Source organism: Palaemon carinicauda, chromosome 4, assembly GCF_036898095.1.
Source record: "Palaemon carinicauda isolate YSFRI2023 chromosome 4, ASM3689809v2, whole genome shotgun sequence".
In the NCBI taxonomy this organism is placed as follows: Eukaryota; Metazoa; Arthropoda; class Malacostraca; order Decapoda; family Palaemonidae; genus Palaemon; species Palaemon carinicauda.
In genome coordinates, this window is record NC_090728.1 from 87053513 (window position 1) to 87197691 (window position 144179).

The 144179-nt window shown below is 39.8% G+C and overlaps 2 protein-coding genes across 3 annotated transcripts in view; one reads left to right on the forward strand and one right to left on the reverse strand.

Moving 5' to 3' along the window:
• The first annotated feature begins 15472 nt into the window (after window positions 1-15472).
• LOC137640045 (uncharacterized) lies at window positions 15473-75155 on the forward strand. Of its 2 annotated transcripts, none has more exons than XM_068372432.1 (3): window positions 15473-15800; window positions 74032-74146; window positions 74354-75155. In XM_068372432.1, exons 1-3 carry the CDS (start codon window positions 15735-15737, stop codon window positions 75013-75015), a joined length of 843 nt encoding a protein of 280 aa, XP_068228533.1. In that variant the 5' UTR covers window positions 15473-15734; the 3' UTR covers window positions 75016-75155. The 2 variants fall into 2 exon arrangements, with proteins under 2 accessions (XP_068228533.1, XP_068228532.1); XM_068372431.1 differs by having other exon boundaries at window positions 15476-15800; window positions 74032-74155.
• A 30697-nt stretch (window positions 75156-105852) lies between these two features.
• The window catches only part of garz (Sec7 domain-containing protein garz), a 329166-nt gene continuing 290839 nt past the window's right edge, over window positions 105853-144179 (reverse strand). Inside the window, exon 16 of the mRNA XM_068371820.1 lies at window positions 105853-107160. Within this exon, the coding sequence (XP_068227921.1) occupies window positions 107140-107160 (21 nt within the window). The 3' untranslated portion in view covers window positions 105853-107139. The remainder of the gene's footprint in view (window positions 107161-144179) is intronic.

The window sequence follows — 144179 nt, forward strand, 5'->3', positions numbered from 1 at the left end:
TTAAATGGATTTTTCTATCGTTTGGATAGAAAAATTCGGAATGGAAAAGAGTCTTGGCGTTGTACACAAGACAGATGCAAAGGTCGAATCCATGTCAACGGAAACTTGTGGGAAGATGTAAAGGCCTCAGCCAGCAATATCAGCAATGAAGAAGATGGTTTCTGACCTACGTGAATGAGCCAGTGCATCTAATGATGTCCCAAGAAGAATAATTCAAGAAACTCAAGTCTCTTTGCCAGATGAAGCTACGGTTTTACTCCTTAGGTATACTTCATTACAACGGACTGTTCAGCTCCGACGAAAAAGAGATGGTGAGCCAATTCCAGCACCTAATGATGTCAGTGATATTGTATTACCTGAACATTTGCGTGTAACACACAGTGGAAAACCTTTTTTTATTTTACGATTCTGGAGTTGAAGATACCAATAGAATGTTTATCTTTTCGACTAGAAAAAAATTTGAACTCCTCAAAGAATACAAAAACTGGCTTGCAGATGGTACATTTAAGGTAGCTCCGCACCTTTTCCACCAACTTTGTGTCATTCATATGCTTTGTGAAGGATGTGTTTTTCCAGTGATATATATACTATTGCAAAATAAGACAGAGGATTCATATGAAAAGGCATTAAGAACTATTTTGAATCTATACCCGGATCTGACGCCAGCCACTATGCTATGTGATTTTGAAAAGGCTTTCCAAAATGCATTTTCAAGAGTTTTTGTAGGAACGCAAATAAGCGGTTGTTTTTTCCACCTTGCTCAGTGTATATGAAGAAAAATACAGGCATTGAATCTTACCCAGATTTATGTAAGTGACGAACATATTTGTCGACACTGTTACTGTGCTGAATTGTTCTTATGCTGAATTGTCATTCACTGAACCGTGTGTGCCTTTTGGCGCCGAATTGTCCTTGTGCTGATTTGTCCTAGTGTTGAATTGTCATGCGCTGAATTGATTCTAAGCTGAATTGTCATTCGCTGAATTGGCAGCGCTGAATTGTCTGCGCTGAATTATCCAGTGCGGAATTGTCGGTGTACCATGCAACCCTGGGGACCCATTTATATGAAACTTAGCTACTTCGAGGAGATTTGGAAGCGTGGGGGGAGTTGGCCTAACAGTGATGCCAGAGTGTCCAATAAGATAAAAATGTCAAGAGCTGAATCCTGGGTTTTCAGACAACTCTCGGACGCTTACCCTCGCAGTAGGGAGACGAACTAAAAAAAGATTATAACATCCTAACACTAGGATTTTCTGGAAAATTCCAAAGCATATGTGTAATAAATGAAATAATTGTTATTACATGTTTAAAACACATGACGTAATATGTCATTTTGGATGAAGATGCTAGCCGTGAGATTTGCTGTAGTCATGTAAAATCATAAACAGGATGCACAATGCAGCCTCGGCAATGTAACATTTTTCTTAAACGTCAAAACCAATGCATCAGTGTGTGAAAGTTTGTGACGTTACCGGATGCAGGTGTCTTCCGAGATTGTGTTTAAAATGCTACATCAACTAAGCATACGATATCTGTGATATCGATAATTTAATCAGTTCATATCTATACTTCACCAGAAATGGTCATCCGACCAAACCAGCTCCCTCCTATGATGGAGATGTTTAACTCTGTTGTTTTTAGAGAATAAATACTTTTAAAGCTAATAAGATGTACTTCGTTATCCAGCCTTAACATCTTAAACAACACATACTCAATGTGTGCTTATAAAAGTAGCACACTTATAAATGGTGGCAGCGGTTAAACTCTACGAATCAGAGAAAGATCTTCAAGTAATTATAATAATAAACTCTAAGAATTAGAGGAAGATCTTCAAGACATCAAAATAAAGCTGTAAAACCAGAGAAAGATCTTCAAGAACTCATCGTTATCTACATGTATCTACAATTTTGACTAAGTAACATAGTCCATCGAAATATATAACATTTAATGAATGTTATAAATACGAACTGATGAACTGGATCTTCAATCAACATCCTAGGAAACCCAAGGACTGACGTTCAGCGTTTACAAAACATATCCAGGAAGCACTACATTCAACAGAAACTCGAACGATACATCGCTAACAAAACATCAAGAGAGAGAGAGAGGATGTGTCAACATCACACAGAACCATATATAAGCTAAGTACAAATTTTTGAATTCATTCCAGTTTGGGCAGTGAAGTGTAGTTATCACGAGTCGTTAGTCGATTATTACTGGGGTGAGTGATTTGCTATTCTTTTATTTTCCTTTCATTAAAGGAAACTGTGTTCAACTCCGAATTCTCATCTAGAATTTTTTCTCTCTTTGTGCTAATTCCTTTTTCTTTCAGAAATTTACAGGAAATATCTTTGTGTTCGGTTTTCTTTCAGAAATTCTCGGGAAATGTCTTGGGATTAGTAACATTGTTCGGGGAATTTTATTATACATATGCGTTTACGCAGTGGACGTCTGTATTCATATAGATATTTTGATAGAATTGCAAGGGGTCGAAGAGATAGGAAGAGAAATACAGCAGTCATGACTCCCCCTGTGAGCCCCACCCCTGGACCTAGTGGCGTAGGCCAGACTAATCCTCCACCAATTGTGACGCTTGTAAATGCCAGGTCAGCAATCCTTCCTTTTCAGGGTCGAGTCAATGGGTTCTTGCCACAAAATGTGGAGTCATGGATTTCATCCGTCGATGCCCATTTAAATGCCAAACAAATCGTAGACCCTTTTGTACAATTACAAGAAGCTAAAAGTTTTATAGATTTTTCTAAGGGGGATGCGAGTGCATATTTAAGAGGTGTTTCATTTCAAGAAGCAGTTACCTGGGATGATTTCAAAGTTAGGTTACGCGCGGTCTATGGGGGTGAAGAAGCCTTGGATGTAGTATTAACGTTACGAAATACAATTAATCAAGCCACTATGAATCGGCTTAATGTTATTGAGAGAGCAGCTCTCATAGCTGATAGGCTTAATGAATATCAGGACATTTTAGGTAATTCCACTTGGGTTACTAGGGATAACATCTCCGTGAAAGATTTTTTACGATTAATATATCTAACTTGCATGACACTTATGTTGCCTGAAGCTTTAGTGTGGTGTTTTGATAAAAAGTTAACGCCTGCAAGTACGGAATTGGATGTATATAAACAGATAAAAAAACACATGTCCAAGTGTCCAGATCTCGATCCCGTGTTAACTCAAGTTTTTGCAAAGAATGAAACAAAGCCACAAACAGTGAACATAGTTAGTAGTCAAGTAGCGGGAATGACGTGTTATAATTGCAAACGTCAAGGTCACTTAAGCGCAGACTGCAGAACGAAATTCTGCTCGATTCATAACAGTTCAACTCATTCATACGATCAATGTTACTTGCGTAAGACACAACAGAATCCCAGAAATACACAGTCAATTCCACAGTCAGTTCCATATGGAAATAAAAAGAAAAATCCTCATTTTAACAATAAGAAGAAACAACCAAATGTCAATGTAGTTCAGAGTCCAAAGCAAACAAACACTTCTTCGAATATCGCTGAGCCTGGGTCGTCAAACCAGACCTCGCAAGGTCAGACTAATTTTCAGAATGTGCAAAGCAAATACCACATGGTTAACTCCAGAGGGGAAGAGAGTGATGTTGGGTCAAGGTCATTCATGTCAACATCAATAGTATTGAATAATCAATTTAATGTTTTATCAGATAATTGTGAGACAATAGATTTTCCTATGAAACACACGGCCGAATTAAGTAAAACAGTGCATGCTCCCGTAGATTTGCAAAGAATTCATACAATAATAAGCCAAAATGAGTTACGACCAACCTTATATGCTGTAAATTTAGAACACAAATCCTTTACGTTATTTTTTGACTCTGGTAGTCCACGTAATATCATGGATTTAAAGACACATCATTTGTTGTTTTCGAACTTTCCGATTGAAAAATCCGGAGTTAGACTCTTGGGTATAGGAAATAATGAATTAAATGTCATAGGCATAACTCATGTTCAGTTCAAAGTCGGTAAACGCACGTTTGCCGATACATTTGTTGTTGTACAAAACATTGATATGTATCCAGCTGTAATTATAGGATACCCATCTATGGGAAATCAAAACATTATCTTAGCCCCTGCCAAGCACGGCGTGTATATCAAAGGGAAATTCTATAAGTCTTCTAATACCTTAAAATCAGTTTTGGATAAAAAGGAGACGACAAATGTAACCGTAACGTACGTTAAAGAACCAACAACTTGTCTCACTAATAAAGAAATAATATTTGCGACCCAGCAGAATTCTCGTTCACCTGTAATATCATCTTGCACGCAATCTATCGAGCTGAACGTACCTTCGAATTTAATAGTGTAAATAAAGAAAACATTACTGGGATCTGAAATATTAATCCTTTCCGACACTTTGAAAACTAACGGATTGTCTGTCACACAAGCTATTTATACAGTAGGCTCACATCAACAATGTAATATTGAAGTCTGTAATCATTTAAATAACACTTTAGTAATTCACAAAAATCAACATATCTTGGATGTAGAAGTTTATAAACATCGTATTCTTACCGTTGCTGAGATCAATCACTCTCAATCAGTTGCGGATGAATCCCTTTTGCGGTCTATTAAAAATAAAATCAATAAAGACATTCAAGACGAAGAAATTCAGCCGAAAATTTTTGGACTTTTAACTAAATATCATGATGTTTTTTCCACTACGGATGGATCCTTAGGAAAAACAGATGTGATCGAGCATCAAATAAGGTTAAAGGACAAGCAGAAAATTATCTATGTACCCTCGTACAGACTCCCTATGAAATTCCAGAATGAAATAAATGATGAAGTAGGTAAAATGCTAGAAGAAGGAGTCATTAGGAAATCAAACAGCCCTTATAATTTTCCTTTAATAGTTGTACCGAAAAAAGATCGAACATGGCGTATCTGCGTCGACTTCTGTCGTCTAAACGAGGAGACGATCCCTGATCGATTCCCAGTGCCCTGTACTGACGATATTTTGTCTTTGTTAAGTTAGAATAAATATTTTACCAGTTTGGACTTACTTAAAGGCTTTCACCAGATATCATTAAAAGAAGATAGTATCCCATACACAGCCTTCAGCACAGCCAGGGGACATTATGAATTTTTACGGATGCCTTTTGGTTTACGTTGTGCTCCTATAACATTTACAAGAATGATTAACATAGTGTTTGGAGACTTATTAGGGGATATATTGCATGCCTATATGGATGATCTTGTAATCTTTTCCAACACCTTAGAAGAACATCTACGTAAGTTAGAACTAGTACTACAGAGATTAAGACAACATAACTTAAGGATAAAGATTAGTAAGTGTGAATTTTTCAAAACAGAATTAATATATTTGGGTTTCATGGTGTCAAGCCAAGGTCTTAAAGTAGTCCATGATAAGGTGTCGGCTATACGTAATTTTCCCATACCTACTAATGTCAAGGGAATACAGCAATTTCTGGGTTGTAGTGGATATTACAGGCGTTTTATACGCAACTATTCAATAATAGCCGCTCCTTTAACTGATCTTACGAAGAAGGGCGTAGATTTCATATGGTCTGAGCAACATCAACAGGCGTTTAATACCTTGAAAGATGAACTGTGTAGTTCTCCTATCTTAAAATTTCCTGACTTCGGTAAGGAATTCTTCATTGCAACAGACGCCTCAGACTTAGGAGTAGGAGGGGTATTGCTTCAGCAATATGATAAACAATTTTTCCCGATAGCTTTCTATTCTCGAAAATTGAGAACTTCCGAAAGTAAGTATGCAGTAATAGACAAGGAAGGGCTAGCTATTGTTAATTCACTAGTGCATTTTAAGTTCATAATTTACGGTTATCCCGTTAAGGTTCTTACTGACCATAAACCACTAACAGAGTTCTTTAAAGGCTTCAACCACAGCCCTAAACGAACTCGGTGGCATTTGATCATTCAAGATTTTGGCGCAAGAATCGGGTATTTACCTGGGAAAGCAAATATCATTGCGGATGCATTATCACGCAACCCCGTGTCATCTTGTACGGAGCCTTTAGCTGAATTAATAGATATATCAACATCCATGCCTATTGTTAAAACGATATCTGAACAAGAAGATTTAGGCTGGAGCGCTGAATTGTTACAGACTGAGCAAAGAAAAGATCAGAAAATAGAAACAATTATAAATGCTTTGAAAGGCAATCATAAGGAAAAGGGATATATAAAGTATAAGCAGCAGAATTATATAATCAAAGATAATATTCTGTGTAGGACTGTGACAAGGAAAACCCGCAATACACCACATGTAACTAACGACCAGGTAGTAGTACCAATCTCACTTATTTCCACTGTCCTGAATTGGTTACATTCAAATCCATTACATGGACACCCGGGGTTCTCATTAATGTCACAGAAAGCCAAATCATTGTTTTATTGGCATACGATGCTTACAGATATAAAAAGACACATAGCTAATTGTCGCACATGTCAGGAAAACAAAGGGCATACGAAAACACCTGTCAGCCTAGGAGCTTATCCTGTGCCCAATCAACCCTTTGAAAGAATACATTTAGATTTGTTAACAGGATTTTACGAGTCAGACAGAGGAAATAAGCATCTCTTAGTAATTATAGATGCTTTAACTCGATATACAGAACTAATAGCGCTTAAAACTAAAACTGCGATTGAATGCGCTAGGAAGTTTTACGAGTGTTACATTTGTAAACATGGAATTCCACACATGATAATCTCAGACTCGGGTGGTGAATTTAATAATCACTTTCTTACCTCATTGTGTGAATTCCTCAGCATAAAGAAAATAAATACCATGATATATCACCCAGAGTCGAATGGGCTAGTGGAAAGAGCAAATAGGAAGATTTTAAATATATTAAGAGTAACACTAGGGGGATCAGACCCCAACTGGGATATTGCAATACCGGCAGCACTGAGTACTCTGAATCATTCATATCATATATCAATTAAAATGTCACCGCATGAAGCATTGTATGGTACCCCAGTTAGAACGCCTTTCCATGTATTAACGCCTACAACTAATCTATCAAATCCTTTAAAAGAATGTATAAATGCAAGTATAAGTCGATATGATATCCTTCGAAAGAATTTAGAAGAATCACAAATCATAATGAAAAGGAATCATGATAAAATAGCGAAGCCAACTAAAACATATACCGTAGGTGATAACATTTATATTCAAATCAATGTGTGCAAAGGACTCAATTATAAACGAACACCTAAGTTTGAAGGCCCATTTAACATTTTGGAAACATTAACGGCCAATAGGTTTAGAGTTCAAAACGTATCCCAACCCACGGATGAGAAAATAGTACCATTGGCTCACATAAGAAATTAAAAAGAAAAAAGAAAAGAGAGGGAAAGAAGTGAGGGAAATTTTTATTTTATTTTATGTGATTAAAAGTTTTCTTCTTAATACAGGAGTAATTACATATATTTTTCTCGTTACAGGTTTCCAAGATGAATTTTTTGTTGTTAGGAGTGATATTGTTCGCTCAGACATTTTTCTCGTGTGGGATGAGCTCTAAAACTAAAAGTATAAATTTTAAATATGGCACTATAGTTGAAAGACAAGAAGACGTTTTTATTACATCGAGCAACGTAGTTGTAGAAGTGAATATGCAAGCAATTTTTCTTCAAGAGAATGGTGTCACTAGCTTAAGAACTGCCATTTCAAGGTTTTCTGCCTCATTGGATGAGTTGCATAGAAGACATTTTCATTTGACTACAGAGATTTTGCTTGGATCAACATTAAAAGTTGCAGAGATGCTATCTGATGACTTGAAAAATAAGACTTACGAGACAGGATCTTTGGCTTATGACCTTTTGATGTGGACTGTAGGACACGAACATAAAGAAAGACGAAATCCGTTTATCTATGCTGCATTAAACATCTTTGGGTCTATTGCAAGTTTAGGTTTAGGAATTTCCAATCGTCTTAAAATTAGTAATCAAAATAAGAAAATTGAGTTCTTGACTCATGAAGATGAATTGATTATGTCAGAACTAAGGAATCAGTTAGCTTCAATCAATCAAATTATGGATTTAGTAAATGAACATTCAAATAATATCATTCAGATTATGGAAGTACAGGATTTGTTGGCAACGTTAACGTATTATGATTCAAAGATAGATCACATACATAACAGAATTGCACATTTCATTGAGAAATCCAAGGATTATGTAGAAGCTATCACGTTAGCAACTAAAGGTGTACTGTCGCCCCATTTGTTGCCTATAAATTACTTAAAGTTAATTCTGGAGAACGGAAGGGATAAACTAGGCTATGTTCCTTTGTTAGGCGAACGTAGGTTAGAATTTTATTACAGCCTAATTACAGTAAACGTTGATAATAACAAGATTAGGATTACAATTCCCTTTGATTCTTCTGATGCCTGGCAATCTTACAGGATATCACCATTTCCGACTTTCATGACGAATCACTCAAATCCAGTAATATCCAGTTTGACAGGACACGTATTGATTTCCCCAGACAAGGAAACATATACGGTCATTAAAGACTTAAATCAATTAACTCACTGTTCAGACGCAATGGCTAGAAAAATATGTACAGCTGACTCATTTGAATTCCATAAAAACTTAATGGATTCATGCGAGTTAGGTATAGTGCTAGACGGTGCTCTCTCCCATACAAGTGAAAATTGTCTGGATAAGCTTTATCCCTTTGACAATAATGAGTTCAATTGCAGACTGAACAATGGCTCGTGGATACGATACGACAAGGACGGCTTCAATGTATCATGCCCTGACGGATCCACGTCTTTCGCCCACATCTTCGTTGCAGCAGATGGTTGTATCGGGACTTCCCCTAATTCCATGGTGACTGGTCTACGGACACTCATCAGAGAACGAGCCTACTTCGTGAACTTCACGTGGACCTCTACAATGCCAGCACTTCCTCTCCCGTACAACAGACAGGTTGCCAAGCGGTTGATGAAATTAACCGAAATGGACCACCTGTCACCGACTTATAAGGAAATTCTTCACCCCATACTACTAGCAGGATTGGGTATCACGGTGGTGATATTTATCACCGTGAACATCCTTGTTTGGCGTAGGTTATGGTACAGCAGGAAGCTAAAGCAGAACGTTTCACCATGTCCAGACAAAACTCCTTATTTAATTCAGTTTAAAGCCGTTTGAAGTGGCCACCTCATTCGATAAAGGAGTAAAATGTTGGAATTTGAGTTTGTAAGAAAAGCTGTTAGTACGCTAGTAATATGTAAATGAGGAAATGTTTGAACTTTGCATGGTTAAAAATACATTTAAAAAAAAAACATTTGAAAAAAATATAAATCATTTATTTCTCTCGGCATCTAATAAAATATATAAGCTGGAATGTTAAAAAGAAAAGAGAAAAAAAAATTAAATTAACAGAATCTATCGGCATCTAATAAAATATATCAGCCCTATATATAAATATATATATATATATATATATATATATATATATATATATATATGTATATATATATATATATATATATATATATATATATATATATATATATATATATATATATATATATATATATGTACGAAACCGTGGTACGTGTACGTACCAGGAATTCGTGTTTGTGCACTAAAAAATTGAATTTTTACCAAGGTAACAAATATTTTTATTAGTTACCGTACTATGTTAATCTATGTTTCTGACAAAGGTAACAATTATTCTTTAACAAGTTACCGAATCATATGTATGTCAGTATTTTTTTTTTTTGGTAGGCCTACCATATAATCATTTGCTAGCAATGTAGCCTACCATATATATGATCTTTATTTATCATGCATTTTTTTTCTTTGCTTTGGTAATATCTTTTCATATGCATTGTTGTTATTATTTTCTGATGTGCCTATTTGGACATTCGTCCTCGTTTGCTTATGGCTAAAGTTAAACAAAGAATAATACATATATCCAGTCACGCCTAGTAAACATGTTTTGGCTTGTTGTTAAATTTATTTGAAAAAATTGAGATAGCTGGCCGAGCTAATGTAATAAATGAAATAATTGTTATTACATGTTTAAAACACATGATGTAATATGTCATTTTGGATGAAGATGCTAGCCGTGAGATTTGCTGTAGTCATGTAAAATCATAAACAGGATGCACAATGCAGCCTCGGCAATGTAACATTTTTCTTAAACGTCAACACCAATGCATCAGTGTGTGAAAGTTTGTGACGTCACCGGATGCAGGTGTCTTCGGAGATTGTGTTTAAAATGATACATCAACTAAGCATATGATATCTGTGATATCGATAATTTAATCAGTTCATATCTATACTTCACCAGAATTGGTCATCCGACCAAACCAGCTCCCTCCTATGATGGAGATGTTTAACTCTGTTGTTTTTAGAGAATAAATACTTTTAAAGCTAATAAGATGAACTTCGTTATCCAGCCTTAACATCTTAAACAACACATACTCAATGTGTGCTTATAAAAGTAGCACACTTATATATGGCACAATAATTGCGTATTTTCTCTTAAACATGATGCAATACCTCATGAAAATATATAAGAACATTACATAAGCCCTTGTTCCTATCTCGTATGGTCACATAATACTCTGAAACAAATTACGTAAGACTTCGTAACAAAAATACGTGAAATTATAAAGTTAGTGCTTAAAAATAATTTAAATTTACAAATACTGACTTGAATGAAAATTACAATGAAATTAATGACGAAAGGCTTACGCAATCTTTATGATAAATTTAAATCTACTGGAGAGAAACTAATCTTACAGGCTGGCTATTCATCTTTTCAATGCACAAATGAAATATATAAATAAATCATGAATAAACTATTGTATTTACTCTACACTAGAATAGCTTTGTAAGAATATATATATATATATATATATATATATATATATATATATATACATATATAAATATGTATATATATATATATATATATATATATGTATATGTGTATATGTATGTATATATATATATATATATATATATATGGATGAAAATCAACACAATATTGTGCTCATATATAAATAAATTTCTTTCTCATCCTGAGATCGAACTCTAGCCCCTTCAAATGAAAGGAAAGGTCGCTACCAATCATGCCACAAGAAGCTCAAAAATATTCGGAACTTAAGTGCCACCAGTAATTTAGGATATACATGGTGAGACATCACTCTCATACCAACGAATTTCCCCCTTTCCCTAACCACCACGCGACACAACTGATTTTTTAATTCAAATTACCTCCAGTGAATCAAGATGGATGAAGATAAGCACAATATCGTGTTCAAATAGAAATAGATTTGTATCTCAGATCACTTGAAGCATCTCTCTCTCTCTCTCTCTCTCTCTCTCTCTCTCTCTCTCTCTCTCTCTCTCTCTCATAATTGAACATCTAGATTACACAAAATACACAGTTCAGTCAAATATATAGTATAGTGCATTTTACTGTAAATATTAGGTGAAGTAAACAATAAAATAGCCACAGTAGATTACGTCGTCTGCTATGACATCAGATATGGATCGCATAAGAATCGAGGTGATCAATTTCTGATGGCATAGCTTACAATACTGAAATATTCAATTTTTAATAGTACTGTTATGTACTGCTGGGTAAATTATACAGTCCAACTAAGTAAATAGATTTGATTTCGAATATGAAATGGTTTATTTTACTGTACACATGAAAAGACTAGTTATCCCAATAAAACACTGCACATCTACATACTTTTAGTTCACAATGCAATCGGTTGACAAAAAGCAGTTTCTTATTATATTAGTAACTGAAAAATATTCCATTGATTAAAATCTTACAAGGAAGGCATATTAATAGCATCATTACACTTAGCTAGATTATGGCAAAAACACTATATGGTGGCATGAACTAAGGTTTACTCCTTGAAAACGAAAACAAGTTTTTCGAATATTAGAGCTCATTAACATAAGATAATTATAAGTCTTGGTCAATAACCTTAACTAGATTTAAAGAGCATAGCAAGTGCAGAATTTATGCTAATGGAATCTTATCCAATAAAATTTCCAGTGAACAGCGGAGTACTCCAAGGGAATGCATTGTCACCTATGTTGTTTATTCTCTTCATGGATTTTTTAATGTGTAGAACAGTCGTAGATGGTGGAGGACTGGACTGGATTGGTGGTAGGAAATTAGCAGACTTAGAGCATGCTGATGATGCTGTCCTTGTTAGCAGAATACCACGGGATTTGCAATGCTTGCTTACTAGAATGCAAGAAATATCACACAAAGTTATGCTCAAGATAAATAGAAGAAAGACAGAGATAATGAGAACAGAGTATGCAATGGAAGATGAAATATCATGGGAAGGAGAAAGGATTAATGAGGTAGAATCATTTAAGTATTTGCAAACTATGATCTTCAATACAGGGTCTTTAGAATTAGAGTTTTGTGAAAAAATGAAATAAAGCAAATAAAACAATAGCTAGGTTAAGTAAAATTTGGAAATCAAATCGCCTGAAATTACATATAGAAATTAGACTATATATTATTTTAGTGAGATCGGTGTTACTATATGGACATAAGTCATGATTTTGAGAATGAAGCAATCGCCAACAGATTTAGCAGATTTGAAAACAAATCCCTCAGAAGGATAGCGGCAGTTAAATGGCAGGACAGGGTTAGAAATGAAACTATAAGAGAGATTACTCGGGTGCCATATGTGGATGGGATCATGATAAGGGGTAGATGGAGATGGATTGAGCTTGCTCTTAGCATTCCCCTGGCCTAAAGAGATTAGATCACCAAACGTTTAGCTGGGCTCCACAAGGCACTAGAAGAGTTGGAAGACCCAGGCCTACATGGCCGAGGACTATGGAGCGTGAAATAGACAATGAATGGAGGAATATTGAATTAAAAGATCAAGATAGAGTCGACTGGCAAAATCTAACCAAGGCCCTTTGCGTCTATGGACGAAGGAGGAGATGATGATAAAATTTAAAGAATTTCCCGTTTTTTTCTTTTTTAATTCAAGTTCGAATTAATTAATCGAATGTGTAGCATTATGTATAGTTTAACTCTGAAATCATACATCTGTGAAATATAAAAATAAAATTAAGTTTCTTTGATACCCATAACTAGATCTGAAGAATTTTAACCTTTTGATTTCATGTTCGAATTGATAAACAATCGAGTTCAACAGTCCAGGTCGCATTTGATGATTTGAGTGAGGAGATGTTAATGCAAGTTTAGCCAGCATTGCCACATTCTTGAAGATAAACTCCTACCTCAGGCCGATTGAGAGCAGATATGCAGAAAACTCTTCCTTGTTTTTCTTTATAAGCATTCCAGATTCATCAAATTCTACTATCCAGATTCATTAAATGTTATTATCTTTGAATTTCATTAACAGATCCTACAATATGTTCTTATTTTGTTTCTTAAGTCTCCAAATTGAGTAATGATTGCCTAACCTTGGTATCTAACACTACCATGGGGATTAGGCTACAAACTTCCTTTCTAACTTAAGTTACAAAAGATCAAAAAGAGGTAACCTTATCACAAGCTTCACATAGGCTACCCATCCCGAACTATTGCAGTCATATAATAGGAAAATAGGAAAATGAGTTGTGGTAATTCATCTGGATTTTGTAGTGGGGATAAAATGAAGATAAATGGTAGTTAGGTTAAAATATGCCTGCATAGTTTCATATAAAAATCCAAGTCCATATGTTTTCATAGATTTTCACGTTGCGTCCCAACGGTAAGGAAAATTGGCTAAAGGTCCCATATTCAAGGACACTTCTTTGTAATAAAAGAACACTGAGAGAGAGAGAGAGAGAGAGAGAGAGAGAGAGAGAGAGAGAGAGAGAGAGAGAGAGAGAGAGAGATGATGATGATGATGCTCATTGTCGAGCATACAATAAAACAAGCTGAATAAGTGAATCCTTAAAATAATTTTTTAAAAGTTATCGTTAATATCTCTCTCTCTCTCTCTCTCTCTCTCTCTCTCTCTCTCTCTCTCTCTCTCTCTCTCTCTCTCTCTCTCTCGTTATATTGACATTTCAGTAATGCTTTTATATAGTCTCTAAAATAATGTTAATTACCGTATTTCCCGTGTCATATGACACACCTTTTTTCCTGAAAAATTACCCCAAAAATCATCCTGCGTCTTAACACTAAGAAAAATTTGTATAGGGAAGTTTGACAACACTCAAACATTTAACTATTAACTTACAAACACTCACTTAACAGAGATGAAATATAAACCTAAAATTATCATTCATATGTTATAAAAAAAAATAAAAATTTCTTTATGCTTCGTTTATTATAATACAATAGCAAGTTCTTTGTTTTGTTAATCAGCTGATGACTAGCTAACCCCCTTCTACAAGCAAACAACTAGTGAAGTGGTCTCTTAGTAGACGACGCTATTACATATTAGTTGTTTATGCAGTTTTTGTCTATTTTCTTACATTTTGTTGATATTTTGTAATTAAGCAATCTTTTGATAATGACTTTGTTGCCCGAGTTCTGAAATAATACAAACAGTGGCTGAATACGACCTTGACAAAAAAAAAAAGAAAAAAAAAAAAAAACTACATTTCACTGTTAGTTGAGTGGTAGTGTTACCAAGCTAGCATCTAAAACTAGATCTAGAGTCACATACAATAGCAAAAGTAGTCCGCCTAGAGAAATTTCTAAAGACTTCTTTGATCAATAATTAAGTTTGTGAGAAAATGTGTAAGTTGTACGATAAATTTGAAAAATACTAATGGAATTTTACTTCTTTACCAAAATTTGATTAACAACATTTGGCAACACTTTTAATGTAAACAACACTTGGAATACTAAACGAGCAGTTGTTGTGGCAACTACAACTGATGTAGTGGTTTCTTCTATCAATATGTAAATAAATTGCGATAACTGGTGTTCAACTAATTAATATTAACTAAAGCATTTGCAAATATACATAAAATAAAAAAAAAATTACTGTGCCAGACAAAACTCTCACTAGACTTTCGGACTAGGAATTGCTGCTTGGAATTGTAAAATCCTCAGTTTTTTCCCCAAAAATGCTTTTCTAATTGTAACGTCTTATGACATGGGAAATACGGTATTTCACCCAAGTTATTCTTATTTTTGTTATGATTATTATGTACTAAATTGTCCCATCATTAATAAAATTAAGCATTGATTAATTTCAGTTCTTTGTTCTTAAACTATTTGACAAATAAGCGCTCATTTATATATATATATATATATATATATATATATATATATATATATATATATATATATATATATATATATATATATATATATATATATATATATATATATCGTTTTATATTTGAACCCCTCAATAATCATGTTCAATTTAGGTAAAAAATTGGTGTTGGCAAAAGAGAAAAAGAGAAAAAAATATATAATGTCCTGTTTAGGAATTTGGAAGTGTCCACCCTATTGGCAAGTTGGCAACACTGTTCAAGTCAGTGGCTAGAAATGAAGTGGCATAAATGTCGATATGAGATAACGCGACAGAGAAGAGGGTGTCGAGGTACAGTTTTTATTGTGAGTCCGAACTAGTTGGACCATCTAGTTCTCCTCTTGGTGTTTCTCTATAATTGAACGACTACGAAGATAAATTCATCAAGCGAACCGCACGCAATTTACACAAAGAGTGCTTCGAGAATCGATCGTGTTTACATCGTGGCGATTAATATCTGGTTTCCTTTATGCTTTCCTCAATGGCAACTAGAAACCAGTTTAGTAAAGGGCGTAATCCGAGTGGCGATAATAAAGTAAGTTTGTATTCTTCTTTATTCAAATATCTGTAGTAAACAGTTTGGCCATCCTGACTAACGTAATCCACTACGGGATACTTCGAAAGTCGATCCAAGTTTCAAGTGTTGACTAACTGATTGTAATCAAATACGTGATCGACTGGAATGCACTGTGGAATGATTACTGTAGTGTCAGACAGGTATTGCCTCCTACAGTACTGTACTTTGTCTCCATTCTTTTGCGGAATGTAGCCTATTCTTGTAATATACTCACGTTAATTCAGCTAAAATTCTATTGTTCACACAGGCATTTTCCTAATTAGGTCTATTTGTTTATACATTACCTTATTCTTACTCTCCACCCAAAACTAAGACCAGGGAGGGTCAGGCAATGGCTCGCTGCGGTATTATTTTACTGTATTACAGGGCAATGTAACCTAGGAAAAAAACTACTTTTTTCTATAGAAAACATTCCGCTCTCTTCGAAAACAACACTCGTCCCCGTCGCAAATAAATAGTTTCAGATATATATATATATATATATATATATATATATATATATATATATATATATATATATATATATATATATATATATATATATATATATATATATATATATATATATATATATCTACGATAATGGGGGGACTCCCAGTGGGAACCTGGGGTTTTTGGGTGGGGAAAACATACTGGGGAAACGATATATAATGGTAAAACAAGCCTTTTCTTCTCTATACATTACCTTCTTGGATGTATAATAAACACATCTTATCTATCATTTAAAAAATCGCCTCGGCTCTGACTTCTTTATCTCATCAGGAAATCAACGTGGAAAATAAAACTAGTTTTGTTATATTTCAACACAACCCGACACCTTCATTTGACAACTACACTGATATTTTTAGTTATTTTTCGTTATCTTTTAGAAAGCTTATTCTATTTTAGAATTCATACTAAGGATTACATAATCTAGTTGGTGCAAACACTGTGGCAAACATTTTTCCCTAACTGTTAACGTATCAGAAATTGTGAAATTCTAACCATACTCCCTGGCCAGAAACATCGACCCCACATAGAGGTGGGAAAAGATGCAGACAAAGAAGTATGGTTAGAATTTTACAATTTCTGATACGTTAACAGTTTAGGAAAAATGTTTGCCACAGTGTTTGCACCTACTAGATTATGCAATCCCTAGTAGTATGCATTTTAAAATAGAATAATGCTTCTGCAAGGTAACGAAAAATAATGAAAAAGTTACTTACCTGTATAGTAGTCAAATGAAGGTGTCGGGTTGTGTTGAAATATAACAAAACTAGTTCTATTTTCCACGTTGATTTCCTGATGTGATAAAGAAGTCAAGGTAGCGTAGCCCACCATAAAAAAATGTTGGAAAATGCTTATCATTTTGGTAGTGTCTGGGAGTATTTGTTGCGAAGTTTAACTTGAAAATTATAAAAGTAAAAAGAATAGATTAGTGTGGACGATTTTTATGTGATAAATAAAGCGTATTATGTTTCCCGAGATTCCTGTAGTTTCAAGTTGTTTTAGTGTATATCATCAAGGCTACTTATAAAGTTGGTTTTCCTTCTTGGAAAACATCGGAAAAACTGGACTCTCTCTCTCTCTCTCTCTCTCTCTCTCTCTCTCTCTCTCTCTCTCTCTCTCTCTCTCTCTCTCTCTCTCTCTCTCTCTCTCATAGTCATTACTAAGTGGGAACAAAATCCACATGCCGAACGTTCTCGGCATATTATAATTGTTTATTTAATTTAACTATGGGATACATTTTATTTTACCAGCCATCCTACCTGTCAATGGCAATGGAATTATCGGAAATTTAGTTAATTTTGTGTTATTGTTACCACATCTGACCCTTTATATGAATGTTATACTTGTCTTTTATTTAATTTATTTATTTATTAATTATTATTATTATTATTATTATTATTATTATTATTATTATTATTATTATTATTATTAGCTAAGCTGCAGCCCTAGTTGGAAAAGCAGGATGCTATAAGCCCAGGGGCCCCAACAGGGAAAATAGCTCAGTGAGGAAACGAAACGAGGAAAAATAAAATATTTTAAGAACAGTGACAACATCAAGATTAATATTACCTATATAAACTATAAAAAAAAATTTAAGAAAACAAGTGGAAGAAATAAGATGGAATAGTGTGTCCGAGTGTACCCTCAAGCAAGAGAACTCCAACCATTCATGAGCGACCTTTAAACCTTTAATTGGCTCCGGGAGTATCTTCAGCTTTTACACATTTTCAAATTGGGTCCCTGTTTCGATTCGAACATATTCAACATTTCAAATATTTTTTGTATGGTAATATTAAAAAATAAAAACCCGATATATCAAAATAAAAGTTTAGTTTCTATTATAGAATGAAAGTAGATGAAAAGATAAAATAAATTAACATGAAACACAAAAGTAGATAACTGAAAACCAGTGATTAAGATGAGGACGAAATGCAACTACAGTCAAATGAGACTCTGAATAAACACAAGAAGACTTAGCGAACAGTAGCACATTTCGTGACCATTCTAAGGTCAAGTTGACACCAAGGATTCTGTTGACCTTGGTTAAAGAATCAATGAATTCCTTTTGAAAACTGAATCTCATTCCAACATCTGTCAAATGTCTCTAGATACAGACAGAAAAGGCATTTAAAGGTTTAAAGGTCACTCATGATGACAGAGGAAAGAGACAGTGACATTGCCCTATCAAACAGGACAATGCCCTAGAGAGTGACTATATATATGCATATAATCAGCACCCAAGCCCGCTCTCCACCCAAAGCTAAGACCAGGGAGGATCAGGCAATGGCTGCTGATGACTTAGCAGATAGACTTTAGGTTCCCCCCCCCCCCCAAACCCATCATCCTTAGCTCACAAGGATGGTGAGGTTACAGTGACCAAAGAAACTAACGAGCTTGAGCGGTACTCGAACCACAGTCTGGTGTTCAGCAGCCAGGGACGTTACCACATCGGCCATCACACCCTTTATCGGATTTAAGGACTTGGATTCTGAAAACTACTGAATCTTATTCCACCCATCTGTCAAATGTTTTCAGAAACTGTACAAGTTTCCCAACTTCCAATTTAAAATTATGAAATACAGACTATCGCAGAGACCATTCTATGCACTATAGGTTCGCTTGCTGTGAGCGATCAGGTGAAAATCTCCCACCATCACCAATCTGCACATTAATATGAACTTTAGATTCATTTTATGTATGGGGTTCAACAAAAATTATAATTGAATATTTAAGAAATATATTCTACATAAAAATAAGAATTTAAAGTTTAAACTGTTACAAATTAAAAAAATCCTTAGATTAAGAAGAGGATAATTGTTAATTATTTACTTATTTATCTATATATATATATATATATATATATATATATATATATATATATATATATATATATATATATATATATATATTATATATATATATATATATATATATATATATACACTCAGACATAAACAGGCACATACACCACCACAGAGATTATCCATATTGCTTTCATCTTGAAGGGAGTGTATTACTAGAATCCCATTGAATGTTAAGTGTTGGCCTTTAAATAGCGATGCTTACAGCTTCAGCTATCATGAGCTGGCCATAGTTCCTCTCCTTCTGAACAACATATGTTCCTTCAAATCATTCTGTATGAGAGGGTTTCTGGTTGTGGATATCAATATAATGTTCGTTTATTGACCCCCGATTTCTGCAGGGTTGCGTACATCTTCAGAGGAATCTGGGTAAACCAACACTATATTGATATCCACGACCAGAAACCCTCTCATACAGAATGATTTGAAGGAACACACGTTGTTCAGAAGGAGAGGAACTATGGCCAGCTCATAATAGATGGAGCTGTAAACATCGCCATTTGAAGGCCAACACTTAACCATCAATGGGATTCTAATTATACGCTTCCTTCTACCAGAAAGCCATGTGTGTGTGAATATGTCTATATATATATATATATATATATATATATATACAGTATATATATATATATATATATATATATATATATATATATATATATATATATATACATATACATATACATATACATATACATATACATATACATATACATATACATATACATATACATATATATATATATATATATATATATATATATATATATATATATAAATATATAAAAATTAATCAATTCATACATACCACTACCAAAGTGACATACATAAGGTTTTCGCTCTGACCAAAGAGCTCATCAGGTGGGTTTTGCCCACATCCATTATTGCAGGCTTGGTTCCCACGACCCTTTCTTCTTTCCCTCTTTTTTTTTATTTCCTTTTCATCTCAATTCATAATTCATCAGTACTTGATAAATGTATTATGATAATTCATGACTTATATTTAAGTCGGAAGAATAAGGGAAGCAATTTGAAACCTACTTCCATTTTCTGGGCATTGAACTTACGGGTTTTTCCGCCGAGCCAGAGGTTGCCCTTCCTTCTGAAATAGCTTTCGGCCAACTTCCCTCATTACAGCTAGCTTATTAGGGGTCAGTCATGACTTGTATTTGAGTCGGAAGAATAAGAGAAGCAATTTGAAACCTACTTCAGTTTTCTGGGCATTGAACTTACGGGTTTTTCCGCCTCGCCAGAGGTTGCCCTTCCTACTGAAATAGCTTTCGGCCAACTTCCCTCACTACAGCTAGCCTATTAGGGGTCAGTCATGACTTATATTTGAGTCGGAAGAATAAGGGAAGCAATTTGAAACCTACTTCAGTTTTCTGGGCATTGAACTTACGGGTTTTTCCGCCGTGCCAGAGGTTGCCCTTCCCACTGAAATAGCTTTCGGCCAACTTCCCTCACTACAGCTAGCCTATTAGGGGTCTTCATGAATTGTATTTGAGTTGGATTACTTAGAGAAGCAATTTGAAACCTACTTCAGTTTTCTGGGCATTGAACTTACGGGTTTTTCCGCCGCGCCAGAGGTTGCCCTTCCTACTGGAATAACTTTCGGCCAACTTCCCTCACTACAGCTAGCTTATTAGGGGTCAGTCATGACTTGTATTTGAGTTGGATTACTTAGAGAAGCAATTTGAAACCTACTTCAGTTTTCTGGGCATTGATCTTACGGGTTTTTCCGCCGAGCCAGAGGTTGCCCTTCCTTCTGAAATAGCTTTTGGCCAACTTCCCTCACTACAGCTAGTTTATTAGGGGTCAGTCATGACTTGTATTTGAGTTGGAAGAATAAGAGAAGCAATTTTAAACCTACTTCAGTTTTCTGGGCATTGAACTTACGGGTTTTTCCGCCGCGCCAGAGGTTGCCCTTCCTACTGAAATAGCTTTCGGCCAACTTCCCTCACTACAGCTAGCTTATTAGGGGTCAGTCATGACTTGTATTTGAGTTGGATTACTTAGAGAAGCAATTTGAAACCTACTTCAGTTTTCTGGGCATTGATCTTACGGGTTTTTCCGCCGAGCCAGAGGTTGCCTTTCCTTCTGAAATAGCTTTTGGCCAACTTCCCTCACTACAGCTAGCTTATTAGGGGTCAGTCATGACTTGTATTTGAGTTGGATTACTTAGAGAAGCAATTTGAAACCTACTTCAGTTTTCTGGGCATTGAACTTACGGGTTTTTCCGCCGCGCCAGAGGTTGCCCTTCCTACTGAAATAACTTTCGGCCAACTTCCCTCACTACAGCTAGCCTATTAGGGGTCAGTCATGACTTATATTTGAGTTGGAAGAATAAGAGAAGCAATTTGAAACCTACTTCAGTTTTCTGGGCATTGAACTTACGGGTTTTTCCGCCGCGCCAGAGGTTGCCCTTCCTACTGAAATAGCTTTCGGCCAACTTCCCTCACTACAGCTAGCTTATTAGGGGTCAGTCATGACTTGTATTTGAGTTGGATTACTTAGAGAAGCAATTTGAAATCTACTTCAGTTTTCTGGGCATTGAACTTACGGGTTTTTCCGCCGCGCCAGAGGTTGCCCTTCCTTCTGAAATAGCTTTCAGCCAACTTCCCTCACTCCAGCTAGCCTATTAGTAGTCAGTCGTGACTGATGGCAATTGAAATTCAGTGGTGAAGCCAAGGGCCATTGTTTTGCCAGGTGGTGAAGCCAAGCGTCATATTTAGGCTGGGCGATGAAGCCAAGCAGGCCAAGCAGTGAAGCCAAGCGCCATTGTTGTGCCGGGCGGTAAAGCCAAGTGCCATTGTAAGCCGGGCGGTGAAGCCTAGCGGGCCAGGTGGTGAAGCCAAGCGCCATTGTAAGCCGGGCGGTGAAGCCAAGCCAGCTGGGCGATGAAGCCAAGCACCATTGTTTTGCTGGGCGGTAAAGCCAAGCGGGCCAGGTGGTGAAGCCAAGCGCCATTGTAAGCCGGGCAGTGAAACCAAGCACCATTGTAAGCTGGGCACTGAAGCCAAGCGGGCCAGGCGGTGAAGCCAAGCGCCATTGTTGGGCCGGGCGGTGAAGCCAAGCGGGCCAGACGGTGAAGCCAAGCGGAGCAGGCGGTGAAGCCAAGCGCCATTGTTTTGCTGGGCGGTAAAGCCAAGCAGGCCAGGTGGTGAAGCCAAGCGCCATTGTAAGCAGGGCGGTGAAGCCAAGCGGGCCAGGCAGTGAAGCCAAGTGCCATTGTTTTGCCGGGCAGTGAAGCCAAGTGCCATTTTAGGCCAGGTGTTGAGGCCAAGCACCATTGTTTTGCCGGGCGGTGAAGCCAAGTGCCATTTTAGGCCAGGTGTTGAGGCCAAGCACCATTGTTTTGCCGGGCGGTGAAGCCAAGCGGGCCAGGAGGTGGAGCCAAGCACCATTGTTTTGCCGGGCGTTGAAGCCAAGCGGGCCAGACAGTGAAACCAAACGTTATTGTAAGCCGGGCACTGAAGCCAAGCGGGCCAGGCAGTGAAGCCAAGCACCATTGTTGGGTTGGGCTGTAAAGCCAAGTGCCATTGTAGGCCAGGCGGTGAAGCCAAGCCAGCCAGGCGGTGAAGTCAAGCCGGCCAGGCGGTGAAGCCAAGTGCCATTGTAGGCTAGGCGGTGAAGCCAAGCCGGCCAGGCGGTGAAGCCAAGTGCCATTGTAGGCCAGGCGGTGAAGCCAAGCGCCATTGTTGGGCCGGGTGTGAAGCCAAGCGTCATGTTTGGGCCGGGCGGTTAAGCCAAGTGGTCCGTGCGGTGAAGCCAAGCGGGCCAGGCGGTGAAGCCAAGCGGGCCAGGCGGTGAAGCCAAGCGGGCCAGGCGGTGAAGCCAAGCGGGCCAGGCGGTGAAGCCAAGCGCCATTGTAGGCGAGGCAGTGAAGCCAAGCAGGCCAGGTGGTGAAGCCAAGTGCCATTGTAGGCGAGGCAGTGAACCCAAGCAGGCCAGGCGGTGAAGCCAAGCGCCATTGTAGGCGAGGCAGTGAAGCAAAGCAGGCCAGGCGGTGAAGCCAAGCGCCATTGTAGGCGAGGCAGTGAAGCCAAGCCGGCCAGGCGGTGAAGCCAAGTGCCATTGTAGGCCAGGCGGTGAAGCCAAGCGCCATTGTTGGGCCGGGGGTGAAGCCAAGCGTCATGTTTGGTCCAGGCGGTTAAGCCAAGTGGTCCGTGCAGTGAAGCCAAGTGGTCCGTGCAGTGAAGCCAAGCGGGCCAGGTGGTGAAGCCAAGCGCCATTGTAGGCGAGGCAGTGAAGCCAAGCGTCATTTTCCCCACCCAAACTGGACGCGCTCATTCATCATTATACAGTTGTTCTTCACCTGCATAGCCAGTCCTTAAGCCTAAAAAAAAAAACCTTAAGCCTTAAAAAAAAAAAAACCTTAAGCCTAAAAAAAAAGAAAAAAATCAATTTAACAATCCTAAGCGCTATTGTTGGGCCGGGCCGTGAAGCCAAGCGCCATTGTTGTGCCGGGCGATGAAGCCAGGCGGTGAAGCCAAGCGCCATTGTTGTGCCGGGCGATGAAGCCAAACGGGTGAGGCAATGAATCCAAGTGTCATTGTTGTGCCGGGCGATGAAGCCAAGTGGGCCAATTGTTGTGCTGGGCGATAAAGCCAAGCCGGCCAGGCGGTGAAGCCAAGCGCCATTGTTATGCCGGGTGGTGAAGCCAAGCGCCATTGTTGTGCCGGGCGGTGAAGCCAAGCGGGCCAGGCGGTGAAGCCAAGCGCCATTGTTGTGCCGGGCGGTGAAGCCAACCCGGCCAGGCGGTGAAGCCAAGCGCCATTGTTGTGCCGGGCGGTGAAGCCAAGCGCCATTGTTGTGCCGGGCGATGAAGCCAAGCGGGCCAGGCGGTGAAGCCAAGCACCATTGTTGGGTTGGGCTGTAAAGCCAAGTGCCATTGTAGGCCAGGCGGTGAAGCCAAGCGCCATTGTTGTGCCGGGCGATGAAGCCAAGCGGGCCAGGCGGTGAAGCCAAGCACCATTGTTGGGTTGGGCTGTAAAGCCAAGTGCCATTGTAGGCCAGGCGGTGAAGCCAAGCGCCATTGTTGTGCCGGGCGGTGAAGCCAAGCCGGCCAGGCGGTGAAGCCAAGCGCCATTGTTGTGCCGGGCGGTGAAGCCAAGCCAAGCCGGCCAGGCGGTGAAGCCAAGCGCCATTGTTGTGCCGGGCGGTGAAGCCAAGCGCCATTGTTGTGCCGGGCGATGAAGCCAAGCGGGCCAGGCGGTGAAGCCAAGCACCATTGTTGGGTTGGGCTGTAAAGCCAAGTGCCATTGTAGGCCAGGCGGTGAAGCCAAGCCCCATTGTTGTGCCGGGCGGTGAAGCCAAGCGCCATTGTTGTGCCGGGCGGTGAAGCCAAGCCGGCCAGGCGGTGAAGCCAAGCGCCATTGTTGTGCCGGGCGGTGAAGCCAAGCGCCATTGTTGTGCCGGGCGATGAAGCCAAGCGGGCCAGGCGGTGAAGCCAAGCACCATTGTTGGGTTGGGCTGTAAAGCCAAGTGCCATTGTAGGCCAGGCGGTGAAGCCAAGCGCCATTGTTGTGCCGGGCGATGAAGCCAAGCGGGCCAGGCGGTGAAGCCAAGCACCATTGTTGGGTTGGGCTGTAAAGCCAAGTGCCATTGTAGGCCAGGCGGTGAAGCCAAGCGCCATTGTTGTGCCGGGCGATGAAGCCAAGCGGGCCAGGCGGTGAAGCCAAGCACCATTGTTGGGTTGGGCTGTAAAGCCAAGTGCCATTGTAGGCCAGGCGGTGAAGCCAAGCGCCATTGTTGTGCCGGGCGATGAAGCCAAGCGGGCCAGGCGGTGAAGCCAAGCACCATTGTTGGGTTGGGCTGTAAAGCCAAGTGCCATTGTAGGCCAGGCGGTGAAGCCAAGCGCCATTGTTGTGCCGGGCGATGAAGCCAAGCGGGCCAGGCGGTGAAGCCAAGCACCATTGTTGGGTTGGGCTGTAAAGCCAAGTGCCATTGTAGGCTAGGCGGTGAAGCCAAGCGCCATTGTTGTGCCGGGCGATGAAGCCAAGCGGGCCAGGCGGTGAAGCCAAGCACCATTGTTGGGTTGGGCTGTAAAGCCAAGTGCCATTGTAGGCCAGGCGGTGAAGCCAAGCGCCATTGTTGTGCCGGGCGGTGAAGCCAAGCGCCATTGTTGAAAGGGGCGGTGAAGCTAAGCCGGCCAGGCGGTGAAGCCAAGCGCCATTGTTGTGCCGGGCGGTGAAGCCAAGCGCCATTGTTGTGCCGGGCGATGAAGCCAAGCGGGCCAGGCGGTGAAGCCAAGCACCATTGTTGGGTTGGGCTGTAAAGCCAAGTGCCATTGTAGGCCAGGCGGTGAAGCCAAGCGCCATTGTTGTGCCGGGCGATGAAGCCAAGCGGGCCAGGCGGTGAAGCCAAGCACCATTGTTGGGTTGGGCTGTAAAGCCAAGTGCCATTGTAGGCCAGGCGGTGAAGCCAAGCGCCATTGTTGTGCCGGGCGGTGAAGCCAAGCGCCATTGTTGTGCCGGGCGGTGAAGCCAAGCGCCATTGTTGTGCCGGGCGGTGAAGCCAAGCCGGCCAGGCGGTGAAGCCAAGCGCCATTGTTGTGCCGGGCGGTGAAGCCAAGCCGGCCAGGCGGTGAAGCCAAGCGCCATTGTTGTGCCGGGCGATGAAGCCAAGCGGGCCAGGCGGTGAAGCTAAGCACCATTGTTGGGTTGGGCTGTAAAGCCAAGTGCCATTGTAGGCCAGGTGGTGAAGCCAAGTGCCATTGTAGGCGAGGCAGTGAAGCCAAGCAGGCCAGGCGGTGAAGCCAAGCGCCATTGTAGGCGAGGCAGTGAAGCAAAGCAGGCCAGGCGGTGAAGCCAAGCGCCATTGTAGGCGAGGCAGTGAAGCCAAGCTGGCCAGGCGGTGAAGCCAAGTGCCATTGTAGGCCAGGCGGTGAAGCCAAGCGCCATTGTTGGGCCGGGGGTGAAGCCAAGTGTCATGTTTGGTCCGGGCGGTTAAGCCAAGTGGTCCGTGCAGTGAAGCCAAGCGGGCCAGGCGGTGAAGCCAAGCGCCATTGTAGGCGAGGCAGTGAAGCCAAGCAGGCCAGGTGGTGAAGCCAAGCGTCATTTTCTCCACCCAAACTGGACGCGTTCATTCGTCATTATACAGTTGTTCTTCACTTGCATAGCCAGTCCTTAAGCCTAAAAAAAAAACCTTAAGCCTTAAAAAAAAAAACCTTAACCCTGGATAGGTACGGTGGGTCGTTCGCGACCCCGAGCGTCAAAAAAAAACAGGTTTTTCTCACGTGACTCACCCCCGTGACTGAATTTGTGGGTGATCGACCTGCAGGAGGTGTCTCCCCTACACGCTCTAGTAGTGTCCAGATGTGCATTGCTGTAGCTGTACTCCTTCCCCGATTTCTGAGACGCGTCGGGGTCGAGCGCGACCGAGTTTACCCTTCTAAGGTAGTTTGCATAATTATCAAAGTTATTACGTATTATGAAATTGTCGTAGAATGGTGCAACTTTTATAGGTTATCAGTTGTGGAAAGTCTTGGTGGATTGTTTGGCTACCATGTGCATGATTTTTTTTTTAGTTAAAATATCGTTCATCACCACGAGGACCATTTTACCGCGAGTGCCCCTTTTTCATTTTTTTTCATTTTTTTGCCAAGTCATTTTTCCGTAAGATATTGCCAAATAGTATCGTAAAACTTTTGCTTGTTTAGTGTTGGAAAGTGTGTCTAGATGATCTGGCTACCCATGCATGACTTTGTTTTTGTCAGATACGACGTAGTTATTGGTATATTGGGTATTTAACTGCGGTTACCAATTTCTGTTTTTTTTCAATATTTGTAAAAATTACTACGTAGTAAGGAATTGCCGTATATTATTAATTTTTTTTTCATGTTTATGTGTTAGAAAGTGTGCCTTGATGGTTGGGCTAACACGTGCATGTCTTTTTTTTTATCTGAGATGCCGTATATTAGAATGTCGGGCATTTTACCGCGAGTACCCCTTTTTCATTTTTTTTCATTTTTTTGCCAAGTCATTTTTCCGTAAGATATTGCGAAATAGTGTCGTAAAACTTTTGCCTTTTTAGTGTTGGAAAGTGTGTCTAGATGATCTGGCTACCCATGCGTGATTTTGTTTTTGTCAGATACGACGTAGTTATTGGTATATTGGGTATTTAACTGCGGTTGCCAATTTCTGTTTTTTTTCAGTATTTGTAAAAATTTACTACGTAGTAAGGAATTGCCGTATATTATTGATTTTTTTCATGTTTATGTGTTAGAAAGTGTGCCTTGATGGTTGGGCTAACACGTGCATGTCTTTTTTTTTATTTGAGATGCCGTATATTAGAATGTTGGGCATTTTTCCACGAGTGCCCCTTTTTATTTGTTTTGCATTTTTTTGCTTAGTCATGTTACCGTAAGGAATTGGCAAGTAGTGTCGCAAAACTTATATTTTTATAGTGTTGGAAAGTGTTTCTAGATGATCTGGCTACCCATGCCTATTTTTTTTTAGCCAGATATGGCGTATATATAAGTATGTGTTCGATTTTCCTGTGATTGCCATTTTTTCGTTTTTTCCCATTTCTTTCAAAATTACTACGTACTAAGGAACTATCACAGAGTAATGATTCATTTATATGTTTATTTGTCGGAAAATGTGCCTTGATGGTTTGCCTAGCACGTGGCTGAAATTTTTTTTTTCTGAAATGCCATATATTAGAATGGCCATTTTTCCACGAGTGCCCCTTTTTATTTGTTTTGCATTTTTTTGCTTAGTCATGTTACCGTAAGGAATTGGCAAGTAGTGTCGCAAAACTTATAATTTTATAGTGTTGGAAAGTGTTTCTAGATGATCTGGCTACCCATGCCTATCTTTTTTTTTTTTAGCCAGATATGGCGTATATATAGGTATGTGTTCGATTTTCCTGTGATTGCCATTTTTTCGTTTTTTCCCATTTCTTTCAAAAATTACTACGTACTAAGGAACTATCACAGAGTAATGATTCATTTAGATGTTTATTTGTCGGAAAATGTGCCTTGATGGTTTGCCTAGCACGTGGCTGAATTTTTTTTTTCTGAAATGCCGTATATTAGAATGTTAGCCATTTTTCCGCGAGTGCCCCTTTTTATTTGTTTTGCATTTTTTCGCTTAGTCATGTTACCGTAAGGAATTGGCAAGTAGTGTCGCAAAACTTATATTTTTATAGTGTTGGAAAGTGTTTCTAGATGATCTGGCTACCCATGCCTATCTTTTTTTTAGCCAGATATGGCGTATATATAGGTATGTGTTCGATTTTCCGGTGATTGCCATTTTTTCGTTTTTTCCCAATTCTTTCAAAATTACTACGTACTAAGGAACTATCACAGAGTAATGATTCCTCTAGATGTTTATTTGTCGGAAAATTTTGTTTACTTTTTTTTTGATTGAATATCATCAAATTTTTTTAGCTAAAATATTATATTGTTTTACATTTTTTTTTTCGATTTTATTTCCCTTCAAAAAATTTTTTTTGGGTCAGAATTTTAATTTTATAGTCGTAAAATAATCGACAATTATCCAGCAACCCACCATACAATTTTTATGCATATCCAATAATAATTAGATTAGTAAATAACACCTTGAAATTGACATACCCTTCCTACATTTCAAGTGGCAGATTAGGGAGTCTGAGTCAGTGTGGTTGGCGGCCATTTTGTGGACATATCCGAAGCGTAAGCTGCCCTATCTATATATATTCTTGTTCCCTATAGAATTTGTGATATTTTGGTATATTTTTACCTGCATAAATATCATATATATTAAATATATGTATTTTTTTACGAAATTTCTAAGTACTCAAAAAATTACCTTTAGATATGGCCCCTGATATAAATGTAATTTACAAAATAATGAAGATTTTTTTACATATTTCTATTTTAGGATAAAATATGTTTATTCCCTAAAAAAATTAGCCACTTCCTAATTCATTTGGGTACCCAAAATAATTCATGAAATTTGGACAAATTTTTTTGGCCAAAAAAAGTTACCCTTTTTTTCTCATTTCAGATCTTCACCTCCATGGGTCTGACTTCATCCAAAATACACCAAGATGTGTCCTAAACATTCAAGAATCAATTCCTAAAAGGATTTGTGTATATATGTATAAACTTTTTTTTTATGAATTTTTATGTCAGGTCTTTTTTTTTCTACTTAATTTTTAAAAATATTTATAATAAATAGTTTTTCTGCAGATGAGTAGTATTTATCTTTACAGTTGTTTTAAGCATTCATTGAAGTTTTTTTTGGCAAAAGAAAAAAGGAGGTTACTGCAAAAACTGATTTTTCAAGAATTTTTTTTGGCGTCGGGGTCGTTCGCGTCCGAGTATACCCTTAAAGGGGTGTCCGAGGAGCGTACCTATCCAGGGTTAAGCCTAAAATAAAAAAGAAGAAAAAAATCAATTTAACAATCCTAAGCGCTATTGTTGGGCCGGGCGGTGAAGCCAAGCGCCATTGTTGTGCCGGACAATGAAGCCAAGCGGGCCAGGCGGTGAAGCCAAGCGCCATTGTTGTGCCGGGCGATGAAGCCAAGCGGGTGAGGCAATGAATCCAAGTGCCATTGTTGTGCCGGGTGATGAAGCCAAGTGGGCCAATTGTTGTGCCGGGCGATGAAGCCAAGCCGGCCAGGCGGTGAAGCCAAGCGCCTTTGTTGTGCCGGGCGGTGAAGCCAAGCCGGCCAGGCGGTGAAGCCAAGCGCCATTGTTTTGCCGGGCGGTGAAGCCAAGCGCCATTGTTGTGCCGGGCGGTGAAGCCAAGCGTTATTGTTGTGCCGGGCGATGTAGCCAAGCGGGCCAGGCGGTGAAGCCAAGCGCCATTGTTGTGCCGGGCAATGTAGCCAAGCGGGCCAGGCGGTGAAGCCAAGCGCCATTGTTGTGCGCCGGGCGATGAAGCCAAGCGGGCCAGGCGGTGAAGCCAAGCGCCATTGTTGTGCCGGGCGATGAAGCCAAGCAGGCCAGGCGGTGAAGCCAAGCGGGCCAGGCAGTGAAGCCAAGCGCCATTGTTGTGCCGGGCGATGAAGCCAAGCGGGCCAGGCGGTGAAGCCAAGCGCCATTGTTGTGCCGGGCGATGAAGCCAAGCGGGCCAGGCGGTGAAGCCAAGCGCCATTGTTGTGCCGGGCGATGAAGCCAAGCCGGCCAGGCGGTGAAGCCAAGCGCCATTGTTGTGCCGGGCGATGTAGCCAAGCGGGCCAGGCGGTGAAGCCAAGCGCCATTGTTGTGCCGGGCAATGTAGCCAAGCGGGCCAGGCGGTGAAGCCAAGCGCCATTGTTGTGCGCCGGGCGATGAAGCCAAGCGGGCCAGGCGGTGAAGCCAAGCGCCATTGTTGTGCCGGGCGATGAAGCCAAGCAGGCCAGGCGGTGAAGCCAAGCGGGCCAGGCGGTGAAGCCAAGCGCCATTGTTGTGCCGGGCGATGAAGCCAAGCCAGCCAGGCGGTGAAGCCAAGCGCCATTGTTGTGCCGGGCGATGAAGCCAAGCGCCATTGTTGTGCCGGGCGATGAAGCCAAACGGGCCAGACAGTGAAGCCAAGCGCCATTGTTTTGCCGGGCGATGAAGCCAAGCGGGCCAGGCAATGAAGCCAAGCGCCATTGTTGTGCCGGGCGGTGAAGCCAAGCGGGCCAGGCGGTGAAGCCAAGCGGGCCAGGCGATGAAGCCAAGCGGGCCAGGCGGTGAAGCCAAGCGCCATTGTTGTTCCGGGCGATGAAGCCAAGCGGGCCAGGCAATGAAGCCGAGCGCCCTTGTTGTGCCGGGCAATGAAGCCAAGCGGGCCGGGCGGTGAAGCCAAGCGCCATTGTTGTGCCGGGCGATGAAGCCAAGTGCCATTGTTTTGCCGGGCGATGAAGCCAAGCGGGCCAGGCAATGAAGCCAAGCACCATTGTTGCGCCGGGCAATGAAGCCAAGCGGGCCAGGCGGTGAAGCCAAGCGCCATTGTTGGGCCGGGCAGTGAAGCCAAGCGCCATTGTTGGGCCGGGCAGTGAAGCCAAGCGCCATTGTGGGGCCGGGCAGTGAAGCCAAGCGGGCCAGGTGGTGAAGCCAAGTGCCATTGTAGTGCCGGGCAGTGAAGCCAAGTAGGCCAGGTGGTGAAGCCAAGTGCTATTTCAGGCCAGGCGGTGAAGCCAAGCATCATTTTACCCACTCAAACAAGACACGCTCATTCATCATTATCAGGGTTTCTTCACCTGCACAGCCAGTCCTTAAGCCTAAAAAAGAACCTTAAACCTAAAAAAAAAACCTTAAACCTCTAGTCCCTTGTGGAGCCCAGCTCAATGTTTGGTGAACTAATCTCTCTTGGGGAGTGCGGAAAGCATGCCAGAACCATCTCCATCTGCCCCTCATCATGATCTCATCCACATATGGCACTCTAGTAATCTCTCTTATAGTTTCATTTCTACTCCTGTCTTGTCATGTAACTCCCAAAATCTTTCTGAGCGCTTTGTTGTCAAATCTGATAAATCTATTGGAGATTGTTTCATTGTCATACCATGACTCATATTCATAGAGTAACACTGATCTCTCTAAACTGATATATAGGCCTGTTTAGATTTTATAAGTAATTTCAGGCGATTTGATATCCAAATTTTACTTAACCCAGCCATTGTCTGATTTACTTTTTTCAATCTTTCAATAACTCATCAGCAGTATCTAGGTCTGCTAATTTCCTATCACGAATCCAGTCAAAACAATCTCCACCATATCCGACTGTTCTATGCATTACTAAATCCATGAGGAAGGTAAACAACATAGGTGACAACACATTCCCTTGAGGTATTTCGTTGTTCAATGGAAATTCACTTGATAAGACTCCACTTACATCACTTTGCACTTGCTGTGCTCATGAACAGACTTAATTAAATTCACATATTTAGAGGAATTCCGATATAATGCAGGACTCTCCACAAAATTGGCTGGTGCACACTATCAAAAGCTTTTTCATAGTCCACAAATGCTATCAAAAGTGAATTTCTATATTCTATGCATTGCTGTACATGTCTCAAATTGAAAATTTGGTCAGTGCAACTTCTACCTTTTCTAAATCCTGCTTATTAATCTCTTAGATTTTCATATATCTTTCTCTCCAGTCTCTCTTTAGAATAAGCATACTATATATTTTTATAAAAACTGATATAAATATTATGCCTCTGTAATTATTGCAATCAGTCCGGTCTCCATTTTTTTTGCTATGTTCACCAACCCTCTTAACTCCCATTCATCAGGCTTTGCCTATTTATGCCACATTCTACAAAATAATCTTGTAAGTAATCTGGGAGTCACTTAATTTTCAGCTAGTATCATCTTGGCACATTCCAATTACCAATTTTCAATTTTTCTTTATTATTTATAAACCGGGAGATTCTTAGCAACCAGCTACACCCCGGACTGGAGGCCATTCTGTCATCTTCTCTTTCCATTACTGACCAAATCCATAGAGGATTCATTGGCTAGATATATCAAAGGATAGACAGTTCCTCGTGATGCACAGTGCCTATCTAACCAAGGCAAGTGACCCCTGCCGGTCCATACTAATTCTAGTAAGATCAACTGCCAGGCATCGGGAGTAAAAGCCGAAGAGACAGTTTGTCCATCAGCTTAAACCCAATCCGTCACCCTGCTGCCAGTGACTTCGTTGAGATTTTTTTTTAGGGGGGGGGGACATTTCCTCCACACCCGAAGGTTTCATTACGCCACTAAATTGCTCATCTGCTTATATGAGTATAACTGTTGACAAACATGGATTGTAAGATATACCGCTTATCACGGTGAAATATGCTACTTACCTCGTTACGATATGCTTCCTAGCACGGTAAGATACACGCCTAGCACGGTAAATGTATATACATACATACATATAAATATATGTATATATATATATATATATATATATATATATATATATATATATATTATACAATGGTCCCATGTCTGGGAACCAAACGTATAGTAGGATATATATTACAGCTGGCAAGCTAAACAACCTCTTGAGTTCCAAACTCACCTGTTTGCTTTTACATTAAATCTGTTACACTTGGAAATATTAATACCTGAACTCTGAGGCAGTTATATAACTCCCAGACAGGAATATATAAAACATTGAATATCCAAAGGTCTCTCAAGTACACTCAAAACAAAACGGGGTAATTATTCTTAAGACTTATTCAATACCTACTCTTACTTCGATTCTTTACTGGATACGAGCAACTATGTAGCCTAATAAACACTAATGATTGAAATAATACACTATACAAAAATAAATATATTCTATACAAATTACAACACTTTGAAAAGAATTTACATAAAACAAATAAATCACCCGAAATATGATGTCTGAACAAAACTTAGATTAAGACATAAATGTTACGATCTGAAAATTATATAATCGCTTGACTTGAAATATTAAATCTGAATAAACCTTAGGCTAGGAGAAAAGAAATGATACTTATGAAAATTATACACTCACTTGTTTCACTTGAAGTTAAATTTTACAAACTAATTAGTCTTAACACCCAATGAATATAGTTAACCAGATAACGATACAAATACCTTTCACGTTACTACAGGGCTAGTTACAAAAGCTTTACACAATGCCAACACTCACCCCAACACAATAAATCTAACATCACCTGGACAATTTGCAACAACGTTTTAACACATGTTATATGCTGAGGCACAAAATCACTTAGGAGAGGACATACTATGGGCACTCAGAGAGAGAGAGAAGGGGGGGGGGTAATTTTTGGCTCTTTCACAGGATAGCTGCTTTTCTACTGCTGCTATGCATCTATATAAGACTTAGTTACTTCCAAAACATTCCAGGTCCAAGATCTGGAAGAGTGGGGGTTAGCCTTAGGGCGTGAGGTTGTCAAAAATCACTCTTGAACGCGAACCAATAACGCGAGACGGCTCTCTCTGCTGAGCTACCCCCGTCCACCCTTTGTCCTCGCAATAAAAAAAAAAAAGATAAGATCTAACGCTAGGATTTTCAAGAATCTTCCAAAGCACATGGCAGACAAAAGAATTGCGTATTTTCTCTCAAACATGATGCAATACCTCATAAGAATATAAAATCTTGTATGGTCACATAACACTCTCAAGCAGTTTATATAAGACTTCGTAACAAAAATATGTGAAATAAAAAGTTGATTTTTAAAAATAATGTAAATTTACATATACTGACTTGAATGAAGAATACATTGAAATTAACGACGAAAGTCGTACATAATTCACATACAAATCTTAAATCTACGCGAGAGGAACTCATCTTAAGAGCTGGCTATCCTCTTCAGTGCACGAATGAAAACAAAAAAAGGAACATGAATAAACTGCTGTATTTACTTTACACTAGACCAGCTTCGTAAGAATATATTTACACACACACACACACACACGCACACACACACACACACACACACATATATATATATATATATATATATATATATATACATATATATATATATATATATATATATATATATATATATATATATATATATATATATTATGGCTGTCAAATTACATAAACTCCCGAACTCCAAACTCTTTTCTTTATTTTTACATAAATCTGTTACACTTGAATAATACCTGAGCTCTTGAGAAATCACATAACTCCCAGACGGCAATATGTAAAAACACTGAATATCCAAAGGTCTTTTACGTTGATTCTCTACACAAAACTGGGTGATTATTTTATAAGAACTATTAAAAAACAACCTCTCTGTTCTTAGTCAGGGATTACGAGCAAGTGTTGTTGAAAATTATTGGTGATTGAAATAGAACATACTTTACAAAAATAAATATATTCTTCAAATGGTTACAGCAATAATGCAAAAAGAGTTAACACCAAAATTAAATTACTTGAAATATTAAATCTGAACAAAACCTTAGACTAAGACAAGAAAATATTACTTGATGAAAATTATATAATCACTTGTTTCACTTGAAATTAATTTATAAGAATATTTGATTTTGATAATAAGTGAAAATAGTTAACACTTTAACACCCTAATGATTAAACACTAAATGGAATTTACATAAATGTAACTGATACACTTATGTGTTTTAGATCACACCAGGTAACCAAACAGTTAAGCTGTTTAACCTAAACTCTCCGGGCCAGTTACAAAAATTTATATTATACAAGTAGTTACATTAACACAATACACTAAATATCTTTCATTGGATTCGTCAACATTTGAACACACTACACATGATATATGTTGGATAGAAATCGTTAATCACGCTTGAAAGGGCACACACTTGATGCCCTTTAGAGGAGAGAGGGTGAAATAGGCTCTTTCAAAGGGACAGGCTGGATCTCTTCTGCTGCTTATGCATTCCTGGGGGCTAGATATATGGACTTACTTATTCTAGAATCTAGATCCTCCTAGGTCAGGGGGTCTGGAAGCTTTGGGGTGGGTGCTTACAGCGCCAAAGTTGCCAACTAAGTAAATCGAACAGGGGAACTAACCTTGTTGCAAGACAACCCTCTCTCAGCTAACTCTGCGCACCTACCCTTTCGAAACATTGGAAAAAAGAGTAAATCTATTTCAAGAAATTCATGTACTTCCTAACCATGTAGAGAATACTGTATAAAAATTGCGTAATATCTCGTATTCATACCTTGTGTGGTTCGTACGGCATACCTAAAACAAATAACAAAATACTTGAAATAAAAAAGTTAATTCTTAAAAATAATGTAAATTTACATATACTGATTTGAATGAAAAATAAATGTTTTATATGTATATATATATATATATGTATATATATATATATATATATATATATATATATATATATATATATATATATATATATATATATATTCTTATGAAGCTGGTCTAGTGTAGAGTAAATACAGTATTTTGTTTATGAGTTCATTTATATTTTATTTGTGCATTGAAGAGAGGGTAGCCAGTCCGTAAAATGAGCTCCTCTTGTTTAGATTTAAGATATTACGTAAGACCTTCGTCGTTAATTTCATTGTATTCATTATTCAACTGGGTATATGTAAATTTACATTATTTTCAAGAATTAACTTTTTATTTCACGTTTTTTTGTTATGAAGTCTTACGTAATCTGTTTGATAGTGTTATTTGATCATACACAATATGAACAAGGGCATATGTAATGATCTTCTATATTTTATGAAGTATTGCATCATGTTTGAGAGAGAATGTTCAGTACCACATACTTGAAATTTACGCGAAGAGCCTAGTGATAGGATGTTATCTTTTTTTTTATTTCAGGGATAAGTGGTGGGCGGAGTTAGCTGGGAGAGTCATCTTGCGGGTGCGTTGGTATGGATCTGAGAGTTGCCTGAAAACCCTTGATTTGCCTCTTGACATTTTAATCTAGTTAGAAACTCTGACGCCCTTAGGCCAAGGCCCCACACTTCCCAAATCTTTTATAAATTTCTGGGAGCAGCTAGGTTTTATATATAATGGCAACCACAGGATTAGAGACAGATAGAGAATTACAGCCTCAAAACAGACAACTTCCCCTCTCTCCCTCTCGCATGCAGCTCAGAGTATTATTTTAAAAGTGTTCTGTACATATAGTGTGTCCTCTTCTAAGTGACTGTACGCCAAAGCAAATCGTATGTCCAAAACATACGTAAGATGAAACGGTAATTTTGAATTCATTGTATTAGGGTGAGTGTTAGCATTGTGTAAAGTTCTTGTAAATGGCCCTGCAATAAAGAGAAAAGATTTTGTATCGTGATCTGGTTATCTATTTTCATTAAGTATCAAACTTGAATATTGTATTCAGATTTAATTTCAAGTGAAGCAAGTGAGTGTATAATTTTCATAAGTGTTATTTATTTTCTTAGTCTAAGGTATATTCAGATTTAATATTTAAAGTCAAGAAGTTATATAATTTTCAGATCGTAACATATTTGTCTTAATCTAAGCTTTGTTTAGTCTTAATTTTTTTTCTGAGGGAATCATTTTGTTTTGTATGTAGATTCTTTTTAAAGTGTTGTAATTTATATAGAATATATTAATTTTTTTTGTAACGAGTGTATTATTCCAATCCCCATTGTTTACAATCAGATTCTGCTTGTATCCTGTTAGAGCTGTAGTAAGTCTTAAATAATTTTTAAGAGTAATTACGCAGTTTTGTTTTGAGTGTACTTGAGAGACCTTTAGATATTCAGTGTTTCATATAGGCCTATTGCTGTCTGGGAGTATTTAACTGTTTCAGAATTTGTGTATTAATATTTTGAAGTGTAACAGTTTTAATGTAAAAGCAAACAAGGGGTTTGGAATTCGAGAGATTGATTAACCTACCAGTTGTAGTATATATTATATTATATGTTTGGTTCACAGTAACGAGCCATGGTATAATATATTTTTGGTGCCCAGACCTGGGAGCCATAATTTTATATATATATATATATATATATATATATATATATATGTATGTGTGTGTGTGTGTGTGTGTGTGTGTGTGTGTGTGTATATATATATGTCCTAATTCTTGTATGAAGATATGTGTTGTACGTCAAGGTAAATGAACTCTGTAGTCATGATAATTCTACAAAATCTAACAATTCAGCATATTGTTGTAGCAAGATTGCATTTTGATAGCGAGGGGTAGTTATTTTCCTTTGAGCACTCGAGTAGACAAGGCTCTCTCCTGAGAGAGTGTCAGTTGTACAGTATAGTGTACTTTGAACCTTTTGTAATAAAGTGAAAAACCCATGTTCCGATGTCTCATTATCCGTGGACATGGGACATATTGGTGTCAGGTGTAAAAATATGTCTGTGTATTCTGTGAGCGAAGTTGTTCTTTAAGCCAGTAAAATAAAAGTTCAAGATGCCTAGATACGCGAGAATTAACATAGCAGACACTGCTGCTGCGGGAGATGAAAACGGAGGAGCAGTGTATAGCGTTGCTGATGAAGAATATAGACAGGATATTAGAACACAAGAATTGGAAAATAAGTTAGATAATTTAGAACAGTTAATGAACAGATTCTTGGTTGAACGAGAAGAGGAGTGGCACGCAACTACAGCATATCCAACGTACATGAACGAAGTCCAAACACACACAAGTAAAAGTACACATGCACAGCTAAGTGAAGATATGCAAATCGTAGTTCGATAATCAACGGTCTGACGAAGGGTTTCAATCAATTGAAGTGTTTTGGGGGGACTTTGAAGAAGCTACATATGGGTGGTCGGAAAGAGAAACAGCTATTCAAGTAATCAGATTGCTGAAAGATGTTCCTGCAATGGAAGTAATGTTTTGGCCACAAGACAGTTTAAGAAGTTATACTGAAATAAAACGACGTTTGATTGAGAAGTATGCCTTACCTGATGCGAGAAAGGGGGACCTAAAAGAAAATTACAAACCCAAAATTCGGGAAGGTGAATCCGTTCTTAGTTTTGCAACTGACATTTTTTGGAATTGCGATTCGTTTGCTACCCGGAGTGCCAATCTCCCAGAAGGTAATAAAAAGGCAATAGCCTGTAACCATATTCCCAGATTAGTAAACCCGTATTTATGTGGTTATTTGTTCAATGACAATCGCTCGTTAGCAGACGTAGTGATTGCAATACAAAAAATTTTAGACAGTTTGCCAGAAGAAAAAATGACTGAGAATAACTGGCCCGATTCCGAGAAGTTGGCAGCCATGAGAGGCACTCGTCAACCCTCAAAGCGGGGGAGGGGAAAACACAGTCAGCAGGTGGGAAGAGTCTTCAGATGCTGGCAGTGTGGGGGAGAGGGGCACTGATGAGTGGAGTGCCCCAACCAAGGATCCCCCTGCTATTACACTTGTCAGGCCTACGGTCATCTATCTCGAGAGTGCCCAGCAAAAAACGCCGGTGGCGGGCGGGCTGTGTCACACGCACACCTCCCCCCGTCCAACATCCAAGGAAAAGGAAACAGAGGAAGGGGGAGATGAGGGAGATCGATCCCCACCCGCTTGACATCACAAGTAGTAGCTGAGGCAGCGCTCCCAACGGCAACGGACTTAGACCTGGCACTGGGACCTACATCGGTACCCCCGACCTCACCCCCACAGCACTAGGGAGCAGCGGCTTTGCAGCTGAAGTCATTGGCCCATACCCTATATATCGTAATGGGCGGCTAGGAATGTTAGCAGTTAGGATTAACCTACCACATAAATCCATTCGAGCGCTGATCGACACAGGAACCAGCGTTTCACTGATTGAAAAAAGATTCTCCTCAAACCCACTGCAGTCAGCGGCATCCCTCGTCCTTGACACGCCAGGAGGAAATAAAATATGCATAAACCATACAACAATCGTCAACTTTAAGGTGGGATCTGTGAAGTTTACACATGATTTTTTTGTCTTGCCCACCTTGGAAATTCCTGGAATTGAGGCTATTTTAGGAATTGATTTCATTTCGTGTAATCAAATATGCCTTTTTTGGGGAAAAGATACAATACCAGTAAAAGCAGGAGGGTGTATTTTGCCGATACAAAGTCATGAAAGAGTAAGTGCTTGTGCGGGCATGGAGAGACATTCAAGTAAGGTAGCAGCTGTACCTGAGAGAGGAGAAGTGTTGTCTCCCCATACACTTATGAGCATATCAGTGACCCCATGTCAACTTCCTCCGGAAGGAACCAAGGTCGTCGTTAAACCCCATGACAATTGGGTGCATATAATTTTAGAGGGTTTATTGTAAATAAAAGAGAGCAGAGCTGATATAATGATAGTTAATTTGTCAAATGAAAGAGTTGTGTTAGGAAGTGATTCTGTGTGTGAATTAGAGTTATGTGAAATTGCTAATAATGGGATGTTGGGAGCCACAACTCCAGCACGCACAGACGAACGCACTCATAATTTGATTATTCAAGCGCGAAAACTATGTCTGTCAGAATATCAACCTGTAGTTAGTGACATTGTTAATAATTATTCCGATGTAATGCAATTGGAGATGAGCCACCCTGGAGGATTGATCGATTTCCCTTTAGCATTGAAACTGGGCAAGTGGAGCCGATCAGGTCAAAGCCTTATAAGGTACCCATTCATTTCCAGTGAGAGATAGAAAGGGAAATTAGAAAATTAAAGGAACAAGGGAAAATCGAGGAGAGCGAATCCCCCTGGGCTTCTCCAATTGTATCTGTTAGGAAAAAGCATGGCTCGGTAAGATTGTGTGTTGATTATAGAAAGTTGAATGCAGTCACTAAGGATAATGCATTTCCGTTGCTTTCGATCGAAGAATTATGTATAGGTATATATATATATATATATATATATATCTATATATATATATATATATATATATATATATATATATATATATATATATATATATATATATATATATATATATATATATATATATATATATATATATATATATATATGCTTCTACCAGGAAGTACCTGTTCACCTTATAAATACCATTTGGGTCTACACCACCATAAGCATCAAGGTCCACCAAGAGTATTAATTTCTCGGGACCAAAAAGCTAAACTAGTTAGTTTAGCCTCAGGAAAACAGGAATGAGGAAGAATGATTTTCTCATTACTCTGCTTACTGTCAAATGCATCAGTCAGAAGAGTTGCCTTTTCCTTTAAGTAAAGGTGGAACTGTTCAGCCTACACCAAACAGTGCAGATTTAAAGGTAGCCGACCTCATATATTTCTGGGTTGTACCGGAAAGGTTTTCTTCTATGGTTATATTGTATACCAAGGAGCCTAGATATCTGTTATGGGGAGGTTGAGGTTCAAAGTTACGGAGGGAAAAAATCATATCTGTATATAGATAACAAAAAGACAATATTTTGCCAAATCATTTCATATACACGTCTTCCCAGAAAGTAAGATTTACTTATTTATTTTTCGCAGCCTTTTAGCCTAGTGCCACAAATGTTCTTTGGCATTTTGAATTTATGATGAACCAATAGTCAGACTATTCCTTAACAGGTGCAAAAAATCTTAACCGAAAGTGATGAAAAATTCCGGAGATATAAGCAAAACAATAACACAAACAGTGGGACAAATTTGACACAGTAGCCTATTCATTTCCAAGATTCAGTCTAAAGCCCCCCTGACACTTGCACGCATTTCTGGCACGCACTGGCACGCAAAATGCGTGCCAAGTGGCACGCACTGGGAGGTTCCCTCACTGTTCACGACAAGTTCACGACAAGTTCAAGCATAGTTCACGACACGTTCACTCATCTTTCCGCATCATTCCGCATTGTTCACGCATCGTTCACTCCAGTTCACGACTTGGCCACATCATATATAAGGACGGGGCTTCCTACATGATTTTTATCAAAAGCGTATTCTTGTGCTAATCTTTGATTAATATCCCCTGTATTAATGTGTGGGTTATCTTTATAGATATTTGTAACCATTATACTTCTATTTAGTATATATTTTATTATTTAATTATTATTATAGGTAATTAGCTGGTTTGAATAATTTTTAAGCTTTATAATTTACTGAAAAAATAATATTTTATGGCAGTTATATGCTGATCAGATATTTGGAACCCACTTTACATTATCTTAGAATTTAATTGAAAGATGACTATTCCATTCATTAGTTTTGTTGTATCGTTTGTGAACTATTATCATTGAAACTGAGGCAGAAAAGATATCTCTAAAAATATTAGGTTGGTATGGTGCCCTGTGAGCATTGAAGTCTCTCGCCAGGGTAAATTTCTTTAGTCGCCCTTATTTAAATGGCAGTTGTAAACATTTTTTCAGTTTTGTAACTTTTCCTGTTTGTTTATATATATATATATATATATATATATATATATATATATATATATATATATATATACATACATATATATGTATATATATATATATATATATATATATATATATATATATATATATATATATATGTTTGTGTGTGTGTATACACATTCAATAAACCACAAGTAAAATGAAGAAAATATATATATATCTCTCTCTCTCAAGTATTACACCTACTCATGAAGGGATTAAAGAACTTCAGTCCTCTTTTTGTGCTATAAAATCAATAATTCTCTCTCTCTCTCTCTCTCTCTCTCTCTCTCTCTCTCTCTCTCTCTCTCTCTCTCTCTCTCTCTCTCTCTCTCTCTCTCTCTCTCAATTAAATAAGGAAAGGGAGAGGTAAAAGAATATATTGTCATTATACAGTTTTTTTCTTTGATGATTATGAGGAAGTAGGGATAAATCCATTGATTTAATTGCCATGCACTGGCACGCATCCTCCCGCATCGTCCCTCAGTAGGGATAAATCCATTGATTTAATTGCCACGCACTGGCACGCATCCTCCCGCATTGTCCCGCACTGTTCACGACGAGTTCACTCCTGTTCGCGCATTGTTCACAACTAGTTCACGCCAATTTTGTCGTGACAATGCGTGCCACAAATTTTGAGCATTTCAAAATTCTCGCCACGCATGGCACGCATGCCACGCACTGTTCACCACACGTTCACGCCAGTTCCCGCATCGTTCACTCCAGTTCACGACAAGAGGCGTGACAATGCGTGCCACAAATGCGTGCAAGTGTCAGGTCATTCAGTTGAGTCACAGTCACGCTGTCACACGTTAACAACACTCCAATGCATCCTTTAGGTACTCCATCTACATCCGGAAAAACTGCAGAGATTTTTTATAAAACATGTTTTACCCAACATAAATTTTCACATAGCGCCGAAGGAAGTGGTTTTCACTTGACTTGCATTACATCTTATTGGGCTCACTGAGTTAATAATATAACAATAGCTGGTAAAGATAAATGTGAGGATTATGTAAATCTGAAGAATTGCCTTGCAGCATCCTGAGAGCAAAAGTTAATATTTAACAATTCAAACTCAATAATATAAGCAAATATTATAAATCTTACAGGCTACTAACTTAGTATTTGTTGTTTAAAACCAAACCCAGAAAGAGAGAATTCATTACAAGAACTTGCACTTCCAGCTAACCATTATCCACTCCATAAGTTCATGGAATGTTTACGTAAGCTACTACTCAAAGTGTATTCCCGAGTTTTCAGATATAGCATAGCTTTTAAATTTTCTACAGTTTCCATTGAATATGGAAGCAGAGGTGTTTGGAAATCTTGAAGAGCTGTTTAGGAAAGCCGCAGCCAGTAGCTAGTACTGATCCTACTATTTACATTCTTGTGGAATATGATGCACCGAAAGTTGCAATCTCTGCTGCTGTAGATATAGTTGGTTATTTGATTGCCCTCATATCCAAAACATTACTGGCTGTTAAATATATCATCATCTCGTGGAAAGGTAATTAACTGCTATGATTAAGTTAGAAAGGTAATTATGGTATTATTACAATTTAGGCTAGTGTAAAATATAGATTTTTTATACCATTTGTAACTTCTTGTTCTGAATAAGGTATGCAAAAGAGACCTAGGATTTTCAAAGTGATACAACATTGTAGGAGAAATCAGGAAGTGACGAGGATATGGCGGGGGTGGGGGGGTTGTTACAGGGGGCAGGCCCCCACCCCTCAGGCCGTAATTTAAAGAAAACCTAAGGTTAGTTTTAGGTGAATGTGTTTAAGCTTTACTCAATGCAGTGAGAAATGGACAACAGGGGAGGGCACCTGGTTTTAGACAGATTCTCCCACTGATGCCACATCTCCTCAGATTATTGGCTTACCTTCTTTCTGCAAACCTTCTCCATCTTTTTGCCCTCTGTCTTTGCCTTTCTTTCTCTCTTTGTTTCTATATAAACTGGTGTATTTACGAAATGGTATCCAAAATTATTCTAAATTCTGTTTCACACCATCATTGAGGTAAAATTCAGGACTTGTATTCTATATAAAGTATTTCCCCATTCCGAACGTGGCTTATGAGAGGGGTCCTCTCTCAGTCATATGCCAAACATTGTTGCTACACACACTGTGACATGCATGCCATTCTCAAGATGGACTATTCTCCAGCTTCAAGCTTGCCATAAGGCCACCTTCATAGCCAATCTAAGACAGTTATCTATAACGTAAACAGGCACACTTTGATTCAAAAGTCCGCCGACACTCGGGGAGAATCGCTCGTCAGAAGTCTCTAGTGCTACCATGACATAACATATAAAGGGTTGCATTTCTTACTACTTCTTAGGAAATAGGCGGGCCTTGTACAACCTCGGCGAACGCTGGAAAATATTACAAATCGAGTTGCCATACTTCATACCGTGGTGTCATTTGACTATCTCGACTATCTAATACAAATACACAAAACACACGCACACACACACACACACACACACACATATATATATATATATATACATATATACATATATATATATATATATATATATATATATATATATATATATATATATATATATATATATATATATATATATATATATATATATATGTGTGTGCGTGTGTGCGTGCGTGCGTGTTTGTAGTATATATATCTAGAATCTGTAAAAGAATATAGAAATTAATGAAGTGACATAGCTTAACAATTCCTTCCGTTAACAGCTACATTAGATTCCCCGGAGATCAGACATTAGTCGTCAATTTTCATTTATGGCTCGATGCTGTAAAATATTCATAAAAACACCATAAATAAATTATACAGGCCTTGGGGACATTCACAGAGAGAGAGAGAGAGAGAGAGAGAGAGAGAGAGAGAGAGAGAGAGAGAGAGAGAGAGATTACAGTAATTAATATAGTAATTGGTAACCATATAAATTGATTTCCAGACATTCATGCATATCAAAAGAAATTTTTGCTTGATATTGCATTGTTTCCAATAAATATGATTTTATTATGTTTCCAAAATCTCGTCGGTATTTTTAAAATGCTAGATTGATTGCTAAAGACTTTCATAGGTCTTTAGATATTCATAGATAGCAACATTTTGTAATATATAAGGATACTTTACTGTAAAATATTTCCCAAGTCAATCAATTTCATGGGGATGTGCCATCTCGGTCTTTAGTTCGCAAGTCACGGTTAGCATTGGCATTTAAACTAAAATTTTAAATATATACAGCAAAATTTTTGCTGTTGCTAATTCAATCTTTATTACAAGAGCTTTAATTCGCTTGATAATTACCGAGGCCCTATGTCAAAATTGGAGATAAATTTAGTTATCATCGAGTATAGATAATGGGATTATTTTTCTGGATTTACTATCTTTTCCAGAGGCCGTGTAATAGTGTGTTTCCCAAATATCTAACAAACCGGCTTATGAATTTCCATGAAACTACAGCAATGAATGTTTGAAACATTGGCCTAATTTTTGGCTGTACAATGAATTGACAGATGTGCTTAATTAACCCGTTTACTCTTAGAAAAAAGAGGAACTTCTTCCCTTCCTTCAGAGCGTTTCGAAGAAGTGTTACTTAATCACGTAACTGTGACGTAGAGGTTCCCCCAACCCTCCTTCGGTGTTTACACCTATGGCTATCCTAGTACTGCCCCCCCCCTTCCTTCTTGCCTTCTTTCCTTCATTCCCATTGTTATTAGGCTACCGAGTAAATCCCTGTTAGGAAAGACTGTGTACTGCACATATAAAATGAGCCGGAAGAGCAATAAAATGTTTTATGGTGGTAGATAATGATTAGATGGTTAACACAAATTATCAAACATAATAGAAGAGGTTTAAAACAGGGGTGTGGAATGGCACTGAGAGATATTCTACTCGGACTCCTACAAGTTTTAGATTTGCGACTAAAAAATAAAATAGAATAAAAAAATAAAATGAAAACATTAGTAGAAATAGAAAACAATTTTCTTTCCTTGAGAGTGATGATGAGTAAAATGTATAAGTGTCCATTTCTTGTTTTTTTTTTTTCATCCCTCATAAATCTATGGTTTCCAGCAATTGGTGATAACATTATTTTGGAAAAGCAAAGCTAATGAATACTTTGATACGAGTATATCAGCTTGGCATGTAGACAATGTCAATGGATTTCTTAAAGTAAGGTTGATTGGTTCATTAATTGAAGTCTGGTATAATTCCAGTGACAAAGTCGCAATGATATTTGTCACATACCTTTTAAGTAACAAAAATAGGACTGGTACTTATAACGTAAATAAATATATAAATCTATAGGTTGAAATATAATAAATCTTGTGTATGTATGAACACACACACACATACACACACACACACACACACACATATATATATATATATATATATATATATATATATATATATAGGCCTATATATATATATATATATATATATATATATATAGGCCTATATATATATATATATATATATATATATATATATATATATATAGGCCTATATATATATATATATATATATATATATATATATATATATATATATATATATATATATATATATATATATATATATATGATTTCGAAATTTATCAAATGGCCGATGTCAATGCCCTTATATGAAACATCTTTCAGAAGTCTACCTTCTAAGGAATTCAAGCTACTCTCTCTGGTGAAATTGATATGATAAATTATATCAAACAATGCTCTCTGTCATTTTCTTCCTGGCAATTGATGTAACGAGTAACCTGTGTTGTATGGAAGAATGATTCCTACGGCTTAACCTAAAGAAAACTATATTTCTATTGCTTTAACACTCGCTTGAAGTGCGAAGTGTAGGGTTAGCATGGCTTCTTTCGTCTCCTGTCATAAGTCTCATTCTTGATCTTCAATGTAAGTGAGTGGGTAAGATATTTAAAACGTTGGTCTTGTATTTAGGTAAAGTCTAAAGTCACGAATCACATTACCAGGTATGCTGAACTTTTACTGACAAAGAATTTCGTATTGCTTGGGGTAGGTCATATGACAATTATCTATGGAGTTAAACAGGCGTTTAACAATTCGGGGGATGGGAGTTACCGGGGAAGAAACGTTATAACAACGTCACTGAGGGACTTCATCACTTTTGCGAATGTGTGGGTGGCTAAGACTGGCTTTAGCCTCATTTTCTTAAGTAAAAAAGTTAATGAAACGTAATTGGCAATGCACAGTATTTCCCAAAATTAGGTCATTGTATGAAGCGCTCCCTGCTTTGATATCATGGAAATCCATCAGTTATTTTAGGAGTTATTTAAAAAAAAAAAAAAAAAAAAAAAACTATTACACGGCCTCTGGAAACGATAGTAAATGCTGATCCTAACAATGGTAGATTTTTGGAACAAAATTAGCTGTAATTAGAGAGTCGTTGTCTTTTGCTTGTTTGAAGGATTCGTTAGTAAGAATCCTTATACCAACATTTGTCCTGTTCGAAGTTATTCTATTTAGTTACTATAGATCATTATGTTCTGTAGTACTCCACATACCACAAGTTTTCCAGTTAATATGCTCATTACGAAAGTGCCCTGTAGAATAATTTGCCTGTTTGCTTTTAAATCGACCAATATATTTTCGTTAACTTGAATAATTATAAAGGGATGTGATTGAACTTACATAAAAAATGTGAGTGATATAGTGCTGAAAATGCCTTATTTCTGAATCCAGCTAAGGAATATCTCGTCTTGGCTTCACACAATCGAAAGGTTCCAGGTTGGAATGGTCAAGTGCAGGTGTTTCTTGGTAACTCTCAGGAGAGATTTCTTTTCTGGAGGAATAGGGAGAAACTAGGAGCTAAAATTGGCGGCCTACGACGAACACCGGCGCAGAAAACTGTTTATCTTAAAAATATCGAATGAATGAATGAAAGGAATGCAAATAGGAACTTTATTATGGGGACTTACGCCTACTTGAGTCAAGATTATAAGAAATCCGCTTGATCTCGAAGCTACGTAATTTTCTCTTAATAAAGGTTCTAGTTATTATATAACCACTGATAACTTACAGGCAGAGTATTAGAGTAGGAAATAATTTTGTGCTTATGCCGCCTGCGGTTATTTTTTTTTTTTTTCCTGCAAATTAGAGGAGAATACTTAACCCTGGAACGGTACGGTGGGTCGTCCGCGACCCCGAGCGTCAAAAAAAAGGAGGTTTTTCTCACGTGACTCACCCCCGTGACTGAATTTGTGGGTGATCGACCTGCAGTAGGTGTCTCGCCTACACGCTCTAGTAGTGTCCAGATGTGCATTGCTGTAGCTGTACTCCTTCCCCGATTTCTGAGACGCGTCGGGGTCGAGCGCGACCGAGTTTACCCTTCTAAGGTAATTTGCATAATTATCAAAGTTATTACGTATTATGAAATTGTCGTAGAATGGTGCAACTTGTATAGGTTATCAGTTGTGGAAAGTCTTGGTGGATTGTTTGGCTACCATGTGCATGATTTTTTTTTAGTTAAAATGTCGTTCATCACCACGAGGACCATTTTACCGCTAGTGCCCCGTTTTAATTTTTTTTTCATTTTTTTGCCAAGTCATTTTTCCGTAAGATATTGCCAAATAGTGTCGTAAAACTTTTGCTTTTTTAGTGTTGGAAAGTGTGTCTAGATGATCTGGCTACCCATGCGTGACTTTGTTTTTGTCTGATACGACGTAGTTATTGGTTTATTGGGTATTTAACTGCGGTTGCCAATTTCTGTTTTTTTTCAATATTTTTAAAAATTTACTACGTAGTAAGGAATTGCCGTATATTATTGATTTTTTTTTCATGTTTGTGTTAGAAAGTGTGCCTTGATGGTTGGGCTAATACGTGCATGTCTTTTTTTTTTTTATCTGAGATGCCGTATATTAGAATGTTGGGCATTTTACCGCGAGTGCCCCTTTTTCATTTTTTTTCATTTTTTTACCAAGTCATTTTTCCGTAAGATATTGCCAAATAATGTCGTAAAACTTTTGCTTTTTTAGTGTTGGAAAGTGTGTCTAGATGATCTGGCTACCCATGCGTGACTTTGTTTTTGTCAGATACGACGTAGTTATTGGTATATTGGGTATTTAACTGCAGTTGCCAATTTCTGTTTTTTTTTCAATATTTGTAAAAATTTACTACGTAGTAAGGAATTGCCGTATATTATTGATTTTTTTTCATGTTTATGTGTTAGAAAGGTGCCTTGATGGTTGGGCTAACACGTGCATGTCTTTTTTTTATCTGAGATGCCGTATATTAGAATGTTGGGCATTTTTCCGCGAGTGCCCCTTTTTATTTGTTTTGCATTTTTTTGCTTAGTCATGTTACCGTAAGGAATTGGCAAGTAGTGTCGCAAAACTTATATTTTTATAGTGTTGGAAAGTGTTTCTAGATGATCTGGCTACCCATGCCTATTTTTTTTTTTAGCCAGATATAGCGTATATATAGGTATGTGTTCGATTTTCCTGTGATTGCCATTTTTTCGTTTTTTCCCATTTCTTTCAAAATTACTACGTACTAAGGAACTATCACAGAGTAATGATTCATTTAGATGTTTATTTGTCGGAAAATATGCCTTGATGGTTTGCCTAGCACGTGGCTGAAATTTTTTTTTCTGAAATGCGTATAATAAAATGTTGGCCATTTTTCCGCGAGTGCCCCTTTTTATTTGTTTTTCATTTTTTTACTTAGTCATGTTACCGTAAGGAATTGGCAAGTAGTGTCGCAAAACTTATATTTTTATAGTGTTGGAAAGTGTTTCTAGATGATCTGGCTACCCATGCCTATCTTTTTTTTTAGCCAGGTATGGCGTATATATAGGTATGTGTTCGATTTTCCTGTGATTGCCATTTTTTCGTTTTTTCCCATTTCTTTCAAAATTACTACGTACTAAGGAACTATCACAGAGTAATGATTCATTTATATGTTTATTTATCGGAAAATGTGCCTTGATGGTTTGCCTAGCACGTGGCTGAAATTTTTTTTTTCTGAAATGCCGTATATTAGAATGGCCATTTTTCCGCGAGTGCCCCTTTTTATTTGTTTTGCATTTTTTTGCTTAGTCATGTTACCGTAAGGAATTGGCAAGTAGTGTCGCAAAACTTATAATTTTATAGTGTTGGAAAGTGTTTCTAGATGATCTGGCTACCCATGCCTATCTTTTTTTTTTTTAGCCAGATATGGCGTATATATAGGTATGTGTTCGATTTTCCTGTGATTGCCATTTTTTCGTTTTTTTCCCATTTCTTTCAAAATCACTACGTACTAAGGAACTATCACAGAGTAATGATTCATTTAGATGTTTATTTGTCGGAAAATGTGCCTTGATGGTTTGCCTAGCACGTGGCTGAATTTTTTTTTCTTCTGAAATGCCGTATATTAGAATGTTAGCCATTTTTCCGCGAGTGCCCCTTTTTATTTGTTTTGCATTTTTTTGCTTAGTCATGTTACCGTAAGGAATTGGCAAGTAGTGTCGCAAAACTTATATTTTTATAGTGTTGGAAAGTGTTTCTAGATGATCTGGCTACCCATGCCTATCTTTTTTTTAGCCAGATATGGCGTATATATAGGTATGTGTTCGATTTTCCGGTGATTGCCATTTTTTCGTTTTTTCCCATTTCTTTCAAAATTACTACGTACTAAGGAACTATCACAGAGTAATGATTCATTTAGATGTTTATTTGTCGGAAAATGTGCCTTGATGGTTTGCCTAGCACGTGGCTGAATTTTTTTTTCTGAAATGCGTATAATAAAATGTTGGCCATTTTTCCGCGAGTGCCCCTTTTTATTTGTTTTTCATTTTTTTACTTAGTCATGTTACCGTAAGGAATTGGCAAGAAGTGTCTCAAAACTTGTATTTTTTTAGTGTTGGAAAGTGTTTCTAGATGATCTGGCTACCCATGCCTATCTTTATTTTTAGCCAGATATGGCGTATATATAGGTATGTGTTCGATTTTCCTGCGATTGCCACTTTTTCGTTTTTTCCCATTTCTTTCAAAATTACTACGTACTAAGGAACTATCACAGAGTAATGATTCCTCTAGATGTTTATTTGTCGGAAAATTTTGTTTACTTCTTTTTTGATTGAATATCATCAAATTTTTTTAGCTAAAATATTATATTGTTTTACATTTTTTTTTTCGATTTTATTTCCCTTCAAAAAAATTTTTTTAGGGTCAGAATTTTAATTTTATAGTCGTAAAATAATCGACAATTATCCAGCAACCCACCATACAATTTTTATGCATATCCAAGAATAATTAGATTAGTAAATAACACCTTGAAATTGACATACCCTTCCTACATTTCAAGTGGCAGATTAGTGAGTCCGAGTCAGTGTGGTTGGCGGCCATTTTGTGGACATATCCGAAGCGTAAGTTGCCCTATCTATATATATTCTTGTTCCCTATAGAATTTGTGATATTTTGGTATATTTTTACCTGCATAAATATCATATTATATATTAAATATATGTATTTTTTTACGAAATTTCTAAGTACTCAAAAAATTACCTTTAGATATGGCCCCTGATATAAATGTAATTTACAAAATAATGAAGATTTTTTTTACATATTTCTATTTTAGGATAACATATGTTTATTCCCTAAAAAAATTAGCCACTTCCTATTTCATTTGGGTACCCAAAAAAATTCATGAAATTTGGACAAATTATTTTGGCCAAAAAAAGTTACCCTTTTTTTTCTCATTTCAGATCTTCACCTCCATGGGTCTGACTTCATCCAAAATACATCAAGATGTGTCCTAAACATTCAAGAATCAATTCCTAAAAGGATTTGTGTATATATGTATAAACTTTTTTTTATGAATTTTTATGTAAGGTCTTTTTTTTCTACTTAATTTTTAAAAATATTTATAATAAATAGTTTTTCTGCAGATGAGTAGTATTTATCTTTACAGTTGTTTTAAGCATTCATTGATGTTTTTTTTTGGCAAAAGAAAAAAGGAGGTTACTGCAAAAACTGATTTCAAGAATTTTTTTTGCCGTCGGGGTCGCGCACGTCCGAGTATACCCTTAAAGGGGTGTCCGAGGAGCGTACCTATCCAGGGTTAATGGGAAAATTAGTATTTCTTACTTTCATTACAAAATCTCGGAAAATTATGTCGTTCTGAGAGCAAGAAACTTTTTTTATATAATTTATCAATAAAGCAAATTTCTCAAAGGTTTTGCTAGAATGTTATAATGGTCTCATTTACCGCAATACAACTCCTTTTCGAATCAATTAGCTGAAGTCTTCTTTTATTTCAGTGTTATGCCGTCACCAGTATTTACTGTATCCATTATTGATTGTTTATTATGCAAAGTTAATACTTAACTTTTGTTACTAATTAACCTTCCAACAATAACAGCTATTTTATACTGCTGCTACCAGCTACTACAAATGAACTAATAATGAATTAGGTTAGTAATATTTCCTAGAACATTAACGGTTATCAAATTACATTGAGGCAATGATACAATATTTTGCAAAATGTATCAAGATATTTCATTTAACCTCTCTCCACAACCCATAAAATACAAATGACTTACTTATTTCCTCAAATTCTTCAGTATCAGACTGCCCGGGGGAAGGGTTATCCCGACCCCCCTTGGCCCCCCCCCCTTTTTTTTAACCCTTCTGTTGAAAGTGTCATATATATATATATATATATATATATATATATATATATATATATATATATATATATGATAAATTTTGCACATTTAGACGTGTTTTTCATATTCAAATAAGCCATATTTGATACATTAATGTCTGGATTCTCTTAACGACCTCGGGATCAGATCCCCAGGCGAAATCACACAAAGACAAGAGCTTGGGTCCGGCCGGGAATCGAACCCTGGTCGGCAAGCTTGTATAGACAGTGACTGTCTATACAAGCTTGCCGACCAGGGTTCGATTCCCGGCCGGACCCAAGCATAATGTATCAAAAATATATATGGCTTATTTGAATATATATATATATATATATATATATTTATATATATATATATATATATATATATATATATATATATATATGTGTGTGTGTGTGTGTGTGTGTGTGTTTTGTGTATTTGTAGTGAATACTTGAGAGACAAATGATACCCCAGCATGAAATGTGGCAACTCAATTTGTAATATGTTTAAGCGTCCACTGTGGTTGGACAAGGCTCTGCCGCTCTTCCCATTTCCTAAGAAGTGGTAAGAAGATCAACTCCTTATTTGTTTGGTCATGGTAACACTAGAGGCCTCTGACGAACGATTCCCCCCTGAGTGTCGGCGGACTTCTGAATCCAAGTGTAAGTATCCTGGAAGAAGAGGCATATATATATATATATATATATATATATATATATATATATATATATATATATATATATAATTATATACACACACAAACACACACACATTGCCCCCTGTGGCCGGGGGGGGGGAGAGTGACTGCTCTAGTTATGGGTTGTCTGAATGTGCGTGGATGTAGAACAATAGAGAGTAAAAGATGTGAGATTGGAAGTATGTTTAGGAATAGAAGGATGGATATATTGACTTTGTGTGAGACAAGGTAAAAGGGAAGGGTGAAGTGACTGGTAGAGTTTCTGGTATTGAAATGGGAAGAGCAAGAGATGGTGTGGCTTTATTGCTGAGTGAATGGATGACAGGTAAAGTAGTGGAATGGAAAGAGATATCATCTAGGTTAATTTGGGTAAGGGTTAGGTTGAGTAGGGAACGTTGGGCTTTTGTTAGTGCGCATGGTCCAGGTTGTGAGAAAAGTGAAGAAAGAAATTTGGAATGAATTAACTAGGTGTGTAGAAGGACTGGGTAGAAGGAATTATGTAGTTGTCATGGGTGACTTAAATGCTAGAGTGGGCGCTGGAGAGGTAGAAGGTGTCATTGGGAAGTATGGCGTACCAGTGGAAAATGAGAGTGGTGAGAGACTGGTAGATGTGTGTTGAGCATGAGATGGTTATAAATTCTAGTTTTTCAAGAAGAAAGATAATAACAAGTATACATGGGTAAGAGTGGCAAATAGAAGAGTGGTAGAAAGGACATTAATGGATTATGTGTTGATAACTAGAAGAATGTTTGGAAGCTTGAAAGATGTGCACATGTTTAGGGGTATGGCTAACAATATGTCTGATCATTTTTTGGGGGAAGGAAAATTAGTTGTAGAAAAAGAGTGGGGGAATAGAGTGGGGGGATGTAAAAGGGGGATAGTGAAGGTTGAAGAGTTAATAAAACCGGAGATAAAAAGTGAATATCAAGAAAGGTTTGAAATGGCATATGATAGAGTGAAAGTGAGAGAAACTGGTAATTTAGAGGATGAGTGGAATTTAGTAAAAGAACATTTTGTTGGGATTGCAAGTGATGTGTATGGCAAGAGGATTGTTGGAGGCAGTATGAGGAAGAGTAGTGAATGGTGGAATGAAGGAGTGAAGATCAACGTGAAAGAGAAAAAGAGGGCATTGGAAGAATGGCTGCAGAGTAATAGTTTATAGAAGTTTGAAAGATATAAGAGAGAAAAATGTGGAAGTAAAACATAAGGTAGCCGAGTCAAAGAGGGCGGCTGACTGGAGGTGGGGTCAGGTATTGGGTTGTTCATATGAAGAGAATAAGAAGTTTTTGAAAGAAGTGAAGAGAGTAAGGGATGGTGGTTCGAGAATTGAAGACACAGTGAAAGATGGAAATGGAAGGTTGTTAAAAGGAGAGGAGGCAAGGAAAAGTTGGGCGGAATATTTTAAAAGTTTACTGAATGTTGAGGATAATAGGGAGGCAGATATAATTGCTGTTGCAGGTGTTGAGGTGCCAGTGATAGGAGATGGGAATGAGAGAGAGATTACAAGAGAGGAAGTGAGGAGAGCGCTAGATGAAAGGAAAGTAGGAAAAGTACCTGGTATGGATGGTGTGAGAGCTGAGATGTTAAAGGGAAGGGGCTGTGACTGTACTTGAATGGTTGATGAGATTGTTTAATATGTTTTATGTTGTCAGTGGTACCAGTAGACTGGGTGTGTGTGTATATTGTATCACTACATAAGGATAAGGGAGATGTGCATGAGTTTTGGGAGATGTGCATGAGTTTTGTAATTTAAGGTATATTAGTTTCTTGAGTATGGTTGGAAAAGTGTATGGTAGAGTACTGATTAATAGGGTTAAGAAAAAAACAGAGAATGCAATCATAGAAGTACAGGTAGGGGATGTATTAATCAGATTTTTACAGTTAGGCAGATATGCGAGATATATTTAGCAAAAGGCAAGGAGGTGTATGTTGCATTTATGGATCTGGAGAAAGCTTATGATAGAGTTGACAGGGAAGTGATGTGGAATGTGATGAGGTTATATGGAATTGGTGAAAGGTTGTTGCAAGCAGTGAAAAGTTTCTACAAAGGTAGTAAAGCATGTGTTAGAATAGGAAATGAAGTGAGCGATTGGTTTCCGGTGAGAGTGGGGCTGAGACAGGGATGTGTGATTTCGCCATGGATGTTTAACTTGTATCTTGATGGAGTGGTGAGGGAGGTGAATGATCAAGTGCTTGGTCAAGGATTGAAACTAATAGACGAGAGTGATCATGAATGGGAGGAAAATCAGTTGTTGTTTACAGATGATACTTTACTGGTTGCAGGTTTGGAAAAGAAGCTTGATCGAATAGTGACAGAGTTTGGAAGGGTATGTGAGAGAAGGAAGTTGAGAGTTAATGTGGGTAAGAGTAAGATAATGAGATGCATGAGAAGGGAGGTTGATGCGAGGCTGAATGTTATGTTGAATGGAAAGTTACTTGAGGAAGTAGATCAGTTAAAGTACTTGGGGACTGTTGTTGCAGCAAATGGTGGAGTGGGAGCAGATGTACGTCAGAGAGTGAATGAAGGATGCAGTGTTGGGGGCAGTGAATGGAGTGGTAAAAAATAGAGGGTAAGGCATGAATGTAAAGAGAGTTCTGCATGAGGAAGTGATTGCACCAACTGTGATGTATGGATCAGAGTTGTGGGGAATGAAAGTGACGGAGAGACATAAATTGAATGTGTTTGAAATGAAGTGTCTGTGGAGTATGGCTGGTGTATCTCAATTAGATAGGGTTAAGAACGAAGTAGTGAGGGTGAGAACAAGTGTAAGAAGTGATTTAGCAGCTAGAGTTGATATGAATGTGTTGAGGTGGTTTGGCCATAATGAGAGAATGGAAAGTGGCTGTCTGCTAAAGAAGGTGATGGATGCAAGAGTTGATGGGAGAAGTACAAGATTAAGGCCAAGGTTTGGGTGGATGGATGGAGTGAAGAAAGCCCTGGGTTATAGGCAGATAGATGTGAGAGAGGCAAGAGAGCATGCTAGAAGTAGGAATGAATGGCGAGTGATTGTGACACAGTTCCGGTAGGCCTACTGCTTCCTCTGGCACCTTGGTGACTGCGGAGGTAGCAACAGTAGGGGATTCAGCGTATGAAACTGTGGTGGATAACGGGGAAGGGTGGGCTGTGGCACCCTAGCAGTACTAGCCAAACTCGGCTGAATCCTTTGTCAGGCTGGGAAGAGCGGAGAGAGGAGAGGTCCCCTTTTTTCATTTGTTTGATGTGTGGGAGAGAGAGAGAGAGAGAAAGGGGAATGTTTTAAAACCAGACGACCTTCCTTATTGTCCGCTTCTCGCTGCGTAGAGTATAGGCTCTATCCCTGTATTTTACTTGTTTAGTGTTTTCCCCCAACCAAAATCCTCAAATTCCCCATATAGTCCAGCAGCATAGTCTGATATTTCATATCAATTGTTAATTTCTTTCACAAAAGCACCAAAATTATTACATATGGAGAAGTGTCTTCTGTACCATTCTAGGTTTGGAGCCACCCACGGTTATGCCCTTGACAGCTATGGCCGTCATTTACCAAAATGGGCACAGGGTAGCAAAAGGGGCTATATGCTCTTATTTTTTAATTGCATTTCTGTTAGATATAAATGATGTGTAAAATTTAATACACTGACCATAAAAATAAAACACATTTCTAAGTATTATGAGTAAGTAATTTTTTTTTTTATTAAAAAAGTATGTAATTTGTAGATAACACCTCTTCTGAAACTATTTGTTGAAAAGTGTGAATCATTGAAGAACCTTGGTCAATTGATATTCATCACAGTCAATGGGTTTATGGTCAATAAAAATTTCATTTTATCTTACACATTTTACTCTAATTTAGAAAGGTAATTGATAATCGAGATAATTACATACTCAGACAAGTAATCCAATTATTACACACCTGACTTTGAAATACCTACCATGTTAGCAGGACACATGCATATGAATCATGCATATTTCAGTAAAGTATGATATAACGATAACTGCACAGGGTAACTACTGACTAGAAAACACAAGTACAAGTATACAATTATAAAAGTTTACTGGTTCTCTTTGGAGCAAGAAGTCAACTCGTTTACAAGCAATTCAAATATGTATTTGCTCATTCTAAGCTAGGATAATATCTGGTAGTCTGTGTGTACTCGCATTCTCCTCTGCAAGCTTTCTTGCATTCGCATTAATTTTTTTACAGCATTTCTTTCAGCAGATGAGACCAGCTCAAAGCAGCTTTTTAAAGCTTCTGGGTGGGTGGTCCAGATTGGTTCGTACCCCCCTATTATCTGGGCTGAGGAACCAAGACATGTCCCTAGATATAACCACCATGGAAGACTGATCTCATGACATGCAGTTCCAAAGTATGGAAAGTAGGTGGGCTGTACTAAATGGAGTTCTTGGCAAAGAGTTTCTTCCTCGCCTCATTGTATCTGTATATTGACCAGGGAAGTCTTAGAGAAGCACCACAAATCTTTCAATGCAGTGCATTGTATTGTCCTAGATACTGACTGGCGTGGTGGTCAGGGTGACTGGAAAATTTCTTAGTTCTGGAAACAACTTCCATGAGGCCCAGTCATATTTCTTATGGTCTATGAAGGCTGATACCGTGTCACATCCTGTCATAGAGTGAAAGATAGGGAGGGTACTTGCCCTCTGTGGACCAGGAGGGGGTACTATTCTATGGGTAGGGATGTAGTGGTAGTTTTTGCCATTCTCAAAAATACATCCAGAGTTCATCTGCACATGGTAGTGTTTGTGCTACAATCACCACCAAGACAACAACGTCGGTGTCTGTTGTTCAAACTTGAATCCAACAGTGGTCATGTTCTGCAGCATGGGTCACATGCAGCATTATGCAATTGTCTGGCTTTTCTTGACTGCATGGAGCCAGTAGGCTTTCATCTTCCTTTCTTGGGAGATAGAGCACTGCTTTTCCATTGCTGACTACCAGTGCCTTTGAACAGGTAGGAGAAGAGCTCCCTTTTGTTAGCATTGATACCTAGGAAACTCTTCCTATTTCCTGGTACGGCTGTGGTGGTCACCATAATCTTTCATACCCCTTTTCTTTGTTTTTCCTTTGTTGCTATTCTTAAGGAGCCATCTTCGTAGCTATCCCAGACAAGGTTAAAGCGTGAAGTATGATGCAGTTAGCCTTGAAGACTTGGTGGGCATATTCTTCAAATGTCTTGGCATTGCCAGGCTTCAACATTTGCAAACTAACAGCACCATCAAGGATAGCAGAAGTGAAAGTAGGTGCATCAGAATGAGATTCAGCAATGCCTTCAAGGCACTCCAGAAGCTGGTTTTTGCCACCCAGATGTAGCTTGCTTGCATCAGAAAGTACAGGAGGACATGCTTTACTTTCATGACATAAGAATTCGCCTTGGTTCCCATTGCAGTTTTGATAGCAAATATAAAGCCTTGCAAATAAAACCATATCATTCATCATAAAAGCTTCCTTTCCTTTGGATACTTGAGCTAATTTGCTTTCAAAAGAGGGGAAGCTTCTTACTCTTCACAGATTTGACAATAGCTTTGTTTCTAGCTAAGAGGCAATGCCATTATTTGAGTAAATGAAATCTCAAGACTTGATGTATCTTTATGATGGTATGTCTCCTCATTGGCATCTGGATACATGTTCTCCTTCTCAAACTCCATGATAGCTCTGGCAGCCTCAAGTCCAGCTACCATCTTTCTCCTCAGAGCACAGAGATTACCTTTAAGGCCAACAACACCTCCGTCCCCCTTGAAATGGTCATTGTTCGATACATGTGCTTGGCAAGTAGCTGCAGTGACCTGGTGTACCCTTCTTGTGCCTGTGATGCTTGAGGCCCAAAGGAAGGAGACAGCGGTCCCTGCAGCAGCAGTCTTTGCCTGTACAGGTGCATGTTGTGGCTTATTGCAAACGTCCCTGCCTGGCATTCTGCTAGATGGAAGATCTAGTCCTGCTCAAACTCGATAGTGTTTTTGTAGTGTCTGCAATCTCACCATTCTTGTGAGCTAAGGAGCTAAGGATGGGGTGTTTTGGGGAGCCCATAGGTCTACCTACTGAGTCACCAGCATCCATTGCCTGGCCCACCCTGGTCCTAGCCTGGGTGGAGAGGGGGCTTGGGTACTGATCATATGGATATATGTTTAGTCTCTGGCGCATTGTCACTGTCTCTTGCCTCTGCCATTTATGAAGGGCCTTTAAATAGTGTCTTCAGTGGTGCAATCTCGATAAGCAGGCCTCTGAACATCACCACCAGTTTGTCTTCCCCATGTGGTTTCAGCCACTGCCACTGTATCTGCTTTACAAGAACAAATAATGGCTGATCGCAACCCACAACAGGCATTTGGCCTCGATTGAGATGCTGAATGGTAGTTCTCTTCGCCTCCATGCAATGTCTCAATCTTGAGACTGTAAGTGCAATTTCATGGAACATATGAAGCAGTGAAGCTTGTGTGCAGTCCATGTTAAGATGCATTAGCTGGAACTACTTCCTAGACATGGTAAATCCCACTCATGTTGGATCTGCTCCTCATGATAATCTCTCCATATTCTGCAAAAAATAAGAGCACCTTGTTACCACACTAGGATTATTATTATTATTATTATTATTATTATTATTACTTGCTAAGCGACAACCCTAGTAGGAAAAGCAGGATGCTCTAAGCCCAGGTGCTCCAACAGGGAAAGTAGCCCAATGAGGAAAGGGACTAAGGAAATAAAAGAAATACAAGAGAAGTAATGTACAATTAAGATAAAATGTTTTAAGAACATTAACTTCATTAAAGTGAATCTTTGATATATCAATTATAAAAACTTAAAAAAACAGTCCCAGACAGACATAATTTAATTTCAATTCAAGTTCAACTCACGTTCAACTCAAGTTCAGGAAACGAGATAAGTCAGAGGTGAATCTGATCTTTCAAACTTACATGTATTTTGATGAAAATTTTACAACTTCAATCTTGAGCACTTCAAAAATTTTCTAAGTCTCAAAATTCTGGATAGCATTCTTAAAACATTATTTATATGTTAAATGATTTCAACAAACGTTTACAAGTGCTCTCACAATCAATGAGTTTACATCTTAATTTCTGGGCAAGACTACAGCAAGGAGACTAGTTCTTAAAAGTTACTTTACATGACACTAAAAAAGTATAAGTTCAAATCAAAGGCTTAGCTTGGGTGCCCTTAGCACAATGGAGAGTGACGTGAGCCTTCTATCATGGCACTCCTCGGACTAACTCTAGGTGTGGCAACTCTCAAGTCATGGTCCTTTGGTGTCCTAGGGTAGGTGCCATCTTTCCTAGGGGTGTCGAGGTAGGAGTCCGTTCTGTTACCAAGTGGATATTACTGATCTCCTGGCTGTAGCTTTCCCACACAATCTGTAAGAACAAAGAGGAAACATCAAAAAGTCCTCGTCAACAGAAATGAGAGGGCAACAGAACTCTGTCGCCGTTTGAAGCTGAGGTAGCGTGTATTCCCAAGCGAAGCCAGCAGGCAGAGGTCGTTCACATGACTCCAAAAGGGGGTTTCAAATATTTGTTATGTGTGACAAAACAACAGAAAGTGAAATAAGATAGGATAGGGAGCCCAAGTGTACCCTCAAGCAAATGAGAACTCTACTCCAAGACAGTGGAACATCATGGTAGAGACGCTATGGCACTACCCAAGACTAGAGAACAATAGTTTTATTTTGGAGTGTCCTTCTAGAAGAGCTGCTTAGCATAGCTAAAGAGTCTCTTCTACCCTTACCAAGAGGAAAGTAGCCACTGAACTATTACAGTGCAGTAGTTGAACGCTTGAGCAAAAAATATGTGTTTGGTAATCTCATTGTTGTCAGGAATATGAGGACAGAGAAGAATATGTAAAGAATAGGCCAGACTATTCGGTGTATGTGCAGAGAAAGGGAAAATGAGCCGTAACCAGAGTGAAGGATCCAGTGTAGTACTGTCTGGGCACTCAAAGAGCCTAATAACTCTTCATCGGTAGTATCTCAACGTGTTGCTAGTACCCTGGCTTACCCACTACCTGCAGCTTTGCTACAACACATTTACCAAATTCTACACTACTTCTACTACTACATTTTCTTTCACAAAACAATTGTTGGAATTACTATAAATCAACAGATGGACATGCGTTTTGTTTTCAGTCTTCATTGCACATATGTGGAGTATTTATCGCCTCTAAGAAACCTGCCAAAATAATTACAAGTAGAAAAGCACTCTGAGAGTGCAGACTTCCACCACGGAGAGCTTATTTCTCGAAACCAACTTGCCTTTCCCAGAATCAAATTAGAGCGTAGGCGTATTTGAAGTCTCTGTGGCATCCATTGGGGTTAAGGGTGGGGTTAATTTGTTCGATCTATTGCTTGACCTTGACCTTTGACCTAGGACTTTTGAAATTGAATCACTTCCACGTCTCAACATAAAAATAAATCCCTGAAAGTTTCACTATATGAGTAAAAATGTGGACAGAAAGTTGTTCACAAAGAAACAAACAAACAGACTAACAGGGGTGAAAACATAACCTCCTCCTAACTTCGTTGGCAGTGGTAATGAAATATCTCCTATGTTGTTAAAGAAAAATGACGTCGATTTTGGAAAATGACCGCCAAAGGTGACCAAGGTACAATCTCGAGTGACTCCATATCCAGGATTGTTCAAACTACACCAGTTAACATGTGTACCAAGTTTGGTGCTTTTATGAAAAATGAACTATTGGTTTACTACTCTGCTGAATTTTTAATCCCTCCCCCTATTCTTGTTGTTCTCCAAGGATATCCAGTTTCTCAGAAACCCCTCATTATTCTTAGAAAAGAAGGTAAGATTTATTCGAAACACGCGATGTAGTGTAGAGAAATGTTATTTTACTGCAACTGAATTCAGCTGCGGTCTAAACTGTAAATTTAACAAAATTATTCCATTTATTGTCAAGCAAATATTTCACTCTTGTCACTTATCATTAATTGGTTACATTTATGATAAATAATCAGAAAAGGTAAAATATCAAGTGGCATAATTATAAGCTCGTGTGGGTTAACTGTTTTAACTATACAGTTAAGAGAAATATTGCTCCTGATGTGTTTATTCAAAATTATTGTGCTACTTTCTCTTAATCTAATCTTGTTGAAATACACTCAAGTCTCTGCTATTCTGGGATAACAAGGTTGTTGCCATTTGTAAAACCAATCTACCAATTTTTTTTTTCTTTTTATTAAGGATATTATAAGAGTTTGTTCATTTTGCTGTACATGCACTGAGGCGAAGCTTTTATATAACAGCTTGAAGGTGAGTGAGTTCTAATTAAAGATGCACAGGCCGTTCTTGCACAGTTTTACTATCTTTTCACTGTTGTCAACGAATATTCTTGACGATTCCATATTCTGTTAAATGGCATCAACAATAACTGAATGACTAAACACTGCCTTTGCTTTAGGTGGGATGCCTGGTGCCATTGTCCATTCTAATAGATGACACGCATTTTTTTCTCGAGAAAGGTTCATACCCACGTCACTTGTCGTAGAAGAGGGAAGAGTCAAATTTAACGATACAATGGTATTATTTAGAAATGGCTTTCTATAGCCCTTAAACCTTGAAATTTGTTTTCAACTGAATGTGAAATAATTCTACTAGAATGAAGTTATTGTGAAGGAAGTTAAACATTTGGATTCAAACCCAAACGGTCATATTAGGTACTCAGGTGGTCGAAATAATCTTCTGTTCCTCTTCAGGATCTCGTTCCATGCCCTGGCACGGTCTCGACTTCCCCATCCTAGCCAATGAGGAATCTGAGATTTCATTGTAGACTCCATGGAACCTGTACCATTTTGAAATAGAAAAAATGGGTTTGTTGTGGAAGATTCCTCCCATAATAATATCAGACCGAGCAGTGTTTATGAACTTCATTGATAGTTATATCTGTTTAGTATTAAGTGAATATTCTTGATACTACTGCAATTTTATTATTATCTACTAATGTTTACTAATAGATATATATCTTGGTATTGAAATGTAGTACCTTTGTAAATTTTATGATATTTGATTTTTGCACACAATATCTTTGGTATGGGAATGTTATGGGAATTAACATTAATTAATCTTAATTGTCAGTGTGATAAAGGATGGTGGAATGCATTAGTTTACTTATTTCTTGCAATAATGGTATCATTTAATTTCAGATCTATTTGCACTACAAGTTGAAGGAAACTTTGAAAACAGAATTTCATCAATGTAAATATAACAGTAGTAATGTAAATTTTGGTTTCTATAAATCGATTGGCTTTTATGGCCAGACGTAAGCTCTTAGAATATGCTGCTCATAGATATAACCTTTGAGAAGAGGTAGGCCTACAGGACAACTCGACACCGCCGACTCAACACCAGGACAACTATAAAACTATAAAACACACACACACAAATAAATATATATATATATATATATATATATATATATATATATATATATGTATATATATATATATATATATATATATATATATATATATATATATATATATATATGTATGTATGTATATATGTATATATATATGTATATGTATATATGTCTGTATATATGTATGTGTATATGTATATATGTATGTATATATGTATATATATATGTATATATATATATATATGTATATATATATATATGTATATATATATGTATATATATATATATATATATGTATATATATATGTATATATATATGTATATATGTATATATATATGTATATATATATATATGTATATATATATATATATATATATATATATGTATATATATATATATATATATGTATATATATATATATGTATATATATATATATATATATGTATATATATATGTATATATGTATATATATATATATATATATATGTATATATATATACATATATATATATATATATATATATGTATATATATACATGTTTTACTTATCTCTTTTTAATGAACAATGGAATAACTTTTTATCCCAAACTACTTTCTCTCTTAGTTTTCCTTGTAATATATATAAACTTCCGATCAGATGCAAATGACTTGTAGATCATATAATTGTTTTGTTTTTCAAAATTGAGTGGTTAAGGGGATTGTAAGATTTACCTTTTTAGTGTTAATGGTATTAGCATACTGTATTGTTAAGTTCAGTTCAGTTAATCTGAATAAGCATATTTCCATATTAGTGTTGCTGTCCATCTCTTTACATCGAGCCTAATACTTAGAAATTTTGAAGATATTTCTGAAATATAGACATATAAGTATGTCTTCTCACCAAAAAGGGAAATTCTTAGCCAAAGAAGGAAAGAAAAATTTTCATATGGAGGACAATTATTTGTGTTTGATAAGTTTAGTAAACTAGATGATAATGTCAAATTTTGGCGTTGTGATCAAGGTGCTAGGTACAATGCAGGGATTCATACAAAATTTGGATCTGTTATCAAGGAAGTAAACAAGGTTTCCCATAATCCATCTGCACGTGATGTTGAAGTGGCTAAAGTTTACACAGCCTTGAAACAACGCGCAGTATACACCATTGAAAAGCCAGATGTATTAATAAGTGAGATATTAACAAATGTATCACAAGTTACGCTTGGTTCATTGCCTGATGCTTCAGCTATGAGAAAATTATTAAACGCAAAAGGAAAGCCGTAAGTGCTCCTCCTCAGACTCCTGCAGATCTTCAAGAGTTAGAGTTGCTGCACCAGTACAAGATTTACATTCCAGAAGAATGGAGAAAAGATCATTTCTTGATAGGTGATAGTGGGCCTGGATTACACAGAATTCTGCTTTTTGGAAGAGAAAGTTGGTTGCAACATTTACATTCATCTGATACTCGATATCGAAAAACAAAACAATTATATGATCTACAAGTCATTTGCATCTGATCGGTAGTTTATATATATTACAAGGAGATTCATGAGGGAAAGTAGTTTGGGATAAAGAAGTGTTTCCATTCTTCATTGAAAACAGACAAGTAAAACAAGTGTGTATATATATATATATATATATATATATATACACACATATATATATATATATATATATATATATATATATATATATATATATATATATATATATACATATATATGAGTGTGTGTGTGCGTGTTTTATAGATGTCCTGTGTTGAGTGTCCCAATGTTGAGTTGTCCCGGTGTCGAGTTGTCCTGGCGTTGAGTCGGCGGTGTTGAGTTGTCCCTTTACTTTGAGAAGAATTATCTTTTTGGGGTTTGGTCTTCTGTCCTGGCAGTTTTTTTCAGTTCTTTGTGTAAAGTTTTATTGTACATCATACAAACCTTTTTTATTCTGCAATATATTTTCTACAAAAAAAAAAAAGTTTTCTGGGCTCAATCCCTGTGCCGCGCAGTGAAATGCTCCTTAAGCACCATTTCAAAGGAATATAACTGCTAATATTACCAGAGAAAAAATGTAAAGGAATGCTAGGTTGAACTAGCTCGCTCACCTAATGGTGTCGGTATAGACTGGGGCGAAATACCAGAGGTCTCGTACCATTTAGACTTCTCCTCTTCGAAATCCCCCAATAGTGAGGTGCCGTTCAACCTCCCCTGCCTCGCAGACCAGCACTACTAACTCAACCCACGCTTGCCCATCACTCCTTTCAAGCACCTGTTTGATATAAGTCCAAGTTTTTTATTTCGTGTGTTTCATTGGATTTATCATCAACTTTCTCTCGATGGCCGATTCCCAAGATACCCCATCGAAGTTAAGTACCTTATCCATGAGTTTTTAACGAGATTGGGCAGTGTCATCTTTGTTTTTATTATTGAGAAGTGTTTATATATGAGCGGCGTCCCCGTTCTTTCTTTCGCCTCTGCCCTTTGTCTCGTTAGTTCGTCCGTCTTTTATATTCGTTCGATCCTTTAGGAGTTTTTTCCTTATATTCATTTAGTACACAGACTTTATGCTTTCATATAGCAATATTCATTTAGTACACCGACTTTATGCTTTCATATAGCATTTATTTTATGTTATCCTATGATATCGGTGTTAGCGTTTCATCAGGAGTAGGTTATGTTGGTATGCCTGCATTCGTGCATGTTGGTGGAAAGCGTCACCATTGAGATGGTTTCGCTAGTTCTAGGAGCTTTAATTTCGACCATCTCACTTATTATTAGTAAAACCTTTTGTTTTATTACGCTCCACCTAGTTTTACGTTTGGTTCGAGTGGGACTCTCGCGTATTTTGTTGTTTTTACTGTTCGATCTACCGCTTCAGTAACTAGGTTGGTACCCCTGCTTTCAATCTCCTGATGGCGTCATGCTCCTCCCTTTTTACTCGCCCGAGTCCCTCTCTCGCCATATTTTTTCTGCATGCCTAACCTTACTTACGTGATTTCGCTTTTAATTCATTAATTATTTTTATGTATTTGTGCATTGATATTATATTTATTGCTTACTCCGTTATGATCATATTTTTGGGATTTTCATGTCATGATTAGGGGATCTCCAGTTGGTAGCCCTGTCTACCACTGCGCACTGGCGATTTCCCTGTACCATTACACCCCCCCCCAACAAGTTGGGGAGGTTATTCCATCCCCCCCCCCTTCAGTGTACACCCTTCCTCTCACTCGATGGTTGTTGGTTATGATTTACGGGTCAAGTATGCTTGTACCTCAGTCTTCCATCAACGTTCCGACATATTGAGGACTGAGTATACCAACGGGGTATGACTTAGTCTCATTCATTCATACCGGGCGGTTTCGTCTCCCCCCTCCCGTCGCCATCGGTCGGGGAGGGGGAAGGCCGGGACCACCGGGGACTATCACACGTGATTAGTCGGTATAACTGCACCTTGGTGTAACCTTGCTTTTAGCTACGGTTGTTAGAATGAGCACTTATATTAGGAGTGTCCTCCCCTACGGTACCTCATGCTATTATCGTCCGTATAGGACTTATTATATCCCATATCATTATTTTATATTCTACATGAATCATTACCTTTGTCCCGGTACCTCAGGTAAGGTAGGGGGGTTCCACTGGCTCCCCCCGCGCTCTCCCGTTGTACCCTCCCGTCATACCCTCCCGTCATCAGACATCGGAGCCGCCGAGCTCTTAACTACAAGATCGGTTGACACTGACACGGTTTTGATTAATATCCTCCCTCCGGGAGCCCAAGTGTCCTCCCCTACGGTACCTCATGCTATTATCGTCCGTATAGGACTTATTATATCCCATATCATTATTTTATATTCTACATGAATCATTACCTTTGTCCCGGTACCTCAGGTAAGGTAGGGGGGTTCCACTGGTTCCCCCCGCGCTCTCCCGTTGTACCCTCCCGTCATACCCTCCCGTCATCAGACATCGGAGCCGCCGAGCTCTTAACTACATGATCGGTTGACACTGACACGGTTTTGATTAATATCCTCCCTCCGGGAGCCCTATTCATTACAGACATTAGTTTTAGATCATAATTGGCGTTTTCTATTTATGTACTTTAAGGATGTATCTTGGGTACTTTAAGTTTACTTTAAGTTACTTTAAGTTTACTTTAAGTTTACTTACCAACCCTGTTCCCCGGCCACGGGGGCCCCGGAACTAGTTATGATTATATATTCATCACTGTTTTTTGCATCCTTTTTCATACCCGGCTCTGCCGGATTGCTATTGGAATAGTCTCAGTTCTCTACATGTTTAGTCTAAGGCTATACATTTATTTTATTAACTGGCAGGTCCCGGACCCTCCGGGACCCCTTATAGAGAAACTAGTAGATGCTCATGGACTATTCCTTTTACAGGTGGTCCGTTGCCGGATGACAGCCTGCGCGGCCGTCCTTCACCAGCCTTGCGGCCATGCTGTCTGTCGGTCCCACGCGGACTGTGGGATCCAGATGGACGATATTGTGGTATGGCACCCTGACAACTGCCTTATCTGTTATGACCTTATCTCCACCCTCGCTTCAGATTCGGTGAGCCTCTTTCAGTCATTTTTGTATTTACTTCCCTTCACTGGGCGACATCAATATGATAGATAATCATTGACTTCTGTTATGAATCTTCGGGTTCATTTATCATTTTGTCCCTCGGGTTTGCTAACCTTATCCCCGTTCTTTCAGAGTTCCCAGGCGGTTAAAACTTCAGCAAGAGCCACTTTGAAATTGTGGGTAGGCGGCTTCGCCCGTAACGTAAAGGCCAGGAAGCCCTACGTCCTCTCAGAAGATTATTGTAGACTTATCTACCCGAACGCAAAATCTTCGGCAGCAGTGCCTAGGCAAGTGGCGGCTCCTATAATTGCTGACATTGCGGAAACCGTAGAACTCAATCTCGTCCAGGATACAGACATCCCTGACGACCCGGACCCCATTGAAGACAATGTTACGGCTCTGACCTTAGACATAGAGCCCATGGTTTTTGACGAACCTGACACAGGTAAGGTTGTAAGTGAGGCAGGTGGGTCTGGCGCTAAGACCTCTCTTCTTAGCCCCTCTTTTTCTCCAACTTCTAATAATTCTTCCTTTCTTGGTTTTGAAGGGAACCACGAATCCTCCCCGAGATCGCTCTCGGTTCCTGCCAAGGTCAAATCTCAGAAAAGACCTTTAGTGAGGACTCGTCAGAATCCTACACTACCTGGATCATCGAAGCCCAAGAAGGCTCCCCTCCCCGGAGCTCCTAGTGACTCGACTAGCACTGCCCCTATGTCTCAGGACCCGGGAGTGCAGTCATCCCCCTTAATTACCACAACCAACCTCGACCCGGAGGCCCTCACGAATATGTTGTCGAGGGTCGTTACAGAGCAGATTAGTTCTATACTTTCTGCCGTCACCAGAAGACTAGATACCCTGGAAAGTGGACTGCCTCAACAACAGCAGTTCCTCATCCCGGACGCCTCAAAACTTCCACCCTTCACGAAGAACAACCCGTGGAAAATGGCGCTCCACTGTCCTTTCACGGACGGAATGTTGACCATCGAGGGTTTTGGGACCAGGCCCATTGAAGATTTTGAGTTCTTCCCTCCCGGTCTTCAATTTCCTTTCCCCGGCTTCGCCCGGCTTACGGAAGAGGCTCTTGTCCGACTAGATAAGGTCCCTAAAGAGACCGTTATCTTTCCGAAGGAACAGGCTCAGTCTGTTTGGGTTCGAACCTTAAATGAGTGGGGTTGTACAAACACCATGCTGACCCCCCACAAGAGTACTTACACCATGTTTCTTGTGGACGAACAGACCCCCACTCCTTGCGTCACCAAAATGGTTGAATTAGCCCTTCAGGCAGTGACCGAAGATAAGCCTTTGCCACAACTCCGGGAGACAGATCCTACATCTCTGCTGTTCCCATCAGATAATGAATGTTGGCTTAACATTCAATCGACATTCACTTCTGGTAAGCTATCCGCGGACTGTGCATCGACGCAATTCAGTGAACGCCTCCCAAGACTACCTGAAACCTTAATCCGACTCGAGTTCGAGTCCCGGTCTAGGTTTAGCCGGAGCCTCAACATCTCGACTATGGCGGAGATGTTTTCTCTTACTTATGACGAGGAACACTCTTTTAAAGTTATGACTAAAGCCACCCTGCAATCTTTGTTAGCAGACTGCTACGACTTCTTGGTGGCCAAAAGACGTTGCCGTAAGCATGTCTTATCTGAAGCCACTATCCGCCATGAGCCAAATAAGCTCATTAAAGCCTCTGCTTGGGGTCCGGACCTTTTCCCGGAGGACATGGTCAACTCGGTATTGAGCGAAGCTGCCAGAGTGAACCAGAGCCTCAAAGTCCGTTGGGGTCTCACTCCCAAACGGAAGTTCGAACAATCGAGCATTCACTCCCGGGGCAGAAAAAGGCTACGCCCTTATAGCTCTACCCAATTCCGCCAACCTATTCAAGTAGTCCAGTCGGCCCCGGTCTCTCAGGGCATCCAACCCTCCACCTCCAAGTCTCAGCCCCAAGTGAAGTATGTCCTCGTCCCTGAAAACCAAGTGGCTTCGAACTCGTTTACCTCTCCTGTTTATAACCCGGTCTATGAGTCCCGGTTTTCCTCCCAAGGATACCAACGAGGCAGGGGCCCCGGTTCGAGGGGTTCTTTTCAGAACAGAAGCAAAGGGAGATATTTCTCCCGTGGAAAAGGGTCACGTGGTGGCCGAGGCGGTAAAACCTCCAACTACTGACGGTCTTCAGGTAGGAGGGAGACTTTATGTGTTCCGGAGTCGCTGGAAATTCAGTCCTTGGGCCTTCAGCATAATCTCCAAGGGCCTGGGGTGGAGTTGGATAGAAGGGCCTCCTCCACCGAACAGATTCCATCAACCCTCGACACCGGACCTACTTTTGTTTACCCAAGATCTTCTTCGCAAGAACGCGATCAAGGAAACGAAATATCTGAAGTTTCAAGGTCGCTTATTCAGCGTTCCGAAGAAAGACTCCGACAGCCGAAGGGTCATCCTCGATCTGTCTCGACTAAACTTGTCCATTCAATGCGACAGGTTTCACATGCTTACCGTCTCGCAGGTGCGAACCTTGCTTCCCCGTGGGGCCGTCACCACCTCCATCGATCTTACCGATGCTTACTATCACGTTCCAATAGCGAGACACTTCCGCCCATTCCTAGGATTCAGACTGGACGACAAGGCTTACACGTTCAAAGTGATGCCTTTCGGGCTCAACATCGCGCCCAGAATCTTCACGAAACTGGCGGAATCGGTCATTCAGGAACTCCGATCCCACGGAATCCAAGTCGTCGCATACCTGGACGATTGGCTAATCTGGTCAGACAACGTCGAGGATTGTCTCAAGGCAACAAACAAGGTGATCCAATATCTTCAGTTTCTGGGATTCCAGATAAACTTCGGAAAGTCTCGTCTGACACCAAAGACCAAGTTTCAGTAGCTTGGATTACGGTGGGACCTACGTTCTCACACTCTGTCTCCCCAGGTCCAAGAGGATAGAGATTGTGAAAAATACCAAACGCTTTCTCGGGGAAAAGGTAACTTCCAGAAGGAACCAGGAGAGGATTCTAGGGTCCCTACAATTCGCTTCAGTGACAGACCTCCTTCTGAAAGCGAAACTGAAAGACATCAACCGAGTTTGGCGCTCCAGAGCGAACACCAAACGTCGGGACAAGAAGACACGCCTTCCTCCCATTCTTCGGAAGAGGCTTCTCCCATGGACAACCGCCAAGAGCCTATCAAAATCGGTTCCGTTGCAGTACCCCCCTCCAAGGATAGTCATCCACACGGATGCCTCCCTATCAGGTTGGGGAGGCTACTCCCAACACAGGAAAGTTCAGGGCCTTTGGTCCACAATGTTCCAGCAATTTCACATAAACGTCCTGGAGGCCATGGCTGTCTTACTAACCTTGAAACGTCTTTCCCCGGCCAAGAAACAACATCTGAGGATAGTCCTCGACAACGAAGTCATAGTCCGTTGTCTAAACAGAGGGGGCTCCAAGTCAGGTCCCATCAATCACGTGATGGTGGCAATCTTCTCCCTGGCGGCCTCAAACCAATGGCACCTATCCGCCGTTCATCTGGCTGGAGTTCGGAACGTTGTGGCAGACGCACTCTCCAGGACGGTACCGTTGGAGTCAGAATGGTCACTAGATCGCAAATCCTTTCAATGGATCCTCTTCCAAGTGCCGGATCTCCAGGTAGACCTCTTCGCGACGGAATCCAACCACAAGCTGAAATGTTATGTGGCCCCCAACCTGGACCCTCGGGCTTACGCCACGGATGCCATGTCTCTCGACTGGAACGCCTGGGAAAGGATTTACCTTTTCCCACCGGTGAACCTACTGATGAAAGTGCTGGACAAACTTCGAACCTTCAAAGGTCAAGTAGCCCTGGTGGCCCCCAATTGGCCCAAGAGCAATTGGTTTCCTCTTTTACTGGAGCTGAATCTCCACCCTCACCAGATTCCCAACCCGACTTTGACCCAGATAGTACAAACGTGCACTGTGTTCGCTTCCTCAAACATTCAGACCACCCTAACTTTATGGACTTCATGAAGTTTGCGGCACACAAAGGGGCTAACATAGACCCCCAGAATACTTTATTTTTAGAATCTGACAAGAGAGACTCCACTCTTCGTCAATATGACTCAGCGGTCAAAAAACTAGCAAAGTTTTTGAAAGATTCTAGTACTGACTTTATGACACTAAACCTAACGGTAACCTTTTTCAGAACCTTGTTTGAGTCGGGCTTAGCAGCCAACACTATTACTACCATCAAGTCTGCCTTGAAGAAGATTTTTCTAATCGGCTTTAATATAGATCTAACAGATTCATTGCTAGCTTCGATCCCAAGAGCCTGTGCCAGACTGAGACCATCTTCTCGTCCTAGCCCGATTTCCTGGTTTCTCAATGATGTTCTTAAACTAGCGTCAGAAACCGTCAACGATTCATGTGAGTATATCCCTCTACTCAGGAAAACTCTCTTTCTCGTGAGTTTGGCATCTGGCGCCAGGATTTCGGAATTAGCTGCCTTATCAAGGGATCCAGGCCACATAGAGTTCCTTCCGTCAGGAGAGGTCCTCCTCTCCCCAGACAAGGTCTTCTTGGCCAAAAATGAAGACCCTCAGAATAGATGGTCCTCCTGGAAAATCATCCCTCTCCTTCAGGATCCTTCCCTATGCCCGGTTACCACTCTAAAGTCCTTTCTATCAAGGACTTCCTATAAGACCTCGGGACCCTTGTTCATCAGGGAGCGGGGAGGGACTATAACTTTGAAAGGGATCAGACAACAGATCTTGTATTTTATTAAACAGGCCAATCCAGAGTCTTTTCCTCACGTCCACGACATTCGGGCGGTAGCGACCTCAATAAATTTTTTCCATCATATGAACTTTACAGATATCTCTAAATATACCGGATGGAAATCCCCCTCAGTGTTCAAGCGGCACTATCTTAAACAATTAGAGGCCCTTCAACTCGCTACCGTAGCTGCAGGGAGCGTGGTATCCCCCGGACAAATTCCTTCTAACTAATCCCTGAATCCTATATCTTCCACCTTCTTCCTCTTACCTGCCTCACTTACAGTTCCTACCTGAGTTCGGTTTGTTGTATCACACCCATGGGTGTTCCTAGTTCGTAACATTGCCATTTTATTATCATTGTTCAACTTATTCTTCCATACGAACTGTATTTCTTTAGTGTTCAAGTGTATGTAATTTGTTCCAGTGTTTGACCTTAATTGGTTTTGTTTTAAGTTAATGTTCTTTTGTCTTCCCTTCCTGGGATATTATACCTTATCATGCTGATGTTATTAAAGACGTCCGTCTTCTACGTTAACTTTTGATTAAACCACTGTTTGTTATGTTGATTTTTATTCGTTCCCGTATAGTTAATAAAGTTTGGGTTCGTTTTCTCTGGTACTATTTCACTGCGCGGCACAGGGATTGAGCCCAGAAAAGGGATTTTGACGAAGGAAAAATCTATTTCTGGGCGAGAGACCTGTGCCGCCCAGTGAACCCACCCTATTTGCTCCCCCCCTGTTCAGACCCCAAACTTAAGGGTGCTGTAAGGAGTGATGGGCAAGCGTGGGTTGAGTTAGTAGTACTGGTCTGCGAGGCAGGGGAGGTTGAACGGCACCTCACTATTGGGGGATTTCGAAGAGGAGAAGTCTAAATGGTACGAGACCTCTGGTATTTCGCCCCAGTCTATACCGACACCATTAGGTGAGCGAGCTAGTTCAACCTAGCATTCCTTTACATTTTTTCTCTGGTAATATTAGCAGTTATATTCCTTTGAAATGGTGCTTAAGGAGCATTTCACTGGGCGGCACAGGTCTCTCGCCCAGAAATAGATTTTTCCTTCGTCAAAATCCCTTTTCTCTTTCTCTTGAACGTAGCTTTTCTTATTACATAAAAAATCTGTCAATCTCTTTGCAGGATGATGGAAAAAAGTTCCACATTGGACCACAGACCTTTAAAGGTGGCTCTGTTTTGGGTTCTTGGAAGAATGGATGGGATTTTGAATATGCTCATTCTGGAACTGGAAGTCAGCGTGAGTCTGGTAATAATATTTATGCAATTTTTCTATTATTTTGGAATTCAGTCATAGCATAAATAAAGTGTGATATCTATTTTATGATGGTGATATTTCAGACTGCAAGGTTACAGAATTATTATTGATTTAATTTATGTTTTGTTAATTGTTATTTTCTCTTAGAAGACCAAAACCAGACAAAGTTTTTCCTTATTATTTTTACAGAGGATGCACCTCTCATCTTCCAAGAAGGAGACATCACAGCAGACATCTACAGAAGCAGTAAAAATATTATCGTCCAAATATGTAATTGTGTGGCAGTGAGACCCCATGGGCTATCCCAGGAGATGGCTCACAAGTACCCTTACTCCAACTCCTATTCGACGAGACGACCAATAGGGTCACTGAATAGGGCAGACATCGAAGACAGGGCTGAGCCCGGGACGATAGCCGTCTGTAGATCGGAGAGATCCTCGAGAGACCCAGTTGTTGTTAATATGTTTGGGCAGTTTTATATGGGTAAGAATGTGAAAAGTAATCGCCATAGCCAATTAATATTATCCACGACAGAGAACCAACTTGAATCAGGAAATAATCACGAACAATCTTCAGAAAGATACAAGAAATCCAGTAAAAGCGACGAACACTTGGTAAATGGTCTGCTAAAGGATACGCAAGAAAACCGCATTTTTTGGTTCCAGCAATGTTTGAGAGAATTAGCAGTCGTCTTACCAGGGATGGACTCACAGAGGATAATCTTCCCATACAAAATCGGTTGTGGTTTAGCAGGGGGCGACTGGGAAAAGGACTATTTTCCTGCTATACAAAAATTTGTGAGTGATATAGCAGAGTATAAGATAAAAGTTATCATTTTGAGGAGGTCATAGTAAGATTACATGAAAATGTTCTGTTCAATTACAATACTCATAAATGTTAGCCTAATCTTTTCATAAACATTTACAATCATTGGTATGTAAACTAAATCATATGCAACAAGATATAGTCTTGAATAAACTAGTATTGAAAATTTTGTTTGAAATCTTTAATGTACTATATTGACATATTTGAAGAATGTAGCCTTTATATATATATATATATATATATATATATATATATATATATATATATATATATATATATATATATATATATATAAAACACTTGAAAAAAAACCTCAAGCTCTGAGAATATTAAACAACTCCCAGACGGCAATATGTATGAACACTGAATATCCAAAGGTCTCTGAAGTTACACTCAAAACAAAAACTTGGTGATTACTTTAGATAAACTATTCTAAACCAACCTCTTACTTCAGTTCTAGTTAGGGTGGCCACTTTCAAATTCCCATAAAGAGGGAAAATCATTTTTTTTTTTTTTGCCAACACCAATTTTCTACCTAAATTGAACATGATTATTGAGGGGTTGAAATATATATATATATATATATATATATATATATATATATATATATATATATATATATATATATATATATATATATATATATATATATATATATATATATATATATATATATATATATATATATATATATATATATATATATATATATATATATATATATACATACAGTGATGCCTCAGGATACGAAATTAATCCGTTCAGGATGCGGTTTCGTATCCTGATATTTTCGTATCCTGAGTCGTGTTTTACATGTAAATAGCCTAAGCCGTTCCAAGCCTTATAAAAAGTCACCCTTTCTTTCATAAACACGCTAAACTGTAGTAATAAACATGCAATGTAGCCATTTCTATCATTCAATAATTAACACAACCGTTAAAAACAGCCTAATCCATTCCAGAAACCACTATGAGATTATTCAATAATATAGTTATAGCCAAGTTATCCCCCCCAAGCCCAAAGAAAACGGTCCGTTTTCTTTACTACTGTATAAAAGTTACGGTACTGTATGTACGTAAAGCATTTAGATCAGTGAAGGTGTATTGTTACCTGTACGTACACCTAAATTAATGATTGATACCTGTACACTCTGAAAAAAAGGTTACAGTTAATTAGTGTAACAAAAAAGTTGAAACTTACCTTTTGATTGAGACGATGTCCGATAGCGAAGTCGCGGCAGAGGAGGATGGCATAAGGCAGAAAACGTAACAAGTGACAGACTACGTACAGTAATTTACACACTTAACACATTAACACTTAAACTTTACGAAATAAAAAAATGGAAGAAATAATTAACACTTAACATTACGTATGGAAAACTATAAAATGAAAGAAAAAATTACTTTAACACTTAACGGTAACATAAAACTTAAAATTGAATTTTTTTTTTTTGCTCTTTTATAACTTTACGTTTTTCTTATTTTCTAAATCTCTTCTACTTCTTCATCACTTTCTTTTTTCTGTTTCTTTTCTTTACTTTCACCTTCTAATTCATCATCCCTTCCTCTTTTCTGTTTCTTTTCTTCACTTTCACCTTCGTCTTGGCCTACTAATACCGCTGGCCTCTTTATCCCTTTTACCCCCTAAGGACGTACTGGTACGTTTCACAAAACCCATCCCTTTACCCCCATGGACGTACCGGTACGTCCTTGCAAAAAAATGCTATAAAAATTTATTTTTTCATATTTTTGATAATTTTTTGAGAAAATTCAGGCATTTTCCAAGAGAATGAGACCAACCCGACCTCTCTATGACAAAAATTAAGGCTGTTAGAGCAATTTAAAAGAAATATACTGCAAAATGTGCTGGGGAAAAAATAACCCCTTGGGGGTTAAGGGTTGGAAATTTCCAAAGAGCCTGGGGGTAAAAGGGTTAATAAGAAACTATCCATTGAAGCTTGCTTCTGCCTACTTTTCAACACATTTCTAAAATGCGTTAGGCAAACGTAATATAATACACTACGTAACGTTATATACAGTCTATGTATAGTAAACACTAATACAGTACAGTGCACAGTAACGAATGTTTATTAACGATAACACGTGGCGTACGAATGTACTGTATATTAACACTAAGTCAAACAAGCGAAAGCACACAATGTCTGTTAACGATACCGCGGTCGGAACGAAAAGAGAGAGAGATGAACGCCCGTGCGTAGGCAAGCTGGGATAGTTGCCGACCAATAGGAAAGCAGGATCTTATGGCGTCAGCTAGCGTCTGAGTAGGGAGATAACCAATGGGTGAGCGGGAGGCTGTAAGTGAGTCTACCCAAGTTCAAAGTCAGGCGGCGCGCGCTTTTTAAAATTACTCTCGGCGAAGAGTTGGGATCTCGTAAGGTTTTCGTATCCTGAAATTTTATCCGTATCCTGGGGCATAAAAATCTTCGAATCACTTTTCGCATCCTGAATTTTTCGTAAGCAGAAACTTTCGTATCCAGAGGTATCACTGTATATATATATATATATATATATATATATATATATATATATATATATATATATATATATATATATATATATAAATGAGCGTTTATTTGTCAAATAGTATAAGAATGAAGAACTGAAATTAATTAATGCTCAATTTTATTATTGATGGGACAATTTGGTAAATAATAATAATAAAAATAATAAGGATAATAATAATAACTTGGGTGAAATAATTAACATTATTTTAGAAACTAAATAAAGGCATTACTGAATTATCAATATAACGTTTGAACTTGGTCCCTTTCCTTGCCATATTTAAGAGGTTTCTATTGACCAAAGAATTTTTGTACATAGCAGGGCATTCTCCTGTAAAGTTGTTACAAATTTGGAGCTCTGCTTTGACCGAGTCCACTTGCAGACGATTTCTCTCATTTGTCCAAGCTGAAGTCATCATAGAGAAAATTCGTTCTCTGTGAGAATTGCTGCATGGAATAGAGAAAATATAAGCATTCACCTTCTTCAGGATTGTTAAAGGGACCTCACATTTACTGAGCAGCTTTAGATAACGTTCCTCACTGTGGCTATCTTTCATCTCAGGAGTAATGATTATTGCCTCCACAATGCCATACTCTTCATAGAATTCATCCATATCTATTTCTTGAATGTTACAAGCCTTGACTGCGTCACAGAATTCTTCAAAAGGTATTGCTCTTGTTAGACCCAGTTTTGATACTTTATTATGAAAGTTGTCTGGAGAAAAGTCATACCTTTCCCTTAAGTACTTTATAGATCTTTCATAGAAAGCAATGAAGATTGTTTTACATTTCGTCGACAAATCTTCTATAAGTTGCCTAAGCTTGCTGTTTATTGCAAAGCCAATAAAAGATCATTTGCTCCTCTATCAAGTTTGCTTTTCAGTTCAGACACTAACTTGAATACTGAAGCTATGCTGAGTGCCTTGGCTTCTAGTTTTTCAATTGTGTCTGAGAATAATTTAAGAGTGTGACTAAGGAAGAAGAAATAGATCTCAGAGGATTCACAGGTATTTCCTTCATATCCAAAGCACTTCCATAGTACTTTAGGGCACTCCTCTTCACCTATGCTCTGGAAATAAGTTTTCAGGACTTCCCAACACTTAAGTATTCTATCAATAGCTGGCAAGAGAGAAAGCCATCTAGTCACAACATGCCGCAATAGATTGCAATTGGCCTCCACAAATTCACAGAATTCCGTTCAACTGCTGTTCTCTTAGCTGAAATGCTAAAATAGCTGTAAACTTTTAGCACAATATTTTCAACATCAATATCCATTTTAGCTGTAGCAAATTTTGTTGTATTGTGCAAAATATGAGCCAGACAACGTTCTTTTCAGCTGTTTTAATTTTATGATAAACACTGTTGTGTTTTCCATAGTTTACACTCATTATCAGCAGTGTATGCAGACACTTTATTCAGATCCAAACCTGAAGTCTCTGGTTTAGAAAATAGCTGATTTGCTATGGCCTCGGATGAATCATTGCTATCACTGTAAAAGACAAGTAACACATGGTGCACTCCCTTCTCAAAATGAAAGGATCTCAAAAGTATTGGATAAAACTTTGTTGCACCTTTGTTTAAAGCACCAGTTGTTATTGAAAAAGGCAATCCATGTTCTTTGGTGTACTCCAAATATGTTTCTACAGAATACGGTGCTAGAATATTTTCACACAAAAAGCTTTTGTTTTAGTTTTCCCACATGTTACTCCCTTCTCAATCAATGAGTCATTATAAATTTCTTTTTGGGCTCAAGCCATGGCGTCCTGATGGAAGGTTCCTTTTTGGTAGCTTCCTTGGGTATATAACTACCAGATATTCCCAGAGAATTTAACCACAGGTTATCACAGAATTCTAACTTCTGGAGCGAGTATCCTAAAGGTTTCCCTTTTAAGACATCGTATATCAACAGGGGACGCATGTATTAACGCGCCACATAGCTATCTGCACCCCACATAGAGTTAACACTTCGATGTGTAGGGGCGGAGAATAGCTGGGGAGCCGTTCCACAGCTAATCTCGTCCGTGGCTACTTTTGGTACTCGAGACGTAAACAAACGGGCGCCATTGCTAAATGACGTCACGTCCGTCCTCATCCTTCGCTTAGTAGCTTGCCTTACTAGACGGATTTTTCCCTGTGCTTATCTTATCGACTTGCATCTTAGCCATGTCTCTACCCTCGGCCTCGCCTTCTTCTGGAAAGTTGAGTACAAGGTTCCAGTATTGTTTAAATAAGCTCTGACCGTAAAGTAACTTTTACTTTTCGAGATATTTTATGTTTTTTGGCAGAGCTGTGCTACTACTGGACCCGCCATTTTATGGCGTCGCTGTTGTTTTGCATGCCTTATTTAGCTAGCCTCAACAGCTTTTTCCGGCCTCATTAACTAATCGATACTATTAGTTATTTAGTCTTCATAGCTAGGAACTTTATATATCGTGTTTTGACGCTCTTTTTTGGTCACCGACTGACCCCATACCAGTTCGCTAGTCTAGCCCCTAGGCCAGAGTGCCTATCATCAGTGTTCATGCATGATATATTACAGTGATCCTAGGTTTAGTTATGAAGATAGTGGCATTATTTTATGATACTGTTTACTGTGATGCAAGTGTTTTCGCCTTCAGGGACCATATAGGGGATAGGTTTGACAGTGTGCCTCTCTAACCTAACCTACTTGTAGGCCCCCTATATGCTCCCTTCACCCCCTGGTAGGGCATTCCCTCTGCGTAGCCTTGCTCCCCCTACCACGTAAGGGGATCAAGCTCATACCAGAGTACTTATCGCTTCTCTGTCCTCCCTAAGGGAATGATCCCCCCTTAGGGTTGCGTCCGAGAATGAGGAACGGCCTGCCCTTCCTCTATTGCTGAGGCTAGGTTACCTGACCTTCCCTGCAATGCGATACGTCTTCCATCCTTCCTGGTTCAGGGTGTTACATCCCTGCTCTAGGTTAGGCTTGGGGGGAGTTAGTTCTGTGCCTTGCTGAAACGGTACCCATGCACCGTTCTCAGACAGGCTGCCTACCTTAGGCTAGGGAGCGTCCTCCCTCCCTTGGTGGCCGCTTTGGTACAGAGCCTCTCCTATAGAAGACCCTTCTTCTTCTCCCCTCCCCACCTATCTCTTGTATGGCCTAGCCTATACTTAGGTTAGTCTATACCCATCTGTCCCCTGTCCTACAACTCCTCCTTAGGGTGGAGTGATAGGGCTACCTTGAGTCCCTGTGTGCAGTCCGCTCTGGTACAGATACCCTTCATAGTGTCCTATGGGGTTAGCCACTGGATGTGTTTTGTCCGCAGGGGTTCTCCCCCCCCCTCTTGGGTGTTCCCTAGCCCTCCCTTGGGCTACACTGGCTCCCGGCTGCCTGCCGACCCTGCCACTGGGTGATAGGGCTAGCCTCTATCATGGGTACACCCATTCAGGTGGGATGCCTTGGGGTTCGTGTCCGTACCCCTACATCCCTCCTTCTGTCTCTTTCACTGTCCTGGTGCCGGTCCCTTGCCGCCTCTACTGTCGGTGATACCGACCTCCCCCCTTGGTGACACATTCCTTGCCCCCCGGGCCGTCAGTCCTCTGTGTGCCGGAGGGCTGCCGCCTCCCGTCGGCGTACAGCCGATAGCCTTCCCTCATACCTCATAGCTTCGGTCGTCCGTCCATCGGACCGGCCCCCGGAGTGCCGGCATCCATTGCCGGCAGTCCGGTTCTGCTATAGCCCATCCTTGTCCCTGTCACCGAGCCGGCGGAGCCGCCGCCTCCCGCCGGCGTGCCGCCGTTGTACCGGCGGCCGCCATCCTGGCATTACTCCTGACTTCTAAATTTGTCTTCCATAATGCCAGAAACTCTGCTGGAGCGGCCTCCGGCGTGCCGCCGGTCTGCCGGAGCATTCCGGAAGCGTCAAAGCGACTTGCACCCCTTCTCCTAGCTATCAACTCATGCTGATAGCTTACATTGCAAACAAATGGTTTGACTACATAAATAGATAGGTATTGTCTTATCGTTCTATTAGTAGCCATGCTGTCTTCTTGCATATCACAAATTTCCAGCATGCTGTGTGTATCTTAGCACGGCTGGTTGCCGGAAACCGTTACCCTATGGGATCTTCTACATTCCCAATTCAATGGTCTGAGTGGTCTCAGTCCCAGATTTATATCCTTGGCAATTCCTACTAGAATTCCCCCTGCCTCCCTGGCAATCTATGAAAAATTCTGCCTTGTGCCCTTGGTCACAAACAAATTGCCTATGGATAAGGTTACGGTAACCAGCCGGGCGGGTTACACGGAGTATGTGTCTATCTCATTCATTTCCCGCTCCACTCTCAAAACATCACAATGTTTATATCACTTAAAATAAAGTTAAAAATTAACCCTTTAATATTTAACTTTAGAATATAAGTCATTAATATGACTCCCCCATACTCACGTTCTCTTTCTCTTACAGGAGGAGTACGTGAAGTGCGACCACGGCTTCTGTGGAGTGAAGCGCCCGCACTTCTATGGGCACACGGCGTGTAGGACCCACGCCCCTTGCGCCAACAAGAAAGGCGATCTGAAGTTTTGGGACCCGCAGAACTGTACGGTCTGCAAGGACCGCCTGGTCGAGGCGTTCAATAATCCTCCCTCAGCGGAGGTTAGGGACGCTTCTCGAGAGAAGCTACGCAAGTGGGTGCGTGGCTTCCAGAAGAACGCCACTGGACCATACCTTGCCTCCGAAGACTTGAGGGCCTTGCTTTTCCCGTAGGCATCCCCAGACTCTGTGGTCCCCAAGGATCAGATCCCCACCGTCCAGATAACGGTGGAACCCGATGTAATCATGGCCCAGTCCATGCACGAGTGCCGCCTGGATGCCGACAACGTGGAACGTATGTCGGAAGTGTCGGAGAACACGGAGAGGAACCTCATGGCCGAAGAACTGGACTATGAGGAAGACCAAGTGGAATACACCGAGTCAGAGCAGGAGGTCGCTCCGCCTTCCTCCCCCACACCGACTCCTACACTGACGGATGTATCACTCCCGTCTACCTCCGCTACCCCGGACCCCATCCCATCCAGCGCCCAGGAGATGTTCCGAATGCTCGAAGCTCTCATGGACAAGAAACTCCGTGAGACACACGAATACATCAGGACCATGGGAAGTTCGAAGCAGCCGAAAAGGATTTCGGTTAAGGACATCCCGGCATGCTCGGACACCAACCCCTGGAGGTATGCCGAGCACATGCCAATTACAACGGGCAGGATCTTCATCAGTGAGAAGGTCGGCTCGGTTGCCCTGGAAGAAGTGGAATTCTTCCCGAATTTTGAGGCTTATCCGGACTGTTACGTCCGATTTCGATCCGAACCTGCCTCTAAAGAGGAGACTGAACCGAAGGAGGTGATCGTGTTCGATCTCCCGAAGGCCCAGGCTATGCTGGCCAATACTGTCAAAAGTAGGGGTTTTACCTGCTCAAAACTTCCGGCGTTGAGCAAGAAGCACCCTACCTACGTCGCACCAGACGATGCGATCCTCCCCTTCACGGAAAAGGCCTTCGCTGCGGTACACAAGGCAGTGGAAGAAGGAAAACCTTGCCCTGCACTGGAGGAGTGCAGACCCTTCTCCCTGATTACTCCCCCCGATGTTCGACACTGGAAAGATGTCCAGCATACCTTCGTGGTAGGGAAACTAGAACCTGACGTTGCTGGACGTCAGTTTAACGAAGACCTCCCGAAACTTAATGACCATCTCCTTCGTCGGGAACATGACACGAAGGAAAGGCTCGCCGCATCCATGTCCCTCCAGGTACAGCTCGACGTCATGGCCGGTGACACTAGAGTCCCCGACTACTACATGGTGCTCGCCAAAACGCATTTGGTGACTGTAGTTAAAGACCTGTACAGCTTCATGAAGGCTCGTAGAGCCTGTCGTGAATTCGTGTTCTCCAGTGCCACAGTGAGACACGAACCCCGGAGGCTGATTTCCTCCAACATCTGGGGTAAGCACCTCTTTCCCTCTTCCCTTGTGAAAGAGATCATCGACAAGGCCGCCACGGAGAACAGGGACCTTCTCCACAAGTGGGGCATGTCGAAGAAGAGGAAATCCTCTCAGGACGACGGCCCTCAGCCTAAGAGGAAATCCTCCAAGCCGAAACCCCAGCAACGTCAACAGAGACGGCAGTTTCCGGGATCCGCTACTCCCCAAGTGGCCGCTCAGCCACAGCAGACCTTTCAGGTGGTCACCCAACCGGTCTTGTCACAGTCGCCGGTTTTCACCCCTGCTTTCGAGCAACAGACGACTACCTTTCGTCCCAAAGGTAGAGGCTCAAACAGAGGTGCAGGCAGAGACGCATCTCGCCGTCCCTCCAGAGGCAGAGGAGGAAGGGGAGCTAGCGGCCGAGGCAGTAAACCCTCGGGACACCAGAAGCAATGAATTGCTTCCGGTGGGAGGAAGACTCCGCCAATTCCAGGATCGTTGGACCTTCGATCCCTGGGCACACAGCATCGTCAAGAAGGGTCTAGGCTGGAGTTGGACTCAACCACCCCCAACCTTCCAGCAATTCTTCCAACAATCAACCCCCCTTCTGGAAGAATATGTCCTAGATCTCTTGAACAAGAAGGTGATAAGGAGGTTAAAGTCAACCAGGTTCCAAGGGAGACTGTTTTGCGTCCCCAAGAAGGACTCCGACAAGCTCAGAGTCATTCTAGACTTATCCCCCCTCAACAAGTTCATAGCGAACAACAAGTTCAAGATGCTGACTCTTCAACAGATAAGGACCCTTCTGCCTCAAGGTTCCTACACGGTCTCCATAGACCTGGCGGATGCCTACTGGCACGATCCAATGAACCACCACGCTTCCTCCTACCTAGGATTTTGACTCCAAAGGAAAAGCTACGCCTTCAGGGCCATGCCCTTCGGCCTCAACGTGGCCCCTTGAATCTTCACAAAGCTGGCAGACGCCATCGTTCAACAGCTTCGCCTCCGAGGTGTCCAGGTGATGGCTTACCTCGACGACTGGCTGGTCTGGGCTCCATCGCCCGAGGATTGTTTAAGATCCTGCAACAAAGTTACCCAGTTCCTAGAACACCTGGGATTCCAGATAAACGCGAAGAAATCTCGCCTCTCTCCAGCTCAGAAGTTCCAATGGTTAGGAATCCAGTGGAACCTTCAGTCACACCGCCTTTCCATCCCCCAGAAGAAAAGGAAGGAAATAGCAGGGTCTGTCAAGCGACTGCTGAAATCCAAACGGATCTCAAGACGTCAGCAGGAACGAGTTCTAGGCTCTCTACAGTTCGCCTCAGTGACAAACCCAGTGTTACGTGCACAGCTAAAGGATGCCGCGGGAGTCTGGAGACTTTCCGCATCCATCGCTCGAAGAGACCCCAAGAGACGGCTCCCAAACAGACTTCGGTTACTCCTAAAGCCGTGGTCGGAAGCAAAGGCCCTGAAAAGGTCCATCCCTCTTCAACACCCACCTTCCATCACTCAACATCCACACGGACGCTTCGCTGGAGGGTTGGGGAGGTCACTCCCAGCAAAGAAAGGTTCAAGGAACATGGTCTCCCCTATTCAAGACGTTTCACATCAACATCTTGGAGGCCATGGCGGTCCTTCTAACTCTGAAGAAACTCTCCCCGCCTCCCTCGATCCATATTCGTCTAACCCTAGACAACTCGGTGGTAGTTCGATGTCTCAATCGCCAAGGCTCAAGATCGCCCCAGATAAATCAGGTGCTTCTGACAATCTTCCGTCTGGCAGAGAAGAAGAAATGGCACCTGTCTGCAGTTCACCTACAAGGATTCCGCAACGTGACGGCGGACGCTCTATCTCGGACAAGCCCGATAGAGTCGGAATGGTCTCTAGACGCAAGATCCTTCTCCTTCATCTCTCACCAAGTCCCAGAACTTCAGATCGATCTCTTCGCAACGAGCGACAACAATCAACTTCCTCGATATGTGGCCCCGTACGAGGACCCCAAGGCAGAAGCAGTGGACGCCATGTCACTGGATTGGAACAGATGGTCCAAAATCTACCTGTTCCCTCCCACCAACCTTCTACTGAAAGTCCTCTCCAAACTGAGAACCTTCAAAGGAACAGCGGCCCTAGTGGCTCTCAAGTGGCCCCGGAGCAACTGGTACCCCCTAGTCCTGGAGCTACAACCCACGCTGATCCCTCTTCCGGGCCCAGTTCTCTCCCAGCAAGTACAGAAGTTGACTGTCTTCGCTTCATCATTGAAAGTCAGGGACCTTCATCTCATGATTTTCTCTCCCTAGCCGTGAAGAAAAGGTTTGGGATATCGAAGAAGAGTCTAGACTTCCTCGAGGAATACAAGACCGAATCCACACGACGGCAATACGAATCATCCTGGAGAAAATGGGTCTCATTCGTCAAGGCAAAAAATCCTACTGAAATCACCATCGATTTTTGCATGTCCTTCTTCATCCACCTTCATGGACAAGGCTTGGCAGCCAACACGATTTCTACTTGCAAATCGGCCTTGACTAGACCACTAATGTACGCCTTCCAGATTGATCTGTCCAGCGACATCTTCAATAAACTGCCGAAGGCATGCGCTCGTCTACGCCCAGCACCCCCACCAAAACCGATCTCCTGGTCCCTGGACAAGGTGCTCCATTTTGCCTCCAACTTGGACAATGATTCGTGCCCTCTCAAGGATCTGACTCAAAAGGTTATTTTTCTTTTTGCTCTTGCCTCAGGAGCCCGAGTCAGCGAAATAGTGGCATTATCAAGGGACGAGGGTCACATTCTGTTTACAGATTCAGGAGACCTTACCCTCTTCCTGGATCCGACGTTTCTCGCCAAAAACGAACTACCCACCCAAAGATGGGGCCCTTGGAGAATCTGCCCCCTGAAAGAAGATGCCTCTCTATGTCCAGTAGAGAGCCTCGAGGTCTATCTTCGTAGAACTTCTGACTTTGGTGGAGGCCAACTCTTCAAAGGAGAAACATCGGACAGCGACCTGTCACTGAAACAACTAAGAGCGAAAATCACCTACTTCATTCGCAGAGCGGATCCTGACAGTACACCCGCAGGTCACGATCCTAGAAAAGTTGCATCGTCTCTGAATTTCTTTCAGAGTATGGATTTCGAAAGACTTAAGAGTTTCACAGGCTGGAAATCCTCGCGTGTTTTCTTCAAACATTATAGGAAACAAGTGCATGAAGTCAAACATTTTGTGGTAGCCGCAGGTAGTGTTATGAAACCTGCACCGAACTCTGCATAGAACAGTGAGTTACTTGGGACTCTAACTCCTCGGGTGCCTATGTTGACCCTCGCGTGATACGTAGTGATTTCAAAGACACTTAGTGTTTTTTCATAAACTGTTCTTCTCCCAGGTGAAATGTCATAGTCGTCACATGAGTGCCGCATGCCTAGAGCATGATGTGTTTTCTTTTTAAAGACTGACGTTCCTCTGGAACGAGTGCCTACTAATAATTTGAAATTCTCTTTCAGATTCAAGAGCAAGTCTTTCATTACTATGTACATTATAATTTGTTGTAAATTACCTTTACATATCTATTGCATTTAATTACCATATTCTGCAATTGTGAAATAAAATTTCTATTTTATTACTTGTGCGTCTCAATCCGCTCCTACTTATACTATGAAATACATGACTGTCATAGTTTTATTATCCCCTTCCTCTTATATACGATGAAGATTCTAAGGATTGAATCCTTATTATATACTCACCTCTGCAATGTAATATTCCTACCCGAATACTTAATTACATCATGCCTTCGAGACCAGACGATTCTCTCTCTGCACATACAGTGCCTAACCACCACTTGTCTGCTATTGAGAATGTTCCTATATGAATACCAACCATTCAGTCTTGTCTCCGAGTTCTTCATGTTCTCCCAGCAAGGTGGGTAGCCCTTCGATGACCACTTTGACCTTCAGCATGGTCCGTTGGAACTTCACTGCCAGGGGGGCAGGAAGTTTTCTTCCCTACGGTTCCTCTATTGAGATTACTATGCTATCCTGTTCAAAGCCCTCGGCACTTACACTACAAGGGGAAAATCTACCACGATACATTGATTCTCTGGTATTCTTCCATCAGGACGCCATGGCTTGAGCCCAAAAAACGGATTTTGAGCGAAGCGAAAAATCTATTTTTGGGTGAGATAGCCATGGCGTCCTGATGGACCCTCCCTGCTACTTCGTCCAGTTTTTTCAGGTCCCACCCTGTCCTGCTGTATCATGGTGATCGGCAAGCAACTGGCTTCAGGATGAGGACGGACGTGACGTCATCTAGCAATGGCGCCCGTTTGTTTACGTCTCGAGTACCAAAAGTAGCCACAGACGAGATTAGCTGTGGAACGGCTCCCCAGCTATTCTCCGCCCCCACACATCGAAGTGTTAACTCTATGTTGGGTGCAGATAGCTATGTGGCGCGTTAATACATGCGTCCCCTGTTGATATACGATGTCTTAAAAGGGAAACCTTTAGGATACTCGCTCCAGAAGTTAGAATTCTGTGATATCCTGTGGTTAAATTCTCTGGGAATATCTAGTAGTTATATACCCAAGGAAGCTACCAAAAAGGAACCTTCCATCAGGACGCCATGGCTATCTCACCCAAAAATAGATTTTTCGCTTCGCTCAAAATCCGTTTTGTCAACTTTTACTCCACAATCAACACTTCTGTAAGATTGATGATGCATCACAGCACGATACACAATTCTGCAGCCGTTATTTTATCATCTTGAGATGATCGAGATGGACAGAAATATGATAATACTGATGATGTGCCAGTACTATGAGTGTTAGTTTATGTTTATCTGAGGCTGCATGCCGTTCAACTGCAATTTTTTTCCGTGCCACCGATATCCATATCACAAAGGGATACTGTGCAAACTGCATAATAATCACCTTTTCTGCTTTTAGAAATAAATCCAGATTTTGTGGTCCATTCATGGTTAAATGTAGTCTTTACTTTTAGCATTTCTTTAGGGTATTCAATAAAGTGACAAATAGTCAACCAAATCTCACTTTCACATTCAGCAGAATGACATCTCTGATGCAACGTGTGCCGTGGGATGATATTGGTAAGCGTTACTGATATCTTGATATGTCTATTTTGACCATCAGTTCTTACTGTTTTAGTATGTATATATACAGTAGGGTCCCGAATTATGCGTGTTCGAATTATACGATTCCCCTTTTATGCGACCTCTATTTTTCAAAAATAAATTTTCTGTATCTGCGAAACTGTTCAAAGTCTGCGAGTCAAGCACTATAAAATGTATCAAATCTATTGTCTTTCTAAGCATATTGGTAGTAGCCCTAAATACGGTGATTTATAATAAATTTTACAAAACAATATTAACATTACATCTTATTAACATAATTTCATAATGAATAGCCTTTTTAAGGATAAAATTCCACATCAACAATGAAATCAACTGTTAACTGTGCGAGTCCAGCTGACAAAATGTAAACAGAATTGTGGTTACGTTCTCGGCAATCATTATCTTTCTCCAACCTTACGATAATTGTAATGGTAGTGTTAATGATGGTATATTAAAGCATTATTTTTGTTTAGTACAGTATATATAAAAGCCTTATTTTTCCCTCCGGGCGTTCAAGGTTTTCACGAGTAGACTGGGTTCGTTTATCGGCAGTGAATAGCCTAAACTACGGTAACGAGTCGGCAATATTTTGTCATATTTTAAACAGTACACATTTGATTTGCAAAGATTAGTTTGCTAGAGTAAACGGTAAAATAAAAATCTCTCTCTCTCTCTCTCGAGAGAGAGAGAGAGAGAGAGAGAGAGAGAGAGAGAAATATGATGGCAGAAATCCTCTCTCTCTCTCTCTCTCTCTCTTTCTATCTCTCTCTCTCTCTCTCTCTCTCTCTCTCTCTCTCTCTCTCTCTCTCTCTCTCTCTCTAATTTCTGCCATCAAATCTCTCTCTCTCTCTCTCTTTCTATCTCTCTCTCTCTCTCTCTCTCTCTCTAATTTCTGCCATCAAATCTCTCTCTCTCTCTCTCTCTTTCTCTCTCTCTCTCTCTCCGTAAGAAATAAAACCCTAGTTAACATATGGCAACTTGAGTTTAAGAATGAAATTAACATGACAATTGTTAGTTGTGGCGATCAATTCCTCGCTTCAGGAGGTACTCGAAACAAAAACACGGCACTCGATTACAACAGCCGATTCTCTCTCTCTCTCTCTCTCTCTCTCTCTCTCTCTCTCTCTCTCTCTCTCTCTCTCTCTCTCTCTCGTTATACAATACTTACAAATAGATTAAGAAACCAAAATCTGGTTTTCTTAAAGTGTCAATTAAATACAAAACAAAAAAATTATACCGTGTATACATCCATTTCAATCATAGCTTAAAATACGGTATCTGATTTCGTCAGCAAACCACTATTTTTTAGGAAACACCATTCTATTCCAGAAAATTTTTACTCTTTAAATAGTCAATTGCGCTATAATAAAACATGTACTTGGGTTTTTAAATTTCGGGTGTGTTTTAAAAATCGAGTATTGCTGACTTCTTTTTGTTTTACTTTTGGCTGTGATTAGATCAGCTGATGTCTAGCTTCCGCTCCCACGAATATGCGTGTACGAATACTTTAACAAAGAATTGTTTACACCATTTCTTAATTTATTCAAACCATCAATACAGTTAATAGTACATAAGGACCAATGTGTTATAAACTATATTTATTGTTTAGTACATTTAAAACCATCTCTCTCTCTCTCTCTCTCTCTCTCTCTCACATCGAATGTAATAGCGGTAACCTAATTGTTCGATGACTTTAAAAATAGGCGTAGTACTTTCTTCTTTTACCATTTTTGCATATGGTTTTCCTAACTGAAGTTAGGAAAAGTATTTTGGATATGGAAAGGACAATTATCTTTCGTAACAGTTTAGAATTACCGTAAATTATCATTCTGTCATTAGCGGCAGTTTGCTATTGTGGATTAAACGCATAAGGAAAAAAAAGGTTTCCAGCTTTGCTACGAATTTAGGAATTTATATGGATACGGTAAGTAAAATATTTGTAATAACATAATGTTTACTAAATGTTTGTAATATCATTAGTTATCACTTTGATCATGTGTGTTTAATGCATTCGTTTGTTTATTATGATCGAAGATGGAGCGTAAACAAATGGAAGGTTTCCGTTTCAGGCGGCGTCATAAAGAAAAACATTATATAAATGGCATTCACTTCATTTATTTGGAAGTTCTTAGAAAAAAAATTAAGTAGAGCATTGGTAATAACAAAATCAACATATAATCAATATTGGTAAAATTGCTGTGGATGCAAAAACTAACCTAAACACAGATGTGTAAATGCGTCTGTTTCTTCGTTATGATCAGAGATAAACGTAAACAAAACATTGGTTGTCGTTTTCTATTGTGCTTTTTGGCGTGTTTAGGAAACGCATGATATAAAATCGCCTTTACTGTATTTTGATAATTTTGGATTTTCAATCATACAACAAAAGCTAGTCTATAAAGTGATGGTTTTGCTATTCACCAGTTGTCTTAAACAATAGATATGACAAACATTAAAATTTGTCTGTATTTTGGGTCGTGTTATAACGGGAAATATACAGTGCTTACACCCATCCTGGTTGCAATTTTAACCATTTTTTAAGTTATTAGAACTTTAAAGTATATTAAATGTTTGATTTATTTATAAGAACAATTTGATATTATAAAGAAATACAATACAGTACAAAGAAAGTACAGTGATACCTCGGTAGTCGAACGACTCTATACTCGAACAATTCGGAGTTCGACCAAAATTTTCGAGAAATTTTTGCTGCGGTGCTCGACCAAAAATTCGGTACTCGACCAGCCGAACACGTGACGACCGCATGGGCTTTGTGATGATCGCGCCATCTCGGCCACTCTCGCTTGTTCGGGAAGCATCAGTTCTCTCGAGAGCGTCACTCAGACAACGCGCGATCAGCATTCGTTGTGATTTAGTGATTTTCAGTGCTTTTAATTGCTTTTTTAGCTTTCATAATGAGTCCCAAGAAAGTAATGAGTGTTAAGGGGAAGGAGAAGAGGAAAACAGTGCGAACAACGATCGAGTTGAAGAAGGAAATTATAGCGAAATATGAGAATGGTGTACGAGTGTCCGATTTAGCGGTAGAATACGGAATGGCGAAGTCGACCATTTCTACGTTTTTAAAGCATAAAGAAATGATTAAGAAGGCGAATGTTGCAACGGGAGTTACGGCGGTAACTAAGCAAAGGCCACAAGTGATTGAGGAGATGGAAAAGTTGCTTTTAATATTTATTAAAGAAAAACAGTTGGCCGGGGAAAGTGTTAGTGAAGCGTTCATTTGTGAAAAAGCGTTGCATATCTATGAAGAATTAGTGAAGAAAAGTCCGAGTACCAGTGAAAGTGATTCATTTACATTTAAAGCGAGCAGGGGTTGGTTTGAAAAGTTTCGTAATAGAACAGGTATTCATCGTGTTACTAGGCATGGGGAGGCAGCTAGTTCGGATCAAATTGCAGCCGATAAATACGTGGGGGAATTCGATCGGTACATAAATGAACAAAATTTGATCGCACAACAAGTCTTTAATTGTGATGAGACTGGGTTATTTTGGAAGAAAATGCCAGCCAATACGTACATTACCAAGGACGAGACGAAGATGCCAGGTCACAAGCCAATGAAAGATAGGCTAACATTGTTGCTGTGTGCAAATGCAAGTGGCGATTGCAAGATCAAACCCTTGTTAGTGTACCACTCGGACAACCCCCGGGTGTTCAAACGAAATAATATTTGTAAAAGTGCACTACCAGTTATGTGGCGCTCGAACACTAAATCTTGGGTCACAAGACAATTCTTTACTGAGTGGATAAACGAAGTGTTTGCCCCCCAGGTTAAGGCTTACCTCATTGAAAAGAGCTTGCCAATGAAATGTCTTCTGGTTATGGACAATGCTCCTGCACATCCTCCAGGTCTCGAGGATGACTTGAAAGAAGAATACAGCTTTATCAAAATCAAATTCTTGCCCCCCAATACTACTCCCATACTCCAGCCCATGGACCAACAGGTCATTTCAAACTTCAAAAAACTCTATACCAAGGCCCTTTTCAGAAAGTGTTTTGAAGTGACCAGTGACACGAAGTTGACCCTAAAGGAATTCTGGAAGGAACACTTCAGCATCCTCAACTCTGTTAACATGATTGACCAAGCTTGGCGAGGTGTGACCTATAGGACATTGAACTCTGCCTGGCGTAAGCTGTGGCCATCATGTGTCACAGAGAGGGAGTTTGAAGGTTTCCAACCAGAGGCGGGTCCAAGCACTGCTACCCCTGTAATTTCTGATGACACTGATGTCGTTGAGGAAATTGTTGTCATGGGCAGGAGTTTGGGGCTTGAGGTCGACAAGGATGATATTGATGAGCTTGTAGAAAGCCATTCTACCGAGTTGACTGTGGAGGAATTGTTGCACCTGCAACAACAACAGCAGCAGGATCTGATTGTGGAGCAGGAATCTTCAGAAGAGGATGAGGTAAGGGAGGATGTTCCAAGTTCTCTCATCAATGAAATTTGTTCCAAGTGGGCAGATGTGCAGGCTTTTGCTGAAAAATACCACCCAGAAATTGCAGTAGCAAACCGGGCAGTGCATATGTTTAATGATAGTGTCATGTATCATTTTCGAAGAATACTGCAGAGGAGGAAGAAACAATTAACAATAGACCAGTTTTTCACAAAAGAAAAGAAAGCTGCTACATCAAAGCCTGTTTCTCCTCCAAAGAAGAGACAAAGAAGAGAAGAAACCCCTGAAATAGATCTGCCCACCCTTTCATTGGAGAGAGAAACAACTCCTGAAGGAGAACTACCCCGCCACATCATGGAAGGGGACTCTCCTTCCAAGCAGTAACCTCCCCCTTCCATCCTCTCCACATCCATCCCTGTATGCCATCGAACCGCTGCTCAAAGGTATGTTCACTACAGTACAGAAAATGGTTTAAAATTGTTTTATTTTAGTACAGTAAATGGTTTAAAATTGTTTTATAGGATTTTCTGACCAATTTCATACACATTTAGATAATTATTGTTGTTTAGGTACACGTTTTATTAATATTTTGGGCCTGTTCGAGTGCTTGGGAACGGAATAGAATATATACCATTATTTCTTATGGGGAAAAAAAATTCGGTACTCGAACAAATCGGAGGTCGAACACGGATCTCGAACGGATTATGGTCGAGTACCGAGGTATCACTGTAATGGAAAAGGGTAGTAAACACGTTTGAATAAGCAAGTTGCCGGTTGCCATAGCCAAATGTAATTATTTCTTTTAGTTGTGTTTCGAAATCTGCGATTTTCCATTTATACGAGGTCATTCATCGACCAAATTCTCGCATAATTCAGGACCCTACTGTGTGTATGTATATATATACAGTGAACCCTCGTTTATCGCGGTAGATAGGTTCCAGTCGCGGCCGCGATAGGTGAAAATCCGCGAAGTAGTGACACCATATTTACCTATTTATTCAACATGTATATTCAGACTTTTAAAACCTTCCCTTGTACGTAGTACTGTTAACAAACTACCCTTTAATGTACAGAACACTTAATGCATGTACTACAGTACCCTAAACTAAAACAGGCACATATATTAAAGGTGATTTTATATCATGCATTTCCTAAACATGCTAAAAAGCACGATAAAAAAAGGCAACCAATGTTTTGTTTACATTTATCTCTGATCATAATGTAGAAACAAACTGGAGGTAGAGCTTTGCTTATTACCCAGACATATTTCCCATACTTTTCCCTTAGAACTACATCACATCTTCCTACTTTAGATATATATATATATGTATATATATATATATATATATATATATATATATATATATATATATATATATATATATATATATGTGTGTGTGTATATATATATATATATATATATATATATATATATATATATATATATATATATATATATATATATATATATATATATATATATATATTTATATGTATACACATATACATACCTACATATATACATAAATACATGCATACATATATATATATATATATATATATATATATATATTACTGTATATTTATGGGTTATGGAAAAAATCCGCGAAGTGGTGAATCCGCGATGGTCGAACCGCGAAGTAGCGAGGGTTCACTGTATATATATATATATATATATATATATATATATATATATATATATATGTATATATATATATATATATGTATATATATATGTATATATATATATATATATATGTATATATATATGTATATATATATATATATATGTATATATATATGTATATATATATATATATGTATATATATATGTATATATGTATATATATATATATATATATATATATATATATGTATATATATGTATATATATGTATATGTATATATATGTATATATATATATATATATATATATATGTATATATATATATATATATATATATATATATATATATATATATATATATGTATATATATGTATATATATATATATATATGTATATATATGTATATATATATATATATATGTATATATATGTATATGTATATATATGTATATATATATATATATATATATATATATATATATATATATATATATATATATATATATATATATATATACAGGTATTGCTCGACTTACGACCGAGATAGGGACTGAGAGATGAGTCGTAAGTCGAGTTGGCCGTATGTCAAACTAGAAAAGTGAAGTTTCCGTAGATTTATTTTGACTGAGAGATGAGTCGTAAGTCGAGTTGGCCGTATGTCGAACTAGAAAGTTTAGTTTCCGTAGATTTATTTTGATACGTTATGATTCGGCAATCATCTGGATCATATTTTGTCAATATTTTCTTACTGTCTATCATTATTCCATTTTCTTGTTTTATAGGATATCATATGCTCTATAAATGTATTATTGTATTCTATTCATCAATTTTGGAAGAATTTTACAATCGAGTACTGAAAATTTTGTTTACCTTTGGTTATGATCAGCTGATCTGAAAGTGCCGCTACCTACCGTATCAAAATATGGCGTACATACGTATGGCATATTTTTTTTTTATCATTTCTTAACTTATTAGAAATATCTTCATGATGAATATTAAATCAACGTCAATATGTTACAGGTAATCAGTTTCCATACAGTTCGTCTAATCATTAGGTATAATGCGAAACCGTTGTAGCCAAAGACTATAGCTCTTTCTGTGTGTGTGTGTGGGTGCTCGCTCTCGCAATCGCATACGGGTAGTTCATTTTTAAAGCTTCACACAGTATTGTAGTTCAATATTAAGCCTTTATATTTCATTAGACATTACTGTGTTTAATTGTCTTATATTAAAGAACGTTTATATTTTATTTTTCAATTTCTTGAGCATATCAATAATCAACAAATACTTTTAATTTACTTTCGGTTGGCATCAGCTGATCTCAAGGTCACGCTGCCGTATTACTATTATGAGCATATATATAGTGCGAATAACACTGATTTATATAATTTCTTGACATTCGAAATATCTTCATAATGCATATTACATCAGCGCCAATATGTTATAGGGTATCACATTTTCCATACAGTTCGTTTATAGACCTTATTATTATTTATAAAAGGAATACGCTCTCTCTCTCTCTCTCTCTCTGTGCATTTTGTTTTTAATTCAGCTGTATCTTCATATTTTTTTTTTAAATTATTAAAAAATTCTATATATCATTATTCGATGTTTCGATTATGGGAATAGTAACGCATCGGAAGGAAATCACTAGATTTGCCTCTCGCCTTCCGCCAGAAATATGACGTCATCAGACTTTTTTTTCTTAAATTTACGGTAAGTTGTACTAATCTTATAACTAATGATACAGACCACTAAAACACTTGATATCGTTACTGGGTGTTTCGATGATGGGAATGCTGTAATAAGATTACTCGGTAACAATGAAAGGAAATCATTCGGTTTGTCAGCGCGCTTCCGCCAGATACATGACGTCACAAGTCACGTGACATACAGTAATCTCTACGAAGCATGACTTGCAAAATATGTAAATTCATTTTCTTTGTTTCTCGCAAGAAATGAAAAGAAAATACTAACTTAACAAACAAAAGTATTTTTTTATAATGTAAAAGGAAATATATTATTTTCAAGAAAATATTTGCCCTAATAGTATATTTTCTTTAGATAAACATCGATCCATTATCAGAGATTAAAAAAGTAGCGTACAGTCAAATTTATGCTATGTAGTACTCATGACAACCGATACACATCCTCAAAATACTTTGTATCATTATTTAATATATCGATAAAGGAAATACTAATATGAATCGTTAGCCTATTGGAAGGAAATCACTGTATTGCCCTGACGCTTTCCGCCGGTGATGTGACGTCACCAGACATAATATGAACTCGACAGATATTGAAACTTTTCTTAATGTATTTCTAACTGAAAATAAATATTGAATATTAACAATAAAAGAAAATAATAATTTACCAAGATAAATCAGTTTATATGTATACAAGAAAATAGATTATTTTCAAGGAATTATTCGTCCTATTTCCGATAAACTTATGACGTCATCACCCTGAAAGAAAATGGTCGTAAAGTTGAATAGTCGCATGTCGCATAGGTTGTAAGTCGAGCAATACCTATTTCGATAGAAAAACGTTACTTTACGGTTAGAGCTAAATTATACAGTATAAGCAGTAAATACTCAACTTTCCAGAGACAGAAGAAGCTGAAGATTACGACATGGTTGCAGTAAATAGCGAAACAACTGGGAAAAACACCTGGTCAAAGACGCTACTACGAAAGGAATGGAGTTGGCGGGCAGTGATGACGTCAGCAAGATGGCCGGCGTATATGACGTATTCCGAGTACCCATAACAGTAACGGAGGAGGAGAACTTTGTAACAGCTCCTCCCATATCTTGCCACTAATTCCCCCCTTGAAGCATAAATGCTATGTGGGGTGCAGATAGCTATACGGCGTGTCAAGAATACGTCCCGTTATTATGCGATATCCTAAAGGGCAACCTTAAGGGTACTCTCGCCAGAAGTTAGAATTCTGGAAACCTTTAGTTTAATTCTCTGGGAATATCCACTTGTGTCATATATACCCTTAGGAAGCTACTAAAGGAACCTTCCATCAGGACTACATGGCCTGAGCCCAAAAATAGGGTTGTCGCCGGGGCGGCACTCAGAGGGAGAAGGGAATACGTACCCTTAAATCTCCACAGGAAACGAGTATCGAGTTATATAATAATTCTAGGAGATATCTATCTCCTTATGAATTGATAAAACGATATACGAAGGTAAACCGGGAACATGTATGAAAGTATACTAAAGCGCACAGGCTAGCTAGCCTAGCGCAGGTTGCGACTCCGGTTACCCATATCACCGAAACTCTTAACGTATACAATCGATAGGAAGAGGAAATATATGCAATTATATGTATATATCTTTACAAGTATAATGTGCCTAAATAGCTTATATTTTATTAATGCTATTACCAATAGGAATGTAGACTTATATCATGCATGACAGTAAACTGAAGCGAGTAGGCTAGGAAGCCTAGTGCGGGCGAGGTTCGGTTACCTAAATCGCCGAAACTCTAAAGAATACAATCAACATAATATAACATCCTAGTAATTACTTAATTGAATAGCTTCAAAAATATACTTTCTATTACAACCGGGAAAGTCGTTCGTCTAACTAAATAACACATACGTTATGAACGACAGCGCCCATGGCGCCTCCGGTGATCGGCTAAGCTCCAAACACTTAAAATTACTCTAATTTCACTGTGAAACAGGAGCTAAAAATTATACACTGTAAAGAATAAATACTCAACTTTCCGGAGACAGAAGCTGGAGATTGCATAGTTAAATACGTAAAATCGAGCACAAACGTTAGAGCCATAGGGAAAACCACTGTGCGAAACCACTACGAATATAGGAATAGGCGCCATCTAGATACTCAATATTAGTACAGGTGGAAGAGTACCTTGATAACAGCTCCCCTTCTATTTTTGCCACTTTCCCCCTCGAAGGGAAAACGCTATTCGGGGTGAGGATTGCTATGTGTCGTATCAAGATATACATCCTCTGATATTATGCGATATCCTTAAAAGAAATTTTAAGGATATTTGCACCAGGAGTTAGAATTCTGGAGACCTAACGGTTAATTCTCTGGGAATATCACTGAAGTCAAATATCCCTTAGAAAGCTAACTATAGGAACCTTCCATCAGGATGACATGGCTTGAGCCCAAAAAATAACTTTGTATTTAAATGAACATGTTTAATCCTTGCATATGGAATTCCATCGGGTCCAGGGGCTGTATCGTTACAAGTAGCAAGTGCGGAATCATATTCCCTTTCAGTAAACGGAGAATTATATGAGTCTTCCCTTCCTGTTGCAAAATTTTAAATTCTCTTTTCTTCAATGCTCCTATATTGGTGACCAAGAGCTGCTACACACTTGCAAGATACATATGAGAAATGATCAGCCAGGGGATTGCTAACATCATTTGCTTTAGTCACATACTGACTGTTCACTTTCAGCACTGGTGGTGGGTTTGGGGTAAATTTGCTGGCAATCTTCTTTATTTTCCTCCATACATAAGATGGTGGTGTTCTGCTGTTAATGGAGGAAACAAATGACACCCAAGACTGGCGTCTAGCTTCTTTCATGGCACGACGGAACTGTGCTCTACACTTTTTGTATGTTATCAAATTTTCATCAGTATGGCGTCTATGTAATCTAGTCAGAGATTTTCGGGTTGCTCTGTACAAGACTGTTAATTATGAAGACCACCACGGGACTGGTCGTCGTTTGAATAATCCCGTGGTTTTGGGAATTAAATTGATTCCTGCTGTATGGAGAGTTCCATTCAGAAGGTCTATGGCATCATCAATACTTTCAAACTGTTCTGCACTCCCTTCGATTTCACTTAGCTCACAAAATTTAACCCAGTCTGCCTTGTCAAGATTCCATCGTGGTGATCTTTGCAAAGGCGGACCCTTGTTGGTGTTTATAATGATTGGTGCATGATCACTAGTATGCCAATCATCTTATGTCCTCCAATCGAAATCAACAAGGCAGTTAGAGCTTGCAATTGAAAGGTCAATGCATGAAAAGGTACCTGTCTGAACATGGAAGTGTGTGGGATCTCCTGTATTAAGGAGTCCCACATCCTCATTCTCCACAATTGATGAGATAATATTGCCCCTTGTGTTTGCCACAACATCACCCCATAAAGGATGTCTACCATTCATATCTCCCAGTAAGAGAAAAGGTTGAGGGAGTTGTTGAATGACCTCTACTAAATCATCACATAAAATACTATCATTTTGAGGTAAGTACAGAGAGCATATTGTATATTTTCTCCCTATATCGATTTATACAACCACTGCCTGCAGGGGTGTACGAATAGAAAGAGGTATTTGGGGAACATCTTGACGAACGTACATGAGACTTCCGCCATGACTCCCTGCTTGTTGATTATATGGTGTTCTATAGCTAACATACTCTCAAGGACTAGGAGTGTTAGCATCAAGCTTACTTTCCTGTAGACATACAATTATGGAGGAATTTTCATGAATTAGGATCTTAAGTTCTTCATATTTTGGCCCTTAAACCCTGGCAATTTCATTGCAAAATGTAGGAGAAAAGTACAGATTATTTCTGGAAGACATCTTGGATGAGGTCTTCCCATTAACAGTTTTTAATCTAACATTATTACCTGTAGGTTTCTTCAGAGATGGTCTTGATATGTTGGCTTTTACGTTTGTACTTTTCTTTGTGTCATTCTGATCTATTTGTTGAGGCGGATGGTGTACCTCAACTTGAATTTCTGATTTATTCAGTTTATCTTCTGGTTCATTAGAAACATCAAATTTATTTCATGTCATAACTTTAATGTTTCTAATGGAGGGGGGTGAGAAAGATGGAGGTCTCTCTCTTTTACGATTAAAAGATGGTGGGTTTCTAGGTTTTTGCACCTTTCCCACTACAGGTGCATCAGTTGAGTTGGTTTTAAGTGGAACCACCATTAAATCAGGCAAGGACATGGCCCGTGAGAGGTTTGTACTAGTTTTTGTAATGGGGAACGAGGGTTGTACAGAAATGGGCAATGCCTTAGTGTTAATACGCTGTGGTAAAGCCTCTGGAGGTAATATACTTACCTCGTTATTTGATATTTTATCAGGTGGTATATCTTTTTTTTCCAGAACTATTGGCAGTACTAGGTGGGTTTGATTTTAATGCCTTAGCATAGGTATTTGATTTATTTAATAGTCTTTTGGCATGTCCCACACTTATATGTTCCAAACTAGATTTGTTAAGGGCAGCTTCTTCCAACTTACACCGCTCGCAGCTCTTGTCTGTGGATTTATGATTCAAGTTGCAATTTAAACCCCTCTCTCCAAGTGCACATTCTCCATGGTAAGATTTGGAGCAAATACCACATATTTTCTCATTTTTACAAACCTTAGATGTGTGTCCAAATTTAAAACAATTAAAACACTGCAGTGGCTTCTGCTAGAATGGTTGTACTTTAATTATTTCGTTTTCAATAGTAATATGGAATGGTACATCAGCATTCTGGAATGTAAGAATTATCATTGATGTACCTGGGACTTTGTGAACTTTCCACACATTTAGTGGATACATGGCCAGTATCTCCTCCTCTGTAAATTTATACAGATCTCTGTTAAAAATAACCCCCTCCCGTAGCTAAAATTTAGGTGGGGTTTGACATCTAACTAAGGTCATCATTACTTGTTTTCATGTTGGACTGTATTACAGACTGTGTACTTACTTGATTTGGCATGGATAAGGAAACTATTTTTTCCAAAACGAGATATATCGCCTGGTGCAATAGGTCCTACTTTTTTCTGAATTAATTTGCATATTTTAAAATAATTCCTTGTAACCCCCTTTGATTCAGCTATAAGCCACATCGGTGGTTTTGGCTTTCTCTGGGAGGGCATAACTAAATCTGCGTCTTTTTCCAACCAGTCGGCAGGCCTATACACATCCAAATCTTTTGGTACCTTATCGCAGAGAGCAGCCGCGACATTCAAGTTATTAATTTTAATATTTTTCAAGTTACTTATTGCACTAAATGCTTTGTCCTAACTACTGTAAGATATCCATGAATCCCATTTTTCAGCTTCAAGTTTCATCCTTATTTCTTTTATACATCCATAGCATTCAAATGCTTTATATAGATCATCGTAGTTTGTCTCTATTGGAATTTGGGTAACATGAAGGATTCGAAGTTTCCCTGTGTTACCCAAATTACTCGATTTTGGAATATTAGTAGAATGGTCCTTTCCGTTCCGAGGTCATCAACAGAACTTTCCTTATTCTAATTATTAGAGGTTGTCAACAGTTTTTTTTTTGGGGGGGTCAGCATATCCAGGGGAGGGGAAGTCAGTGTTTGAAGGGTCCATAGTTGAGTAGGATTTTCTTCGTTTTTTTTTTCTTTCTTTTTTTGGTTTACCTGCTTTAGAATTTTAAGAGAGTATCATACATTGGAAAGGAAATTTGCATTCTCCACTATCGGCACAATGAGAGTATACTTTCCAGATGGTCCACTCCATACCCTACCTGAAGGATAGCACTAAAACAGATATGGAAGCACAGGTGTAAGCTAAACCCGCCTGTTAGGACTTAGACCGAGGAAATATGGAATCATCCTCCCCATATCTGTAATGATGGGCTTCCGGCCAGAAGCCAAGAGTCACCCCAATACTCTCATATATAGCTTTGAATGCAAATACCTCCCAACCGTGATCCCTTCTCCCATTCATCTAAGCAGGCAGTAATAACGAATGTGGAAATGTCCACGCCATTTGAATAAAATAAAAATAAATGAACAAATAAAATAGATATTATAAACAGTATATGCATACATCTACATATATATATATATATATATATATATATATATATATATATATATATATATATATATATATAAACTTAAGAGAAATAATACTCAGAGTAAGGACAGCAAGACACAAGAAAGTTGATAAAATTAGGAGAAGGTCGAAGTAATATTGAGCAGAAGGAATAGAGGAAAGGGAGAGAAATTTAGATTAGAACTTGGGGAGCAATTTCCCCAATTTTAAGAGCCCTCTTGCCCGTCACAATTCTTCAACAATATGAAGAAACCACATGACTGCATCAAGGCATTCTCTCATTAAGAGGGTGCTCTCCATAGAGTTTGAGCCAGTTACCCGTAGGGGGTAATACAGCCGTCTATGGGACGGGTAGCTCTAGACTGAAGATCTTCCCCTGATCCGGAAGACAGGTCTTTCCCAGTGTGAAACTCGACTGAAAGAGAGATGTACTCTATGGATCTCCCTCAACGTCTCTCGCTTATGGCGAAAAACCAAGTAACATCCTATTTTGTTCCAGGCAGCTTGAACCTCAGATCCAAGCCCTCCACCTGGGAACCCACCGCTTGATATCAAAACTGTAACACAGGTAATTACCTTGAGGAAAGTGGTTACCTAGCCCCAAGGGTATAGCACACTGGGTCAGACACTCATCTTTGTTTTTCTTTTTCAAGCCAGTGATTATTTTGAGGCCATACCTCAGGAAAACAATGGAGTTTGCTCCTTAGGTTCAGCATGCCTCGCTAACCCTAAGAAGGTCAAAAGAGGTTGTAAGGATATTGTTTGTGACGGAGACTCAGGTCCTAATCCAGTCACAGAATCTTTCTTCTTCTCCTCATAGACATGACCAGAGCTCTGTGCGTTTTAGGGAGAATCCGTTCATAACGTTTTCAAGCACAAACCATGCCATTGGTAGGTTGAAAATATGTGTTCATTGCCTCACCCCACCTACTAGACGTGATCCACAGAAGACCTGTCACGTTTCTCTATAACTCCTGTGGTCCATTGCACTCTCGAGCTTCTCCTTTGGGACACAAACCGTGTCATTGGTAGGGGGGATACATGTCTAATCTTCACCTCTCCCTACCCACAAGTCTTGTGGGTAGGGAGAGGTGAAGACCTGATACGTTTTCTCTATCACTTCTGTGGTGGTGACACAATAAGTGGTTTAATAATACCTGGGGCTCCTGGTTGGACAAGTAGCAGAAAGTTGAAGTCATCGGCTACCCGAGGTAAGACTGGGCTGAATGAAAGTATGCCTGGCTCTTTTACTTTCATCATCTTCCCCCCTTTTGAGGAATAGCGCCATGGGTACCTTTGCAAAGCTGGCTTCAACTTCTGCAGGTAATTACTACTTCACTTATGTAACCATGTATGTTTTACATATACTCGGACATGTCCCCAGTGCCTCCTGCGAGGTAGGCCTTAGGAATTTCTTTTTGTTTGGAAGGCTCCTATTTTAACTTGGAGCATCTTCTTACCTAGACGTTTATATGACATCTCTCACAACTACGTTAGTTGCTCAGGCCGCTATCATACTCACTGGTATTGATATGCGAGGTTCAAGGTTTCCCTTGATTACAGTCTAATACTGTAGTAGGGAAACCCGGGTCCTTTGTTCCCATACTAACAAACCTTCCGCTATTTATTTGGATGACTCACTCTTAGAAGTCATTCTAAGAGTGAGTCATCCAAATAAATAGCAGGAGGTTTGTTAGTATGGGAACAAATGACAAATTCAGAGATGATTTGTATTTTTCCCTAACTAATACAGACCTGTAGCTATTTATATATATTGGCCACCATCACCTGTCCCCTAGCAAGTCCTGCCTGCAAGCAAAAAGTGACGTGGTTCACTGAACTGTGAGTAGATATAGGTGGCTTGGTAGCCTTCCGCCAACCCCCCCTACCTACCCACTGTAGTGGTTAGGTAGGGTTGCCACCTCGTACTTGAAATCTAATGGCTGCCTTCCAGCTACCGTAAGAAGTAACATCCAAATAAATAGCTACTGCAAAGGTTTGTATTAGTTAAGGAAAAATACTAATCAGCGAATTTGTCGTATTGATACCCTGACCTCAAATTCTACTCCTAATTTACCCTATATTTACATCTTTTTAACAAAATTACTTTAATAAAAAAATACCAGTAACTGTTAAATAAATAAAAACAAAACATAATATATTGGCCATTTAATTTATCTACTCACTGACGGAGCTCGCAATATTTGAATTTCCTGACTAACCAGGGTGCACTATAGCAGTCATTTAGGGCACGATGAAGGAATTTGTGCAGCTTTTTAAGTATGCATGATAGTAATAATACGCTAAAGCAGAGGGTTAAGTGTACATACACTTTTAGTACATTATTTATATTTGTTCATTATGATGTGATAATCCTTAAAATTGGAGTCCAAATTATGTTAAGGTTGGTAGAACATTAAAAATACTTGAGTAGTTTTGCCTTTGCTTCATAACTTTGGATATACTGTACTGTTATGTACATTTACAGAAAGCCCCTAGTTCAAAATTATCAAATCTAAAATTCCAAATACTGTACCTGACTGAATTTTCTTTTTTATTCTTTTAATAATCCACAATATATTTTTTTTTCAGGTGCAGAATAAATTGGTTCTCATCATACCAATTCTACAATTATCATTGTCTCCAACTGAGAACATGTTCCCTTAAAAGTTTCTACCCTTTGTTTCAAATAATGTTTATAAGAGGCAGTTGGAAGATAATAATGTTCTATTCTTAGTGGAGTATGAGTGATAAAAAGGGTAAAAGTATCAATAATCTGGTACTTATATAAATTCAATTGTTTATTCAATCTTAATTTAATCCCAACTTGAAGGATGACTGATGAAATTTTATACAAATTCATGAGGGATTTTTCAAGATAAATTGTTTGTACGAATCAAGCTTAAAATCCACAAAAAAAATCTTTAGTCACATGAACACAATTCTTAAATCTTAAATTTCACTTCTGCTAAATTCTAAAAGAAGTGATATTTACAACCTCAAAAATAGGATCATGGTTCGTTATATGAAAAAGCTTTCTATAGATTGCTTAAAATGCACACTACTCCATTTTCAAGGCTTTTAATCAGTGACACAATATACAGTACTTTGAATAAAAAAAAATATTCCCTTCATACAAATTATTTTTTTTTTGCAAATATTGAGTTACCAAAAGGTTCCACAAACTTCAAGACAAAAATAAATACTCAAATTGATTTCACTATACTGTACAGTAAAGCAATGACAAAATGAATGACCACTACACTTACTCAAATCTAAAGCTTCACTGTTTGAAGTATTAAATTCTAATAGGGCCGAGAACACATGAAACTTTTGTAAAATAATCTATAAATATACTGTACCTGTATGTATTCAACCAAATTTCATAACAGTATAGTACATAGATTATTTCATCTGTCTAATAATAATAATAATAATAATAATAATAATAATAATAATAATAATAAAATCTGAAAATCAGATCTCAGTGTGAAAACTATTTTACTTAGATACTTTTGAATTCCATTATAATACAATTGAAACATACATGCACATAATTTCTTTAATTACAAGACTGGAATCAACTACAATTTACAACTAATGAAATTATAGTTAAAGTTGAGATGTAGCAACAGCTTTATCCATCACTGGGAGGAGTACTGTATTTGTTTTGTCACCAGTGAATTAGAGAGAAAAATATAATTGTCTAGGTTACCAAGACTTTATACAACTCAAGATATGAGCATAAGAGAAAGCAATATAAAGACTTACACGGTATGCCTATCATATCTCCATAATTTCTCATAAAGGCTATCTTAATTACAGTAACCATAAATATAAGAACTGTACTATAACACTATTTCAAGTTCTATATACACTAAGTGCTGAAATAAGTCTTCATACTACTGTATAATGGTAAAACAAATTAAGGTAATACTATCCCCTGCCTTTCATCTCCACTTTTCTGTTAGAAGCAATTAGTGCAAAACACTTCTATAAATGCTATTGCATCCACTTACCATAAAAATAAAGACTATAATTGTCTAACACTTAGGAATCAACGTTTAACGAGAAAATACTGAAGAAATAAAAAAATATAAAAGTAACAATAAAAACGATATCTTTCTCCAATTCAGCAAGTGTTCCTTTACAAGAACAATAATATTACCTGATATTTCTAAAGTACATATGATATAACATCTATGATTTAAAAAAAAAAATTCTAAGTGTTTCACATTCCAATGAATCTTGCAAATTAATATGTACTGGACTATATACTTCCCTACAGTGTGCAAATAAGTACAGTATAATTCATAATCAAAAACTAAAAATAATGTTGCACAAACAGCACATATTTCTTCAACTTTAAATTACGTATATCACATGAAAATTTACAATTAAATTATACTGATCAAAAAGCAGTTTACTTGAATGAAAAAAACACTAAAATAGGACAACTATGGCAACTTTGAACAAAAACAAAACAAAAAAAGGACAAGAGGGCACGAAATGCTTCCTCCGCCTACCTTAGTACAGTAAAAGGCTGCCACCATTTAACAAACATGAATAAAACTCATGATAACGGAACACATATCTAAGAAGTACGTTGTAGTTCTTAGATATTAAGTAAAACCATCTTATGGGGTAATAGATCCTATGAAATTACAAATACAATATTTACAATTTGTTACTTATTCACCTCAAGCTAGCAATCTAGGAATGTAGAATAAACTCATTTCTTTCCATCTTGAGCCTGAAAAGAAATTTAAGAGGTTGTCAGTTAAAGAACACAAAACCTAAATAAAACTTAAGTTTTCACCATAAAAACAAACTTTTTCTTACACCCTTCATTTGTGTATTTGCCAACAGCAGCCGTCCCAAATTCTTAGTCTATGTCCAACATACATAGGTACTATATAGTAATACTGTTATTATTGTCATTAATATATATATATATATATATATATATATATATATATATAAATGGAATAACATTTTTCAGACGAATAAAATGTAGTAATAAATATGCTCTACTTATACAGAACTAATCCATGCCAAATCAGAGCCTACCCTTGGTTATTAAATGCAAATGCAAATACCAAGTCTTTAGATTTCTCTGGACAAAAATATAGAATTGCACCAAATAATTAATTGATTTGGAGTTCTCTGGCATCCTGACATCAAAGGTTGCTGAAGCTGATATTGTTTGTTATAATTAAAGAATAAAAGAATATTCAATTTAAAACCATAAAAGTGAAGATGTCCTTATAAAATCTAAATAGCTTTCTGAAGGCTTGCTTCTGAAATCTAAAAATACTGCTACCATAGAACAACACATCCAGCCCAAGAATCTTGGGAAGGATAAACCTGTCATCCTCACCTCGAGCCTCAAACAGATATCTATTGCTTACGGTGCTGTAAGTGGGGTATTCGGTCAACAAATGCTGCACTATCATAGGTACCCAACAGTCATTACAGTATGGCTGGTGTTGGCCCGTCATCAGAAACTTGTGTCTCAACCCAGTGTGACCAATGCAAAGATGACAAAGAGTAGTCTCCCACTTGTGGGACATCATGCTATACCTTCAAGGAGATTTATTTGAAGTTCTCTGGCATCCTGACATCGAAGGTCATTGACGCCGATATAGTTTATTATGAATAATGATTAAAATAATATTCAATTAAAACAAGAGAAGTAAATATGTTATAAAAGTCAAATAGCATTAAGAAGACCTCCTGACATAAATTTAAAAATGCCACTAGAAGTAAATATGTTATAAAAGTTAAATAGCATTAAGAAGACCTGCTTCTGATATAAATTTAAAAATGCCACTAGCATCGTATAACACATCATGTCAAATGTCAAAAGATCTTGGCAAGGATGAACCCGCCATCTTCACCATGAGCCTCAAACAGATATCTATTTCTTTCAGTGCTAAAAGTGGGACATTCAATCAACAATTGTCTCACCGTCAAGGGTATCAAACAGTCGTCGCAATATGGTTGGTGTTGGCCAGCCAGTAGAAACTCGTGTGTCATTCGAGTGTGACCAATGCGGAGACGACAAAGAGTAGTCTCCCATTTTCGGGGCATCCCATTATACAGTACCTCCAAGAGGATATACCAATCAATATTTCTCTCATTTTATTTTCGCTTAAAACTATTCCAATGCTGTTGCCAATTATTATAAATAGAATTCTTAACTGCTGGTAAAAAATCATTACAAAAAATGGGAGACCACCTTGGAAGCAATTTGGCTACAGCACTCTTTGCCAGCGAATCTGCCTCTTCATTTCCAGACACACCTATGTGTGTCGGAACCCAGCAGAATCGAACTGTTATACCTTTCAGGCCAATGATTAATAGCCACTCTAAAATCTTTAAAACTAAAGGGTTACTAGAATCAAAACCTTCTAAAGCTTGAAGGACATTTCTTGAATCACTATAAATGGTAAAATTGCCCCCCCCCCCTTTCAACGCTATTTTCTCAAGAGCGGTTAGTATGCCATATAATTCAGCAGTAAATATGGAAGATATTGGAGGAAGTGCCCCTCTACAGTCAAAAGAACTACTATATACTCCAAATCCAATGCCAGCATCAGATTTGGAGCCATCAGTATATACACAAGTTGATTCCTTATGTTCTTCAACATGTTCCATAAAAAGAGACCTAGCTTCTAATTCAGTCATGTTTTTTTAACACCAATAAAATATTTACAGCAAGATATCTGTGGTGATTTCCATGGAGGGGTTGATGGTATCTTAAATGGAAGTACCTTACCTCTAATTTCATCAAAACTGTTTAATAACTGTTTAACTCGAAAGCCATAAGATTGAGGAGATTTTGGGTACAACTCAAAGTATGTTGAGTTCCTTACAAGGCTTGCAGTTTGAAAAGCTAAAGAGTTGGGGAGTCTTTGTGACCTAAACCAATACCGAATAATGGAAGACATGCGGTTATGGTCTAGAGGTAACTCTCCAGCATCAACAATGACACTTGGGATAGGTGAGGTTCTAAACGCTCCTGTGGACAATCTTATACCAGCATGATGTATTGAATCTCATATCTTTAATCGGCTTGGGGTGGCTGAGGAGTATATTTAACACCATTAATTAATTTTGGAAAAAATTAAGGCCTTGTATAATTTTAAAATAGTTTTTTGGGCTCAAGCCATGTCGTCCTGATGGAAGGTCCCTCCGGCAGCTTCCTACTGTATAATATTTCTTCAGGTGATATTACAAGAGAATTACCGTCAGGTATCACAGGGTTCTAACCCCCGGAACGACTATCCTAAGATATCGTGTATAATCAGGGACGTATCTGTAGATAACCATAGATATCTGCACCCCTAATAGACTTAACCCAGTCTAGGAATCTAAGGAGAAGGATAGGTGAGGAGCCGTTACAAATCCTCTCCCCTCATAGTACTGTTCGTCTCTGATGAAGCCACTCCTTTGTTCGCAGCGTTCCTACTTTGTACGTAGTTTTTCAAGTGCGCCTTTTTCAGCTCTTTTTGGAGTAATTCCTCGCATGATGGCTTCCTCTTTGTCAGCTAAGTTGAGAACCCTCTTTTTTTACAGTTTGAATTAGCTATAACTGTTTTAGATCCCCTTGGGGAGTGTTTATTTAACTTTTTAGGCGAAGAGGGAACCAGGCGCTCCGCGTCCAGCTAGCCATTGGGTGCCATGTCGCGTACCCGACCGCCCTTTTATTTCGTGTTCACTTAGTCTTATTTTACTAGTATCACGTTAGCTAGCCTTATTTTAGTATTAGGATGCCTTGGGCTCTGTTTTGTGAATACATTTACCATGCATTAATGTAATTAAGTTTAAGCTTTTAGAGTGTTGGTCCCAGCTAGTCTAGCCTAAAGAGTGGTAAAGTTTTAGTTGGAGATGGACTTTCCGATGGCGATCAGGTCTTTCTTACTGGACTCGTTGGCAGCGGCCATTTTACCCTTAGAGTTATACTAGTTTACTGAGCCCCTATGCCCGCCTGCCTTTGATCCCCCGGTTTTTTCGACCTATTAGGCTTGGCCTAGCCCTCGTCGGCGAATCCGTTGGTCTGCCATGCTGCATTCCCTCGTGATCTCCCATGCTAGGTCTGCGCAGTCCATTGGAGCTCCCCTTTGCGAAGGGTGATCTCAACATGTTGGTGCGCCGACTTACCTGTACTGCCGTTACCTCCTAGCCTCTGAGATTTCTCGATCGACCTGCGGCATCTTATTTTTATTTCATTCTGGCTTCGCCGTTTCTGATGGCGTGGGATTCCTAGGATTCAGGGTGCGGCGGCCCAGAGTGTCTCTGTCTAGAGAGTCTTCCTTGTTGGAATAACCCTCGGATTGAATCTAGATTTCTTTCTGAGCCTGACTTCCTTGCCGTCGCCTCTGTTCTGGGGATTGTTAAGGAATGCTCATATGGTGCATGGTATAGCTACCGCGTGCCGTCACTTCTCTTTATATCGTAGCCTTTCTGGGACTGATATTGCATGAATTTTATCATTATACTGCTGTGTATTTGAATTTGTTGATTGTGGGGTTGGTTACCTTTGGGATTTGACCCTCCATGGCCATCAGCATGCTTCTCTCTGAGGGGTAAGCTATCAGACTGACGGCAGTGCTGGTACCTAACGGCTTTGCCGCCACCTATCGGCACACTATCCTATAGTACCTGTACCGGCGATGCGTCACTACTTACGGCAGTGCTGCCACTGGAGACACTGCCTTCACCTATGGCACGGTGTTTTCTGCTGAAACCCTTGCCGGTTATCTCCGCCGTCCCTAGGCACCATTGCCCCTGAAGGCATTGCTGTTACTGGTTGATTGATTGATTGAAAGTTTTCTGGCATCCTGACATCCAAGGTCTTTGACGCCGATAGCATTTATTATATATGAAACATAAAAGAGAATTCAATTAAAACCATAAAAGTTAAGATGTCATTATAAAAGTTAAATAGTTTTCAGAAGACCTACTTCTGAAATAAATCTAAAAATGCCACTTGCATAGTAGGACACATCATGTCCAAGAATCTTGGCAAGTATGAACCTGCCATCCTCACCTCGAGCCTCAAACATATATCTATTTCTTAAGTTATTATAATTAGGGCATTCTGTCAACAAATGCCTCACTGTTAAAGGTACTCAACAGTTGTCGCAATACGGTTGGTGTTGGCCCTTCAGAAGAAACTTGTGTGTCAACCGAGTGTGACCAATACGGAGACGACTCTTTCGGGCCATCACGTCATACCTCCAAGGAGATATGACATTTGTTACTTCTCTCATTTTATTGCCATCTAGATTATCCTAGTGCTGTTGCCATTTATTAAAAAACAATTTCTTGATGGTAGGTGGGAAATCATTACAGGGAATGGGATACCTTCTTGGTAGCAACTAGGATGCCACATTCTTCGCCAGTAAATCTGCTTTCTCATTCCCAGATACACCTACATGTGCTGGAACTCAACAAAATCGAACCATTATACCTCTCACTTCAGTAATAAAAAGCCATTCTAAAATCTTTAAAACTAGAGGGTTACTAGAATTAAAAACTTCTGAAGCTTGAAGAACATTCCTTGCATCACTAAAAATTGTAAAATTACCCTCCTTTTCCAACGTTATTTTCTCAATGGCAGTTAGTATGCCATACAGTTCGGCAGTAAATATGGAAGCTGTTAGAGGAAGTGCACCTCTACAATTAAAGCCATTACTCTGTACTCCAAATCCAATGCCACCATCAGATTCGGAGCCATTAGTATATATAAAAGTCGATCCCCTATCTTCTGCAACATGTTCCATAAAAAGAGACCTGGATTCTACATCAGTCATATTCTTCTTAACTCCAATGAAGTATTTACAAAAAGATACCTCTGGTAATTTCCATGGAGGCGTTGATGATACCTTAAATGGAAGCACCTTAATTCTAATTATATTTAATAATTGTTTCACCTGAAAGCCATAAGGTTGAGGAGATTTCAAGTGCAACTCAAAGTATGTTGAGTGCCTTACAAGGCTTGCAGTCTGAAAGACTAAAGTATTAGGGAGTCTGCAATCTAAACAAATACTGAATAATAGAAGACATTCGGTAAAGGTCTAGAGGCAACTCTCCAGCATCAACAAGGAGACTTGGGATAGGGGTGGTTCTAAAGGCTCCTGTGGACAATCTAATATCAGCATGATGTATTGAATCTAATATTTTTAACCGGCTTGGGGTGGCTGAGGAGTATATTTCACATCCATAACTAATTTTGGAAAAAAATCAGGCCTTGTATGATTTTAAAATAATATTGCGGTCTGCCCCCATGATGTATGGGACAATACTTCTAAAGGATTCAGAGCCTCAAAACATTTAGCTTCCAACACTTTTAAGTGAGAAACCTATGTAAGCCTACAATCACATATCAAACCTAAAAATTTATCTTCACTTACACATGGGATCCGTTGACCTTCAATGTATATATCCGGGTCTGGATGTACTCCCCGGATACAACAGAAATGTGCAATAGTAGTTTTACTTGTCGAGAACTTGAATCCATTCATATCGGCCCACTGGATAATTTTGTCAATTGAGAGTTGTAGTTTTCTCTCAACCATTGCCTTTCTAGCTCCAGCAAATGATATGGAGAGATCATCAACAAATAATGTTGAGAGAACATCCCGGGAATGGCTGAGAATATCCCATTAAATGATAGTGCAAACAGGGTTACACTCAGCACACTACTCTGAGGAACTCCTTCTTTCTGACATTTTCTCTCTGATAGTTTCCCCCACTCTCACTTGGAAAACCCTCCTCTCAATCCCAAGTCATGAATTGGTTAAGTATACCATATCTCCATGTGGTATCATATGCCTTTTCAAGGTAAAAAAAAAGACTGTCACATGGTGCTGTTTGGAAGCAAAGGTTCACAAATAGAGGACTCAAGTCGTATCCAAACATCAGTTGTTGAGTACATTTTTCTGAATCCACATTGAATGGGTGATAAAATACCCTTCTTTTCAAAGTACCACATCAGCCTTGCATTGACCATCTTCTCCATAATTTTACATAAACAAGCAATTGGTCGATAGTTTGCTGCTAAAAACTTGTCCTTACCGGGTTTTAAAAAGGCTTAAATAATGGCTAGTTCCCAAACACTTGGATAACTATGATCATGCCATATTCTATTAACAATGCTTAAAATAAATAACTTTGTATTAAAATGTACATGTTTAATCATTACATATGGAATTCCATCATGTCCAAGGGCTGTATCGTTGCAATGAGCAAGTGGGGAATCAAATTCTTTTTTAGTAAATGGAGAATTATAAGACTCTTCCCTTCCTGTTGCAATATTTAAAATTTTCTTTTCTTCAATGCTCCTATACTGGTGACCAGGAGCTTCTTCACACTTACATAATACATTTGAAAAATGATCAGCCAGGGCATTGCTAACATCATTTGCATCAGTTACATACTGACCATTCACTCTCAACACTGGTGGTGGTTTGATTGATTGATTTAAGGTTCTCAGGCATCCTGACATCTAGGGTCATTGACGCCAACACTGGTGGTGGGTTGGGGGTGAATTTGCCAGCTATCTTTTTTACTTTCCCCCACACAGAAGATGGTGGTGTTCTATTGTTAATGGAGGAAACAAAAGACATCCATGACTGGCACCTAGCTTCTTTCATGGAAAGACAGAACTGTGCTCTACATTTCTTGTATATAATTAAATTCTCATCAGTTCGGCGTCTACGCAATCGTGTTAGAGATGATCTTGTAGCTCTGTGCAGTTCAGTTATTTCTGAAAACCACAACGGGACTGGTCGTCGTTTGAATAACTGTGTTGTTTTGGTAATTGAATTGACTCCTGCTGTATGGAGAGTTCCATTCAGAAGGTCTATGGCATCATCAATACTTTCAAACTGTTCTGCACTCCCCTCGATTTCACTTAGCTCACAAAATTTAACCCAGTCTGCCTTGTCAAGATTCCATCGTGGCAATCTCTGTAAAGGCAGACCCTTGTTGGTGTTTATAATGATTGGTGCATGATCACTAGTATGCCAATCATCTAATGTCCTCCAATCAAAATCAACAAGGCAGTTAAGAGCTTGCAATTGAAAGGTCAATGCATGAAAAGGTACCTGTCTGAACATGGAAGTGTGTGGGCTCTCTTGTATTAAGGAGTCCTACATCCTCATTCTCCACAATTGATGAGATAATATTGCCCCTTGTGTTTGCCACAACATCACCCCATAAAGGATGTCTACCATTCATATCTCCCAGTAAGAGAAAAAGTTGAGGGAGTTGTTGAATGACCTCTACTAAATTATCATATAAAATATTATCATTTGGAGGTAAGTACAGAGAGCATATTGTATATTTTCTCCCTATATCGATTTGTACAACCACTGCTTGCAGGGGTGTACGAATAGACATAGGTATTTGGGGAACATCTCGACGAACGTACCTGAGACTTCCGCCATGGCTCCCTGCTTGTTGATTATATGGTGTTCTATAGCTAACATACTCTAGAGGACTAGGAGTGTTAGCATCAAGCTTACTTTCCTGTAGACATACAATTATGGGGGAATGTTCATGAATTAGGAGCTTAAGTTCTTCATATTTCGCACTTAAAACCTGACAGTTCCATTGCAAAATGGAGGAGAAAACTATGGATTATTTCTGGAAGACATCTTGGATGAGGTCTTCCCATTAGCAGTTTTTAATCTAACATTATTACCTGTAGGTTTCTTCAGAGATGGTCTTGTTATGTTGGGTCTTACATTTGTGTTTTTATTTGTATCATTTTGATCTATTTGTTGAGGCGGATGGTGGACCTCAACTTGTATTTCTGATTTATTCAGTATATCTTCTGGTTCATAAAAACATCAACAGACAAAACATCAAATTTATTTGACGTCATAACTTAATGTTTCTAATGGAGGGGGAAAAGAGAGATGGAGGTCTCTCTCTTTCGCGATTAATAGATGGTGGGATTATAGGTTTTTGCACCTTTCCCACAACAGGTGCATCCGGTAAGTTGGTCCTAAGTTGAACCTCCATCAAATCAGGCAAGGTCATGGCCTGAGAGAGGTTTGTACTAGTTTTTGTAATGGGGGACGAAGGCTGTACAGCAATAGGCAACACCCTAGTGTTAATACACCGTGGTAAAGCCTCAGGAGGTAATATGGTTACCTCGTTATTTGACATTCTATCAGATGGTATACTTCTTTTTCTAGAGCTATTGGCAGTACTAGGTTGGTTTGATTTTAATGCCTTAGCATAGGTATTTGATTTATTCAATAGTCTTTTGGCATGTCCCACACTTATATGTTTTAAATTTGATTTGTTGTGGGCAGCTTTCTCCAACTTATTAGCTCGCAGCTCTTGTCTGTAGATTTATGATTTGAGTTGCAATTTGAATACCTCTAAGTGCACATTCTCCATGGTAAGATTTGGAGCAAATACCACATATTTTCTCATTTTTGCAAACCTTAGACGGGTACCCAAATTTAGAACAATTAAAGCATTGCAGTGGCTTCTGCTTGAATGGTCTTACTTTAATAATTTCGTTTTCAATAATAATATGGAAAGGTACATCAGCATCCTGGAATGTAAGGATTATCATTGATGTATCTGGGACTTTGTGAACTTTCCATACATTTAGTGGACACATGGCCAGTATCTCCTCCTCTGTAAATTCATACAGATCTCTGTTAAAAACTAACCCCCCTCTGTAGCTAAAATTTAGGTGGGGTTTGACATCCAACTTAATATCATCATTAGATGTTTTTATGTTGAACAGTATTACAGACTGAGTACTTGATTTGGCATGGATTAGGAAACTACTTTTTCCAAAACGAGATATATCGCCCGGTTCAATAGTTCCTACTTTTTTTTATGAATCTATTTGCATATTTCAAAATAATTCCCTGTAACTTCTTTTGATTCAGCTATAAGCCACACTGGTGGTTTTGGCTTTCTCTGGGAGGGTATTACTAAATCAGCTTCTTTTTCCAACCAATCGGCAAGCCCATATACATCCAAATTCTTTGATACCTTATAGCAGAGAGCAGCCGCGCCATTCAAGTTATTAATTTTAGTATATTCATGTTACTTATTGCACTAAATGCTTCGTCATACCTATTGTAAGATATCCACGAATCCCATTTTTCATCTTCAAGTTTCATCCTTATTTCTTTTATACATCCCTAGCACTCAAATGCTTTATATAGATCATCGCAGTTCGTCTCTATTGGAATTTGGGTAACATGAAGGATTCGAAGTTTCCTTGTGTTACCCAAATTACTCGATTTTGGAATAATAGTAGAATGGTCCTTTCCCGTCCTGAGGTCATCAACAGAACTTTCCCTATTTACATTATTAGAGGTCGTCAACAGTGCCGGGGGGGGGGGGGGTTTGGTTGTTGTTAGTCAGCAAATCCAAGGGATGGAGAGTCAGTGTTTGAAGGGTCCATAGTTAAGGGTGGGATTTTATTTGTTTTTTGTTGGTTGTTTTGTTGGTTTATCCCCTTGAGAATTTTAAGAGAGTATCATACATTGGAAAGTAAATTTGCATTCTCCACTATCGGCACAATGAAAGTATACTTCCCAGATGGCCCACTCCATACCCTACCCGAAGTACAGCACCAAAACAGATATAGAGGCACAAGTGTAAGCTAAACCCGCCTGTTAGGACTGAGACCAAGGAAATATGGAATCATTCTCTCCATATCTGTAATGATGGGCTTCTGGCTAGAAGCCAAGAGTCCCACCTCAAGGACTGGATCCCCCCGGATTCCGATGACCCAACTCCTGAGAGTAGTTCTGCCAAAAAGGTCCAAACCATCTTCGGGATGGCTGAGATCATTCAATACTCTCATATATAGCTCTGAATGCAAATACCTCCCAACCGTGAGCCCTTTTCCCATTCATCTAAGCAGGCAGTAATAACGAATGTGGAAATATCCATGCCATTTAAATAAAATAAAAATAAATAGATAAATAAATAAATGAACAAACAATATATATACAGTATAGAAATATATAAATATATATATATATATATATATATATATATATATATATATATATATATATATATACGTAAACTTAAGAGAAATAATACACAGAGTTAGGACAGCAAGAGAAAAGAAAGTTGATAAAACTAGGAGAAGTTCAAAGTAATATTGAGCAGAAGAAACAGAGGAAAGGGAGAGAAATTTAGGTTCGAACTTGGGGAGCAATTTCCCCAAGTTCGAGAGCCCTCTTGCCCGTCACAATTCAACAATATGAAGAAACCACATGACTGTGTCAAGGCATTCTCTAGTTAAGGGGGTGCCCGTTACTGGCGATGGGGTTAGTACTAGTCTATGGGAGTGGTTGTCTGTACCAGTGTCTTATGGCACATAGGACATTGGCGGCAATGCCGTAACCCCCTGGGGCTGTCAGTACTTCCAGCAACGTCGGTACCTATACGGCATATGCCTTTCTGTCCTTTTTATCTCAGACCGCCTTACATAACCTAAGGTGGGTTCTCTACTGACTGTATGTGAATTCAACTACAGATCAACATAAAGGCCTTACTCTTTCAACTTTTGAGGCATCTTTATGTATGGTGGGCCTGGGAACTCCTTTTACAAAAGTCTTCTAGGCCCCGCCATGGAAATAACCACTACATATGGTTAAAGTGAACCCTCGTTTATCGCGGTAGATAGGTTCCAGACGCGGCCGCGATAGGTGAAAATCCGCGAAGTAGTGACACCATATTTACCTATTTATTCAACATGTATATTCAGACTTTTAAAACCTTCCCTTGTACGTAGTACTGTTAACAAACTACCCTTTAATGTACAGAACACTTAATGCATGTACTACAGTACCCTAAACTAAAACAGGCACAAATATTAAAGGTGATTTTATATCATGCGTTTCCTAAACATGCTAAAAAGCACGATAAAAAATGGCAACCAATGTTTTGTTTACGTTTATCTCTGATCATAATGAAGAAACAAACTGGAGGTAGAGCTTTGCTTATTACCCAGACATATTTCCCATACTTTTCCCTTAGAACTACATCACATCTTCCTACTTTAGATATATATATATATATATATATATATATATATATATATATATATATACAGTGGAACCTCTACATACGAATTTAATCCGTTCCAGAACCAACTTCGGATGTAGAAATTGATCGGATGTCGAAACGAATTTTCCCATAAGAATACATTGAAATAGGATTAATCCGTGGTTGAGCCCAAAAACCTATGATAACTTCTTAATAAACTACTACACATAATTTTCCCATGAGAATAATGAACACTAAATTAGATAATAGACATGTAAATAAGAAGAATAGACATGTAAATAAGAAGAATTAGCAAAAAATGATAAATAAGAAACGGGTTTTTAGCGTCACTTTACCTTAGAAACTCCAGCGCAGGTGTTGTTCGTCTTCGCTACGCAGAGAGGAGAGAGGAGACGGACGGACGGCGAGGAGGTAGAGAGGTTAACTACGATAAACGTAACACTACCGTAACTTATTCTAACTTACACTAAGTGAACTTTAACATAACTTAGCTTATTTTTTTTTTATTTTTATATTTTATATTTTTTTTTACATTTTCTTTTTTTCTTTTTGATGATTACGTAATTTTAATCACTATCACTTACATTTAAAATTGACTGAATTTCTTTTGCTTCACTCTTTTCCGTTTTCTGTGTTTCACTTTCTTCCTCTTCACTCTTTGCCGTTTTCTTCGGTTCACTTACATCCTCTTCATCGCGAGTTCGCTTCGCAGTTTTTTTAAAGAAAGCATCGATAGATAATTGCTTCGTACGGCTTTTCAGAATGTTTCGAAAGTGCGTTAGGCAAACATCATCGAATTGAGAAACTACACGACAAACCTGCAATTTCTTTGGATGGTATTTGTCGATGAAGTCGACCACGTCTTGATATTTTCCTAACACCTCTTTTATTTGCGCTGAACCTAACACATGTTCTACCTCCTCGCTCTCTTCCTCGTCATCACTCATGTGCTCCGACATAGCATGGAGTTCCTTGAGCTCATCCGTCGTCAGTTCGTCGTGATGTTCGGCGACGAGTTCCGTAACGTCATCTGCGTCGACCTCCAGACCCATGGACTTGCCAAGGGAGACGATTTCCTCTACGGCTTCCGCTGCACCGACCACGGGATCAGGTTCGGGGTTAAAACCCTCGAAATCTCGGGGAGAAACTGCATCAGGCCACAGCTTCTTCCATGCAGAATTGAGGGTCCGTCGAGTTAATCCCACCCAAGCCTGATCAATGATCTTTAAGCAGTGCACGATATTGAAGTGGCCCCTCCAAAATTCACGCAAAGTTAAGTTGGTGCTTTGCGTGACATTAAAGCACTGCTTGAATAAGTGCTTGGTGTACAGCTTCTTAAAATTAGAGATGACTTGCTGGTCCATGGGCTGGAGGATAGAGGTGGTATTTGGTGGAAGATACAGCACCTTTATGAACTTGAATTCATCGAAGATATCATCTTCAAGTCCGGGGGGGTGAGCGGGTGCATTGTCAAGGCATAGCAGGCACTTTAAAGGCAATTTCTGCTCATGAAGATACTTCTTCACAGAAGGACCGAAAACTTGGTTTACCCATTGCACAAAGAATTGCCTAGTGACCCAGGCCTTCGAGTTGGATCGCCAGAAAACATGAAGCTGATCCTTATCGACGTTGTGTGCTTTAAAGGCCCTAGGGTTCTCTGAATGGTAAACAAGCAAGGGCTTAACTTTAAAGTCCCCGCTAGCGTTGGCACATAGAGCAAGAGTCAACCGATCCTTCATTGGCTTATGCCCAGGCAATTTCTTCTCTTCAGCAGTGATGTAGGTTCGACTCGGCATCTTCTTCCAAAACAGCCCGGTTTCATCACAATTGAACACCTGCTGCTCTACGTAGCCTTCTTCCTTTACGATATTTTCGAATTTCTTAACAAAGTCAGTTGCAGCCTTTGTGTCCGCACTAGCAGCCTCTCCGTGGCGAACAACTGAATGAATCCCGGACCGTTTCTTAAATTTCTCGAACCAGCCACGAGATGCCTTGAAATCATCTAAGGAAGGCTCGGTTGAACTCTCCCCAGCATCACCCACAGAGCTCTCCTCCTTCAAGTCCGTAAAGATGGCGTGCGCCTTCTCGCAGATGACTGTTTCGGTGATGGTGTCGCCAACGATCTCTCTATCCTTAATCCACACTAGTAGAAGTCGTTCCATCTCTTCTATGATAGGGGTACGGCGTTTGGAAATTATAGTGATCCCCTTAGAAGGTTTCACTGCTTTAATAGCTTCCTTCTGTTTAAGGATTGTCGAGATCGTCGACATATTACGGCCATACTGTTTAGCAAGTTCACTCACGCGGATGCCACGCTCATGTTTTTCAATAATTTCCTGCTTAATTTCTATAGAAAGCATTTCCTTCTTCCTTTTCTCACCACTACCACTACCACTGGCAAAACTAAGCCTTTTTGGACCCATGATTTACGTAAATTATCGTTAATGGATGCACGTAAAAAATCACGATTAATTCACAGTTAATATCACAACGCAAAGAGCACAACCACACGAAGCCGGCGAGAACAGAGGACTGACCCAAGCCGCGCTAATTGAGCGTCCCTCCGAGGTCGATGTGCTGCCTTCTATCGGCGGAAATAAAAAACACTTCAGGCGCTATGAGCACCGACTACGCGTACGAGTATTGTTTACTTCGGGTGTCGAAAAAAACATTCGGGTGTAGAGTCGGAACGTGTTCGAATTGTACTTCGCGTGTCGAAAAATTCGGATACAACCGGTACGACGAAAATTGCTACTTCGTGTGTCGAAATAAAATTCGGGTGTAGAGTCAAAAATTTGCTCGAATTTTACTTCGGATGTTGGAAAATTCGGATGTAGATACGATCGTGTGTAGAGGTTCCACTGTATATATATATATATATATATATATATATATATATATATATATATATATATATATATATATATATTTATATGTATACACATATACATACCTACATATATACATACATACATATATGCATAAATACATGCATACATATATATATATATATATATATATTACTGTATATATATATGGGTTATGGAAAAAATCCGCTAAGTGGTGAATCCGCGATGGTCGAACCGCGAAGTAGCGAGGGTTCACTGTATTGGTTTTTTATCAATTTGTTAATTTCCCTCTGAGGGTGTGGATTGGATAGATGGGTGATAACTCTATAGGCTAGTTCCCACTCCCGGGTCTTCCCTAATTGAGGTTATCAACCTATTATTATAGTCCTCGGGTTGCTATACTCTTGCTCATTAATCGATGCGTCTATTGCTTAAACTATTAAGTTTACCCGTACCGTTTCCTTCTAATTGGCCATTTCTATGCGGAGATATAGGAGCGACGGTTCTTTCCATGAGCACACCAACCCCCTCTTTGGGCCTATAGCAACTGACTCTAAGGAGGCTATTTATTCCAATCTAACATCGTTTAGTAGGGGAATGGACATTTCGTACTTTTTCTCCTTTCTCACCAACTGCATTTACACACAATTTGGGGATTACTATTCCCTCAATTGTCAGCATGAAATGTTAATAACATATTTCTTTCAGATTTTGGCGACGGTTAGAGGACGTAGTACTTATTTAAACTTTTTTCTCCTTACAGGAGATGCACTGTAAAGTGCAGATTTGTGCCAGGACTGTGAGGCATCCTTGCGGTCTCGATACTTGCCACACACATGCGAAGTGTCGGATGATGAAGGGTCCAGTCTCGTACTGGGACCATCAGGATTGCAGTATTTCTAAGGACCTACTTCCCCCCGGATGGGTCTCGAAGGGTACCTCCGATGACTACGGCATGTTCTTCCCACAGTCCCTTCGCACCTGGGTAAGAGGATTAAAGAAAAACTTGGATCCGGAGGACCCTTACCTCCCCTCTAACGAGTGGAAGGATATCCTCTTCCCCAAGGCGGCACCTGATTCGGTTTTGGGCTACTTTAAGCCCAACCCCTCCTAACGGTCTGGCTACAGGCTGACAAAGCGTTGGGTACGATGGGCCTAGACTCCGAGAGGATGTCTACAGTCTCCTCTCTCTCCCCGGGAAAGGAATCAGCTCTCCTTCCACGGTGGAGTTTGATGAAGAATCCCTCCCTTCGGTGGATTACTCTTAACTGGCCGAGGGGGATGAGGCAAGTTTGGGGATCATCAAGGATTCAGTGGTGTCTACCACTTTAGCTCCCACTACGATAACAGCCTCCCTGTCTACGGTGACAATTACTTCTTCTGGGACGGGAGCTGTTCCTGCCCTTTTTCTCCCACCATCTCCTGCTGGGCTCATGGAGCCCCTCAGTTCCTGAGTACCTCGAGTACTACAATGGGTCCGGTACTTATGGATACCATGAAAGCCTTCATGGAGGGAATTAGCAATACCAGCTGATGATGTTCAAGGCCTCATGTGAAGAGATCCAGGTCTTGAAAAAGCAAGAGTAGTCGATGAGGGATAAGGTCTTGCCCTCCCAGCTACCTTATTGCACACAGCAAAATCTTTGGAGGTATGCCAGGCGCGCTGTGCTCTCAGAGGGCATCCTCCACATTGGCGAAGGGCTGGGTTCCAGACCGGTGGTGGATCTGGACTTTTACCCTGACATTGATGCCAACCCCTTTCACTATGTGAGGCTAGCTGAGGGGATTCCGTTGAGGGATGATAACATCCCTAAGAAATCGACCCTCCTGGAACACACACGGGCCCAACACCTGGCCGTGAAAGAGATGAAGACGGCAGGGTGTATCAATACACAGGTTGGCGCCTTCAGTAAGAGGTTGGCCACCTTTGTGGCTCCGGACAAAATGGTCTTCTTTGCCTCGAAGAGCTACGCGGCAGTGGAGAAAGCTATCTGTGAGGGTAAGCTTCTTCCAGCTTTGGAAGAGTCCAAACTGGTCTCACTTGTCTTACCATATGATGCTGACCACTGGACCGATGTCCAGTTTACTGTTGCTGAGGATAAACTGGATAAGGATGCGGCCGGCCGCCAGTTTAATGAGAAGCTGCCCAGGATTCCCGAAAACCTTCTTAAGGCAGAGCTGTAGGCCAGAGAAAGGTTGTCAGCGTCGATTTCTCTGTAGTATTTCATGGAAATGATGATCGGGAATTTTACAGATGCCTCAGTCTTTACCTTGTTGGCGAAGACTCATCTCGCCACCTTTATGAAGGACCTTTATGCTTCCTGTCAGGCCCGTAGAACATGTAGAGAGCATGTACTTTCCACAGCTATCATCTACCACGAGCCGAAACGTTTCATCACCTCTAGCATCTGGGGAAAAGACCTGTTTCCTTGGAAGGTTGTGAAGGAGGTTACGGATAAGGCTGTCGCAGAGCACAAGCGCCTTTTCCAGAAGTGGGGGATCTCCTTGAAGAGGAAGTTCACCCCTGGGAGAGGCTCACAACCCAAGAGGTCTCGCAAACCGACCTATCATCGAAAGTTGTTTGCTCCTCTCCATGCCGCTATTCCTCAGACTGTCTACGTATTTGTGGATTTTTATTTATCGTCTTGTACATATCTATTCATATATAAATATCAAAATACTAAATTTTAATGGTGGTATCAGAGTGCCATACGCGTTTGATACGTGAACATCATCACCGTCCACGTCCAACCAGGCAGTCACTCCAGCTGTACTGCCCCAGTGGGAAACACTGTCTGCAATTTGTTCGCCTTATATAGATAAGTTGATGCATTTATACCTGTATAGTGATTTCGAATGTGCTACATAGGTTGCACTCAGTCTTTGTTTCTTTAAAATTCTTAATTACTCACGAAAAAGTGGTATGCCGACAATAGAAACCGAGTACTTCCCTTCCTGACGAAGTATTGAAGCACAGTATGTCAGTGGATGATAGCCTATCACAGTGTTCATAATTGAGGCTTCTAAACCCACATGTTACCCCCCACTATATTTAAAGAGAGAGATGGGCAAGGGAAGAGGAAGAGAAGGAGAGGGGCCAGGGAAGGAGGAGGGGCTACTTTTCAGGCCCTCTCCTCCTACATTTTCCTCTTTGCCCTTGCCACCCTTTCCTTGCTCCTCTTCCCCCTTCCACGTCTTTCCATGCCCCTTCTCCTCCTGGTTCTTTTTTTACCCCTCCCCTCATCCCCTCCTCCTTCTTGTCCCCCTCCCCTCCCCTTTGAGATTTCCTTGCTACCTCCCCTTCCTCTCCTCCTCTTCACCCATCCCCTTCCTTTTTATTTGCCTCTTGTGAGTTTGTGTTGTTTTTATTGATATTTCATTTATTGTGTTATTAGATATGTAATTTTATTTGTATGCGGCGCTGGTCACTTGGTCGAAAAGGTCATTGTCTTGGCGGTTGTTTAGAGATTTGGAGGATTTTATGTCGCTGGTTTTTGAGGTTGTTGTTTTGGCAGTTGTTTAGATTTGGAGGATTTTATGTCGTTGGTTTTTGAGGAGGTTGTTTTGGTGTTTGTTTAGAGATTTGGAGTATTGTATATGGTTGGTTTTTAAGGTTATTGTTTTGGCGAGATTTGGAGTGCTGTATATCATTGATTTTTTTTCGTTTTCTGCTTCGTCTTATTTACTGCGATTTGCAAATATATTACAGCTCTTTTCCTTGTTACTCCTTCCTTGACCCCTCCCCTCCTCTCTACACCTCCTCCTCCTTGCTCCTTGCCCCTTCACTTTCCTTACTACCTACCCTCTTTCCTTATTACTCCTTGTCATCTTTCCTTGTCTCCGTCCCCACCTCTTTCCTATTCTCTCAACCATCCTTCTCTTTCGTTGTCCCCTTCGTCTTCTCTTTCATTGGTCCCTATCCCCTCTTTTCTCCTTGGACCCTTCCCCTCCTCCTTGGCCGACTGCCATCAAAACACAAAACAGAAATCGGCTGCAACCTGAACATGATTTGAGGGTAGCACTTTTTAAGACTGAACCACGAATAGAGAAATTTAGCAGCATGATCCAGGCCCAAGGCTCCCATTAAAATCAGTTTACCATTTAACAGAAAACATTTATACTTTTAGTTTATTTTTGTGGAATGTGACCAAATATTATTCAGATATAGGGTTTTTGATCAATATTAAACATTAAAATATATAATGCTATAATAAAATTTAATGATAATTTTGTCTTTTCCAACCTTATAGTACCTCTCTTATAGAAGGATATCTACTGTCCTTTACTTTTACAGCCAACAACTAGTAATATAAAATAATATATATACAACTAAACTAGTGGGGTCGCGGTCATGGCTTGAGGTGCATGATTGGGGTCACCTGAAAAAAAGGTTGGGAACCACTGGTCTACGCTGTGCTCTAACAAGCGGTGACACAGTCCACGCCCTTCAACCCTGTGTATGAGTAAGAGTCGTCTTCCTTTCGATTTCCCAAGAAAGAAAAAGGGGGCAGAGGCCGCCCTGACAGAGGAGGCAAGTCCAGGGGTCGTGGACATCGAGACGGCAGGGGAGGAAGAGGTTCACCTCCTCAACACAAACAATGAAGGTCTCCCCGTAAGGGGACGGCTGGCCTTGTTCAAGGACTGTGGGTCTTTCAGTCCTTGGGCACAGAGCGTCATTTCCAACGGCGTGGGTTGGAAGTGGAAACAAAGGCCATCAAAGCTCAGGAGATTCTTCCAGAAAACAACACCTCATCTGGAACAATATGTACAAGACCTTGGATTTCTTCTCCTGGCGGGTATTGGTTCCATACGCCTTACCTACAATGCCTCCTTCAGTTTCGGGTTCCTTAGGGTTCCCGACACTAGACTCGGTGATTTTCCATTTGCGGAGGGCGGTCCTTTGGTCCTTATTGCCTCCTTGTCGGACCATCATGCTTGTCAATATTGCCTCCGAACTGTTCTGGGATATTTAGTTGAGAGTGATACCTATGCCTTGACGGAGTAATCCTGTACTGTAAGAGCATTTCGGTATTGGGACCTCTTTCTTTGAGGCTTCCTACCGAGTCATAGGTAATTCTCTGGTACACTTCCATCAGGACGACATGGCTCGAGCCCAAAACACGGATTTTGATGTAGGAAAAATCTATTTTTGGGTGAGATAGCCATGTCGTCCTGATGGCCCAACTGTTATGTTGTCCCTCCTCGATGCCTCGTCGGATGCCTCTTTTCACAGTAGTTACGCTGCTATGTGGAATTGCTTCATCAGAGACGAACAGTACTACGAGGGGAGAGAATATTCAACGGCTTCTCACCTATCCTTCTCCTTAGATTCCTAGACTGGGTTAAGTCTGTTGGGGGTGCAGATATCTATGGTTATCTACGGATACGTCCTTGATTATACACGATATCTTAGGATAGTCGTTCCGGGGTTAGACCCCTGTGATACCAGATGGTTATTCTCTTATAATATCACTCGCAGAAATATTATACAGAAGGAAGCTGCCGGAGGGACCTTCCATCAGGACGACATGGCTATCTCACCCAAAAATAGATTTTTCCTACGTCAAAATCCGTTTTACGATCTGCCCCCATTATGTATGGGACAATACTTTCAAAAGATTCAGAGCCTTGAGACATTTAGCTTTTAAGTGTGGAATCCATGTAAACCTACAATCGAAAATCAATCCTAAAAATTTAGCTTCACCTACACATGGGATCCGTTGACCTATCATGTATATATCTGGGTCTGGATGTACTCCCCGGATACGACAGAAATGTACAATAGTAGTTTTGCTTGTTGAAAACTTAAACTCAATCATATCAGCCCACTGAATAATTTTGTCCAATGCGAGTTGTAGTTTTCTCTCAACCATTGCCATTCTTGCTCCAGCAAATGATATGGAGAGATCATCCACAAATAGTGTTGAGAGAACATCCCGGGGAATGACTGAGAATATCCCATTACAGTAATTGCTAGTGCAAACAGGGTTACACTCAGCACACTACCCTGAGGAACTTCCTCTTCCTGACATTTACTCTCTGATAGAGTTTCCCCCACTCTCACTTGAAAAACTCTATGAGAAAGAAACGATTGGATAAACAGTGGTAGGTCTCCTCTTATTCCTAATTCACGAATGGTTTTAAGGATACCATATCTCCATGTAGTATCATATGCTTTTTCAAGGTAAAAAAAGATGGTCATGTGGTGCTGTTTGGAAGCAAAGGCTTCACAAATAGAGGATTCCAGTCATATTAACACAGTTGTCGAGTGCATTTTTCTGAATCCACATTGAATGGGTGATAAAATACCCTTCTTTTCAAGGTACCACACCAGCCTTGCATTGACCATCTTCTCCATGATTTTACACAAACAAGATGTCAATGCAGTAGGACGATAGTTTGCTGCTAAAAACTTGTCCTTACCCCTTCAAGGAAATATAACATTCATTATTTCTCTCCTCTTTTTTTTTCAAATAAACTATCCCAATGCTGTTGCCAATTATTATAAATCAAATTCTTGATGCTAGATAAAAAATCATTACAGAGGATGGGATACCTTCTTGGTAGAAACTCAGCTGCAGCATTCTTTGCCAGTATATCAGCCTTCTCCTTTCCAGACACACACGTGTGCCGGAACTGTTATACCTCTAAGCCAAATAATGAAGAGCCACTCTAAAATCTTCAAAACTAAAGGGTTACTGGACTTAAAAATTTCTAAAGCTTGTAGGACACTTCTTGCATCACTAAAAAGGGCAAAATTGCCCTTCTCTTTTAACACTATTTTTTCATAATGGTTAGTAGAGTAGAACCTCTACATACGATTGTTCCAACATCCGAAGTAAAATTCGATCAAATTTTCATCTCAACATCTGAAGTCATGCTCCAACATCCAATGTAGATCTTGTTTACACCGGTAGACGGAAGCACGTCGGAGGGATGCCATTGAGCGTCGAGTCGGTCAGTTCTCTGTTCTCGTGTGCATTGAGTGGTTGTCCGCTGTTTGGTCTGTTATTAACAGTGCTTATTATCTTCCTTTTCACATGTTTAATTTTTGATTTTACGTATAATCATGGGTCCTAACAAGCTTAGTTTTGGTACAGGTATTAGTAGTGGTGAGAAGAGGAAGAAGGCAATGATTTCATTAGAATTGAAGCAAGAAATTATAGAAAAACATGAGCGCGGTGTGCATGCGAGTGATCTGGATAAACAATATGGCCGGAATAGGTCTACAATATCGACGATCATCAAGCAGAAGGAAGCCATTAAAGCAGTCAAACCATCGAAGGGGATCAAAGGGAAGCACAGAAAACCAAGATTGAGAGAGAGAGAGAGAGAGAGAGAGAGAGAGAGAGAGAGAGAGAGATGATGTTTATTGTCGAGCATGCAATAAAACAAGCTGAATAAGTGAATCCTTAAAATAAGTTTTAAAAAGTTATCTCTCTCTCTCTCTCTCTCTCTCTCTCTCTGTGTCAGAATCCTATTTGAAGGCAGGCAAATCTGGTGAGTTTATCTGGTCTTTAATGAGAGAGAGAGAGAGAGAGAGAGAGAGAGAGAGAGAGAGAGATAACTTTTTAAAACTTATTTTAAGGATTCACTTATTCAGCTTGTTTTATTGCATGCTCGACAATAAACATTCTCTCTCTCTCTGTTCTTTTATTACAAAGAAGTGTCACGTGTAAGTGATGAAAATCAAAAATAAAAAAGAAAAATGTAAAAAAAAATATAAAATATAATTAAAAAAAAATGAATAAGGCAAGTTAGGTTAAAGTTCACGTAGCGCAAGTTAGAGTAAGTTACGGTACGTTAGCGCAGTCACCATCTCTACCTCCTCGCCGACCGTCCGTCTTCTCCTGCGTAGCAAATCCTACACCTGCGTTGGTCTGTCTCTAAGGTAAAGTGACAATAAAAACATTTTTTATATATTATTTCTTTATAATTATTCTTTTTTACATCTCTTATATAATGCAATTGTATTATTGTTATGTGAAATTATGTGTAGTAATTTATTAAGGAGCTATCATAGGTTTTTGGGCTGTAGAACGAATTATACAAATTACAGTGTATTCTTATGGGAATATTTGCTCCAACATACAATTGTTTTAACATACGAAGCAGGTGCTGGAACGAATTAAGATCGTATGTAGAGGTTCCACTGTATGCTCTATAGTTCGGCAGTAAATATACAGTAGCAGATACTAGAGGAAGTGCACCATCACAATTAAAAGCATTACTATATGCTCCCAACTCATGACCAGCATCAGGTTTGGAGCCATCAGAATATATAAAAGTCGATTCCCTACATTCTTCAATACGCTCCATAAAAAGAGACCTGATTTCTAAGCCAGTCATATTCTTTTTTTATACCAATAAATTATTTACAGAGATAATTTCCATGGAGGGGTTGATGATTTCAAGGGAGCTCGCTGGCTAATGCTGTTTTTTAAGGAGAAGATTATGACATTCATACCACTTAATAAAGTGACTTAGGACATCTCCAAACTGCATAGGATTTCGGCCTCCGACCTTCGGTTTAACGACACCAGGGCGAATTATCCTAAAAATGAGTGTTTTTCAAATTCTATCTCCTGCTTTGATAATTAATACTAAGACCTGGGATTACTACCCTATATAGACCTGATGTAGACCACCAATAAAATGAGAATTTTTGCTAGATACGAATTTTTCCATTATGGTGAAAAAAAAATAACTCTAAAAATTGGGGAAAAAAATTAAGATAAAAAATATGGAAAAAAAATTTAAAATAAGGGCAACATTTGTTCGTTTTATTGTGTTTTTCTAAGTTACATACCAAATTTCAGTGCTATATCTTCAAAACTAAAGGAGAAGATAGAATTTGAAGGTAAATTAGTAGTTTTGAAATAAGGGTGTTCAAAGTTTATCTTTGTATTTTTACAAAGACAATATTAATAAATCCTGATTATTATAAATGTTATGTTCTTTTTTGGATATCAGTAAACGAAAACAAAGTTATTTATCATAATTTAATCATAAATGAAGATCCTTTAGCTCAATATCTTGCTTCTTTTGGCTCCTATGAGGCAAGGCAGCCGCTCCTCCATCGACATCACTCTCTCCCTATCTCTCTGCGTCACTACCAATATTACCCACTTCTGAACTCTTAATAGAGCAAATTTTCTTCTTCCTTATGTTAGCAAGATGTTGAAATTGTCTTTTCCTCAAAGAAATGATAAAATTCTTGCAAAAAAAAAAAAAAAAAAAAAAAAAAAAACGTAGAAATGAATGACTGTCAGTGGGCATTCAAAGTTTTTCTTTGTATTTTTCCAAAGACAATAATAATAAATGCTGATTATTAAGAATTTTACGTTCCTTTTTGGATACTAGTAGAAGAAAAAGTTATTTATCATAATTAAATCATAAATGATCCTTTAGCTCAATATCTTGCTTCTTTTGGCTTGTGTCAGGCAAGGCTCTCTCTCTCTCTCTCTCTCTCTCTCTCTCTCTCTCTCTCTCTCTCTCTCTCTCTCTTCCTGCATCACTACTGATATTACCCACTTCTGAACTCTTAAGAAAGTGAATTTCTTTCTTCCTTATGTTAGCAAGATGTTGAAATTGTCCTTTTCTCTGTGAAATTATAAAATTCTTGCTGAAAACGAGAAAAACAAAAATAAAAATGAGTGAATGTCAGAGGTCAAACTCAAACGTGTACTCTCTATTAGGTTTGTGGTAGGACTGAAGGGTGAAGGGTGTAATTTACAGTGTAATATATCGTCTTGCGACTCGTGGTAGCTATACAGATGCCATTGTTCACAATTTCTTTTACATTAAAATGTAATAATCATCAAAATTTATGATGACATTAGAAATACTGCATTTTCTTGTAGGGAACAATGTTTTTGGTTTATTGAGTTACTTTTACTAATTACTCTGTAACTATGAAAGTAAGAGATATTTTGACAAAATATTTCTCTATTGCCATACGAAGCTCAGTGAATTTTTTCAGGATTTTTTGTTTTTCTTCTTATACCCCCATATACTGTATTGGCATTCTGGCCGGTCCCCTTAAATGGAAGTCCCTTATTTCTCGCTATATCAAAACGGTTAACTATTGTTTTACCCAAAAACCATAAGGTTGAGATTTAGGGTGGAATTTAAAATATGTACAATGCCTTACAAGGTTTGCAGTCTGATAGGCTAAAGAATTACAATGAAAAGCTTTCATAATTCTGACCATCCTTTACATTCAGATCTTCTATAAAGGTACCATCCTGTTCATAATACTAGGTATACAGTCAATTCTAATAGTCATCCCTTCTCCATCATAAGGCTCAATACTACACATTATTCTAAAAGTTTTATTCTAGCTGTAACCAAGTTGTTGAATGATATTTCTAATCAGATACAGTGGATGAATCGGTGAAACTTCTTAGGTTAAAACTTGCATAGCAAAAGATTTTATGCTGAACAGGCTGACATGTGATCTTTCATATAGTAGTTTATATATGAAAGATCTGTTTTTATATTGTTACTGTTCTTAAAATATATTTTTCTAATTGTTTCTTTCTTCTCATATAGTTTTTATTCCCTTTCCTCACTGGGCAATTTTTCACTGTTGGAGGCCATGGGCTTGCGGCATCCTGCTTTTCCAGCGAGGGAGTAACTTAGCTAGTGATAATAATAATAATAATATATACTCTTAAACCCAATTCTAGCATCAGATTTGGAACCATCGGTATATATAAAAGTTGATTCCCTATGTTCTCCAACAGGTTCCATGAAAGGGATTTTGATGTAGGAAAAATCTATTTTTGGGTGAGATAGCCATGTCGTCCCGATGGAAGTTCCTTCTGGCAACTTCTACAGTATAATATTTCTGCGATTGATATTACAAGAGAATTACCGTTAGATATCACAGGGTTCCAAACCCCGAAAACGACTATTCGAAGATATCGTGTATAATTAGGGACATATCCTAAGATAACCATAGATATCTGCACCCCAAACAGACCATACCCAGTCTAATCCACCAAGGGGAAGGATAAGTAAGGAGCCGTTACACATCCTATCACATTTCAGTGCCCCTATACGTTCCGGCCTCTCATTCCACGTCGCAGCTGAGCTACTGTGAAATAGAAGCCTCCAACAAGAAAAGGGTCGAGGAAAAGTAGGACGTAACGGGTGGGCCACCAGGACGACATGGCTATCTCACCCAAAAATAGATTTTTCCTATGTCAAAATCCCTTTTTTGGGTTCGAGCCATGTCGTCCTGATGGAAGTGTACCAGAGAATTATGTATACTTGGTGTGATGTTTCTCCATGGAAAAAACATGCCATAAATGGGGGCTCACCACTTATATGATGAAGTATAATCATAAATTTCTACTGTACCTTAAAAAGAATCCAAATTGAACTTGATTTGGTAAATATGGTAGTGTTTTAAGGGGAAGGATCTGTGACCCTCTATCCATCATCCCTTTGGTGAAGAACACTCCCTGTAGCAGTTGTGAAGAACGCATATTACCAATATCATGAGCGTAGTGAGTAATCATTGAAGAACTAATACTCATCGTTAAATAGATTCTTAATGTGCAGTGTTGGTAGAAATTGACTATAGTATGCAAAGTATAATTCTACTAGGAATTAAGTCTAGCAATAAAATCCTCCAACATTATATCATTTTCATTAGACCATCTATTTGAGCAAATTTTAATACAGTATATATGAACAGCATTGTGATCTACCAGTGTACTCCAAAATATATTCCTGATAAAATTCTTTACCTAAATAATCATGAGGGGAGACAAGATGATATATCCCCGAACTCCTTAAGAAGGAGATTTTAAGATAAAGAATATTGCTGTATATGGCTAAATGCAAAATACAATGTCAAACCCAACCAAAGAAACTGAATTATATTAAACTCAGTTCTAAAATAGGAATAGTATGCTCGCGTAGGTACTGTACACTTATAAAATTCAGAGAAACTAAATTGAATCCTGAATTTTAAAATATTTGAAATTGTTTAATGTAGATCATGAAGCAAAAACCGACAGTTTACTTATTAGAGAAAATAAGCCGGAAGAATGCCCAAGAATGCACTTGAGGGCTACGTCGTTGCAGCAGGTTTTATAATATTACCTGCTGCCACCACAAAATGACGAACTTCATCCAATTGCTTCATATAATGTTTGAAGAACACCCTGGTGGACTTCCAACCAGTATAAGCTTGTAAAGCTTCGAATGACATATACTGAAAGGAGTTCAGAGATGATTCCACTTTCCTAGGGTCATGACCCAACAGCATGCTAGCGGGGTCTGCTCTTCAAAGGAAATAAGCCAATATTGCTCTCAGTTGTTTCATAGTCAACTCTGATCCGACCGTCACACCTCTAAAGAATTGGCCCGTTTTAACCTTCTTTGTCCTGTCCAGATATGTCTTTATACACTATACTGGACACGGGGTGAGATCACTTTCGAGGGGAACTATTTTTCATGGTCCCCAATGTTTAGATGGTAGCTCATTCTTAGCCAAAAAGGTAGGATCAGGGTATAAATTAACTTCACCATTGTATGTAAATTCTATGTGACCCTCACCTCTAGAGAGAGCCATAATTTCATTATCAGAGCACCAGAAGCCATAGCGATTAGAAAAATTGCTCTTTGAGATAAAACTCGGAATGACACACTTAGATCGTCAATTTCCGAAGCTAGTTATAAAGGGATTTTGACGAAGGAAAAATCTATTTCTGGGCGAGAGACCTGTGCCGCCCAGTGAAACGCTCCTTTAACACCATTTCTAAGGTATATAACTGCTATATATTACCAGAGAAAAAATTGCATAGGAATGCCAGGTTGAACCCAGCTCGCTCACCTATATAAGGTGTCGGTATAATACTGGGGCGTGATAATTCACAAACAGAAGTCTCGCACCATTTAGATATCTCCTCTTCAAAACCCCCGCCACAGCGAGGTGCCAATCAACACTACTACCACTAACCTAACCCACGCCAGTGACGTCACTCCCCATAGCACCCAAGGTTTTGGGGCCCATGCTGGGAGGGAAGTCAAGGGAGGGTTCACTGGGCGGCACAGGTCTCTCGCCCAGAAATAGATTTTTCCTTCGTCAAAATCCCTTTTCTGGGCTCCTCCTGTGCCGAACAGTGAAATTGTACAAGAGAAATGGTCCCAAAACTTGGAACAATATCTGAGGAAGTAAAATAAAATCCAAAATAACAGGTAAGAGGATAGCAAGATATAGTTGATTAAGACTCACTATGTTCAGGAGGAATCACATTCCCTGCTGCCACTGTAGCAAATATAAGGCCTCCAGAGGTTTTAAATAGTGGCTTTTAAATACTGTTGGAGACTTCCAGCCTGTATATTTAGTAAGTCCAGCGAAGTTCATATGGTGAAAGTAATTAACTGAGGTAGCTACAGCTCGTATATCATGAACGTGAGGGAATGATGTGGGAATGATTCTAGGTAGCCCGTTAATGAAATACAGAATCTGCTGTCTGATTCCTTTCAGGATGATGGTTCTTCCATCTTCTCTAATGGATAAGGGCCCTGAGGACTGAATGGAAGATATGTTTAAGTAGACTTTCAGAGTGTTTACTGGACATAAAGATGGGTCCTGCGGAAGTGGGACAATCTTCCAGGGGGACCATCTGTTCTGGGGGTCCTCATTTTCGCTAAAAATCTTTTGTCAGGGGAAAGGAGTACTTCCCCTGACGAGAGAAATTCAATATGACCTGGATCTCTAGACAAGGCTGAAAGTTCTGATATTCTGGCGCCAGAAGTCAGGTTCATTAAGAACAAGGATTTCCTTAACGATAGAATATAATGACAAGTCTCGTTAAGAGTGTCTGAAGCCAACTTAAGTACGTCATTCAGAAACCAGGAAACTGAGCTAGGGTGAGTTGATGGTTTCAATCTGGCGCAGGCTCTCGGGATGGATGAGAAGTATGAATCTGTAAGGTCAATATTAAAACCAATTTGGAAAATCTTCTTCAAGGCTGACTTAATTGTGGTAATAGTACAAGCCGCTAAGTCTGATTCAAATAAAATTCTGAAGAAGGTTACTGTCAGATTCATAGTCATCGTCTCAACCTTTGAGTCCCTTAAAAACTTGCAAGTTTCATAACAGCCGAATCATACTGTCGAAGGGTGGATTCCCTCTTATCTGATTCTAAAAATGTTATTTTCATTAGTAAAATAAATTTTTGAATATACTTACCCGGTGATCATGTAGCTGCAGCTCTGCTGCCCGACAGAAAAAACCTACGGGCGGGATACGCCAGCGATCGCTATACAGGTGGGGGTGTACAACAACAGCGCCATCTGTCGAGTAGGTACTCAAGTACTTCTTGTCAACACAGAACCAATTTTCTCCTCGGTCCACTGGGTCTCTATGGGGAGGAAGGGTGGGTCCTTTAATTCATGATCACCGGGTAAGTATATTCAAAAATTTATTTTACTAATGAAAATAACATTTTTCAATATTAATCTTACCCGGTGATCATGTAGCTGATTCACACCCAGGGGGGTGGGTGGAGACCAGCATACATGTTAACATTAGAAGCTAAGTATCCCGTATTTCATTTTAGCAGTTATTCAAAATAACAAACATAAAATTAATAAGTACCTGGTAAGGAAGTCGACTTGAACCATTACTCTGCCTTTTTAAGTACGTCTTCCTTACTGAGCCTCGCGATCCTCTTAGGATGCTGAGCGACTCCTAGGTGCTGAAGTATGAAGGGCTGCAACCCATACTAAAGGACCTCATCACAACCTCTAATCTAGGCGCTTCTCAAGAAAGAATTTGACCACCCGCCAAATCAACCAGGATGCGAAAGGCTTCTTAGCCTTCCGTACAACCCAAAAACAACAATAAAAAGCATTTCAAGAGAAAGATTAAAAAAGGTTATGGGATTATGGGAATGTAGTGGTTGAGCCCTCACCTACTACTGCACTCGCTGCTACAAATGGTCCCAGGGTGTAGCAGTTCTCGTAAAGAGACTGGACATCTTTAAGGTAAAATGATGCGAACACCGACTTGCTTCTCCAATAGGTTGCATCCATTACACTCTGCAGAGATCTGTTTTGTTTGAAGGCCACTGAAGTTGCGACAGCTCTAACTTCATGTGTCCTTACCTTCAGCAAAGCATGGTCCTCCTCATTCAGATGAGAATGGGCTTCTCTAATCAAAAGTCTGATGTAATAAGAAACTGCGTTCTTCGACATCGGTAAAGCAGGTTTCTTAATAGAACACCATAAAGCTTCTGATTGTCCTCGTAATGGCTTCGTACGTCTTAAATAGTACTTAAGAGCTCTTACTGGGCATAGTACTCTCTCTTGTTCGTTTCCAACCAAACTGGACAGACTTGGAATCTCGAACGATTTGGGCCAAGGACGAGAAGGGAGTTCGTTTTTAGCTAAAAAACCAAGCTGTAAGGAACATGTAGCCATTTCAGATGTAAATCCTATGTTCCTGCTGAAGGCGTGTATCTCACTGACTCTTTTAGCTGTTGCTAAGCAAACGAGGAAAAGAGTCTTCAAAGTGAGATCTTTAAAAGAGGCTGATTGAAGCGGTTCGAACCTTGCTGACATCAGGAACCTTAAAACCACGTCTAAGTTCCAACCTGGTGTGGTTAACCGACGCTCCTTTGAGGTCTCAAAAGACTTAAGGAGGTCCTGTAGATCTTTGTTGTTGGAAAGATCTAAGCCTCTGTGGCAGAAGACTGCTGCCAACATGCTTCTGTAACCTTTGATCGTAGGAGCTGAAAGGGATCTTACCTTCCTTAGGTGTAAAAGGAAGTCAGCTATCTGAGTTACAGAGGTACTGGTTGAGGATACTGAATTCGCCTTGCACCAGCTTCGGAAGACTTCCCATTTTGACTGGTAGACCTTGAGAGTGGATGTCCTCCTTGCTCTGGCAATCGCTCTGGCTGCCTCCTTCGAAAAGCCTCTAGCTCTTGAGAGTCTTTCGATAGTCTGAAGGCAGTCAGACGAAGAGCGTGGAGGCTTGGGTGTACCTTCTTTACATGCGGCTGACGCAGAAGGTCCACTCTTAGAGGAAGAGTCCTGGGAACGTCTACTAGCCATTGCAGTACCTCGGTGAACCATTCTCTCGCGGGCCAGAGGGGAGCAACCAACGTCAACCTTGTCCCTTCGTGAGAGGCGAACTTCTGCAGTACCTTGTTGACAATCTTGAACGGGGGGAACGCGTAAAGGTCTAGATGGGACCAATCCAGAAGAAAGGCATCTATGTGAACTGCTGCTGGGTCCGGAATCGGTGAGCAATAATTTGGGAGCCTCTTGGTCATCGAGGTAGCGAACAGATCTATGGTGGGCTGACCCCACAGGGTCCATAGTCTGTTGCAAACATTCTTGTGAAGGGTCCATTCGGTAGGGATGATCTGACCCTTCCGGCTGAGGCGGTCTGCCATGACATTCATGTCGCCTTGAATGAACCTCGTTACAAGGGATATGTTTCGATCTCTTGACCAGGTGAGGAGGTCCCTTGCGATCTCGAACAACGTCATCGAATGAGTCCCTCCTTGCTTGGAGATGTACGCCAAGGCTGTGGTGTTGTCGGAGTTCACCTCCACCACCTTGCCTAGAAGGAGGGACTTGAAGCTTCCCAAGGCCAGATGAACTGCCAGTAGCTCCTTGCAGTTGATGTGTAGTGCTCTTTGATCCGGATTCCACGTGCCCGAGCATTCCCGACCGTCCAGTGTCGCACCCCAGCACGTGTCCGATCCGTCCGAGAAGAGAAGGTGGTCGGGGGTCTGAACAGCCAGAGGTAGACCTTCCCTGAGAAGAATGTTGTTCTTCCACCAAGTCAGTGCAGACTTCATCTTCTCGGAGATAGGAACTGAGACCGCTTCTAGCGTCATGTCCTTTCTCCAGTGAGCAGCTAGGTGATACTGAAGGGGTCGGAGGTGGAGTCTCCCTAACGCGATGAACTGGTCCAGCGATGAAAGCGTCCCTATCAGACTCATCCACTGTCTGACTGAACATTGGTTCCTCTTCAGCATGCTTTGGATGCATTCTTGGGCTTGACTGATTCTGGGGGCCGACGGAAAAGCCCGAAAAGCTTGACTCTGAATCTCCATACCTAGATAGACTATAGTTTGGGATGGGACGAGTTGGGACTTTTCTATATTGACCAGGAGACCCAATTCCTTGGTCAGATCCAGAGTCCATTTTAGATTCTCCAGACAGCGACGACTTGACGCTGCTCTTAAAAGCCAGTCGTCCAAATAGAGGGAGGCTCTGATGTCTGCTAAATGCAGGAATTTGGCAATATTCCTCATCAGTTTGGTAAACACTAGAGGTGCCGTGCTTAGGCCAAAGCACAGGGCTTGGAACTGGTAAACTACCTTCCCAAAGACGAACCTTAGAAAAGGTTGGGAATCTGGGTGGATGGGGACGTGAAAGTACGCGTCCTTTAGGTCTAACGAGACCATCCAGTCTTCCTTCCTGACCGATGCTAGCACCGACTTCGTCGTCTCCATGGTGAACGTCTGCTTGGTGACAAAGACATTTAGAGCACTGACGTCTAGCACCGGTCTCCACCCTCCTGTCTTCTTCGCCACTAAGAAGAGACGGTTGTAGAAGCCCGGGGATTGATGGTCCCGGACTATGACTACCGCTCCCTTTTGTAGCAAGAGAGACACCTCTTGCAGTAAAGCTAGCCTCTTGTCCTCCTCTCTGTACCTGGGAGAGAGGTCGATGGGAGTTGTTGCTAGAGGGGGCTTGCGCAAGAATGGAATCCTGTACCCCTCTCTGAGTAACTTCACAGACTGTGCGTCTGCACCCCTGTTCTCCCAGGCCTGCCAGTAGTTCTTGAGCCTGGCTCCCACTGCTGTCTGGAGAAGATGGCAGTCAGACTCTGCCTCTTGAGGACTTGGAACCCTTCTTCTTGTTGCCACGTTGACTATCGGCACGGGTACCTCCTCTGCTGGAGGTTCTGCCACGAAAGGGCGGAATGAACCTAGACGCTGGTGTGTCCATCCTAGGTCTAGTCACGGAAGGTAAAGCTGTGACTTTACGTGCGGATGACGCCACCAGGTCATGGGTGTCTTTCTGGATCAACGAGGCGGCAATCCCCTTGATCAGCTCTTCAGGAAAGAGACACTTCGATAGCGGAGCAAACATCAGCTCTGACTTCTGACATGGTGTGACTCCCGCCGACAAGAAGGAGCAAAGGTGATCTCGCTTCTTGAGAACTCCAGACACGAAAGAAGCCGCAAGCTCGCCAGACCCATCCCGAATGGCTTTGTCCATGCAGGACATGATGAGCATGGCAGAGTCCTTATCCGAAGGGGAGGTCTTTCTGCTCAACGCTCCCAAACACCAGTCCAGGAAGTTAAAGATCTCAAACGCACGGAAAACTCCCTTCAAAAGATGGTCCATGTCCGAAGAAGTCCAGCAAATCTTGGACCGTCTCATAGCCAGTCTGCGGGGAGAGTCTACCAGACTTGAGAAGTCGCCCTGGGCAGAGGCAGGAACTCCCAAGCCGAGAACCTCTCCTGTGGCATACCAGACGCTAGATCTGGAAGCAAGCTTGGCCGGGGGAAACATGAAGGTAGTCTTCCCAAGTTGCTTCTTGGCCTGCAGCCACTCTCCCAGTACCCTTAAAGCTCTCTTGGACGAGCGAGCGAGTACGAGCTTCGTAAAGGCAGGAGCTGCTGACTGCATGCCTAAAGCGAACTCAGAGGGAGGTGAGCGTGGAGCTGCAGACACAAACTGGTCCGGATACAACTCCTTAAACAGGGCAAGGACTTTCCTAAAGTCTAAGGAGGGAGGCGTAGTCTTGGGTTCATCTATGTCGGAGTGTTGATCGTCCAAATGCGCAGCTTCGTCGTCATCAGAGATTCCTTCATCCGAATGCTGAGGAGGAAGCGGTAAAGGAGGAGAAGAAAGCTGAACGGCTGAATCCGGCAGCACGGGTGCATGCGTAGCTGCACTGGATCCAACGTCATGCCGCTGTTGGTCAGTCTGAGAGCTGGCAACAACCAAAGCGGAGTGGTGGTGCGTGGTGGGGACTGCCGTGGGTTGCGGAGACTGCCGCATCGCGTCAAAACACGGCAGCTTGACTCCACCTTCCTGCTGATGCGGTAGCTCACGCATGTCAACGGAGGGTGCCGTACGTCGGCTAACGTCAACATGCGTCTGGCAGGGTCGACTGCGCATCGGTGGTGGAGCTCTCACAGCCGGAGTGTGGGAGCAGGCAGCCGCAGTGTCAGCTGAGCGCACAACCGTGGCAGGTTGTAGGTTAACGGGTGCAGCGTCAACCTTCTCAGCACGATACTCCTGCATGAAGGAAGCTAGCTGAGTCTGCATAGACTGCAGCAAAGACCACTTAGGGTCTACAGCGGTTGGTGCGGCAACAGACGGAGTGATTGACTGCTGCGGAACCACTCTACCTCTCTTGGGAGGTGTGCAGTCTTCGGAAGACTGCGGCGAGTCCGAACTGACCCAGTGGCTACACCTGGGCCGTTGGACTCGCTCGGAAGGGACCTTGCGCTTGAGAGGTCGTGAGACCTTGGTCCAGCGTTTCTGTCGAGAAACCTCTTCCGCAGACGAGGAATGAATGGGCTCACTCGTCTGTTTGTGGGTGGGACGATCTCTGCAAGATACGTCCTCAACCACGGAGGGTACGTCTGTACGCTGATCAAGGCCTGTCGAACCCTTTGGTCGTACGACATTGCTTCTCCCCTGGGCTTGGGAGCTTGCAAGAGGTCCCGGACTGGGAGGACGACAGGCACGAACAGACGCACCCTCATGCGTAACACTGACACTTTTCACTGCACTGACACTCACTACACTTCCCACTGCACTTTTCTCCTTCAACTCTTTGACGTCAGCCAAGAGTTGATTGCGGTCATTCGCTAATGACTCAACTCTGTCACCAAGAGCCTGAATGGCACGCATCATATCCGCCATCGAAGGTTGATGAGAGCTAGTAGAAGGGTCGGGTGTAACCACTACAGGGGAAGGAATAGGTTGTGGGGCATGGGGAGAGGAAAAATCAATAGAGCGAGACGAACTCCTCCTGATCCTATCCTTCTCTAGCCTACGTGCATTCTTAAGGAATTCTTGAAAATCGAATTCCGAAAGCCCAGCGCATTCCTCACATCGATCTTCCAATTGACAGGCTTTACCCCTACAATTGGAACAAACGGTGTGAGGATCTATAGAGGCCTTCGGAAGACGCCTAGAACAGTCCCTAGCGCTACACTGCCTGTACTTGGGGACTTGAGTAGGGTCTGACATCTTGAATTAGTCAAAGGGGGAAATCCAAAATCTATCCAAGTCGTCAACAAATAATCCAAAATCTAATCAATGAAAGTGATAAAGTATTGATGATAACTTCTGTACAGCGAAAGCTAATAACTAGAGAGAATACTTCACCAAATAGCGTGAAAATCAACTCCAGAAACAACAGCGTATCAAGTAGGTCTTGCCGGTGGCACGACAGAGAGAAAATTGGTTCTGTGTTGACAAGAAGTACTTGAGTACCTACTCGACAGATGGCGCTGTTGTTGTACACCCCCACCTGTATAGCGATCGCTGGCGTATCCCGCCCGTAGGTTTTTTCTGTCGGGCAGCAGAGCTGCAGCTACATGATCACCGGGAAAGATTAATATTGAAAAATAGCGTATTTGAGGATCAATATCTGCATCTCTTGAGCTGTAAATTTCATAAAGTCCATAAAGTTAGGGCATTCTGAATTTTTGAGGAAGCTAACACACTGCGAGTTGTACTTGTGTTAGTATTGGATTGGGGATCTGTCGAGGTGGAGACCCAGTTCCACCTGAAGGGGAAACCCGTTGCTCTTGGGCCAGATGGGGGCTACTAGAGCAACTTGGCCTTTGAAAATCCTGAGCTTGTCTAACACTTTCATCAACAGATTTATTGGTGGGAATAGGTAAATTCTCTCCCAAGTGTTCCAGACTAATGACATTGCGTCTGTGGCGTAAGCCCGAGGATCCGGGTTGGGGGCTACGTAGCACTCTAGTTTGTGGTTGGACTCTATTGCAAACAGATCTATCTGGAGATCCGGAACCTGAGAAAGGATACAAGAGGCCATGGCGGTATTCCTAACCTTAAAACGACTATCCCCTCCAAAGACAACTCATATCAGGATAGTCTCATACAGCACGGCAGTAGTCCACTGCATAAACAGAGGCGGATCAAAATCTCCCAACCTGAATCAGATCCTGGTAATGATTTTTACCTTGGCAACCGTAAAGAACTGGTTTCTGTCAGCAACTCACCTGGCAGGAGTCCAGAACGTTATAGCAGACGCTCTATACAGGACGAAACCACTGGAATCAGAATGGTCCCTGGACATGAATTCATTCCGGTGGATATCCAGGCTGGTTCCGGGTCTCCAGGTAGACTTGTTTGCGACACAACTCAACCACAAGCTTCCTTGCTATGTGGCCCCGAACCTGGACCCTCAGGCTTATGCCATGGACGCATTAACCCTGGACTGGAACCATTGGAAGATTTACCTATTCCCTCCGGTGAATCTTCTGATGAACATTTTGCCCAAACTGCGCTCATTCAAAGGAGTAGTAGCTTTGGTGGCACCAAACTGGCCAAAGAGCAATTGGTTTCCTCTCCTTCTAGAGTTGAAACTTCGCCCCTTCCGGATCCCATACCCCAAGCTGACACAAGTAGTCCAAACACAGACTGTGTCAGATTCCTCAAGGATAGTGCAAAGCCTAACTTTGTGGATTTCATGAAATTTGCAGCACACAGGGATGCAAACATCGACCCGGAAAATGTCCTCTTTATCGAATCAGACAAGAGGGACTCAACACTTAGGCAATATGATTCGGCTGTGAAGAAACTAGCAGAATTTCTAAAGAATTCAGACGATACCCGAATGACCCCTAACTTGGCCATTTCGTTTTTTAGGTCCCTATTTAACAAGGGCCTAGCCGCTAGTACTATCACCACTATTAAATCAGCCCTGAAAAAGATTTTTCAGGTGGGCTTTAATATTAACCTAGCAGATTCATATTTTTCATCCATTCCAAAAGCCTGTGCTAGGCGTAGATCTTCTATTCGTCCACAAAAGGTCTCATGGTCTCTGAACGACGTCTTAAAGCTAGCATCAGACACCGATAACGAATCCTGCTCCTACATTTCGCTTCTTTGGAAGACCTGTTTCTTACAGCCATGGCCTCAGGTGCCAGAATTTCAGAATTGGCAGCTCTCTCCCGTAACACTGAAAACCTAGATTTCCTTCCGTCAGGAGAAGTCCTACTCTCTACAGATAGAGCTTTCCTAGTAAAAAATGAGGACCCACAAAATAGATGGTCCCCTTGGAAAATTGTTCCTCTACCCCAGGATGCTTCTCTGTGTCCAGTTGTTACACTACGGGCCTTCTTAGCTAGGACTGTCACACGCTCATCTGGCCCCTTGTTTGTCAGGGAACAAGGAGGTACTATCTCCATCTAAGGCATCAGACAGCAAATCCTTTACTTATCAATCAAGCTAACCCGGAATCCTTTCCACATGCACATGATATCTGGGCTGTAGCAATCTCCATCAACTATTTCCAGAAAATGGATTTTGATGACCTTAAAAAGTACACGGGTTGGAAATCCCCTATGGTTTTCAAATGCCACTATTTAAAGAACTTACAGGCCCTTAAATTCCCTACTATTGCAGCTGGGAGTGTCATCTCCCCTGAATAATCTCTTACCTTTCTTCCTTTTCGTCCAGCTCTCTTCCTTCTCCCTCCTACCTGCCACTCCCACCACGATGCTTCTCACCTCGGTCGATTTGTTTAGCCCCATATCTAACGTTATGTCATTGTTGCCTTGTTCATGTTGGTTGCTTTCAT

Bases quoted from the DNA above. Each gene is read 5' to 3' on its own strand.
- LOC137640045 (XM_068372431.1), top strand. From the start codon at position 15,735: ATGCTTTCCTCAATGGCAACTAGAAACCAGTTTAGTAAAGGGCGTAAT. The intron at 15,801-74,031 runs GTAAGTTTGTAT...ATCTCTTTGCAG, and splicing joins ATCCGAGTGGCGATAATAAA to GATGATGGAAAAAAGTTCCA. The intron at 74,156-74,353 runs GTAATAATATTT...TTATTTTTACAG, and splicing joins TGGAAGTCAGCGTGAGTCTG to AGGATGCACCTCTCATCTTC.